The sequence below is a fragment of the Lagopus leucura genome, unplaced genomic scaffold (genome assembly GCF_019238085.1).
Source record: "Lagopus leucura isolate 7727_CA_CO unplaced genomic scaffold, USGS_WTPT01 Super-Scaffold_73, whole genome shotgun sequence".
Lineage (NCBI taxonomy): Eukaryota > Metazoa > Chordata > Aves > Galliformes > Phasianidae > Lagopus > Lagopus leucura.
The window spans coordinates 73213250-73336550 of NW_024962252.1; the positions used below are offsets into that span (position 1 = coordinate 73213250).

General features: G+C 51.7%; 3 protein-coding genes and 1 long non-coding RNA gene across 11 annotated transcripts in view; 2 read left to right on the forward strand and 2 right to left on the reverse strand.

The window, feature by feature from the left end:
• The window catches only part of LOC122187750, a 10476-nt gene extending 5114 nt beyond the window's left edge, over nt 1–5362 (reverse strand). Inside the window, exon 1 of one of the 2 annotated variants that reach the window (XR_006181414.1) lies at nt 5233–5362. This is a non-coding gene — a long non-coding RNA (uncharacterized LOC122187750). Of the gene's footprint in view, nt 1–502; nt 609–5232 lie in introns of those variants that run through there. The other variant, XR_006181411.1, reaches the window with a different exon arrangement.
• A 54156-nt stretch (nt 5363–59518) lies between these two features.
• MRPL14 (mitochondrial ribosomal protein L14) lies at nt 59519–67749 on the reverse strand. Its single transcript, XM_042894323.1, has 3 exons — nt 67602–67749; nt 62026–62119; nt 59519–60300 (listed from the first exon to the last, which is right to left on the reverse strand). The coding sequence occupies exons 1-3, from the start codon at nt 67732–67734 to the stop codon at nt 59934–59936; spliced, it is 594 nt and encodes a 197-aa protein (XP_042750257.1). The 5' UTR covers nt 67735–67749; the 3' UTR covers nt 59519–59933.
• A 368-nt stretch (nt 67750–68117) lies between these two features.
• Nucleotides 68118–106592, forward strand: TMEM63B (transmembrane protein 63B). 4 transcript variants are annotated; one of them, XM_042881824.1, is made up of 24 exons: nt 68118–68172; nt 88903–89101; nt 89680–89759; nt 91375–91413; nt 94959–95049; nt 95793–95830; nt 96549–96691; nt 96933–96984; nt 97283–97391; nt 97951–98021; nt 98544–98624; nt 98771–98894; nt 99171–99304; nt 99454–99591; nt 99837–99990; nt 100290–100396; nt 101205–101291; nt 102446–102511; nt 102638–102800; nt 102949–103054; nt 103152–103319; nt 103437–103552; nt 103847–103927; nt 104461–106592. In XM_042881824.1, the coding sequence occupies exons 2-24, from the start codon at nt 88925–88927 to the stop codon at nt 104623–104625; spliced, it is 2490 nt and encodes an 829-aa protein (XP_042737758.1). In that variant the 5' UTR covers nt 68118–68172; nt 88903–88924; the 3' UTR covers nt 104626–106592. The 4 variants fall into 4 exon arrangements, with proteins under 4 accessions (XP_042737758.1, XP_042737773.1, XP_042737781.1 ...); XM_042881839.1 differs by having other exon boundaries at nt 104464–106592; XM_042881830.1 differs by lacking the exon at nt 68118–68172 and adding an exon at nt 78171–78257.
• Nucleotides 106593–107016: 424 nt separating this feature from the next.
• On the forward strand, nt 107017–119982 carry CAPN11 (calpain 11). Of its 4 annotated transcripts, none has more exons than XM_042882848.1 (22): nt 107017–107100; nt 109717–109999; nt 110522–110591; nt 111791–111909; nt 112022–112155; nt 112262–112430; nt 113205–113288; nt 113369–113454; nt 113673–113747; nt 114727–114887; nt 114959–115128; nt 115329–115340; nt 115706–115917; nt 116068–116107; nt 116320–116385; nt 116655–116712; nt 116801–116865; nt 117603–117671; nt 117776–117854; nt 118294–118410; nt 118484–118542; nt 118747–119982. In XM_042882848.1, the coding sequence occupies exons 2-22, from the start codon at nt 109754–109756 to the stop codon at nt 118771–118773; spliced, it is 2118 nt and encodes a 705-aa protein (XP_042738782.1). In that variant the 5' UTR covers nt 107017–107100; nt 109717–109753; the 3' UTR covers nt 118774–119982. The 4 variants fall into 4 exon arrangements, with proteins under 4 accessions (XP_042738782.1, XP_042738799.1, XP_042738772.1 ...); XM_042882865.1 differs by lacking the exon at nt 107017–107100 and adding an exon at nt 107152–107215; XM_042882838.1 differs by lacking the exon at nt 107017–107100 and adding an exon at nt 107660–107765.
• The last annotated feature ends 3319 nt before the right edge of the window (nt 119983–123301 follow it).

A 123301-nucleotide genomic window follows, 5' to 3' on the forward strand; every position in this document is an offset into this window, starting at 1 on the left:
GAAAAGAAACTGCCCCAGGGTATTTATATTGAGGAAGGGAAAAGAAAAGGAAAAAAAAAAAAAAGAGTTGGCAAAGAAAGAGAAAAGGAGACTGAGAACCTGCAACTTTGTTAACTAACTCTGCAGTTGAATTCAAAAAGGCCAGGCCAGTTCCCTCTGCAAATCTCGTTTCCCCTTGAAACATCTCTGGAATCGATCTGTAAGCTGGAGTGAACAGTTCAGCTGCCTGAAGCAGTCCCACAGCCTGCGGGCTGCCCCATGAGTGGGCAGCGCTCCTCCATCACAGCTCTGGCACCCGTGGGCAGACAGGGCTCAGCTAGGAGCCCCACCAGGTTAATGATTGCCTCTGTGGGCCCAAGTGGGCTCCGAGCTCTCTGTATCTATGTCAAAGCGCTGGGGAAAGAGAAGGCAAGTTTAGCTTTAACCAAGAGGTAAACAGTCAGCATTTACAAATGCTGAACCACCAAAAAACAGGCAGTCACAGGTTATTTATTCCACTTACACAAGAGGACCGTGCGGTCCAAAGGATGAGGGGCCTGCATGGGTGCAGGAGGTCTGTTTTCTGCTGCACGAACCGGGGCAAAAGCGCTTCCTCTCCTCTGGCTCTGCTCGTTCCCTGCCCTTTCTGCTGCCGCTCCTGTTCGGACGGCGTGTTCCCCAGGGTACAGGCTGTCTCCGAGCCACTCACAATGGGGCTGTAATCTAACCTCAGTGCGAACAGGCTGACATTAATAATAATAAAAACGCCCATCACTTTTCCGAGCAGCCTTCCCTCACTGACTACCAGGGAATAACTCGCAGGGCAGGGCGCTCGCTGGGCTCCCCGCTGCCGCCACCGGGCCCAGCTTCACGCTGCGTGCCGCCACGCGTCGCACGGCTGACGACACAGGAAGACTGAACCGGCACACGCCCGCAGCTCCAGCTCCGAGCTCTCCGGGCCCCGCAGAGCGGCCGGGCGAGGCGAGGAGCACGCCGGGCTTCCTCGACCCCCGCACGGAGACACCGTGCCCGCAGCGCCGCCCGGGGCCGGGCCGAGGCGCGGGGCTGCCCTGCCACCTGCCGGCACCGCCTGGCCGCGCACCTTCTGCGGCACAGCCCGGCCGGGAGCCCGAGCGGAGGACTGCTGGGCCCCCGGGCACCTCCACGTTATCGCCGTGTTGGCCGTGACGCCGAGCGGCTTCAGTGCTGGCGCACGGAAAGGCCTGGAAGAGGCTGTGCCGCGCCGCGGAGCTCACGGGAAACTCTTGGGTTTGGGTTTTTCTCAGCGATTGTGGGTCACGCTCTGCTTTCAGCGCTGAGCTTTTGTTCCCGCTCCTCCCCACCTACCACACCATCATCCGACTGTGCGACGATCTGGCCACCCCGCCCCTCCCCTCGCAAAAAACACGAGACCGGAGGAACTCCCCTCCGTCCGCATCCGAGCGAGGTGGGGAGGAGACCTTTCCCATGCAGTGCCGGCTTTTCAGCGGCGTTTTGCTGCAGCGCTGGAGTATCTCTTTGGCTCCAACCCAGACAACTGGTTTCTGTTGCTAACCAACTGTTCTGTGGTGGCCATGGTGTGTGGTCGTCTTGGGATGGGCAATAGGCTTCCTCTAACATGCATTGGAACTTGGGGGTAGGATGGAGGCGAGCAGCCTGCTGACATCTAAGTGGTGGCTTTCAGGCCAGGCAGAAGCTTCAGGGGCTCAGCAAGGTGCCCCCTTTGCCAGAGGCAATGATCCCTCTGAAAGATGCAGATCCTTATAGAGGTGCCCATCTTGTAGCAGCTCGGAAGAGAGCTCGTGTTCAGGGATGCCATGCAAACCCCCAGATTTGCTGTCAGAGCTGCCTGCCCTTTGTTGAATGTACATCTCTGAATCTCCGACCATCACCCACTGATGACTGACTGCCTTGCTGTCCCTTCTCCCCTTTTCCCCCTCTACTTTCAAGCTGCCTCCCTTTAGCATGGCTCCCCCTTCTCCTCACCCTGACACTATAGCTCACTCCCCTTCTTGCTAAAGACCACCCATTGCCATGGTAACATTGCCTCTTACAAAGTTGTCAAGCAGACACAAAGATATGTTTCTCCCCTGCTTTGCACCCCCCTTCCAGCCATCCTGATTAATAGGGCAGGACTCTGCTTGTAAGAAGGAGGTGGAGGGCTCTTTCATTTCATTTTCATTGTGGAGGGAGAGGTTATTCCAACCTTGGCCCTGTGAGTGCTGAAGCCTAACACAGGGGAAAAGCTCTCATTCATGGACCACCTGGAAGCCCTTAGGGTGGCTGTACCACAGGCTCATACTGGTGATACACGTACTGGTGATACTGAGCCAGCATGGGGGATCAGTGTCTGCAGGTTAGAGGGGCCAGGACCATGGGAGAATGTAAATATGGGAATTAAGAAATGTATCTGATCCACTGTGAACAGAAAATAGCTCTGCTGTGATTCCTTTCTGCTGCTCCCTCCCTGAGTGGCTCTGGTTGTCTTCCTGAAAAGATTTCTTCAAGTCGTGGAGATGCAGCTCACTGGCCTACCTCCAGGACTGCCGGCAGCCCTTGCTAGCGCAGCTACACCACCAACACTGGTGTTACTACCTATGCAGCAGCACTGGCTCTAATTTAAATCTCCTGTGTGTACATCCATGGCTCACTGCAGTGTGGCCGTGACTGACTGCACTGGAGACCATCGCTTCTGCTCACTGATCTCACTGGCTTTTCTTTCTCTTCTATGTACATCTGCCTCTCCACTAATGATGGATTTGCCCCAGATCTTCGCAACCTTGAAATAAAACCTTTCCAGCTTACTCTTTTGCATGGCTTTTCCCCTCCTTCATTTTGGCACTTTTTCCACTTGAAATCAGTGAAGGCTCCCCATCTGTCTGATGCCTTTCAGTTTTTCATTCTTACTGCGTAGTCACCATCCCAGCCTGACACATTTTATCTTACCTTCTTTCAAATCCTCCACTAAGTCTTTGCCTTCTCCACGTGCTCCCCATCCCTGAGTTACCTCACTGCCATCATCACTGAACTTTCCGCCCCGACCAGTCTCTGCTTCAGCTCTCCATGATGTTTGTCTAGAGGTGGGTTTGTGGTCACAGTGCAAAGCCTTGGGCCACCGTGCTGCTGTCAAATACTGTGTCTTGCCACATGCTACTGTAGTGTGTCTGTGCCAGGTTTTTGCATCAGAGCTGTGCACAGCAGAGCTCTGTGTGAACTGTGTCAGGATCTGTTTATAAACATGATGCTGAAGCTGTTAACTGTCCCAAAGCATGTGTACATTGCAGCACCTGAGAACAGGCTTTGAGCATTTGTATTCAAAATAATGACGTTAAAATAAGAATAATAACAATAATATAGTAAAAAAAAAAAAAACAAAAAACAGATGGAGAGGGAGAAGATGCAATAGCAGCAACAATGTCTGCACTTCTGGCAATCCTAAGAGACAAAATGGCGTCGGAAGGAAAGGGATTTTCTCTCCTTTTGCAGTAGAAGGTAGAATCTGAGATAACACTAGAGTTGCTGCCACTAAAACAAAGAAAAGCAGTGAAAACTGCTTCTGATATATGCACCTGGGCATGTCCCAGGATAAGCAACATATTTCAACAAAATAAAAATAAGCATGCATGGGATTCCAAGTATGAATTATATTTAATGAACTCCAATATTGAAGTCCCTCTGATTTGCTGCAGACTTTCCATCCTCTGAACAAAGGTTAGAAGGAAAATGATAGTAAATGATTCTGTAGCAACAATGGACTTTCCCAGAGAAAAGTCCACAGAGAGGAAAACACCAAGCCTGAAGTAGTGAGCAGCCACACCTGACCCTGCTGCTCCTGTCCCTACGTGTTCCTTCCCCAGTGAGGAAAACTGTAAACTCAGCAACACCCATGACAATCAGCAGGGTCAAATCCAAACATGAATTTTGTTTGCAAGTCAGAGCTTGGCCTTAAATCCTTCTCTGGTCCACCCATCTTCCAACCATTGTTCTGGGCCAGCTGAGGAACCCAAATGTTTACCAGCACTCTGTCCTAGACTTCTGCTTACTCTCTTTTTTTCTCTACTACTTTTTTCCAGTCCATTTTTTTCCTGATTTCTCCCCATTACTCCACTCTAAGTGTCCATATGAAAGCAGCACCCACTCCACACTAATTTTACTGTCCCAATCCTCTCATTACTCTCTGATCTCCTTCACTCTGGAATGAAGGAAAAGATTGCCATGACAATCCACCTCTACCAAGGAGTGTTCATCCCATAGGATCTTACTTGAATGCCCTACCTTTGATGCAGGGTTCTGGTAAGCATTTTCTACCCCTTGTGTAGTCACAGGACACACAGACCTTAGCAAGACAGACCTTAGGTGGCCTGCATCATTCTCTGCACATTTGTCTTTCTCCACTGTGAAAGAGGGCCAAGACCTGATGGACCCCTCCTCTTGTTTTCAGAGGCATGAATTAAAGCTTAGCTGGACACCATGTTATTTTCCTACTTTCTTCTTCCTCCCTAAAAACAGACCACAATCCCACTAGAAAAGCCTCTCAAAAAATTGGATACATTTTCTTCCCATCCCCCTGTTATTGCTTGTCTGTCTACTCAAAGGCAAAGTCTGGGTAGTGGACATTCTCCCAGGGCAGTGAAGTTTGCTGCATTCAGCTGTAGCTACTCATTCTTAGGAAGGACATTCAGGATCTGTAACTGACCCAAACAAGTTCTGCTCTTTTGCTTACCAGCTCTAGCTTCTTTGGAGCAAACCATATTGCCTTAAACTTGTGGACTACCTTTGTGATGCACACTGGATAAACCTGAATCACACAATCTCAGACAAGATGTCATGGGGCTCGCACTGCAGAGGTAATGCAAGCCCTTAACTACATGATACAGAGCACCTGGGCTGCTTGGGAGGATCACAGTCCCTTTTCGGCTGCCTTTTTCTCCACTGATTCTTGTAGCACTGATATGACCGAAGGAAAGTCGCTATTACAGAAAGGCACATATCACAATGTTTTTTCCTTGACAAGCTTGCCCTATCCTATCTTGCTCCATCAAGCTGCCAGCCATGACAAGACGCTTTGTCCCCCCTTGTGATCCTTCTCCCTGTCTTTCCTTACAATTCCACACCGCTGACTTCCCCAGAGCTGCCTTCCTTCCCCTTCTATCTTTCCTTCTCCTCATTTGCACAATCCAGAGAAAGAAATTGGACTGTTTACCAGGAGTTTGCTCAGTACAAAGTAATTCTCCAAGCTAAGCCAGATCATACCTGTTTCCTGAGAACAATTTGTATTGGCTTATAAAATAATCATTTGGCTTGTTCTGATCCCAGTGGCAGGTGCATCTTTGACAGCATGAAGGAATTTCAAGGTCAAGATGTGCTTCTCCTCTTCGCACTGAAAGAAACCAAACAATTTTGTATATTCTCAGGTCTAATCTCCTCAAATACTTAATTAGAAATTATATAGAGATATTAGAAATTATATAGAAAATTGAAGATGCACCACAAAAGTGCAAGAAGCAACAGAACAAGCTGTAGCAGGAGAAAATACTCTTAGATATTGGGAAACATTTTTTCACAATTAGGGTGGTCAGACATGGAACACACTGTCCAGAGATTGTGTAACATCAGCCTTGGCGATCTTCACAGCTCGACAAATCAAAGCCCTGATCTGGCTCTGAAAGTGGATTTGGTAGAAAGATTGGCTACACTGTGCAAAGGGTTGGACCAACTGACCTTCAGAGGTCCCTCATAATGCAGAGGGTGTGATCAGATGACCTCTAGAAGTGCCTTGTAACCTGAATTATTACAGGAGTCATGAATGTGTAATTGCAGAAGCCAGTTGCATTTCCCTATGTTACAGTGCCCTGTGCAACACCCTGCAGCAACTTCGAAATCCTCTCCGCTAGTTCATGCTGTCTCAGCCATTGGTCACTTGTGGAGCCTCACTGGAGAAGCCCAGGAGACTCCCAGCAAAGTGAAGGCGTAAGGAACTGCTCTAACAGTCTCCATTATACACCTGGAGGCCACTTGGGAGCAGGGACTGGCAGAGCCTGGCTTCACAGTGCATCCTGCACAGGGAAGCACCAGGTGGTCGTGCTGCCCATGTTAGGATGTCTCTTCAAACGTGTCACAGCACTGTCCTGTCCTTCATTCCCCTGAACTGCTCCTGCAGCAATAGGAGGCCTGCTGGCAAGAAGAGTGTCAGCAACACAGCTGGAGCAAAGCAGGACCAGTTGTGATGTAGCAACATCCAAGGAGCTGACCAGCTGCACACCTGGGCTGTCGGGGCTTTGCTGTGCTTGCCAGTGGCCCCTCTGCACTCACACTGACCTGCTTTTGGACAAAAGCGACCCATAATCATCTGTTGATCATGTAGAAAATCCCTCTAGGGTAGCTCTTTGCAGCTGACTAAATCTGTTTCTGCTTGCCACTCCTCCAGTTCTTCAAAAAGGAGCTAGATCAGCCTCAAGAGGGATGATAGCCACCATTCCAACATGTTCAGATTTTGAAATACTTCAGGGTCACCTTTTCCTTTGTCTGCCATGCTACAGAAAGAAACTGCTACCTTCTCTTAAGTAACTGGTGTCCCCTAAGCACCTACTTTCAGCAATAATGGTGGAAGAACAGAGGTTTGAGAGGTGTCTTTAGAGTGGGAAGCAGCTACCTTTTGGGGTTTCATATAGAGCATTTCATGCAAATCGATATATCCCAGCCATGGCATAAAAGGCCACAAAAAAAAGAACACTCTCTTGGATCCTGTGAGGGTGGAGAATAAAAAAGATCAGCTGGAATTGGTGTTGCAAGAGATCTAAGTAACACTGCAGGGCCTGGGTGGGATAAATGACCCAGCTGGACTGTTGGTGCCGTTGGATGCAAACAGGAGCGACAGAGATGGGAGCAGGAATGATCCTTGTCATTCAAATCCTTTCTTCACAGCACGGAATACCAGCAGATACTAATGGAAAGCGTAATGGTGAGAGTACAAAGACATAATAAAGTAGCAGAAAAATCAGAGCTGACATCTGCTGCAAAGCATGCACAGCCCAAGAAAGAAATCAGTAAATTCCTGCCTAGTCACATAACACTAATGGCAAGGTCCCAGTGCTCAGTAGTCATGGAGGATTTTAATTACAGTTCCCACATATCTGCTGGGAAATGCACAATGCTAAACACCAGCCAGCAGGGACATTCTCAAAGGGTTTCAATACAGTTTTCTGATTCAAAGCACTGGGGAGATATGTTAGGCTGCTAGCTCAGTAAACCAGTAATGGGATATGGAGCCTTTCACCTCGAGGTCACCCTCTAGTGACCCATGGTTATTACCATCTGATTGCTGCAGCCTGTGTGAAACGAGGGAAGGAGCTTGGACCAGCTCCTCGTGGCCGAGCATCCCTATTGCACTACACTCAGTGCTGTAATTGTTGCTAATTGGCCTTTCTGTCAGAGAGCTTCTGCAGAAGGCTGGGGCTCCCCAGTCCCTGCAGCTGGAGGTCTTTGTCCCAATGCAGCTTTCTTGAGCGTTGCCTGTCCAGCATCCCCCGTCCAGCATCCCTGGGAGGCTCTGACCAGTGCCCTGGGGGCTGGAGCTGGGATGGCTGGGTGGGCTGGAGCTACCAAGGGGCCTTTCCTCTTGAGGCATGAAGTTTCTTGGGGAGGAGGGTGATTCCTCCAAGCAGGGAAGATTAGGAAGGGCCGTCTCCTTTAAGAAAGAGAGAAGCCCCCCTTTCAGCAGACTCTCCCAGCTGACGCACAATGGCATGCCACCTCCTTGCCGGCACAGAAATGATAATCAGAGGTTCAGCAAACAGGAGAGAAAGAGAGCTGCTCCCTGCCCTCCGCCCCCCCATCGCATGACTGGTGTCACACGAGATGAGGTGGCAGATGGGTCGTCCAGGCCCAAAGGCTTTTTTTAACCCCTTCCTCCCCCCACCAGTCTGCTCCCAGAGGGGTGTGGAAGGGGACAAGTAGAGGAGGGAGCTCTGGTGGGGGGGCTGGCTTTGCGGAGTCCAAGTGGTTTGTATGGAGGGCCATGCACCCCTGTGGCAGTTTTGCAGTGTTACACTGGTTCTTTGTTCAAAAGATCATATCTGCATCTACATAGAGGTATTTGGACTGTGTGCCAGGCTCCCACCCCAGGGGAGGGGTGCAAATGGGATGCAGGGAGTGGGCACATCACAGGGGAAAGGCAAAACCATCTTCCTACCCCACAGCTCGATCTGCTTCATTCTCTGGGTATTATTCACACAGTTTGATGGGGAAAAAGTTCCCCCTCTCCCCTCCACCTTGGCAAAAGTGTTGGCCACATAAACCTCAGTAGCACTGGCCCTTTGTGGTGGCCTTGGTGAAAGGCTTGCATGACTCCTCAGAATCTTTTGCTTCCTGATTTCTCCCAGCATGCTCAGGACCCCATCAGCTTAAGGAATGGCTGCAAGATGATGCATGCACCCAGTACCTGCCTGTCTTTTGTGGCATTTTCTCTACGGCTGTAATATGTTCTATCAAAAAAAAAAAAAAAAAAAAAAAAAAAAAGCATGGAAATCTGTGCTCTGTTACTGTTTGCATTTCTTCAGTCCCTGCTTGCCAGTATCATGACACTGTTTATGACCAGCCTTTACTAACATTAAAAATAATAGGTCCTGGCATGAAGGTTAAGGGGGACTGGGGACATTTTCAATAAATTCTGCAGCATTTCCAGCTTTCTTTGGGAGTGTTTTGTTGTTCTGTTGTGTCATGCTTCTGATGTGCGTGCTGCTTGTACTTGATCCCTCTGGCACATTTTAAAAGGCCATACCATGCAAGGGAACGTAGCTCAGAAGGAGGCCATGTGTGCTCTGTTACTGCAGCCGGTGCTTTGCTTTGGGAGACATGTTCAGTACATCACTGTTTCGCAATGTCAGCACTATCCAGAACCTCATCGCTTTGCTAGTGCCTTTACTCCTGCCTCACAGCCTCACCACCACCCTAGTTAGCAGTGAACAAGTAATACTCATGTCCAGTCTCTGCTCAGAAGCAGAACCTCAGTAGCATGGGCTAGGGGTCAACAATCTTTGAAGGACAGCACACCAGGCTGCAGTTCCCCCTCCCAAGATTGATCAGTGGTATCTTGCTCTCTGTGGGAAGCAGCAGGTGCCCAGCTCCAGTTCAGTGTCCCATGATCTGGGATCCTAGGTCTTATAAGGAAACGTGTTCAAAGTACACCCTTGCTGCCTTCCATTGGGGACAAACTGTCTTACACACTCTCACCTTTCCTTTCCACACGTGATTGTGCCATGAGATGCCGTAGGCTGTCAAGCAGTCTGGGCAGGAAGGACTGCCAAGCCTCTGGCATGGTTGGATGATTGGATGAGATGCTCTTAGTGGTCTTTTCCAATCTTAATGATTCTATGACCCAGGACTCGAAGGCAGTCTTTGTGTATGCAAGACATGCTCTTGCTTTTCTCTTCCATGTCCAGCCTCCCGGATGTGCCTGGAACCAGCACAGGAGCTGGGCTTGGCTGCTCCAGCCCCCAAAATGCTGCAAGCTGTGAGGCTGGGCTAGAGCTGCACAGGGCCAGGAGCTGACCCCAAGGAGCTGGGGAAACCCCACAGCACCGGGTGTGCAGGTTGTGTCTGTGCAATGCTGGAGCAGCCCATGCTGCACAAGAAAGCTCTTGCTATTTTTTTCTGGTGACAAAAAGAGCCCAGATGTGCAGAGAGCCGGGCTGTTGGAGATGCAGCTCTGCGCTTGAGCTGATGAGCTACGCTCGCTGTCTCCCACCCTCCTCCCCATCCTGCGTACATGTGTTCCAAAGGACAATTACATCTGTGTTTTACAGAGTGCACTGCTCATGAGAGGAGAGGAAGCCCCCGCGCTCCCTCCTCCCGCGCTCCCCCAGGCCCCCGTGAAGTCTGCTCGCCTCTGGTTTCTTCCCCCCGCCAGAGCCGGTCTGTTAGCAGTTAAGTTCCCCAGAGCTTGTCCTGTAATAACCCCAGCTCCAGCTGCTAATTAGTACCAGCACCCAGCGCTGGCGGGGCCGTCTGCGCGCTCCTGCGGCCCCTCTGGGTCGGGAAGGGAATGCTGCCCTCACCCGGGGGCAGGGGCTTTGCCCAGCAGCGAGGGCTGAAGAGGCTCGGCCAGGGAAAGCGGGGCTCTGGCTGCACCCCGCTGTTCTAATTGGAGACAGCAGTCCTTCTGCCTGGGCTGGCCGCAGAGTCATCCTAATCCTCTCCCTATGACATCACGGTGCGTTGCTGTGGATACAGAGATGACATCTCTGTATTGCCGCAGCAGCATATGGCTTCGCAGCGGGGAAGGCTGAGAAGGTGCCACAAAAGCTGGACGTCGATAGGGTGTGGACTGAACAGCACAGCTTCACAAGGTGCCCTCGGGATGCAGGCGCTGCTGCGACGTGCCAGGGCTTAACCAGTAACACACGCAGCTCCTTGCACAAGGGGTGATTAAAGCAGAAGGGAAAACTGCAGGTCCTGGGATGGCTGCGTTTGTGGCACTGCCTCGTTCCTCGGAGAACTGCAACCATTGCCACAGTGGGAAAAGGGTTGTTCACTGCTAACCGCTCCCGGCTTCAGATCCTTCAGATGATCTGTGAGAGTGTGATACTATTTCACTTTCATGACAAACTGCATTTTAGCACCAAAGGTCCTGGTAGGCATTGCGTTTGAGTCCCCTGCACAAAGCAGAAAGACTGTTGTGGCCATTTGCCACATGGGGATCACAACGCCCACTGTTTCTGAGGAGTCCCTCCCACTAACACGTACAGAATTTCAAATATTTGCTGCCAAGTCACAGGACACAGCAAAACACATGCACACAAGCACACACACACACACAAAAAGACATGTTGTCTATTAAACCAGCAAACCAACACAAGGAGAGTGCCACCTCTCAGCAAGTGCTGAGCAAGGAGAAGAAGAAGGCTGCATCTGACAGGCTGCTCGTTGTGAAATGTTTGTGCCACTCTTATTATTATTATTAGTCTCTTGTTGTACATTTCCGAAGCAATTAACTCCTTAATCCTCACAAGGCCCAGGGGAAGTAAGGCAGTCACCGCTCATTATGGGAAATGGTTGTCAGTGGGGCCAAATGTTGGACTGCAAGGAGGCTGACAGAGAGGAGGATGCTCCATCAGGAGACAGAAGTTCTTCCCTGCATCCAGGAGATCAAAGCAATCTGGCTTCTTAATGTGAGGAATTTCAGGCATCTCTGCACGGGGAAGGAGCTCAGAAATGTCAGATTGTATCTTGGTGCATCAGGGAGGGCAAAGAAAAACTGGTGAATGTAGGTGCTGGTGAAGCTCTGCTGGTGTGAGAAATGTTCAGGAGAGTCCCAGCCAGCAGCGCCAGTAGATAGAGAATGGGGGAAACAGCAGTCTGGGCTGGCTGTGAAGACCAAAGTTTTGAGTGCTGAAGAGCAGAAGCCATACAGCCAGCACTTGCCACATCTCTGGGCTAGTGGAGTGGTTGTAGGCAACCTTGATATGAAAGAGCAGCAAGAACTTGCAAGCCAAATGTTTTTCATTAGTGGTTAATTTTCTTGGTGCGAGGGATAAAAGCATAGAAAAAGCTCAAGCAGCTTCCAGCATTTTGAGGGGAAGGAGGGGAATGACTGCAGAGGATCACTCTCTCCCTAGGCAGTGACTGGAGCTTGGCACGACCTGGCAGCAAGGACAGAGGGAACTGCAGGGCCTGTGCTGAGCTTGGCACTAAGTCTGAGAGTCTGCTCCCAACCTCAAAAAAAGGAGCTTAGGGATAGAGCACAGATGGAACGCCAGCAACATGTAGACACAGCAGGGTGGGTGCAGAGCAGTTGTGAGAGCTTTAACAAGGGCTGGAGAGATGGGATTTGAAACTGAGGCAGATATGTCAGAGCATCTCTGGGGAGCAACCTGTGGAGAAGAGGTGATTCTGTGATTCTGTGAAAAGGTCAGCTCTACAGCTACAGTACTACCTACAGAAGGTAGTACTCTGGCGAGTGGTCCCAAGGCTGAGGAATGAACTGATAAAGCATGGCCTCCTCATGGCCAAAAGGTGATGAAGCAAATCTTTGTAGTGCTCCTTTTCCCATATGTTGGGAGCTGTGCTGACCTTCCAGCATCTCCCCTGGGCTACAGAGGTTAGTCCTCCAAAACAGCAAAGTAACTCTGTGTTTCATGGTACTCTGTGTTTCATGGTGCCCATGGCCCAGCTGTTGGCATGCTTGGGCAGATTCCCTACTTTGGGACCCATCCACTTGAAGGCTTCGCTGTGTGGTTTTATTCTCTCTTCTGAGCACTTGGATTTTTTGGAGGGCAAGGTGGCAGCCCCAGAAACAAGGGCCAGCCCTTCCAACCACAGCACACCAGCCTCGATCAAGCCCCGCTGGCAGCTGCGAGCTGTGACAGACTGTAAATCTGAGGGCTGGAGCAGGAGAACAGCTGGGTGGTCATCAGAGATGGCCAGGAGGGGAACAATGGTGGGGGGAGAAGCTGGGAGCCATCAGGGGCACTGCCTGGCGTTGGATCAGTCCCAGGAACTGGCAGTGTTCAGCAGATGCTTATCTGTTCTGCTGGCAGTCCCCAGTCACCAGCTTCCTTTGACAGCTGAAGTGGGAAAAAGGTTACTTGATCTGAAGGAGCTGTTGTGAAACACAACTTTAGAACTGAAATACAAAAGGGCAAAATAGGAGAGGAAAATGTAATTAAATACATGCCAAGTATTCACTCTACACGATGAACACTTCATTAACTCTTGTCCCCTTTACAAACAGATGATTTATCTTTTGATTTTCTGCTTTCCTAAGTTTGCCATTTCAAATGATTAGGAGAAGGGATTTTAGTCTCCCAGTATCACACCAAGATGGGTGTTATCATCACATACGTGTGGCTCCTTCTGCTGGAAGCTCCCCCAGCCTGCCAAGTAGCTGTGCATCCCTTTGTGCAGGTGAAACTGAGAGCCTCAGCTCTTGCTGCAGATCTGTGTCTGAGAACTGAATCCAGATCCAAAGACCCCAAATGCCTTAACTGTAAAAGTCTTGTGAAATCCTTTGTTTGAGCTGCCTCTTCAGTCGTGTGGTGCTGCTTCTGGATTCGATGGACCACCCTAGTGCACATTTCCTCCTCAAACCCAAAGTGAACGCATCATTTAATTACTGTCAGTGCACAAACCCTATTCACTTACTTGCCAGGGTCGCAAACCTTCCAACAGAAACGCTCATAATTTGCAGAGAACACGATGCCTGGTTAAAATTGAATTCACAGTTGGGAAAAAAAACAGTCCTCTGATGACTGACCGTTTGTATCACAGCTGTCTTAAGGGTGAGGGAGACAAGAGACTGGCCATGCTGCACACTTGGAATAGGAAACCGTCCCTGGCTCAAAGCTTTATTGTTTGGGCAGGGTCCCACCAGAGGAAGCCCTCTGCATGCCCTGCCTGTATGATGTGAATGGAGGCACAAAGAAAGTGACTTTTCCAGCACTGTGCTTCAAATCCAGATGATTCAAGTGCAAAACTCGTTTTCACCTTTGAGCCCCACCCCAGTGCCTGACCTGCAGAACATCCTGCCCCTCTGATTTTCCCAAACTTTTAAGCTGGATAAAGCATACAGTACAAGCCAAAAGTCCAGGGAAACCTCTCTTGCACAGGCAGCCACAGCCACGTTCTGTAGATTCAGACACCAGAGTAATGAGAACATGCAGAAATGTCTTCTGCCACCAGAGCATGCATCCTAGTCCTTGGTCCTAAATGCACAGACTGACTTTTAATTAGCAGTATGTGTCCCAGGAGACTGGCAAGATGTCTCTAAATTCACCTCTATCTTAATTGCATCAGGAAGCTGCCTTCTGGGGCTGATCAGCTCCCAGTTCCTGGCACATGTCATACTAACGGAGTGAGGCTGCAGCTGGCAGCCCTTCCTGGGTGCTCGCTGAGAATTTAGTCTCACCAGTCTCCATGCAGCAAGTGCTGCACATGGGAGTGCAGAACCATTCAGAAGTTGTGATGTCAGAAGATGAGCTGTCCCACTGAGCAAGATCAGAACTGGGGAGCCGAGGTAGTGAAAGGGGGATTCATCCACAGAGAGCAGTGGGAAAGAGTGGGGGACAGAATGGGAAGTTTGCGTAAGGAGCATCCACAGGGTGAAGCTCGGGTTGGATTTGCCATAGGAAAATCGCACTCTATGATTTCAAATTATTTTGATTCCAGTTCAGATTCTGTGTGGGTGGAGGTGTGTGTAAATAGGAATGTGAGCATGTGTACACACAGAGCAAAGCCAACCAGAAACCTCCACCACACGTGCTCCTGGCTCTGGAGGTAGACACAACCTTGGCAACGAGCAGCCGTGCCGTGCCAGTGCACCCCATTCTGCCATCCCTCACGCCAGCTGGGGATGCGAAACATGGAGCTGTGAGGCCAGAACACATCCCTTCCCCTCTCACCCATCTCTCCAGCTTGGAGAGCAGGTTCCCAGTGCGCACCTGCCCCTTCGCCATGCCATAGCCCTATCACTGTAGGGATCGTGCAGAGGGGCTGTGGTGCGAGAGGCTGAGCTAGAACCAGCAGTGGAGCTGAGCCACTAAACCCCTGGCTTTACCTTCCTGACGATTACTTATTTTATCTCCTCTGGGGGGGCAGGTTCCTCCCACAACTTGCCTTCCGTCTCACTACAGGTTTGATTCCCACCATAAAAGCGCAACCTCTCAGAGCAGGCTGCTTTCTTAAGCCAACTTTTTGTTTTGGTTTGTGTGGTTTTCAGGGTGGTGTAGGGTTCCCTCTTGAGATTCGGGAGCTGTCTGAGTGCTCTCCTAATGGCAAACCGTGTCTCCCAGGCCCCTTAGGCACACCTAAGTGTCTGCTGGTTCTGTTTTAGCCGCTCAGAGGTTGACAGAAAACGATGAAATAGGACAGAGCTTGATAGAGAAAAAATTTCTCCAGAGGAGAGAGGGAACCGCAGACGCCTACCCTTCTATTCCTGTTTACCTTTGCTTTCAGGAGGTCAATTGAATTGTGGGCATAAACTTACACTGCGGTTTGCAAACTGATACTCTCCAGAAGTGCATTCTGGCGTCACAGAACATTTTGTGTTTCAGTTTCTTCTTCCCTTGCTCTTTTATGGCCGCATGATAACTTGCAACATATGTATCTCAGAAGCAGTTGTTTACACAACATTTTCAAAGCATCACGATCAACATTACTTTGCAGAATTCCCATGAAGGCATCCCTCATGCAGTAATGACCGGCAGCTTGTGTCAAACTTGGACTTCTTTAGCTCCTGTGTGTTCCATCTGCAGGATTTCTCCAGAAGCACAGAACAGTTTTTAGTCTTCTGTTGCGTGTGAGCTGAGAAGCGTGAGTGGAAAGCAGGGGCTGGATTTTGTGCAGTGCACCTTTATGAGGCCCCTCTATCCATTCGGTAGCGCTACTCCTTTCATGTGGTGCATGGCCACCCCATGACCACCCCGTGGAACTCAGTGCTGTAGAACAGTGTGGGAAGAACGTGTCCACGTGGCTCCAACAAGGCTCTAGGCAGATTTCTGGAGAAGGCTCTCATTGCTAAACGCAGTGGTCCAGCCAAAACTCCATCTTTGGACATGTCTGAAGCTAGGGGCCCATAGTGGGGAAAAGATCATTCTGCAAAGGTCTGATTTTTATGCTGTACCCCTGAACTCACACTTGTAGTTGTTGTCAGGAGAATGAACAAGGTGGACTTTTGATCTGACCTAATGTGGCACTTGGTTTAAATTTACATTGGCTGAGCATCAAACCTAGTTTCTGACATAGCGTGTTATGCAATCCATGCGCTCATTCCACATGTTGTCCCCACCATCCCACAGAGGTTAGTGAGTTTGTATCCCAAGGAAAGAGAGAGTGCTTCTGCCTATGGTCTCGTTTGCCCTGCCAGGCCTTGCCCAAGTCTGCTCCAGTGCTCTTGCTCACAGAACCACTTACACACATTTCCAAGCAAGTGCTTAAATTCCACTGACCTTAACAGATATCCCAGAGCGAGGTTTTACCAGCTCTACCCAAGGAGTGTGATGGCTCTCCTCATTTTCTCATTTATCTCCTGGTTTGTTTGTTTGTTTTTCTTGTGTTATTTTCTTGTGGCTTTTTCTTAGCTGCTGTTACATCCTGTCTAGTCATTAGCAGCTCCAGACTGTCATAGAGGCTGAAGGGAAACTGCTCATCACTCATCAAATTCTAGGTTTATTTGCATGTTTTCAGTTTTTACGCAGTTTTTTCAAGTGCAAACAGATGTCGCAGGATTTTTATCTTCATTATCTTTGTATGGTTTTTATCCCCATTAAACTTACAACAAAAAATTGCAAACAACCAAGTTTTCCATCCAGCAACTACAAGGAGCTCCATGAGACAGAACAGCCCTAAGCTAGGTAGTTTAGATACACAAAAGGCTGAAATAGTCCAGAATGGAATTGTTGTGCAGCTGGGGGGTCTTTACAGCTCCAACTGACCCAACCTTCAGAAATCTGCCTTTCTTTATCATCTGCTCTTATTCTTCCCTTCACCACTCAGATCACATTAGTATGAATTCCCTCCTCTGTCTAGAGACCTACTGACCTCTGGGACATGTTGTGTCTGCCCAATGCATTGCTCTTCAGAGCAGCCCCATCACATGCAAAGTGCTCTTGTCCAAAAGCTCCAGACACATGGAGTAGGGCAGAAGGAGCCAATGGGCACCAAAGAGCACGTGGCTAAGCTGGTTACCTGGTGTAGGGAACCTGCTTTGGCAGGGGGGTTGGACTGGATGATCTCTGGAGGTCCCTTCCAACCCCTACAATTCTGTGATTCTGTGATTCTGTGATTCTGTGACCAGGCACTGTGTGCAGGCTCCGCTGCCTAGAAGACAGCCCTGAGAAAGGGAGAGGGTTTGAGGAGGACTGAGGGGATATCGTAGGGATTAAGCAGCAAGAGGACAAGAGTTGATGGCTTCAAGTTGCACCAGATGGATTCAGGTTGGATATTAAGAAGAATTTCTTCTCAGAAAGAGCAGTGAGGCAGTGGCACGGGCAGCTCAGGGAGGTGATGCAATCACTGTCCCTGGATGTGTTCAAGAAATGTGTGGATGTGGCACTCGGGGACATGGTCTAGAGCTGATAGTTGGACTAGATGAGCTTACTGGTTGCCCAGTTCTTTCCAGTCTTAATGATTCTATGATTCTGTGATTTCTAAGTATAGAGACATAGGAGGGGAGTTTCAGTATTACAACAATTTTACGTTTTGTCCAGCTTGGGCACCAGCAGGAAACCCATCTGTCCTGATGAGGTGCTGCTCCAGCGACCAGAACTGCAGCAGCATCCAAAGGTGCAGCCTTATCTCTGCCTCCTGCACAACACAGTAAAGCACACCGTGCTACCACACACCAGGGTCATCTGTGCAGGCGACAGGCACTATTCACACAGCACCGTTCTGCTCAGGCTTTGACCAAGATGTGCAAATGCTCCTGCAAACAAAGGAGATGGGGCTGAATCCGCTGTGTACGGAGACAAAAGGGTGATGGGATCAGAGAGGAAAGAAAGAGGTTTTTTTCAAGATCAGAGAACAGGTCAGCAGCATTAGGTAACATAATGCTGGACTGAATATCCAAGTCCTGTAGGACTCCTCCTGTCCATAAGCTAGTCCACTTCAGCAGGTTTTGTTAGGAAAATATCTCCTAATGTTAGGAGATGCTCACTGTTTTCGCTCAAGTTCACAGAGACATCAAACGTGCTGCAGCTGTGTATTACTGGAGGTGAAAAACAGCAACAGACAGTGTAGAATGAGGTGATCTGTTTAACTCAAAAAACTGTTTTTTTGAGTCCCAGTTCTAGGGAAAAAAAAGAAATATTTGTGTAATCATATAAACTATTAAACCTTCTAGCATCGTTACACTGCTCGCTCCCCTCTGTACCAGACGGGAAGGCCGTAAGACCATCCTCCAATCTGATTTTTGATAAGGCTCTTTAAGACCCTCTGTAAATCTTGTCAGAAAAGGTATTTGGCATTAAAAAATGCTTAGGTGAGAGTGCCTGGAATGCAGGGCAGTGCCTTATGGAAAGAGCTGCCTGCACTTCTTGCAGGGCTCAGGCCACGTTCTGCTGCCTCTGCCAGGGCGATGCCAGAAACTGAGGCACCCTGGAGCTCGAAGCAAACATCAATTTCCAAAAAACAAAAATGCTATATGTATACATCCCACTTTTCTTCCATTTTTCCTTCCACTAAACTAACAAGTTGAAATACTGCGAAAGGATGCATAGATTTTGCTTGGATTATTTGCACTGAGTGAACTCCCCAGCAGAACGCTGTTTCGCGTAAGAATCATTGTTTCATGGACAGATGTAAATCACAGCGTAGCTGGCAGGAGAAGTTCAGACAGCTAAGATGGCAGGAATCCATTGCTTTCAGCCATTCTCTCAGAAAGCTTTTCCTATATTTTTTTTTCTGACGGATTGTAAGTTGGTTTTTCTGTTGGTTTGTTGGGTTTTTTTTTGTTGTTTTTTTTTTTTTTTAATATATAATTAACTTAATCAAATCTCTTTTTTTTTTTTTTTTTTTAAAAGAAGGAGCCCAGATATACTGTGGACCCCCCCCCAAGCCCCTTTGTCTGGGGGGAGAACTTGAGCCCCAAATATTGAATGTTCCATTCTGGCACACTGAAACACACACAAATATCAGCTGTGGTACAAGTGAAATGCTTTGGTGAATCACCGGACGGTGCCTGAGGCTGCTAATATTCAGTCACATCCTATTGTTACATTAGCAGCCCTGGAAATGAAGCAGTCTGAAACCTTTCAAGTATAAAAAAAAATAGAATAAACTAATTCAGTGCAGATCTCCTAAAAGTTACAAAGCATACCCTAAGCTTCTCTTTCAGACCAGCTGCATTATTTTTATATGCAGGTAGTCATAACTGGACTTCTGAAGGACTCTGAGTGTGCTCTTCTTGGAAAAGCAGTGGCAGAGGGTGAAATGAACTTTTGGATTTTAAGGCTAAAGAGGGCTGTGTAGTTCAGAGCAGAAAGAAAATCACCTCTGTATAAAGCAGGGGCTCGGTTATCTCCCTTTGCTGCAGAACCCTGTGCTGCTTTGGCAAGGCAAATGAATTAACATAAGGGAGAGGCATGGCTGGTGCCTGCTTGGGGCTGTCATGTGATGCCTAAACTTGAACCTACGTAAGAAAACCTAAGCCTGATGAAGAAAATGCAGAGCTGGCACAGCAAGGTGGCTGCATGTTCAGCTCATGCAGCCGCTGGAAGGTGAGCCAGAAGGGCATCTTCAGAAGAGTAGGAATGAGGTGAGACCCTCTGGGACGTGGGTTGTCTCTTCATAATTTACTTGCAACACCCGTGTCCCAGCCTAGCTCCTGCAAAGCACTGCTGTCTTCCTCCTGAATACTTTCCACTTCAGCCTGGTGCAAGCCTAGTTCCCATTCTGCCTGTCACAGAATCATAGAATCATAGAATCATAGAATCATAGAAGGGCTTGGATTGTGTTAGGTTTGGTTGGGTTTGGTTGGATTGGGTTGGAAGGGACCTCAAAGCCACGGGCAGAGCTGCCACCCACCAGCTCAGCTGCCCAGGGCCCCATCCAATCTGACCTTGAGCACCTCCAGGGATGGAGAAGTCTCCATCAATCAAGGGACAAGGGGTGGCAATGTCTGCATTAAAGCCAGCTGGGGCTGAGGGCAGCCTCCATCACTGGTCTTGCAAAGAGCGCATCAGCAGCACCAAAACAGACAATGTCTTTTTCATTCCAATATTTGTTCTATTCTATTAAAGCACTGACAGTAAATACATCAATTAGGAAGATACGAGTGGGAAACACAAGCTGGGATGGAGAGGTTTAACCAGCTATAAATAGTGGTCGGATAAACAGACAGCTGTGACTTATGGGCTGCAGCACGGCGCTCAGCACCTGTTACTAGGAGACTTCTTACCAGTTTGTTTGTTTGCTTTTAAAAGAAAAACTTTGCAACGATAAACCCCAGGCTGACAGATTTTCCGCTTTCTGGGAAAACATTACTGCCTAACCATCACCTGCAGGTGTTTTTCCTGCCTGTTATGCAGTATTTACACTGCTGCTTACACCAGAGCTAGGCAGTACTTTGGGCAGCATTAAAGATCAGGAGCTTCCTCGTGCTTCAGCCCTGGATGAAGTGATGTGCTGGCAATGTCACCATTCTGAGCTCAGCACTTTGTGTCCATTTCCCAAAGAAGCAGCCAGCCTGGACACAAAGACATAAGGAGCCCCAGGCTCTCTTCAGTGTGTGCCAGCACTCCCCATGCAATGTGTCTCATTTCTTATTTACATTCACCTCGCTTTAAATTGCAGTCCCTGCTGCTTGTTACGCCTCTCTCCGCTAGATTAAAGAGCCCTAAAATGTTGCCCTGGCAGTGTTATCAACTGCCCTCTGCTATTATTGCCTCGCAGTAAATAAAAGGCACTTTCCAGTCATTATTTTATACCCCACAATCGCATTGCCTTTCCAGATAATTAGCTTTCACTCCTCTTATCTGTATTCAAGCCTCACCTCCCTTTCAGCGCTTCCATTGCCTGCGCAGGGACCTCTCCTATCTCTCCTGTGACCTCTGGGGGGCCTCCAGTATCCAGGGGGGCTCACGGAGAGGACATCTGATCTGTTTGTGGCCCTGGTGCTAAGCACGGCCACTGCCTCTGTGCACACCTGAGCATGCCACTGAGCACCTGGGAAGAGAAGGTGATGGCTAGCTGACCTGCAAAGCTGACCCCATTTTGCCACAATCAGCTTGCACGAGACCTGTCAGTCTGTATGACTTAGTGCCTATCTGCAGGAGCTTTCGTTTCCCAGTTTGCCCAGCTGCCTTTCAATAGGATACTGTATATGAAAATTATTTTATACTATGCACTGTTCCCTTCTGCCATGGAGTACATAAAAATATGATGGCAAAACACATTCTAATCAAGCTGTCTGGGGAAAAAAACAGTGCAACAGCTAACTCAAGTGAGGGTGCTTACTGGACTCTCCCTCTTTTTTCTAAATCACTGGGTTTTTTTCATTTTGGCAAGAACTTGTCTGAGTCCCCAGTTGCTGCTTGATAATACTTTGGAAGCAGGAATTTATCTTCAGGAGGTCAGCCCAACTTCCTATTCCAGTTTGAGAAAAATTTAAAATCTAAGCTATCAAGTGTACATAGTTAAAAGTACATCAGGAGCCACTGAAGGCCACTTTGGATGACATGCTGCCAAAATGCCCTTTAAGGGCTGCTAGGAAACTATGTTTAGCTTTCAGATGTAGAGTTTGAACCTGCTGGTATGCCTTTACAAAATAGAGGCAGCAGCACTCTTCCCAGAATATCCTCACCACACCATATTAGAAATTGAGATTTACTATTTCACTTTGTTTCCTAGCTACCAACATTTTTTTTTAGTTTAGTAGTAGAGATGAGCAGTGAAATCTGGCATTCAGACTGTGACTTCATCAAATCCTTTCACAAATCTCATACTACATCTGTATATATGTATGTGTATCTGTAACAACTGTAGATTTTCTCAGGCAACCTTTCCAGAAATGTTTCAGTTATTCACTTTTATCCTGGATGCTCATCCATTCCTGCCCCACACCCCTTCCCCAAAGCCCCATCTGCAGTGGGAGCACTCTCTCTCCTCTCCTCTCCCCCTTCCCAGCTCTACCAGTCCCTTTACATTCATCACATTAAAGAAAACATTTCATGGTCATCTCTTTTATCTCCTTCAGTGAGCAGTTAATCAGAAAAAATGCTTTCATGTTGCTAAATCAGGGCCAGTGGGCAAAGCCAGGCTGACAAGAGACATTTTCCTCTGCCACTAACCTGGGCTAAATAGTATTAATTACAAAGGCTGGGCTTTGATTGCTGGAGTGTGGTGGGGCTGGCAAGAACTCTCCGCTGCCTCTCCACCCAGGCCCTTGCTGCGTATCACCACTGACACTGGGAAGGAATCGATGGGAGCTGGAGGTGTCTGAAAAGCATCATTTGGGCCTGGAGCTGTGCCTCTCTCTGGGCTGGCAGCCGCATCCCTCAGGTGAGAGTCACCTCCCATCAGAACACCAGCAAGCAGCTGGTTGTGTATATCAAAGCGTAGTGGATGCCCTGTTCCTGGAGACACTCAAAGTCAGGCAGGATGGCGCTCTGAGAACCCTGATGTAGCTGTAGGTGTCTCTGTTAACTGCGAGGGAGTTGGACCAGCTGGCCTTTAGTGTCTTTTCCAACTCAAACGATTCCACGAGTCTGTGATTCAATCAAAACAGGCCAAAGATCCAGACGCATGAATCACCCTGAGCCCTGCATTGCACGGCCTCAACATGGCTGCTCTTTGGACTCTTACCACCACTGACTGCTTTCCCTGCCCTCCTCCCAGCTCAGCAGAGGTTTATGAAAGAGACCACAGGAGGAATGTGCATTGTGGTCAGAGATCTTCCTTTGGGAGAGGTAGCACAGAGCGGGAGTCCAGCTGTGGTTTAAGCCAGTTGAGGTGGCCATCCCTTGTGACTGCGGTGATGAGCTCTGCGGCCATGCAGCTGGTGGGCAGTATGGCAAGCACAGCGCTCTGTGCAGCTCCAGGCTCCTTACAAAATCTGGCCAGACCAACATTTTGAAATGCTTTTTTCTTTGTTTTGACTGCTTACTGCTGTGTATCAAGGCCTGTTGCTCCCAGCGTGAGTACAGCTACATTTCTACCACATAAATACTGTTGTATGAACTCAACTCTGTGCCCTCTGCAAGTCCAAGTCGTTTCTTCCCCACCCCATGGTACTGCAGATCCCAGGTCCTTCCTTCTCCTCCATGCTGCAGATTTCCATAGCTATCCTGCCCTCAAGGTGATAGTTTATTATACCCTGCACATGCACAGACTGAAACAGCAGGAGTAGTTCAGCTCTATTTTTTTCCAGCCTACTTCTCCTATGTGCTGTTTTCAAGGAGGCATGGACCTGCCCTTCCCAGCCAGATGCTGGGTCCTCTATTGGGCACAGCCTCAGAAGGCCACCTGCATGATCTGACAGTTTAGCTCTATTTGGAGAACCGGGAAACCACCTAGAGTGGTCATGGCCAAGCAACCAAAGACAGCAAAACTTCCCTATATCAGTAGTTTGCACAGACAAGATGCTTAAGGCAGGTCTAATTGCAGTTCCTTGGGAACAGAGCCCTTTGGACTATCTGGATCTCTAGAGTAGAAGTCTCAATTTGGGCTCAAGTCAAGACTTCTCCGTAGCTGCGTTTGTACCTTCAAATTAAAGTGCAGCACTTGTGGGAAAAAATAAGTAAGTAATACTACCAGTACCCATTCTGTTCTTTTTGATACTCAATTGTATTTCACACTGGCAGCAGTGTATTTACAGGTGGCTGCAATTGCATATGTTGTCCTGGAAGGGATGTTGGGGAGGCATAAACTGGCAGTCTGGTGGCTAGGAGACAGCAAGCGTCAAGCAGGGCAGTAAAGAGCCTAGGGGGTGAGCACATTCTCTGGCTGAAAGTTTCAGCCAATATCCAACAATGAAGAAAACTAAGGTTTGAGTTGCCACTGCTGTGTTTAGAGTTAATGGCCTATTGATAGGAATGACAGTTCAGAGCCCGTTGTTGCAGCATACTTCAGGCCACAAACAATGCAGTTGCATTTTTCTGTAGTAGCTTCAAATATTTAGGGCTCTCCTTATTGCCAGAGAGATGCATTTTTGTTTCTTTTTTTCTTTTTCTTTTTTATAGTGAAAATGTAGATGATAAGAGTGGCCAGCCTGGTTCAAATTAAGCTTCTATCTAGCCCAGCATTTTGTGGAGGCTGCTCTTAGTTGCTACTGTGAGAAAAGCAAGAAGCTCCTCAGCAGTGGGATAATGTGCTTGCCAAAAGAGTTCCTCCCTTAGAAGTTGACTCTCTTGCTTAGAAGTTGTCTTCTGCCTTGAGGCAGGATCGTTTATGTCCAAAGCTACTTGATTTGACTTTGTTCTTTCTTTGTTTTCAGTTCTTCGGGCTGTCAGTGTGAGTAATAGATCTTTGGTTCTGGAATACAATTCTCTAACAAATATTGGCTACTGTGGTAAATTCTGGGGCTGCTGAGTTGTGGAATAAATCTTACCTCCACTGAGTTTGAGGATGCTGCCTTTGGAGAAGGTAGAGTGTGCTGGCACAGCACGTCCCTGAGGGTTCTCAGGTTGTAATTTCTGCTTGAAATTCTGCATGTGCAGGACCAGACTATCCTTCAGCCTGAGCCTGAAGCTCTCATAAGCTCCACATTCGGGATTCTGCTGCCACTTGGTGGCATCCACTCTCTCTTCCTGGCCCCAGGAATCCCTCCTTGGATTCCAAGAGGTAGCATTTGTGAAAAGAGCACATCTGAGCTTTTCACTGTAACTGCCCTCCAAGTTCCCGGGACCCATTCTGGAACCATGAGGAGCTTTTCCAAGATCATCATTTCCTGTTTGGATCTACACAAAAGCATCACGGATGCTGGCAAGAATTCTGAGAGGATCTCAGGTGCTTTATGGGCAATTTGTAAATGAAAGACTTTTACCAAATCTGGCAACACTAGAAGTATTCTCACAAAGCAGACCAAGGTCTGTGTCTGTCTGCTTATGATTCTGTTCTTCAGCACTTGCAGTCTCAAGAGCAGGACCAGGTGGTAAAAGAAACTATCTAGATCATTCCTCTTCTTCACAGAGATGGAAAAGCACAGTTGTCATGAGAGCTGGAGGCAAGCTAGACCTGCTTTGGACATACTGTGATCTAGTGAGCTGCAACGTTTCCACACTGCATTTCACTTTCTGAGGCCATGGGTTGCTTTGTCCTGGGTCAGCAGCCATAAGCTGCTCAGACAGGATGGGAGGTGGCACTCTGTGTGGCAAACCCATGGGAAGTGCTCCAGGTCCATCTTTTCTTTGGAGGCCAGGAGGCACCATGTGCAAATGGCAGCAGCAGTGAGGAGGCTTGTGTGGCTGGGAAACAAGAGCCACTCAGCACAGGGCAAAGTAATGGGCCTGCCCAGCAGGTGACCTAAGTAGGGACACTTGCTTTGCAAAGGATTGCAGGGAACTTGGCCCAAGCCAACAGTGATCCTGCAGATGAAAGGACTGATGTCTAGAGTAGACAGCATTCCTACTCTCTTTCATGTAAAGATGAATTGAAATCCACCCAGCAAAGATGGTGAGTTCCAAGGACCTTCTGCCCATCCCATCCTGGTCCCCTGCCAGGTGGGAAGAGCTGTACCTCTTTCCTCTTTGAGCTTTACCCCGCTGCAGCCCTCCAGCAGCCATAGTAAAGCAGGGCAGCACGCTGCACCCTGCCTGGGAGAGCAACACAAGACAGGCACAGTGACATCAGGAGCAGCAAACAGTGAGAATAAGTACAACAAGGTGTGACCCTTGAGTAGGGAGAGGTTGTCCAAAAGCAGAACAGGGAGAGGAAAATGGGATAAGGGTGTTGTGGACAACATATACTAGAAAATTCTGTACCATGGTGCAATTCTATGTTGGCAGGACACTGCTGCCCAGAGGCACTTCATACTCAGGCTTGCAGAGCAGGGATTCAAGTCAGCATCACTGCAGCAGGCCAAGAGGACGTCTTCTTGACACACACCAGAGCTGTCCCTTTTGCTGTTCCTCAACTCCTGAGCTGCAGGGGTGGAAGGGATGGCCAAAGAGGGGGCGCAAGATGTTGTAAATGCTGGGACAAAATAAGCATCAAAGCCACTGCAAGCTCAGCAGCTGATATTCCACACTGCTTGGTCTACTGTCAGTACGTGCAGATAGGAGGGAAACTTTGAGGTCATCCATATTGAGTTGTTGAGCATGTGGGCCATTGGGAAGAGCCCTGGGTTTGTGCCATGGCCCATGTGGCTGTGAGCAAGCCCACTAGCCTGGCTGAGCACACTCGTCCTCCCCTAGATGGAGGCCAGCTAGCACTCCATCTTCCTGCTCTCTGTCCTTTCTTGCTGCATCTTGTTTCACGAAGGAGGAGGCACCGTGTGAGGCAAAGGCCATGTCTGTGCCACAGGGCTCTCTCTCCGCCTGGGAGACCTCAAGTTTTGGGGTAACTGACCGAGGCAATTAAGAATGGTGGAAGATGCTGCAGCAGTTCTGGGACTCGTTACGTGAACACATCAAAGAGGGTCCCTCCTTCATGTCGGCACTCCGTGCAGACAGCTCTGAAGAACCCCTTCCAAGGACAATATGAGGGAGAACTCCAGTAACCTTACAGTGTGGAGCCCTGCCAGTGCTTGGAGCAGCCGCTCTGGCGGCTGCTAAAGGGGCGCCTTCTCCGCTTCCACCCTAATTGCCCTTAATTGGCTCCTGCCTGTTGGCAGCAGAACAGCAAGGGCTCTCCAAGGCTTACTGCACTGCAATGACTACGCTTGGAGAAGGATGGCAGGCCCCTGCCTTGCCCCACCTCCCTCCTGCTATCCCCACCCACAAGAGCAATACAATAGCCTTCCAAAACACAGCTTTTTCTGTCTTTGTAGGACTCCTGTCTTCCCAGGCCCTGCTCCTGACTTCTCCAGAGGGAGCTTTGCTGGGCCAGCGAGGCAGAGAGCTGTGCAGGGCCTGTGTTCCCTTCCATGGGAGTGTGGACATGGTGGGATTGGGGTGAGGGGAATACAAGCATGGTGCCTTCATCTAGCAACGAATCCTGCTGCTTGCTGGGGCTGCAAATGAAACCATCAGAGCTTTCAGGCCCACCATGCAGAACTAGCATCCTGGGGCACTCATCCCACCTCACACAAGGTCCCACCTTCTCTAGAAGTGCTGTTGTCTCAGCGTAGCCAGGAGCTGCCCCTCAGGCTGATCCCCACTGCCACATTCCCTGGGGAGTAGAGAGGACCCCTCTCCTCTGCCCTTCTGTGTCCCGGTGCTGAGCGAAGGCACATGAAGCAGAGGTCCCTCACTGCCCCCATTTGTGGGAAGGGCTCTTCAGGACACTCGGGGCCACAGCAGCACTCCTGGCTCCAGTTTCCTGCAGCAGACCTCCCTGCCCTTTCTCCACTGCATGGTGACACCCACACAAGCCCTGCCCTTGTGTCTGCAGGCAGCTAGGAAGCCACAGCACGAGGAGCACTTTGTAGCCCCGTCCAGGCACATCCCTGCTGGCTGCCTCTCCGCTCCCAGGCAAGCCAAAGCCTTGCCACAGCAACAAAATATAGCATCTCACCGGTCCCTCGTGGTCACCTGCGTGCCAGCCAGGGCCAGCATGTGCCAGCAGCAGGCACCATGTGAGCTGGCAGGGGCTGGGAAAGGCAAACATGGGCTCCAACACAAACCAGACTCCGATGGAGGGAGCTGAGATGTCTTTCCCGCAGAGGTTATTTTTACTCTGTTTATCAAAGGCTTGCTGCTCTTGGCATCGGGGTGGCAAGCTATTTTTGGATGCCTGCTTCACCTCTATGCAGAGATGGGCTGGCATAGGCTTGTCTCCGCTTCTGCCTGGCACCCGCTGGCCTCCCTCAGTCCCTGAGGTTTGCCCCGCTAAGGTCATCGCTGCCTGCTTGCTCACACGCACAGCAACCTTTTAAGCAGGAGGTCTGAGCTCTGGCGCAGCTTTGTAATTAATGCTTATTAACAGAACTCCTCTCATCCATTCCTGCTATCAGCGGTGACGCAGCTGCTTGGGTGTGGGCAAATTACGCACTTTGTCCTGCTATTGTCCTTCAGGATGGTGACATTTGTCCTGACCTAAGCCTGGCTCTCTGTAGCTTTGCATTCAAATGATGCCTGTGCAGCTGGTGGTCCACGTGCTGCTGGCATGCTGCTTTGCTGCCACTGCCCTTTAAGAAGAGCAAGGCCATATTTCCATACCGGAAATATGGGACAAATAAGTAGAGCAGGCTGACTGAACTCAACACATGTCCTCTTCTCTGTGGATGGACAAAGGCTATGAGAGGTTTCCCAGAGATTCCAGGTCACGCAAGGTGCTCTGGTAAGGCGAGGGGGCTCAAAGTAACTTCAAGGAGATGGTAGGGGTGCAACAATTGTGCACCAGAGTCAGTGACAACACAGACTAAAATGGCAATGCAAAGCAAGCAACCATGACTTGAGGTTAATAATAGGCTGCTTGAGCCTTAACTGTGCAGAAGAAAGTCTGTCCTTAAAAGAAGCTCACTGGGACGGTGCTTGGCCCCAGTAAAACTATCCACAAGAGGCAGAATAAATTATTGGCCTCACTGACTGAGCATGGCCCACACAAAGCAATCGGCACTAGCTGTGCTGCCCTTGGGATACAAGGAGACAGGTCCTAGAGAAGTTGCCATCAGCAAATTCAGGGATTTCCTTTTGCTAACAAAGCACAAATCAGCTGAAGGAAGATTTGCTACACTCAAATATGACTTTGGAGAGTCAAAGATATGTAGAGGCCAGGAATGATGATAGATGAAAGACAGTGCTGGCCTGCCTGAGGTTTTGGACACAAAGAGGAAAGACGTGGCTCATCTTACAGGAAGAAATTGGATTAAAAGGTGAAAAACACCTTCAAATCTGGCAGGGCTGGCTGGATATCCTCCAAACTGGGAAAGCATGCATAACCATGTTCTTCAGTCCTACAGGGGGACAGATTTCTCTGTAATGAAAGAATGGTGAGGGTACCAAAGCCCCATTTGCTTATGCTCAGGAGAAAATTAGGGGAAACTCATTGCCATCTGTGACAGTAACGTTGCCTGTTCCCCGAGGAGGTCACAATCTGCATGGGCAAGGCAGGCAGAGGAGGGTAGGAACTTAGGGTAAGAACTTTAGGGGTAGCAGATCAGCAAGCAGATGAGCAAGGAGCTCAGTGGGGTAGCAAATTAAGGAGCAAAAATCAAAGGAGAAATAAGAGGCAGGAAAGGGAAATGCTATTCCACACTGAGGACACATCATGATATCCAACAGTACCCACAAGTGCCAGTGTGTGCGTGACTGCTGTGCCAGCTTGGGGCAATCTGTCAGGGCAAACACAGCCACTCCGACTTCTGAGTTAGCATGTGCTCATGGCAAGTTACTTTGTGTGCTGAGGCTGCTGGCATGTAGTGAGAGGATGAGGGGAAATGGTTGTAAAGTGGAAGAGGATAGATTTAGACTAGATATTAGGAAGATACTCTTTACTGTGAGGCTGATGAGACACTGGAACAGGTTGCCCAGAGAGGCTGTAGATGGCCCCTCACAGGAGATGCTCTCAAGGCCGGGCTGGATGGGGCTGTGAGCAGCCTGGTCTAGAGGGAGCTGTCCCTGCCTGCAGCAGGGGGTTGGAACTACATGATCTTAAAGGTCCCTTCCAACCTGTGGATTGGTGTGCCATTCTATGATTCTATGATATGATTCTGTGACATGGGACCACAATGCTGGTAGGGGATCAGATTGTGGGGATGGGGATGTGAGCAGATGTTGCTGTGGTGAATAAAGGTTGTGCCACATGGCACATTCATCAGAAAAGATCCAAAGGAGGAACGATGAACTGCATGATGAGCAGGAAACCTACAGCAGCAACCACGAGAACCTGGAGCCTCCCTGGATGAGGGATGAGCTCACAGTTCCCATCCAGTGACCTCAAGAAGACAGTTTTTTTTGGAGGGAAAGTAAGGGAAAGGAAAAAAGAAAGACACACACTACCAGCCAACACCAGGCTTTGCACAGTCTCCTGCTGAGCTTGCCACTTACCCCAATGCCTGAGCTGGGAAGACCAGTCCTGTGGGCCACCACCCAGCCCTGGGGGACCCAGGAGAGGAAGGGTGGGGATGGCTTAGCACTCAGCAGCACTCCTCTGCTCAGGGCAGCAGGACTGAGAAGCAATCTGAGGCACAGCAGCTGCTGTGGAGACTGTCCTCTCCTTTGTGGGGAGAAACAAAGAGCCCGGGGAGGGAAGGAAGTGACTTCTCTGGAAGCGGCTGTGGCAGTGGGGTGAGCACCCACTGCTTTTCAGGATGATGACGCCCCTTCTCCCGTCTCCTCTTGCTTCCCATTCGCTGCTCGCACCCCTTCTCCCTCCCTGCATAGTGACTGGGAGAGAGGAAAAAAGAAAAAGAAAAAAAAAAAAATACAGAAAAAGGAGAGCAGGAGGAAGCGCGTGGGGAACGTGGGCTGGCAGGCAGACAAGGAGGGCAGCCGGGAGCTGCTGCCAGGGCGCTGGGGGCTGCGGGCACCTACGTGCAGCCTGCGGCGTGCGAGGGCCGTGTGTGCTGGGCAACAGGCAGGCCTGCTCCTCCGCATGCCCCAGCCAGCAGCCCAGCAGCTGGCAGCAGCGCAGTGGTGGCAGGCTGCAGCTGGCCATGGGTGGCACGTGCCGCCCGGCACATCCCCAGGGCCGTGTGAGTTGATCGTGAGCTTCCCAGCATGCTGGAAGGCTTTTCTGGCACCCCAACCCGCCTGCTGGTTTCAGCTCAGGAGAGAGGAACTGACCGTCCCAAGGCCATGCACCTCCTCCTCTGATGCCATGCTCAGGAGCACGCTGCTTGCCGGCCGTGCCAGCAGCATGCAGGCTGTGCACAGTGTCTGTGCCCTTGAGCTGTCCACGGGGCAAAGAGAGGTCCTTACAGCCCTGCCCACAGGCACCTGCCCACATTCACCCCAAACGTACACTCCACACTCAGGCACACTTCCTTCTGCATTCACATCAAACCCAGAGAGAAGGCAAGGGAACGTGCAAAGACAATGGGAAGGAAAGGGAAGGCAAAGGGAAGGCAAGGAAAGGAAAGGAAAGGAAAAGAAGAAAGGAAAGAGCAGACACAGTGGAGCACTTTTTAAGATACGGCTTGTTGCCATGCACCTCTGTGCATTATGTCACGGGCCAGCTAGGAGTTAACTAAACTTTTGTCTCCTTCTCCTCATCTCCCAAAGACAAAACGAGGTTTCCAGCTGTTTCACAGCCGGAGGTGTGCTGAACCCATGAGTCAGCAGCTTCAGTAACGGTTACACACACGTCGGTGACACGGCTGGGGTTGGAAAGTCCCAGCAGTGTCAGACACTGGACAGCAGGCACGTAGCAGCTTGGCTGCTCCAAGCTGGCCCTGGCGTGACCACAGCAGGGTTTCTCCATGCGGTGGGAAGCACGCGCTTCTTTGAGGCAGTTCCCACTGCCACGGCCCTCATGCTGATGGCTGCCAGCCATGTGTCACTGCTACCAGCACCTGCATTCGCCATCTTTGGGCCCAGACAATGCCCCTGGGCAGCATCTAGCTGTCAGAGGACAAAAGCATTAAGGAGTGTTAAATATATAAGCAGGCCTGGCACACAATGACCACTGCATGAAAGCAGCTCCTGACATCTTCCTGTCCACACCGTGCCTTGCTGGCCTGGCCCTGGCCCAGACCTTGGCTCTGCCCCTGCCCCTCACCCCTGCAGCATAACAAACCACAGACATGTGGCACATTTGTAGTGTAAACATTCAGTGTAGCAAAATAATAATTTTCTTTGTAGAGGTGATAGAGGTTTCTTGAAGCAGATGTGTAGGTAAATACCTATAAAACATGACTAAGCTGCGTTGGAGATAGCTTGCACACTCTTCACTCACCCTGGCCTGCCTTCACCATGCTCAGTGAGGTAGGACAACCTGGGCAGCCTAACTCAAAAAGCTATCGTGAGTACATATGCAAAGTCCATGCCGCTGGGCGCAACCCAAGCCTAAAGAGCAAACCAGACATGGGGGCTCTTCAGTGCCATGCTTCTAATGGATGAATATACAAAGGTGTTTTTGTCTGGTAGTTTTCTGCTTACCGTCATTCATGGCAGAAATGTGGGGCTAATTGCAACGCTTGCACCAAGTGAAGGTCCCGGGAGGTTTGGTACTGCATTTCTGCCTCTGAAAATCACTCAGATTTAACTCCACTAGGAGCATTACACCTGAAGGTACATGAGAGAAGCCAGGTCTTGCTGACAACACAGAAAACGTGTTGAATGCCCTTTTACAGGCACAGACTTTTCAGGGCAAGGAACCCTTGCCTTCTTTCTGTCCTCAGCAGGAAGCAAGCAGGTCACAGGGGAGAGGAGGAAGGAGATCAAGAAGCAGAAAGTGTGGATTAAGAGCTGAACGAGTGACTGGGTCAGACAGGGAAAGGGCATGCGGAAGGAGCTGAGTTAAGGGATGAACTGGAAGGCCTGGAAAGGAAGATGCTGCTCAAAGGGAACTGCAGGATAGTTTAAGCAGAGAACTGCTTGGGAGAGGGACTGCCTCCATGGCTGCCCAGCCTCCAGGTGTGGATCCCAAGTGAGCAACAAATAAGAAGCCACATGAGTGTAGAGGGAGATGAATGGGTGGGAATTACCAGCATCTGGAAAGTAGAGGAGAAAGGCAAACATAGAAAGGAGCAGGAAATGCAGAAGCAGCCAGGTCTCTGCACTGACAGGAGGCAGGAGAATGAAGGAAATGATGAAGCAGAGCTGGCACACCAGGAAATAGCCCGGCCCTGCTATGCATTGCCAGCGCTGCTTTGGGAAGCTTAGCATCTGAGTGCTTCGTTAGGGAAACGCCGCTCTGGAATTAACCTGCTTGCTAGTGAGATCATTCTTTCTTCCCAGCTGGAAACCTGACCCTGTCTCCAAACTTATTTTCCAGACTAGAAGCTGACGTTCACGGAAAACTTCGGGCCCAGGTTCTAAATATTGAGACTTTGAGCTTGTCAGTGCTGAGATTCAGCACTACAGGCTGCATAGCTACCTCACATGTCCCCCTGCCTTGTTGCAGCTCTGCTGGTGGCTCAGCTGAGGAACAGGAGCACACCCATGGTGAAATGGTGGCTCATCATGCTCCACACTCAGTGGCCAGCTCCCAGGCAGTCCATGGGCTGGCTAGTCTGAGGTTTGCAAGAAAGGCAAACCACATGGTCTTCAGACAGAGGCCAAATCCTGGTTGCAAGAGCCCAGGGCACAAGAGGGCTCATATGGCACATATGATATTAGGTCTCCTTTCTGCTGCTAAAGGGAACCAATCCTATTTGCATGTCCAGCAGCAGCAGGAGGGGACATACTTTTCAAAGTATTTTCTGGCTTCAAGGTTCCCATGTATGAGTGTGGATGTGTCAAACACTCTCAGGTATGGCTTCTGTCGTGGAGTCATGCTGCTGTTTAACCATCATCTTGCTTCTGAGGCTTGGGGCAATTTCCACCTGGCCATACCTGAGATGTAAGCCATGGTGTCGGCAGGCACACTGCACCCGCTTGGCACCACCTGCCTTCCACACTGCTTTTCCAGAAGCATTCGGCCCATATCCAAGGCAAACAGTAGTAGTGATGCCATGTCACTGCAAGCATCTGCAGGAGAGCCAGCCGCAGGCAAGCAGAGCCTTTGTGGAGCTTGGGGGAGGCTGGGCCAGCTCTCGGCCCTCAGCCCAACATTTGCCATGACACCCAGATAATATTTGTATGTGGCTGGCAGGTGCTTTGGCTGAGGTGGTTTTTAAAGTGTGTGGTGAAGGTGTCAATTATACCTTGTTCCAGGCACTGTGGAGCACTTGAGGAGCAGCCAAGCTTGCAGGCATCTCCCCTGCTTCTGGCCTGGATTGCACACAGGCTCCTGCAAAGCTGCAAAAAGCAGCAGAGGGAAGCAGCAAGATATCTCCCCAGCAGGTATGTGTCCTCATGACAGGTTACATTACTGTGGGCAGCTGCCAGCCTTCCTCTGCCCCATTCCCATTTTGTTGGGAAGGGACGGGTGCCGTCCCACAAGAGGAAGGCAGACAGCAGCATGCTGCCAGCACCCCAGCCCTGCTCTGCCAGCTGTAGTCAGGTTCCCTGCTTGGTTTGGAGAGCTTGGAACATGCCAGTTAGGAAGCTGGAGAGAACCAACATGCCAGGTGTCCGGATGGATGGGTGGCCCCATGGAGGTGAGACTCCCCACTCCTGCTGCACTGAACAACCATTATCCAGGCTGCTCACAAAGGCAGTGGGCAGACGTGATGGCAGGCACAGCCACAGCTCAGCACTTGTGGGAACCTAGCGGAAACCCTCCCGCTTCCCCCTGGACTCAGCTCAGCTGTGCTGGCAGATTTGCATTGGCAGCCCGGCAGCGGGGAAGCTTGCCCATCTCTTGCCCGCACACTGCCAGCGTCCTGCCAGCACCCGGAGCCTTTCACCCGTGTGAACTTTTGTCTCTCATGTGAAAGGGGACCATTTTCAAAGGGATCGTTTAAACGTTGGCATCTTAATTAGAAGCGGACAAATGGCAAGGGAGCCGTACCTTTGGCTTGGAGCACACCTTTGCCAAAGCACTCCTCTCTCTGCTAGAGGCTCCCCTCTGCACCACCAGGTGCTTGGAGAACTCAGCTCACCCACTTCCTCCATCCTCTGCTGGCAGCCAACGCAGCACCCTGCAGCCCCCTGTTATTCCCACATTACACATGGCTCAATACATGCCCCCTTCATCCCCGCTCCCAGCCTCCTGCTGCTCTCCCAGCCCCAGCCCCCTCCTTGTCACCCCTCACTCCTGACCCTTTTGTCACCTACAGCCATTCAGTCCGTATCCATTACTAAATGAAGCATCCTCTGTGAAGAGGCAGAAAAGCACCGGCTGTACAATGTGCCCAGAATGAAAAGGGAAGGCTGTTAACACCGCTTGGAAAGAGGCCTGCATTTGACAACAAACACGGCCAAGTTTCTAGCTCCTTGCTAATTAGTCTATTAGCTACATGAGTATAGAAAGCCTCTCACCATCCCGTGCCGCTCCACTCTCGCGCTGCAGCCCCGTCACCTCAGGAATCCCCTGTCTCGTCTCCATGGCGCGGTGCTACGTAGGCATCACACCAGCGGCTGCCTGGCCACTCGCCTGCGCCTGGACGCCAGAGCCAGACGGGGATGGTTCCTCTCCATGGATTTTCTCTAACAGACAAAAGCTGCCTAAAAGAAAGAGTCAAATCCCAGGTGCTGACAGGATGCTCAGCCAGGAGACAAAGGTCATCCTGCAGCACTCCACACACCCACGTGCTCACAGCACGCATTTCATGCATTTCCCCAGGTTTCCCCAGAATGCCAGGAACACCCTGTGGAGAAGGTGCTGGGGACAATCCTGGGGATGGGGACAACTGCCTGGAGTGCCTTCAAATGGGAAATGAGCAGGACCATTTCCATTCCTCCCAACACCACCACCTTTTTGGCAGCTTTCTGGCAACCCAGTTGGTCAGCCTGGCAGAGTATCCATCCATCATCCATCATCCATCCATCTGTCCATCCACCATCCATCCATCCATCCGTCCGTCCGTCTGTCTGTCCGTCCGTCCATCCATCCATCCATCCAGAGAATGGGTTAAACAGCCTCTGCCCCACCCAGCAAGGCCAGTCTGGGCTTCCAGGCATGGAAGGGAGAGGCTTACAGCTGGGGCTCATTACAGGGCAGCTATAAAGAGGGTGGAGGCGCTTCCTCCCACACTGATCAGAGGAGCCTTGCAACTGTGTGCCCCAGAGCCAAGGGATGAGGTCCAGGGCTTGTTTACTACCTTCTGCGAGACCTGGGAGTGGTTCTCTTTGTGCCAAGGCGAAAGCCAGCTAACCATACAAGAAGGAGATATGCTTATGTGGTTCCCCAAAGAGAGGGACCACTTGGTGACAACCTGCACTGTTTTAGTTGACTTCTTCAGATCAAGAAGGCCTGATCTGACAGGCTTGCCTTGGCGTTTTTATTCATCGTATGTTTCCCCCACCAGGAAACAAGATGGAATATGGTTTCCTAACCCTTTCGTATGGATGCTCATAGTGCCAGCTGATGATCTGCTGGGACAGATGCACCTCTGCTGCCTGAAAATAGAGGGTTGCAGCAGCAAAGGGGCAAATCCACTCCTGCCACACACGTTGTTCACTTGCAGAAATCAAGAGAAAGGAAGAGACAGCCTCTCTGATGTGCCAGTGATGCACATGGATATAAATAAGCGGCCACAGTACACTGAGGGATTGCCGCAAAATCTTTAGGCGCTGAGCTCTCTTTGCACAGACAGGCGGTTCAGAAGTCTTGGAGGTCTTGGAGGAAATTCGTTAAATCCTAAGGGATAAACTAATGGCACAAGAAACGAAGGAGAAGCCATTTTGTTCTGAGGATGGCACGTTGCCCGGTCATCGACAGATGAGTGGAAACCCACACACCAAGGGATGCCGGAAGCATGGCTTTTTCCCTTGGAACGATGAGGAGCTCCAAATGCAAAATGTATGAGTCATTCTCTCAAACACCACGGTCAAGAATGGAGGAGTGGAGGTCATGGTACTCCTCCAAGCTCAGCCCCCAGAACAAGCTTGCCAGATACCAAAATGAGATGTTATGAGACATTTGGCTGGTGTAGCTGGTCTCCCCACTTCACACCCTCAAGCAGCAAAGCAGCGCTGGCTGGTAGAAATCAACAGTATAGACACAATCCCTTTTGGTTTCCAGTGAAAGCTGGGAATTTCTGGAGCTGTTTGTAGGTCCCGAGGACTTCTGCGTGAGCAGATGTATCTCTCCATCCCAGTAGGAATGAACTAGCTGCTGGGGCCAAGCTGGACAGCCAGAGAAGGTACTTTCCAAGGTCTGTGTTGCATTCTCCAACGTGACCCTTTTCTTCTCCCCTCAGAGCACAGGGGATTTTGTAGTCTCTTTGGGATGGCCTTGTCAAATACTCTTGACCTGCTACATGAAGCCCTGGAGGAAGGTATTCCCCTTGGTTTGGTCCCCCACCATTACGGTGAGATAACTGTGGAACAATCCTTTATTAAAGGATCATGAAATCCCTGAGGTCACTGGTCTGTAAAATCACTGAGGAGCAGAAAATGGATCACTGGCCTCTGAAAATCCTATAAAACTGTGGGGAATGTCTCCACTCCAGCCCTCCTCTGCTCTTGACAGTTTTTTACACCACAGAGACCTCTATTGCTTCGATGCTGTAATCCAGGCAACAGCCATCCCTTTCCTTGCCAATGCCTCCCTTGATGCGTACTGCGAGTTGGTTTGTCTGTGTCATCGAGGCTTAGGGCCTAGTTTTTCAATCCAGCCTCTGTGAACGTGCTTATCCTCCACACAGAGACAGGCGTTGGCCTGAGCCACTCTTTGAGATGCTTTTGGGTTTGAAGGGGGTGGTTTGTGTGCTTCGCACTGGGTTGAACCGCAAAGGCACGAGGAGATTTCTTCTGCAAGATGTGCAGCTGCAGGCTATGGCACCAGGTATGTGTGAAAAGGAAGATAACTGAGATCTACCTTTAGCAGAGTCCTTGCAAAGGCTGGCACAGCTCTGGAGGGCTGCTGTGGCTTAGCTTTCCTTGTCAGCTTTATTTTGTTCTCCTCCTAAAGGACTGCTGCAAGGCCTAATGAAGAATCTTCCGTCTCTTGCCTGCACAAAAGCTCATTCAAGGACTGACGTTTGCTACACACTTGCATTTTACCCTGATGTACTGGTTTAACTTCAGCCACAATAAAAGGTAGTCTTCACTTCCATCACTTCTCTAAATACTCCCTTGATATCCAGCCAGAAGAGGATGAGAAATCCATACAGGAAGGTTTCTCATCTGCTTATTGCAGACAAGAATGATGCAATGAGCCTTTCTGGTTGTCCCCATTTTTGCAGGGTTAGGAGCCTTTGACCACCTTGAGTTTGGAAATTTCTAGAGAAGGTACTTGGTATTAAGGTAATGGCAGCTCCTATGAGCTTAAAGAGGTGAAAGTCTGACTGCCTAACCTTATGTCTCCTGGAGATGGAGAACAACCAATCCTGTTCCATTTTTAGGCACATTACATATCTGAATGTTGTTACAATTTCCCTTTCCTTTTCTCCTTTGCAGACTAAACAAATATAGTTCTTTCAACCTTTACTCATAGGTCATGGTTTCTAGGCTGCTTACACAGACTCTAAGAAGTTTACACCTCTCTCAAACTGCATTGCCAAAAACTGGAGACAACTAGAAATCACGAGGCTTTCTTACTGCTGCATGAAATCAAATGGTTGCAGCATACGTTGGTATATGTGGCCCTTTTGTTTACATGCCCCAGGAGAGGCATTTGTTTTCACATCTGTGTGCTGCGAAATCAGTAACGACACCCACCACCGCAGTGACACCCATGTCCTTTTCTGAAGGCCTTGTTGCCCCCTGGATATGCACACAGTGGGTTATCCTTCTAAATGCTGGGGTTTGCATTTGATCTCACTGAATTGCATCCTGTTTATATCCATTCCATCAGCGTCACAATCTCCTTGAACTCCCATCCTGATCTCTAAAGGGCCTGCAGCTGCCACTTGGCCAATCATTGGCAACAAATGTAATGCACCTCTTCCAACTCAGCACCCAGGCAGGCCAGACAGGCAGCTCACCATATGAGTGCCAGGACATGACACCTCATCCCCTAAGCCCCAAAACCCTGTTGTTTGAGGCGGTTAGGCTGCTGACAATCTGCACTGGCTATTACTTCTCACCTTGCTGTCTTGGTCAGTCCTACAAAGAGCTTGCCTCCTCCAGAGACCAGCATGTCCACAGTCAACTAGCTGCATTTCCACTCATTTGAGGCCATGTACTATATATCTGTCTTTTCTTCCTAGGCATCTAGAACCTCATGCCTTCTTCCTTAGGTGATTACAATCGTGCTGGAGATGGTTTCAACCAGGATTTCGGCAGGGCCAGCTGACAGAGAAGCCTCACATGAGGTCAGCAGCGAGAGGATGAGGGGGGCCACGTTTCTGCACTGACTGGGGGACGCACAGCCTCTGCTCCCCTAAGGGAGCACACAGATGCCGATCCAGCATCTCCCACGACACACAGAGGGTACGTGAGCCTTCAGACAGCATCCCACAGCATCTGGCCTGTTTACATAGCAGGGAGTTTTTGTTAACATCAGGAGTTTGGCCAACGAGGGGAAATTTTACAATTGCTCCACTGAGCTCTGTTGATTCAAAAGGAAGAGTTAGCTTCAAAGCAGAGCAGCCTCCACGTAGCCAGGCTCACGTAGCCCAGCCATCTGCACAATGAAGCATTTGAGTGGAGGGTCTGCAGGCTGCTGGATGGATGCACAGCTTTCATACAGGGCATGGAGCACTCTCGCTAGGCAGCTGGCAGCCAGGAACTGGGGAGCACCCTGGGAACAGGGCAGGCAGTGGGGGAACAAAGGCTAGGGCATGAGGCAGGGCTGGGGTGCTCGGTGACACCCCCTCCACCAGGAAGGAGCTGGCAGCCACCCTGGGCACCCGGAAAGGGGCAGGGGACCAGCAGGCCACCGAGTTCCCAGGCCCCTGGGGGATGCACAAAGTGCAGTGCTGCGCATCAGTGAAGGGGGCTGCCTTGGTCTCCCCTCCCAGGGCTGTTTTCTATTTCTTTTCCCAGACAGGAGAGGCCCAACTCCTCAGTGAACCCTTTTGCCTTGTCCTTACCTCTAGCCATGAATGAATTTATTCTTTGCTCCGCTTTTTGGTCCAGCAGTTTTCCCAGCCGAGTGGTGAGAGGGGGAGGCGTGACGCCCTCCGCTCGCTTGCATCTCCCCTGCCTGCCACAGAGCCAGGCAGCCCTGCACACCATTAATTACAGGGGACGGAAATGCCCCGTGCCCGATATCCGGTGTGGCTGAGTGATGACAGCCCGCTAATCATTTCCAGGATTTGTGATTGGAGTTAAAGGGCTTGGTGCTCCCTCAGCAAGTGTGGGCAGACAGCTGGGGGAAGGGAGCAGCCCCTGCTTGGGAAGGGCAGCGATGAAGTTGCATTGAGTATCGCTGTGCCTCTGGGGTGATTCAAGCACCGGCCAGATGAGAGATGATTTATGAGCCTATGGGACCAGTACCCATGTCCAAAGGAGAAGTCCCAACAGCGAGCAGTTACAGCTTTGCCAGATGCAGACCTTCCTCCTCATGTTCCCAATCACCTCCATTACGACATGGTCCCTCACTGCCTCATAGTGCTCCTGTGGGTGCTCCTGTGTGATGGCAGGTCCTGCCAGGGAGAGACTTCGTATACAACTCCTCCTCACTGCACTACCCAAACCCAGGAGTTCTGCTTGCAGGAGCAGCACTTAGTTAGAAATGGCTCCACCAGGTTTGTCCAGAGGTGCAAGACACTGAAGGCAGCAAAGCTGTTCATTGTTTCTCTTGTCACTGAGAGACTGACAAGAGAAACAAGCCTGTGCTGGTTGATTTGTCTCATTAGTCTGGAGCCTCTTGGCTCTTCCTCTTAGGAGGGCCCCTGACCTGCTGCCATTTCTGTGTGCAGATCACAGCTGTTGGCTTCCATGGCCCCGTTGGAGCTTCTCAAGTCTTTGCCTGAATCAGTCATAGAATCACTGAAGTCTCACCATGCCCACTGACCATGTCTCTCAGTCCCACATCCACATGGTTCTTGAACACCTCGAGGAATGATGGCTCCACCATGGTGGAGCTACACATCCAGGCTATGAGACAGGAAAGGAGCCTATAATTGGCTGCCATGGTCTTCCCCTGCATCTCCACCCTGTTCCCAGCTAAGATCTTCTGAAGGGAGGCTTGGGGCAAAGTGCTGTGGAAATGGGCTGGAGAGTGTTGTGAAAAGGGGAGCCAGCAAGAGGGTGGGATGCCTGGAGGGCTGCAAAGAGGATTTTAAAGAGTTGCGTGAAAGAAAGAATAGATTGGGCCATTCATTGGAAGTTAATGAGCTGTCTGTGGGACATGAACAGGACAGACTGGGATCCTTGGGAGCCTCCTAGGGCTCAACAGCCAACTTCTGACAGAGGGTCATCATTGTAAGCAATCCCTTGTGTCAGTGCTACACAAGGAGCTTTGGTGCCAAATCCATATATTTTGGGATAATCCTCATTTCTTGATTTTCCAGATAAGATTTTTATGAAGATTATTTGTTGCCGATTTAAAACCATACCAAGACGTGACTTGTTTTCAACTCTCAGGTGGCTATATTTTTCTGACTGACATGAGCAGGGCCCGGACATGGGTAGATGTGGCAGCGTGGGACACAATTAGTGGGCATGGTAGTGATGGGTTGATGTTTGGACTATATGATCTTAGTGGTCTTTCCAAACTTAATTATTAACTTTATGATTCTTTGATATCCTTCAGAGGTCACCAGTGCAGGACAGTCTTTCCTTACTTAGCTGCCAGACGCAGAGTCTACAGTCTTTTTCAGCCCCCCAGCTGCCCCAGCAGGGTCAGGATGATGTTTGCAGAGAGCCTGGGATGAAATCCTCAACTCTGAGGTCTCCTCTCCCTCCTCTCAGCCTCAAAGAGGAGCCCAGTGCCCAGCTAGGAGCACTGCAAGCACATCACTATTTGATGTGAAATCTCCACCCTAAGCCCAGGGCTCGAGATAGATACAATTAACAGATTTGATGAAACAGCTCAGATAAAAGAAGGTGCCTGTTGAGTGCTGTACCAAGCCCTGCCCAAGGCTCTTCACATTTTGAAGAGCAAACATGCAATCGGGAGTGGGAATTAATTACCAGGGCCGGTTTATCACGGCCCTCCCTCCCTGCCTCTCACAGAGGCTCACACCCCATCTCAGTGCCAGGCTGCACGTACGGCAGCAGTGCTCTGACTAAGCCTCGCCCAGGGCTCACAGGCAGCACAGTCCCATCCCTATGGCCCAGCACCTCCTGCTTTCAGGCAGGAGGGTCCAGTCGCCACTCACGCATCTTCCTACAATGCTGGAACTGCTCCCAGATAGTGCCAGTTTCCTCCAGGTGACTCCTGCGGATGTAGCTTGCTGACTAACTGGGGAACGGCCAGGGAACTGAGAAGAGCTGGGGGATGCCCAGGTGCTGATTTGCTTCCAGGAACAGGACGGTAGCTACTGAGCATGCAGACAATGTGGGCAGCGTGCTGGAGGAGCCAGGCCCAAACTGACAGCAGAGCTGTGACACAGGTACCAAAATAGGACTGTGCACCTGCAGCTGTGGGTGGTGAGGGGTGAGGGACCCCAGGCCAGCCTTCCCAGCGTCCCTCCTGCATGGCGTGGGTGGGCAGCATATGGCCCTGTCTCCTGGGCCCTCCCCTGGCTCCTGATGGGCTGCATCTCCCATCACCCCACAGTGGCCTCTTCCGCCATTGGTCCCCAAGAGCTGAGTCCATCAATGGTGTTCAGATCAGCCCGTCCCAAGTTGTTGGAGCAGTTCTGCATCTGCATGTCTGAACCATTCAAGTCTCTGTGGCAGAGACACTGTGTATGACTGCTGCTTATGTCTTTCTTTTGTGCTGGATCCTGGTTCGAATACATGGCACCTCGACTCAGAAATGGCCATGCCAGGGCTGCAGCTTGCAGAAAATGGTTTGGGTCTTAAGGAGAACTTGGAGAGTATTTAGCTTTTGGGAGATAAGAGAGCAGACTTGAATGGAAAATATGCCAAGGAAGAAAGAAACCTTCTAATAAGCTCAGGGAGTGGGGTTTGTGGGAGGACACTGCTTTGCAGGGAGCGTACTGTGAGGGATGGCAAAGCACAAAGTCTGCGCACACACAGCGATCCCTGTGTGCAACGTGCTGTTGGAGCAGTGGCAGGGAAGAGATTCCAACATGACTCAGATGCACGCTTACTGAGAGGAAGGAAAAGGTCCAGAAGACAAACAGCAGGCAGTCAGGTGGAGAGCTTACTCCCCAAAGCACTGATCCAACCCTCACGTACTGAAGGCTCCTGAAAGCAGGACCGCTGCAGCAGGAGGAAGGCATCCACTTCACCTGTCCAGCTCACATCAGCAGGAACGAGGGAGTCCTCGGTATGCAGTCTCATACACTACAGCAACAGCCCAGCATGGAGGTGAGCTGGTGAGCTGCCAGCTGCAAAACTCACCCTTCTCCCCACACCATTTAAGATTCATGGTACATTACTTGACTCCTCAAGTGCACGGCAGAGTGCTGGTGAAGAGGATGGGCTCTCACAGGATGTTTGTTCTAGAGAGCATATGTGCTGTCCTGAAATGGCACAGCATGCAGTGAAGGGCTCTCTCTACCACTCCTGAAGGATGTACTCAACCTGGCACTAAATCTGGCTGGCCCCAATGCCAAGGGCAACTAAGTTCTGGTCCCACAGGCTTCCATATGAGTCGCTTACTCCCAGCATGGGGCATGGGCCATGTCCTTCTGGTGTCCTACTGTTGGCACCAGTAGCTCCTAGGTGCCTATATACTAGGTGTAGACACCCACCTAGCTGCCGTCCTCCCCCAGAGAAAAGTCTCACATACATACACAGCCTTTGGGCTCTGCCACTGGTGCCTTGCACAGCCCCTGGCCCCTCTATGCTGCTTTGCTGCCTTCCCTTGTCTTGGTTCAGAGGCAGCGCAGCTGTGCTGCAGGGGACCTCCCCTATGAAGACAGGCTGAGGGAGATGGGCTTGTTCAGCCTGGAGAAAAGAAGGCTGCGGGGTGACCTCATTGCAGTCTTTCAGTACCTAAAGGGAGCCTATAAAAAGGAGGGAAATCAACTCTTTGGAAGATAGATAACAGCAGGACAAGGAGAAATGGTTTTAAGTTGAGGGAGGGAAGATTTATGTTGGATGTCAGGGGAAGTTCTTTACTATGAGAGTGGTGAGGTGCTGGAACAGGCTGCACAGAGAGGTTGTGGACGCCCTATCCCTGGAGGTGTTCAAGGCCAGGTCGGATGGGGCCCTGGGCAGCCTGGTGTAGTATTAAATGGGGAGGTTGGTGGCCCTGCCTGTGGTGGGGGGCTGGAGATTCATGATCCTTGAGGTCTGTTCCAACCCGGGCCATTCTGTGATTCTGTGACCCAGTTCTCTCCCTGGGGACAAGGACTCTCAATGGCAGAAGTCCCCACAATCTAGCTCACAAGCCCTGGTGCCAACCTTGCTGCCAGCCTCTATTCATGATCCATGGCACTGTCCTTTCTGGATCCCTGGCATCTTCTTAGAATCATAGAAAAGTAGAATCATTACAGTTGTAAGAGATCTCTAAGCTCATTTACTGTAACCACCAATCCACCCCACCATGCCTACTGACCATGTCCCTCAGTGCTACATCCACACAGTTCTGAACATCTCCAGGGACGGTGACCCCACCACTTCCTTGGGTAACCTGTTCCAATACCTCACCACTCTTCCTGAGAAGAATTATATATTTCCTAACATTCAACCTGAACCTCCCCTGTCCATGTAAGAGCAGACAATGCCAAGTGCTGGGTATTCAGAGAGGTTCTCATCCCAGCCAAAAGAAGGTTCCCTTGGCCATCCCAGTCTCTCCAGCTGATAGGCATATCACATATCAATACATGCAGTGTAGCTGTGTTCTGGCCCCAAACCATTCACAGGATAAGCAAAGTATCTCCAGTATTTGCTGAATTATTTCACCTTCATTGCTTACTGTTAGAATTGTAGCACCATTGAGTGGCTTGGGGGACCTCCAAGATCATCCAGTTCCAACCCCCAAAAATGGGCAGGGTGGCCACCCACTAAATAGCAATGTTCCATTGGAAATGTGAAGAAAGAAGTATCCCTGTGCTTCCTCTCTGAGCAAACTAACCCTGGGGACACCAACCAGATGGGAAGGGAGAAACACTGGGGCCTCCCAGCTGTCATATTATCACCAGCCTCTCACTGCCATGGGTGCAGCTCCGCCTCCCCCAGCTCCATCCTTCTGCCATGCACTGCTCCCACTGGGAGAGAAGCAGCACAAGGGATCTCCAAAGGACCCATCCTTCCTCCTGCTCCCCCCTATCCCCTCCAGTTCTCCCTGCTCCCTCCCTTCCTGCCCCTGCTGTGTCAGCCCGGCCCTGCTCACTCCCTGATTAAGTCATTTCCTGACATTCAGCACCGTGCAGGATGACCAGGAGCAGATGTACACAAGCAGAGAAGAGTGGGAGCCCTAACGCTGTGTCCAATGGCATGCTGACAGCCCGTTGGGAGAGGGAAGGGGGAAAAAATACAGAAGGAGGAGGAAAAAAAAAAAACCCACAAACAGCTCAATACTTTCCATGTGCCACCACTAAGGAGGAAATCGCCTCCATTTGCTACGTGCAAAGTTTGGTGTCTGCACAGCGGGCCGGGAAGAGAAGGGAGCCTGTTTCCCAGGTGGGGGAGGAGGGGCTGCTGGCAGCGGCAGCGTGCGGAGGGAAGGCCCCCACACACCCACACGGGACAAGATGGGACAGGGCAGTGGGAGGGGGCCAGAGGGAGCTGCAGGTGGCAGGGGAAATAGCGACTGCGGGAGGCTGTCTTGGCACAGTGCCGGGCTGGATACTGCCTGGGCTTCCTGCTGCCAGGCTGCCAAGGAGAGAGGCATCTGTGCACCAGGGACTGGGCCTTGGGCTCCTCATCCACATTGCTTTTCCTTCCTGAGACTGAGAGCCAGCTCTGCCCCCTTGTTCTATAGGGGCACCACGGCTCTCCTGCCCCTCCAAACAGGGGCAGGAGCCTCTGGTAACATGCAGCACCCTTTTCCCCTTCCCAGCCCCATCATGCACATCAGCGTGGATGGTGGGGACAGCCTCGTGCCAGGAGGTGCCACCAAGTTGTCTCCTTTACCCAGGCGGGTCCCCAATTAGAGCAGCACTGCCAGAACCACCCCCGGCCTCTGCAGCACGGGGAAAGTCCATGGACTGTGCACCAGGTTGAGTTGGTGGCAAGAAGCACACCTGGGGACAAGGGGTCCTTCTTGCATGGGCACCTCTGAGCAATAAGGAAGTGGTGGAAAAATGCCTTTGCCTGCAGTGCACTCGTAGGTTGTAAGGTTATAAACATAAAGTCCTCCCGATCCTGCTCCAGGCTGGCTAAACATCAGCGCAGGCTCCTCCCAAGTGCTTTTCCCATCGTATCAGTGTGCTCCCACCTGCTCAGGAAGCTCCAGCCCATCCAGTCCCCCCTGGGAAATCACTGCTCTGTCCTGGCCTAATTGTGTCTCCAGGGCCCTGCCTGATCTTATATGAACAGATGTCCTGCAGGTGGGTGTCCTCAGAGCCCGCAGACACACACCCACACCAGATAGAGCAAAGCAGGGCTCTGGGCTGCTGCTGCTGCTGGGAAAAAGGCAGGATGAGTACGGCCAGGCAGCAGGAAATCATAGCAGCCCCTTGAAGAGAGACCACTTGGGAAAGCCTCAGTGGGGGACAACATTCTGAAGGCTGCGGGGCCTTGAACAAATCCATTGACCATAAGTTGCAGAGAAGCAAGGTGGTGTGCAGTACATCCCATACCGCTTGGGCTGGTCCAAAAGCCAGAACACCTAGTTCTACTCATTCCTGCAAAGTCCCATGCAGAGGATGTCACCCCATTGCAGATTTTTTGAGATGCGCTGGGATTGAAGCCATTTGACAAAGTTCTCTGTGATACAGAGAGGAAACCTGTGGACTGACAGTGCCACATCCCCAGAAACGCAGTGGAGAGAACGATGGGATTCAAGTTCATAAATGGCTCCTGATACGTCTCTTCTGGGGGCTCTGTAGTCTATGGGACACTTCAGGAACCAGGAACCTTGACAGGCCATTCCTAACCTTTTGCAAAGGGAGCAGATAGGGAGCAAAACTTACCTCCAAACACCTCCTGATGCTGGGATATCTCACTGTTCCCCTGCAAGGTGCCATGGTGTGAGCCTACTGAAGATGGTCCCATTCATCTGTGTGCAGGGAAGGTGTCTTCCCTCACCACATGGAGAGAGCAGAAGCAGCCCTAGAAGTGGCCAAATTGAGTGGGAATCACCCAGAGGAGCTAGCAGTCCTGTGCCAAGTAGAGGGGCTTCTAGCAGGGACCCCCATTCATCTTCGGGAAGGTGTGGGGAGGTGACATCTTCTGCTTGCTGTTAGTGGAGGTGTGGTGGGGACAACAGCACACCACATGCCTGGGGGATCAACGGCTTTGCAAGCAGACATCCTCTTCTATGGGACATCTCTCACTCTGCTGGTTTATTAATTTATTTTTCATTTTCCCTCCCTCCTCCTTGTCCTCCTCCTCCTCTCCCCTCATCCATGGACAAGGCTCTCAGAGCTCGAAGAGAGGCGAAAACCAGCACAGCTGCAAAGGCAATCAGCCGCGAGCTGGCAGGCAAGCACACACAGCTGGGAGAGAGAGCACGCTCTCACACACACAAAGCAGCACCAAATGGAGCACGTGGATGGCAGCCAGCAGAGCCTGGTGACTCACACACGCCGGTCTCCCTCAGCTTACGGCCGGGAAACATCAGCAGATGACTGAGGAGGCTCTGCATTGAGCACAGACTGGCCACCACAGCCAAGGATGGGCAATGGCTCCCATCTTCAGAGGCTGCTTGACACATCTTGGTGGCACCACGTTAATTTCTGTGAGTCTGCCCCTGCTCTTGGGGTGCCCTCTGCCCTCCCAAAAGCACCTCAAAGCCACAGCAGGTCATGCACTGTCTGCCTGACTCTCCTTGCCACTGAACTTGTAACATCCAGAGCATGATAATGCTGAAGAGAGAGGTGCAGGGGACTCTGTGCTGATGTCCATACTCATCTCTCATTGCACGGTGCTGCACCAGGGCAGCGTTCTAACCAGGGACTTGAGGTTCCTTCCATCCTCTTTAGCTTTAGCCTCCACCCCAGCAAAAAAGCCACCCACCATCTAGTCCTCCTCTTCTAGCACATCTGCATTTCCCAGTACATCACTCCGTGCCGCCTGGCTCCCTGCTCTCCTCCCTCCTCTCCCAACCATGAGGACCATGTATGCATCCCAAGGTCCATGTGATCCACTCAGTTTTTCTTCCCAGTCCAAGTGCTGGTTTTCAGCTGGTTTCCACTTGGCCATACTTTACTATCTTTAACAGAGCTTTGTCTCGTTTGTTGGCTGCCTAGCGCTAACTATCTACACAAATATAGATGTAAAATATATAATTTCAGCCAAAGTGATTCATCCGTTTCCAAGAACATTGTCAGAGAGAAATACTTTGGTTTCTCTTGCTTTTGTTACAGGGAAATCTGATGACCTTTCTTTTGAAGAGATCCCAACGTGGCATGTTTCTGGCATGCAGACCTGAAGTTTGGCAAAAGGAGGAGCAGGGAAGGCCTTTGGTTGAGTCCAGACTCACCCTTTGCTGTTGCTGAATCGGCCAAGCCTTTGAAATAATCCCTTTCACATGTACTGCCCTGAGAGCACTCCCCAGCTCAATGCCCTGACATTTCCCCACTCGGGTGCTAAGCAGCATTGCCAGGGCAGAGATGTGGATCTCTGTGCCCCAGTCCAGCCTTTCCTGGCATCCATGTGCTCCCTTGTGCCAGCCTGGGTAGCTGAACATCATCATCATGGAGTGAGGGCAAGACCAGGAGGTGCTGGGCAACATCACAGGCAGAGGTGACAGCCAAAAGGTGCACAGGAGCATCAGGGCTTACACCTGGGGGCATCAGGATAAGCTCACATCTGCAAATACAGATTTGCAGACCTGACATGAGGCACAGGAGGAAATCTGCATATCACAGATACATTACTAAGAGGGCTTTTCTTAGCAGGAGGTGAGTGAGTCCTGCATGGAGCAGACAGTGCCCTGCCCTGCCCCCAGACATGTGGAAGGGGAGACCTGCTGCTTTTCCCTGGGAAATGCATCTCCTCTTCCCCAACCCATGCAAATCCAAGAGTTAGCATCCAGGCTTTGTCAGTGCCACAGGGGGGCTTGCCCATCTTCCAGCCGGGTGCCAGCAGATGACTCATCTGCTGTGGGAACGAGGCAGCATGAAGCACAGAAGAATGGAGCTGCAGTGGTCCATTCTGCTCCCAAGCGTGCTGTTCTGCTGGGGGGTGTCTTGTAGCAGGGACATGGGGACAGCCCTGGCACACGCAGTTGGCAGGGCTGCCTGCAGAGGAGCACAGGTGTTCTGAGATTTTGAGAAGAAGCACAGCTCCCGTAGATTTGCAGCAGCTCATCATTGCACTCCGTTTGGCCAGGATGGATGGATAGGACACAGGTTCCCTGGGCAGCAGGGTTCCCACACAGCAGGCCAGCACTTGGTGCCAGGTATGTGCATGCAGAGCCAGACTGCCTGCTTGGGGACAGCAGGGCCAGGCCTAGGGGAAGAAATGAAGAAAACCTCTGCTGTCAGTTGCAGATTTTACAACCCTCTGTGAATGTCCCCAGTCCCCAAAGTTCCCATGGTGACCATCCCGACAGAAGCCCTGCTGGCTTCTTGCCATTTTGGATGAGCTGGGGTACAGGCGAGTATGTCCCATTCAACGTCCTATGGGACGTGAAACAGCTCAGCACCTGGGGACCAGCAGGGGCACCTCATGCAGCACGCTCTGGCTAGGCTGCAATGGATGAACCAAAGATGCCCATGCATAAAAACAGACATTGCTTTTGGTCTTGCTTGCTGCTTGCTGGTGTCATCATAGAATCATAGAATGTTTTGAGCTGGAAGGGACCCATCTGGTCCAACTCCCCTGCAGTGAACAGGCACCTACAGCTCCATCAGGTGCTCAGAGCCCCATCCAGCCTGACCTTGAGTGTCTCCAGGGATGGGGTATCCACCACCTCTCTGGGCAATCTGTGCCAGTGCCTCACCACCCTTATCATGAACAAGAATCGTTACAACAGAGGGAGGCCGCTGAAGCAAACGGAAGGGGCTAAGGATGTGAAAAATGTTCCCTTCTCAAACCTGCCATCAGCCAACTGAAAACCTTTTTATTTGCACTGGGAGCTGATGCCAAGTCTCTGTCTGAGACTGGGTTCAAACGCTCCAGCTATATAATCCTTCCAGTCTGGGCTCATAATGGAAACGCCAGCAGACCGTTAAGCACCACGGTGCTGCCAGGTTCTGCTATAATTAAACACACACAGGAAAGGTATAAATAACCAGGTTCAGTGGGGGGGCTGCGGCTGAACGATGCACAGGAGCCAATGCTACTCTGGGCCAGCTGTGCTCTGCAATGTGGTCAGATGGCCACAAGCGGCCTAAAGGCAGCCAATGCTCTGGGACCCCCATGTCCCGCAGTGCACACTGCAGGATGCTCCTTCTCTCTGCAAGACCAGCTACACGCACCTCTCCCTGCTGGCTCTCTTCCTAGGACTCCCGGCTCGGTTTCTCTGAGTCTTCTGGGCCAATTCTTCTACATGTGTAGGAGCATCCGGGGAGCTCTGGTAAATAGCACAATAAATATTTGTTTTCAATAGCCCCGCCGCAACAGACAATGAGGCGGCCGCCACAAGCAGACACGCAGGATGATAGGGCCACGCATGTGGCCCCAAACCACTGCAGCCTGCGTCTGAAACCCAAGCCTCGCCTTTCTATTTGAAGACATAAATCCAGCAGGATTAACATGAAAAAGACCCCCCTCAACTGCAACCAGGCGCACGCATGCTCCGGCACACACATACATTTGTGTATATTTCCCCAACCACAGTCACCAAGCATCAAATCTGGCACTTTCCAAAAAAAGACAAAGCTGCTCCCAGCCTGCACATGGGCTCTGACCTCAGCCTGCGCCTCCCAGCTGAACTAGCAGTGCTCCCAGCCCCCAGAACATGGAGGCAGCGCCGCATGGAAATGTGAGAGAGACGTAATTCCAGAGGATGTGAATGGCTAATTCTGTACATTCAAATGAAACAGAGGGGAAATATACTGAATGGAGCCCATGTATAAGATCATATGAAATGTAAAAAGCCTTGTTGTTCTGCGCACACACTGCCTCTTCAATCCAGTTCTGCTTAAATGCCCATTCTTTTCGTTTGGCATCTCCTTGTCCCTCTATGGCCGAATCAAAAGAGGAACGAAATAATGACACAAAGATTTTTAAAAACTCAGCTCCAGCTGCAGCAGGGAGAAGCCTGAAGCGAAACGTGAGAGCGTACGGCTCTTTGTTAGGGTTTCCTTGGCTATAGAATATGGTATATGAAATGCCTGGCGTATCCCGTTCAGTCCTATGGAGGGAGAGCTCTTAAGGTGGCTCCCTCGGGTTTGGGGCAGCTGTGGGGAGCCAGCCCTGCATTTGCAGGCAGAGAACGTCCCACCTGCAGGACCCCGCACCCCAGGACTGCTCTGCAGGCAGTGGGTGGTCCGGATGGGATTTTTCTTTCTTTATTGTAGCTGCCGCTTTGCATTGGGAAACCTAACTCAACTCTTCTCATCAGGAGATGGTTCCAATTTATATGGGCTTCTATGAAATAGATGCATTTTTTTTCCATGCACACACAGCTCAAGCACCACCTTCCCCAGCCATGGGCTGAACTCTGCATTTTGGAGCTGGTAGACAGTTAGTGCCCAGATGGCTGCAGTCCCCCAACGCCACCAACACATCCCTGGCACGTCCCCAGCACAGGTGGCAGTGCTGTGGGAGAAGTATCAGCCACCCAGCAGGACCAGCAGCACTGAACCACAGCCACTCAGTGCAGCAGGGAGCCGGTCTGAGCAGCTCTGAGCCATGTTGCTTAACCTAAACAAATGCTCTGTAAACATCAACACTAATTCCTTGTCCACAGACCACAGTGCTTTTTTCTCCAAGGCTCCTCCAGCAGCAATCTGCTGGTGCCCAGTGCATTTTCCACAGGACCCACCTCTGTCACAGCCACTAGTCTTTTCCCTGTAGGACAGGGTCCACTCACGGCCCTTGGGACACACTAGTAAATGGCTCTTCACATGGGTTTCCCCTGGGAAAAGCTAGTGATGCTGGGATACCCAAGAGCATCAAGGCATCATAGGCCCAGCAGCCAGCCCTGCCAACTCAACAGGTAACAAAACCACTGAGCAGTGCTGAGAGTCCTCTGCATTGTGCATTATCTTGGGCAGGCTCAGGCCAAGGGGTCCCTGCACATCATGTCTACTCCTGAAGAAGTCTGTCTGCTGGGCTCATGCAGGCACATCAGAAGATGTGTCACTTGCTTATCCCCAGGGCCGGTGAGGAGCAGCACATTCCTCTGCAGCTGCCGGAGCTGCCTCATGATGCTGGTGTGTGTGGCTGGCAGCACGCTCATGCAGAACAGCGGGGAGCAGCCAGGGCAGGCATGTGACACCCTGGCTGCTATTCCTGGTCCAAGGGACTGTCACACAGAACGAGAATCACCCAGCGACAGCACACAAGGCAGGTGAGTCCAGCTGCGGTGACGGCAAATTCCTAATTAGCTCGTTGCATCAGCCCTGTCAACCGTTCACCTTCATTACCCAATGACGTCCTACGTGCTGGGCAGTGCGTGCTCCCAGTTCCCGCTTCCCAAAACCCCTCCATCTCTTCCCCATGCAGGTGCATGACCCAAACGTTCCTGACTGCTTCCCAAGGATGGACTAAGGTCTGGAAGAAGCTGCTCGGTGCCACTGGAGCAAGGCAAGCTCCCTGTGTGCTGCCAGTGCTCTGTAGAGAGCTCTGAAGGGCAGTACCCCGCAGGCAGGCTTGGCAGGGAGCTCTGTACCTTGGAGCCGTCTTCCCACAGCGGTAGCTGGAGCTGGTTCTGAATACTTAGATGGTTTTAATGTGGAAACAAAAATCCACTAAATGTCAGCTCTCCCCAGCAAGGCACCATCCCAGAGCTCAGCAAACAGAGAGCATGGGAGACCTGCAGCTGCCAAATAGTGGCTCTCACTCGAGCCAGACATACAAGGGGTGCTTGCACCCACCTGCTGTTTGATAATACTCATGTTGCCCACACTGCTACCAGAGGATCCCGTAGGATTTAGGATGCTGAAGGAGTGTGGAATCCTTCATGGTGACACCTCACAAAGGCAGCAATGCTACACAACTGGTTTGGATAAGAGGCAATGAGAAACCCTGCACCCCACTGCAGAATGTAGGTCAGGCAGGTGGAAATGTGGGAACCCTGGGCAGGAACCAGTACCCAACTGGTGCGGGCAGTATCCCAGACCTACAGCCACCACAGACAGCCAAGGGCTTGGGCTGTGTTCTGTAGCTTTCCCCCAGCAGCTCTGCAGCAGTGGTGCCTGGAGGCAGACTAGCCCTGCGAGGGCAGGAGCCCAGGCCATCCCAAAGGCTCTCTGCAAGATCTTTCCTGTGTCATGGGCTCTGGTCACCTGCACTGCAGGGACACCAGGATGTGTCCCCTCCAAGGGCAGGAGCAAAGGGCTGATGCCGGAGTTTCCTGCCTGCTCTCTGGGCCTTCCCCACTGCTCCTGCCCGGTGTCTCTGCACCTCCCAAGCCCTCAGACAGAGCCAGGCAGTCAGGCCGCTCCCCACCGCCGTCCCACCGGGCTGTGCTGGGGCATGGGGCGGGAGGCAGCGGGTGCAGGGCTGCATCTCGGCGAGGACACCTTAACGTGGAGGCCTGCGGCCTGCGGCTGCCTCCTGCTCCTCGCACTCCTCGCTGGGAAGCAGCTGACTCGGGGCGGCTGCCAGCGCTGCTGGCTGCTGGATCCGGCCGCTGCAACGTGCAGTCTGACATGTAAACCCCGGGCAGGCCTATGCTAATGGCTGGGGGAGGGCGCCTGGCTCAGGGGCGAGGGGGAACGGAGGTGGAGGCCGGAGCCCAGCCAGCAAATTCCCCCCCCCCCTCCCCTCCGCTCCATCACCACCTCCCCGCATCCATCTGCCTCCCCTCCTCCTCCTCCATTCATAAATCCGGGCGGCACTGCCATCTACCGTAGCGTGCAAAGCCGCCCCACCACCTTGCTAGGCCTGCAGGCAGCCTGCAGCCCCTCTGCGCGCACAAACCTTCATCCCACCGGCACCCTGAGGCCCCCCAGGCCACTTCCTGCACCCTCCAGTGACACAAAGGGGATCCTCTCCCTTAATGCCGGCTTGGAACCTCCATTCAGCCCCGTGAACCCCAGCGACAAGCAGCCGGCAGCAGCCTCCCACCCCTGGGAAGCCCTCAGCTCTTGTTTCCAAACACCTCCGTACAACCACAGTCCTCAGTTGAGATGGGGAGATAGGGGAGATGAAAGCCCTATGCCTCATTAATTAGGGCCCGAGGCCTTCAGACCACATGGTGGCCAGGACAAGGGTGAGAGCCAGCCCTCAGCCATAGGCTCCACTCGGGAGAAACCCTCCTACAGCCAAGCTGCCCCTACAAGAGGTGACCATGGCAGCAGCTGCTTTCCCAGCACAGCAACCCCCTTCCAGCTCCCCACCTAGGGAACTGCTATCCCCAAACACCAAAGGGCAGTGACCCCACTGCCCAGAGGGAAGCCTGCAGGGCTGGGGCTCCCAAGCAGCCCCTACTCCCCAGCAGCCCCCAAGCCGATGGAGCTCTTTGTTCCCCAGCACCAGGCCTGAAGCCAGGGGAGAAGGGGCAGGGAGTGGGCATGGAGCAGCCCCACAGGACAGCCCACATGTGGGGCAGAGTGTGCAGCATGCGTGCAGGTGGGAGAGCACGCTGCTGGGGCTGAATGGGGAGCACTGTGTGAACATCTCTGCAGGGAAGGGAAAGAGAAGGAGAGAGGGAGGGAGAGAGGGGAAAAAAAATCCTGTGAGTGCAGCGTTTGCAAAATGAGCTGGCAGTAAATAGCTGGAGGACAGACAGCATCTTGGTACGTGAGGCACAGCACGGAGAGCTGCACCTGAGCAAGGCTGGGCCACAGCTCGCTCCACCATCACACGTCACCTCCTGATGCATCCTCCCAGCCTGCCTCCTTCCCACCACCCCCTCCTCCACCGCGAAAAGGCAGTGGGAAAATGGGTTCCCCTCTGCGCCTGGCACACAGCAGGGAGCAGGAGAGCCATGGCTGGGCTTCACTTGCTGCCTCTGCTTCAGGGCGCAAATGGTAGCACCCTTTTTCCTGCTGGGGACCCTTGTTCCCAGCCTCTCCCCACACCCCACCTCGAGAGCTTCCTCCCTGAGCAATGGCAGCCGTGCTGCCATGCTCCCTGCTTGCCGATGCCGCTTGCTCTTTGTCCCCCTCGCGGGGCAGCGCGCTGCCGAGATTTGCTGAGGACCGACACAACTCATCTCACCCCGTGACAAAACAAACGCCAAATCCACAGAGCACCTGCAAAGCGCAGTGCCCTTCCCTGCGTGCCACAGGGACGCTCCGAGTGCCACAGCCGCTCCGAGCTCACAGTGGTGATAACGGGTGTCCAACACCGGGTGGCGGCGGGTCCGCAAAGCCGGCCGTGCGGTGACACGGCCCCGCGCTGGGATCGGGGACACGCGGGACGGCGCCACGGGAGGAGCCACGGCCGCAGCAGCCGTCTCCCGGAGCGGAAAGGGCGGCGTGGGGTGACACCGTGTGGCCGCAACCCGCCTTGCAGGCTGGCGGTGAGCTCGGGGAGGGATGCGGAGGGATTGATGGCTGCCCATGGGTAGCTCTGAGCCCGACGGCTCTGCGAGAGAAGCAGCGGGACGAGGGGCTGCACCACGGGCACTCTGCTCCCTGGGAGCACCGACAGCGCCCTGGAAACCCAGCGGGAACTGGACTGTCTTATCGAGTGGCAGAGTTCGGCTGGGGATGGCACAGCTGGAGGCAGGGAGCTGCCCACCTGCCCTCAGGAGGCATGCCGAGATGCAGCACAGCAAAGAAAGGGTGGAGAGCAGCTACGTGATGCTGCGCAGGGAGAACTGATCTTATTAATAAAAGCTGCTTCTTCCCAGGGTCTTGATAATCTCTCCTGCTGCAGATTATTTACAGCTGTGGAATTTAATACTCCAATGAACAAAGCTCCCCGAAGCAGAGGGAGTGAGCTGTTAACCCTTCTGCACAGCTCTCGGCTGGGGTTTGGCATTTTGATGCCACAGCTACACTGAATCCCAGCACCCAGATCCAAGCCAGGCTGATGGCACAGAGCTGGCTTATCTAGGGGAGCAGAGCCTCAGATACCCAGATTTGCCAGCAGCACCCAGCCTTTGCACAGCATCAGAGTCACCTACACCTGCCCTAAAACCCCAGTGTGTGCCTCCCAGGTTACACAGTCCCTTTGCTCTTGACTTGCAAGATTCTCTTTCCCAGCTGGCAGAACAGGGATCTCACCCCACCCAGCTACCACCCAGCTACCCCAGGCAGCTAGAGATGGAGGTTGTGTTAGGCCCAACTTCCAGTGGCCCAAAATTTGCACAGCCCATTAACTCTGCGTGTCCCAGTTCTTACAAGCCGTTAAGATTCACTCTACGTTCCTCAGAAATGCAAGATACTACCTGCCGGCCACGAGCAGAACATTTCACCATTGAGTTTTCCAGCAAGCAATGTGAGATGCTGTAAGTGCACTGAGCAGACACCTGTATGCCCAGGAGCTGTGGTGGGTCTAGACTTGATACCCCAGGGCCCCTGTCCTCAGCTCACCTGGCTGCAGGTGAGGTCCCTTGTTCTGCAAGGCACATCAGGGGCAGAGTGGCAGGCCAGGGAAGCCAGTAAAACCAGCTGTTTGCTGCTTCCAGCATCAGGAATCACAGCTATAGGGTGCCTAGGGCTGCCAAGGGCCTCCTGGAAGAGGACCAAGAGCCAAGCAGAAACCTCAGGAAGCAAGGGGCGCGATAACATCTCCCATCCTACCACCTCCTCACTTCATCACCTGCTCACAACAGTGAATTCTCTGGTACCAGTGAAGACTAGCAAGCTAGAGCAATAAATTCTTTAAACCCGAGAGATGCAGATTACACAGAAAGAGAGGAGTGACATGGGATGACATGGCCCAGCAGGGAACATTTGGTCCAAAGCCTGCAGCTTGCTTTGGGAAGCATTCCAGTACCCGGCCCCAGGGCTCATGTTTGTTTTTAAAGAACAACATTACGGCACAGAGTTCTATAGCCTTGAGCCGCCTGCAGAAGAACCTCTTATTTCAGAAGCCCAGGTGACAGCCTGCTTGCAGCGACCACACCACAATGATCAGGTACATCACCTCCCTTTGGGGAAGGTGTGTTTGCTGTTACTGCTGAACACAGTCACCCTCGCTGCCACAGAGGAGAGTGCTCAGGCTCATTTTCAGCTCCGTTAAACCAGTTGTACTTACTGGTGTCCTGGAGCAATGAGTTCCATGGAGTAACTGATGCTATGGGGAAAAAAGAAAAGCTGGCAAATGAGGCCAGCAACTTGCTTTTGACATATGTTGTGATCCCCCTCCCAGCCCGCTATGTCCCCTGCTGCCTTCCTTGATCCCACAGTCCCTCTGCCGTGCTGGCATGGGGCCACAAGCCTATCTCCTAGCCTGTCTCGAGGCAGATGGAACCCATCAGCTCCCTGCAGCATCCCTGAGCGATAATCTGTCTTGCCCGTTTCCTTTTGAGACACCCCTTCTCACGGCCAGCTAATCCCCAGTTTGCCTTCCTCTGTCAAGCCCTGGGCCCCAGCAGCCAGCCCTACCCCATGTCTTTTCTTGGCACTGGTCATCTCTCCCTGCCCTCGCAGAACACCCTAAGAAGGGACCACTTTCCCTCAGGACCAACCAAAAAACATCTGGTCACATCACCAGGGGTACAGGCACCCCGTAGGAGCAGAATCTGACCTCAGTCCCACATCCAAACACAAGGAACAGCACTAACCCAGGGACACAGGCAGAGCTGTCCAAGAAGGCACATTTGTAAAGATCCGTGAGCAATTCCTTGGGGCAAAAATAGGGACTAAGGAAGGACTCTGAATTCCGGTTTCCAGCTTCCTTTACTCTCCACAGCAGCTCACAGCTCCTCCAGAGGCTGCACAGGAGATGAGAGGATTCCTCTTTGGCACCATCCCCTGCTGGGAAACTTTCCCATAGCAAAACCATTTTAATGGCAGAATAATAAACAGGGAGAGGGGAAGGGAAAGACAGCCAGCCTCCTTCAAGGAAAGTACCTGCAAGAATCACTACCCCCTGGAGAAACCAGGTTAATTCCATAAAATCAAAATACTTGGGTTGGAAGATCACCTGGTTCACTGCATCCCAAGCACAGCATGGGGCAGGCTCCAAGCCCATGCAGGCAGGTACCCCGCAGAACAAGGGTCTGCATGTGGGTCCTGCTTGAAGGAGAGACCCCAGTGAGAAGCTGCCCCTGGTGAGCGCCTGGGATTTGCCAAGCGCAGACGTAGTGTCCCAGAGCAGTGATTTCTGCTGAGGCCACGTTCCTTGTCAGGAAAAGACACTTACAGACTGCAGGAGCTGCTCGGTGGGATGTGCTGAGCTTAGCTGTCTGCATGTCTGCTTATTAAGCTCCGAGGTTAAGGATTTAGTTCCACATATCAGTTTACTTATAAATAAAGTGTCTCTCCATATTTTAATCTCAAGTCTGCTCCATTGTCTTGCCTGCTTCCTCTGGTGCCTTCTCCCCATGACCTCTATCCCTGCAAAATGCTGCAAAGTTATTAACAAATATTCTGTGAAATATTTAATATCCAAACAGCAGGGTCCACGCATCCCATGAGGAACTCGTAGCCCTTATGGTCAGGACAAGAAAAACAAAAATTGTTTGGAGGTCCTTGTATCCTACCAGGGAACTGCTTCAAGGCTGGAGTTGTTGCTAAGCAAGACCAAACAATCCACTTGAGTAGCTCTGCGAGTGAGTGACAGATTGGGTTAGGTGGAACCAACTGGACTTCTCTTCCACCACGCAGATGGCCTTGCACAGAAACCAAATGCAGCAGTGGAAAGCTATTTTTCAGTCTTAGGTTAGCAGAAGTAAATTTTTTTTTCTGTTCTCAAAAGGGTACACATTTTGAGGGAATTTACATTCTCCCATTTTCAGGAGACACACACTCTTTTCTACTTGAAATACTAAGTTTGCCTCTGCTACACTTCCCAGAACCCCAGTGATCGCTGCACTTGGGCAGGATCCCAACCTGAGCAGCCCCAGCAAGACCCACCTTTGCAGAAGTAAGTCTCCAATGCCTGAGGTCGCAGAACACCTCTCACAGCTCCACAAGCCGCTAGATGGCCAGCGTGCACACCCAGGGATGTTTGGCCAGCAACTGCAGCTCCTTCTAGGAAACAACAGGAGGGGACCCAGCCACGCTTCTTGCTGCAACCAGAATGAGCTGTTTGTTCACTAACCCGCCCAGCAAAGCGACATAAACGTCACCTTCCAGCAAAGAAATCTCTCCTTGAAAGCAACTGTATTCAGACAGCCTGGAAAGACTGACATCAGCTGGGCACCTGCTGTGCTGCTTCCTCCAGCAGGCAGGCTGAGGGCTTACTGGCAACAGCCTGGGGCCTGGGAAGGTCTAGAGCAGCAAATCCAGCTTTTTCTGGCTCATGGAAAGCAGCAAAAAAGTGCTGCAGGCAGAGGGAGGTTTTGCCTGTATTGAACTGGGAAGCTGATAGGCTTAGGCTCCTCTGGTTCACAGGGAAGTTTTACTAAGGAGAACAGTGCAGCTCCTTCAAGTTCAATTTAAACACAGATTGTTGTCCAATCCACGTTACTTAGAGTAACGGAGCAGGAGGGGATCCAGGGCTCTCCCACATCCTTTTACCCACTGCAAGCACCAAGTTTTTCTGCCTGGCTTCATGTGAACAAAGCAGTTTGGCTCCTGGACTACAGTTACCCCTGAACACAACAGCACAGCACCTACACACTGTTGTGCCTAAGTTTAGGAAGCACTTCTGGACAATAACTGGCCTTACCAATGAGTACATGCTGCCTATCAGCAACAGATAATGGACAAACCTAGGTTCTCTGATGCAGTCTCAAAAAGCTGCCTGGAACTGAAATGTTTCTTCCTGTCAAACTTTCAGTCTCAACCCAACCCTTGTACTGTCCAGAGAGAACAGAAGTTAATTTCCTGAGGTTGATCAGGTGGAAAGCATAGGCCATGTCCCAAACCTACCACATTCTCCCTCCCTTCCCAGCTCTGCTATGTCCTGTTCAACCGCACACCACCAAAGTTGCAGGTCATCAGGTTTTCCCTATCCCATTCACTCCTAAAATCTTCTTTCTGAGGCAAAGATGTGGAAACTAACACTTTTCTTGAAAGGACCAACAATTCATTACACTGCTCTCATCTCTCCTACTTTATTATAAGTGAATCCATTTTGTACATTCCAGAACCATCAGGCCAGGGACTGGGCTTTGTGTCTTGCTCCAGCAGAACTGTGAACAGTCGAAATAGGGAAAACAGAGCATAAGCAGTACAAAACAATGCAGATTTTCATCTTCTTACTTTAATAACTGGAGACCAAAGTAACACCAGCAGAGCAGTGTTAGTATAGGACCACTTCCCAAACATGCTGTTTTCTCTTCTGGAGAAAAACAAGGCATTTCAGAATTTAAATTAGCTGTTTGTATGTCATAAACAGGAAAAGAGATTCTTAATTGACCTCAACTTCTGCGTGTTTCACCTTTTTCTAGAAAAGGACCAAGGAACAGGTACTGTAGGAAAGGGTATGAACAGGATTGCCAGAAATCTTTAACTCTCACACAAAGTTGCGGGCAATGGCCAAAACTTTGGAGAACTCTCCTTCTCTCTGCCGCAGGATATAGGGTATGGGTGTTTTTATTCTAGTTCCTAACGGATTTCCGTTGTCTTCTATGAGCACCACATTGTTAGAATCAAACCTAGGCGTCATGTGAGGACCAGGCATCTTGTGTCCTACAATCAAAGCCTTCTTCTTTTCTCCTTTGATAGCCAGAAGGATCTTATCTCCTACTTTGCCAACTCCAGTCTTGTTATACACGTGGATACACTTTGGTGGCCGGTGGTAGGGCGCGTTTCCCAAGGCACTGTTGTCCACCACTCGCACGCGAGTGAGTTTCTGTATTGCTCGGCATGCTCCACTGACACTGGCAAAAGACAGGAAAGAATGAGAGACAGATCTCCCCAGTAATCCTTGGGGAGCAAGGGCAAAGCCAGCACGGGATCTTGTGCCTACAAAACCACTCAGAAGTCGCCAGCAACAAATACGTACCATATGGCTGACACATCCATTGCATTCAGTGCGTTCTCTGAAAGCCAGATGCTACTACGAGCTTTGCACACTCTTCAGTAAACATCAAACATAAGACAACGGTTCTACTCTGAAACATGACTAAAAGAAGAGTGGCTTGTATTTACTGCCTGTATTTTATTTTTTTTTTAAAGCAACTGTGGATGATTCAGTTCAACTTCAATTTACAACCAAAAAAAATGCACTTGCTTCTCCCACAAACAGGAAGCTAAGACTCAAGTCAGCCTCTTTCAGTCTTGTACACAGTACCCAGCAATTTTCTGACCAATCTCCTCCTCAGTGAAGTGCATGAGGTGCTCTCACCAACCTTATTCTGCTCTCAATGAGAACTCTGAGTCCCACTGTGGCTGTGCTAAGCTGCTGCCAATTAGAATCACCATCCCCATGTGGGAGGAGCCCAGAAAGAAGATTCCCTTCTGTGTCTGCTTGCACTGTGGGAATATCAGGAGTAGCAATAAATAACAGCAATACACTGCATGGTTCTAAATCAGTAGATTTGACTTTGAATACACTTGAGAGCAGCAGGGATAAGCTGAGAATTTAACTTCCCTTTCAGGAATTGTTCTTCTTTTATCACACTCCATTCCTCTGTCTGCCAGGTTATGGTTGCACAACACAGAAGGCAGAACAGCAGAAGTTTAAAGGAGGAGCATTGCCAGAGGGAGAAAGGGAAACCTAGGCTGCACAAAAAGAAAGCAGCAGTAGCAAACTGACAACTATGAATGTGTGACTGCCTGATTACTGTTAGACAAGATAACTGCACAAGGTGGACTCTTCTTCTCATTTTTGACACAGTCTTAGAGTGGAAGTCCCCACATCCAAAAGCAAGCTCACCACACAGGAATGATTTCTCAGTTCAGGTTGCTGACTTGCGTTCCAGCAGCAGCACTCCTTGTCTCAGGGTTTTCACTGTCAGTGCATATCCTTTAAATATGTGGTGGAAGAGCTGACAAGAAGACGTGTGCCACTGGATCTTATTCTTACAAACAAGGAAGATTTGGGATGTGAAGACTGAGGTCAGCCTTGGCTGCAGAGACCATGAGATAGTGCTCAGGGTCTTATATGGAAGAAACAGGGCAATTATCAGAACTCTGGTCTGAACGTCTAAAGTCCTGGACATCAGGAAAGCCAACTCTGATCTCTACAAAGACCTAGTTAGAGGTATCCTGTGGGTTAGAGCACTAAAAGGAGCCAAGAGAGTTGGTTCAAGCACCACTTCCTCCAAGCTCAAGATCAGCGCATCCCTAAGCATAAAAACCAGGAAAAAGTGGCAGGAGACTCGCATGGATGAGCAAGGAGCTCATGTTAAAACTTAAATGGAGAGTTTAGAGAACATGGAATGTCTGCAGAGTTTGAATCATGAGTTTGAATGGCAGTTCTGACTGCCAGGAACTTGCATTTACTTGGGTTCACTTCACAATCTGCAAAGAGACATCTATGATATTTTTCTTATATTACATTATTCTTTTTTAATTAGAAATACTATATCTTACGCTAGATATACTTAATAGCATCACTTCCAAGCAAGAAAATAAAACCAAAAGCAGGATTTGAAAATCACCTGAGGTGTCGCTGGATGACTGCGTTGCTCAGATGGCTTAAGGAAAATCCCAACTGCCTGTGCAAGAGAGCCATTTGGATTCTGGTAAGCTGCCCTGTTAAGAAATAAGAGAATTATGAACTCTGGGCATTGTACAGAATTTTTTTCAATCCCTTTTTCTTATGGCAATCACACACTAGGGTTTCAGCAACTTTTTGTACATTTGTAATCCTCAGCATACAGAGTTCTAACAGCATCACCAGTGTGCTACAAAGCACAGCAAGAGCCTCTGCCTGAATTCACTAGAGAATATAATTGAGATGCTTATACTATAAAGCTGAGTTCAGTACCCCTGAGCTGCAGTCTTCTCACAAGGTTAAAGGCTCTTCTGTGCACTGTGAACCATGTAACAACAAACAACTTTGAGAATTTTTGGATGTGAACAGCTTCTAATTTAGAAACTAGAGTGACCAGTAAAAGCTATCAGTGTTGCCTACAAGACCAGGCAAAAAGCCAGAGATGCTCTGCAGACTGGCATCAAAGCATCAAAACACAAGCTGCTAGACAAACACAGCTCAACCACCAATGAGGGATTCCCCTTGTACATATACAAGCTGTTGAGCATTGTTTGGAGCCCAACATCTCACTCCTACCAATCTTGCTTTGTTACAGCTGCCCAGAAGGAAAAGCTTCCCATGCCTTCACAGTGCTTGCTCAATCCCAACCAAAACACTACCCTGATCACAGCAGAACCAGGTTACAAGGCTAACCTCTGAGATGACTGTACCCTCTTCCCTAACTGCATCCCTAGTTGCTCCTTAGCCCCATTCTGTCAAATGGATCAGGACCAGCCTGCTGAGTCAGTCACAACAGCTTATCTGATCCCAGCTCACTTTGCCAGACATGGGTTAGGAACAATGACCCAGGCAGCTATGGCAGCACATCCAAGCAACAGCAAGAAGCAGCAAGGATGCCGATGCCATCCTGTTTCAGGCCAGCTCACACAGAGTGAGACTTCTCTCTGACTGCAGCTTGCTGTGTCACAATGCCCACCTAGACCTTGGCAGCATAACCAGCATCTGCCCTGCTTCTCTCCTCTCTAAACACTAAAATTATACGGACCACTTATCTCTCTTTGCTGGTATTGAGCATAAGGCCAAATTCTGGAGTCCTGTGTTGTAAAACTGTTTTTTTTAATAAAGATGACCTAACTTCTCCTTAGAGCACCCTGAGCGAAACATGCATTCTCCCATGTGTGACAAACCATCTCAGCTGTCACCCAGGCAGGTTTGGAATAGATAAAAGCTATAATCAGCACTTACATTTAGTCGATAACAAAGCCACATTTCTGTTGGGCAGAAGATGAAGTCTCCGGATGACTCAGGGTATCTGTTCTGAGCTCACCTCTACCACTCCTGCACTAAAACAAAGACCCCAGGGAGGCTGTATTTTTCAACAGTGCCTCACCTAAAAGTGCAAGCATAGCAAAAAACAAGGCCCTGCAGTATTTACAGTGTCGCTGGCTATCAAGGCCTGATTACCTGGCCTTGCTGTTAGGATTGCTACACAACCTCAGCTTAACTCCCTTGCTGTAATCCTACGCCCTGTGCCAGCAGGTAGAACAGCCCGTGTCCTGTTCTGCACATGGGTGTGCTGCTTCCCAGCACGAAACTCAAACCCAGGGTGCAAGAGTGCTCCTAATTCCTCCAGCAGCACAGCAAGGCCTCGGAGCTCACCAGAAGACCTAAACTAGCAGCACTGCTGAGTCAACCTCTCTATTGCCTCTGAGAGGTGTGTTCTGGGGAGGACACCATCGCCTTCACAGCTGCGTAGGGCTGACAGCCCTGGGCTGCAGGGCAGGGACAGGAACATGCTCTGCCCACTGTCAGAGGGACAGCAACACCACAACCAGCTCAGCGTGCTCAAGGCCATGTGTCAGAGCCCCAGAGTGCTGCCTAAACTGTGAACTCACTACCCAGTCTCAGGAGGAGTCACCGCTTGTTTCTACCCTGTGGCAGCAGTGAAGGTTTGAAGTTACAAAACTTCTGAGTGAAGCATCAACAGTTTAAAGTGTACAAGGACTGTTTATTTTTCCACATGACTCAGTATCCCTTCGCTGCTAGGAATTATTCCTCAGTATATTAAGATGTGTCATAAACTAAGAAACTCTGAGTGATTGATTACTTGGAATGCAGCATCCTGTTCGGAATTGAGTAAACAGAATATTTCCAGTGTGCAAGAAGGTTCAGGGCAGAAGGAAGAATGCTTCTGTGGCAAGGAGCCCAGCACGCAAGGAAGGGTGCAAGTGGGTTTCTGAACAATGAATCATACCCCTAACTGTAGGAACAAGCCAGCTTCCCTTCCAGACACAGCCTACCCTTTGGGTCTGGTTCCAGCACTCCTCAGTGTGGCCCAGTTCTACCTCATTCCCTCTGTGGCTGGAACAGACACCTGATCTCCTTTGCCCTTTGTTTTGCCCACTGTGGAGGAGCTAAGACCAAACTAAACTTGCAAGGGCAGAGAAGTCATTCACTGCAGCACAAGCACTCAGAGCCGGTGCCAAAGGCTGAATGCTACTAAGGAGATGAAAGTCCCCTCCTTTCCAGAGCTGATGTTGTCTCACACTTTCTGAAGAAGGCTGTGCTTAGCACATGCTTGGGGAATGCACATGACCTGGGATTGCTCCCAAAGGTGGATCTCCGATTGTGGCCCCTTATCCAACTTCACTGCTCAGAATCACATGGTAAGAGTATCCCTATAACCATTATAACCATAATCCAACCAGGAGCATGTGTGCACTAACTCCTAGGAAGTCTGCTGTTGGTATTGCCCAGCTGATGGAGGAGTGCACTCTGCCGTAGCCTGGACAGGAGAAATAGCACTGGTGCTTTGCATTTAGTCACTCATGTGCTCCTGATCAAGGAATTACCTTGGAGGAGACTTTTGGAGGTCAGCTAGTCCAACTTCCAGCTCAAGGAGGATTAACTTCAAAGTCGTTCATATGAGGCAAGAGTAGTATTAAAAAGCACCTCAGTTTTAGCAGTGGCTCTTTCTCATGGCTGGAGAGACTCAAGTTCTTGAAATCCAAATCTTAGAGGCACACAGCTTCTTCCTGCTCCACAAACCAGTTAAAAATTCACCCAGAATTCAGACTGAGTTCAGATTCTGAAAAGGGGGAGGAGTCTGCTAATCAGATACTCACTAGGGTGACCCAATTTCTACTTCACTGAGTCAGACTCAACACGCAATAACTCGCTATGGCAAACACTCCCTTCTCATCTCAAGGACCCTTCAGCATTACCACATCCAGTGCAACAGACTGACATCAAGTTCAAAAACCACACCACAAAGGGGCTCTTCATTAGTTTCACACTTCTGGGAGTTATTTACCCACCGCACCATTTTCAAGTACCATATTAAAGCCACTACCTTCACCACCTTCCCAGATGGTTAAAGAAGTGATTTATATTTACCACAGGCTAAAGCTCCAGCATACTTGTTAGAATACTGGCTCCAGCATTCTTGTTAGACAGTACTGTTTGTAGCCTGATTGCATGAATGCCAGAGCAAGAAGATGTGGCAGAACACTGGCAAATCTCCCTTCACTTACATTGGGAGAGCAGCTCGAGAGATTCTGATGAGAGAAGAATCTCTTCGATTTCAGCAAAAAATACAAATGCATCTCACAACACTCAGTATCAATCTGCTCTACTAATATAGTCATGGGAGCACTAAAAACATCTGTCTGAACACTCAATGGAACAGTGAAACAGCTCTGACCAAGCTTTTAATCAATGGTGCAAAGCCTAAAACCCAGTTAAGATGTCATTCTTATTTTGCCTGCATCCTAGAGTAGAAGTACTTTTAAATAATGCTATTAGCTAGCAATCCAGTATGGCTTTCCTTTTTAATGAGAAATCAGAAATGACATCTGCTCCCTGCTCCCCCTGAAGAGCTGTAGTTCCACAATCATTCAGTTATTTCTATTTCAGCTTGTAACTCACCCACACAAACAGGCCACAGGGAGAGTCAACGGATGTGCAAAGCAAGTCCTGAGGCCAAAAGCTGCTGTCAAAATACAAAGTGATCTGAACCGTCAAATAGTGGGGGCCAGCATTCTAAGAGATGAAAAAAGACACGCTCTGGGCACCACAAAGATTTGACCTGCATCTGCCATCTATTATTAAAATACAGGAAATAAATCCAAGACAATATGTGCAATGCAAATACCCAAACCCCTACTTGGGCACGATGGGTTTATTTATGGAATGCCTGTCAGGGTGTGCTGCAAGAGGCAGAAGAGAGTTGTGGGGTCGATCCATTCATGGCCATCCTCGTAAAGGAAGCGATGTGATTAAGGGCTTGGGTATGTTAAAAATACACAAGATACCCATTACCAAGACAACTGGTTTTGCACTAATGACAGGCAGAAAGGCCAAATTCACAAAGAGGAATTAAGTCTTCATGAATTCCATTTATGAGTAGTATTAGCTATTAAACAGGGTATTTATTGATCTGAGTTACCAACAGCAACTCATTGCAGGTACATCTGCTAAAAGCTCTCCAGTGAAACATGCTAACCTCATTTGCACAATCAGGAAAAGCAGATAAAAAGAGCTTTAATGGAAAACTTACTTTAGTTATTTTAAATACCCAGAAGTCCCAGCTCTAAGGTACTTATATCTGTTCCAGTATCCAAGCACATTAATACATTACATACGTTCATATCCACAGTGCTGTACTAAAATAGCAATGGACTGTTCCCAGTGTATCACAGAATCATAGAATGGCCTGGGTTGAAAAGGACCACAGTGATCATCCGGTTTCAACCCCCCTGCTACATGCAGGGTTGACAACAACCAGACCAGGCTGCCTAGAGCTACATCCAGCCTGGCCTTGAATGCCTCCAGGGATGTGACATCCACAGCCTCCTTGGGCAACCAGCAGGAAATTAAGCCAAAGAGAGAACTTCCTAAGGTCAAAGGAAAAGGGTGACAGAGTAGATTTCCAATCCCAGAAGCACTCATGTGGTCTGTGGGGATGGAGGCAAAACCTGTCCTCGCTAGTGTCTTTTGGAGTCACACATAAATTGAGAGAACAACTTGCAGACCACTATCTCACTGCTACTATCTCCTTTTGGTTGCATCTCCACTACATCTAAAAGCACTGAGGTCTCAGAACAGGACCACAGACAGCAAGCCACAAGCCCACATCCTGTTTGCAGCCGCAACCTGTGTGACCTAATCCTAACCAGCAAGGCGTGATCACCAACTCGCAAGCACTGAAGTGTGATGGCAGGGAAAAGGAGCCAAGCAAGAAGGAGAAGGTGGGGAGTGGCAGCTCCATCATTAAGAAAAAGAACACAACAGAAGTCAGGAACCACTGACCTAGGTCAGCTGTCCACAGAAAGGTGAATGCTAGTAGCTCTCTTCGAAAGGAACTGCTCCAAAGGAGGGTTTAGGGGGCTAAGCAGCAGGGCCCAGGCTGCACACACACTTCCCGAGTCCCCACAGCACGCAGCACCGCTTGGTCCACGCTGCACATCAGGGCACAGGAATCCCACTTCCATCCCGCCATGCAACCACTCATAGCCTAACCCTGGCAGCACGGTCCCCAAAGGATCCCGAAACGAAGAAAGCGTTCCGGAGGACACGGCGGCCGCGTGTAAGCGCCAGAGCAGCCTCCGCGTTTCCCTCCTCCCCGGCCCACGAGGATCGGCGCAGGCGGCATCTGCACAAGGCGCCATCTGCACAAGGCCGCAGCCAGGCCCGCCCGGAAGGCCTAAGGATCGGCGACCTCCAGCACCGGCGGCGACAGAGACGGCTGTTCCCACACAGCCACCGCCGGACGCCGGACGCCGGACGCCCGCGCCGCGCCGCGCCCCGCCTCGCCCCCAGCCCACCGACCGCCCCCACACCCGCCGCGCACCTCAGCGGCACCGCGGCCCTCCGCCCGCCGACAATGCGCACGCGCGCTCCGCCGCCCGCAGGCCCCGCCCATCGCTGTGCGGTGCCGAAGCCACGCCCGCTCGAGGCCGCGCCCCGCCCCGAGCCCAGCCGAGCCGAGCCGATCGTTCCCTGCCGTCGCGGCGTAGCGCAGCGCGGTACCGCAGCGCCCGGCGGGGCGGCGGCAGCAGCAGCCCGGGAGCCCGTCCGCGCCTGACGCAGGGTAAGCGGTGCGGCATCGCAGGGAGCGGCGAGGCCGGCGGGAAGGGCTCGGGGAAGGGGGGAGGAAAGGAGGGCGGCGAGGCCGGCTGGGGCGGGGGGCTGCCATCTTGGAGTGGGGAGAAGCCCGCGGCCGCGCCGGGCTGCGCTCGGGCGGCGAGCGGCGCGGCTACGGCCCGCCCGGGACGGGCCCCGTGCTGAGCGCGGCAGGACGAAGCTAGGACCGCGGGGCCGTTCGCTCCGTCCCCTCCCCGTGCGCTCGGCCCCGCGTCGGCCTCGCGGGGTGTTCGCTGCCCGCTGCTGCGGTGTCTTCTGGACGGCCCCGCGGGTGCCCCGCCCGTACGTGGGACGAAGCTCCGCGGGCCTCAGGCTGCGAGCGCACCCCCTTCCAGCCCCCCGCCTTAATGCTTCCAGAGCTCGCGGAGCTGAGCGCTGGCCTCGGAACCGGCTGCGGGAAGGCTCCGTGCCTATCGGAAATAATAGCAGTGCTTTAAAGACGTGGATCCTATTGACTGCATTTAGCTGGCGTCCGCCTGGGAGGGTCTTTCTCGTGCCGGGCTCTTTTACGGTCCTTAAGGGCTGGGGCCCACCTGCAGCCCTCACCTGGGTGTAGAAGCGTGATGGAGATGAGGCTGGGAGCAGGCTCTGCTTGGGCTCAGGGGTGTGCTTGGTTGCCCCAGGTTTGTTCTATTTCCAGCCGCTGGTAACCTTGGGAGGAACTGAGGCTACTCTGTGTTCTGAGGTGTCGATTTTCCTGTTGGGAGTATTGCTCTGAGCCTTGCGATGCTCCGGTTTCTTCCCCTTTGACCGGAGCGTGGTGTCACTGTCATGAAGCATCCCGGGGTCAGGAGTTGAAGCAGCAAAAGGAAGGTGTCGAGCTATGTGCTGCTGTTGTCTTCTCGCTCAGGCTTTCACAGTATCAAGAAAATGGCCTGGAAACGGGCTTTCTTCTGATAAATGTTTATACAATAAAGTAGGATATGCTTCTTTCTAAGAACAAGGATGCAAAGAACGTCTCTGTGAGTGTGAGACCTGCAGCAGAAACCTGTACACCAATGGCCTGTCTTTCCTGTCTTGTAGTCGTGCTTTCAGTGAGCGAATGGCACTGAGTGGGGCCCTGCCAGCTGCCCACATTGCCTCCTGCACCCTTGGCATGGTGGTTTTGATCTCAGTGTGCATTCCTTCCATCAGTGCCCATCCTTGCGATGGGGTCTACGAGGGGCTGCAGCTCCCAGGCAAAGGAGGCCCCTGTGTGTGGTGTTGTGCTGCCTGCAGGCAGCACGATTAGGGATCCGATGGCGGATTTGCATATCAAAGCATCAGCTTTGTTCTGATGACGGAGGCGAGGATGATGGTGGGGCTCACTGGAGAGCGGGCTGGAGCTTTCCCAGAGCTTTTTTGGTGCAGAGATGAAGTGAGAGTATGGGGATGTTTGGAGAACGTGTTTGTTTCCACGTCTGTTAAGACCTTCTTTAATTAACAGCTGTTTTCCGGGGGGTGGGAACAAAGGAGAGGGGCCACACCTCTCTCTCGGACCCGAAGCCCCTCTCCCCTCCCATAGGCACCTGCCCTCGGGTGAGTCTGCGTTTCCTGCCTGTGCTGGGCTGCATCTCCATCCCCATGGCAACTGAGCCGAAGTAGCCTTTCCCCGTGGCACCGGGTGTTGCACTGCCCTTCGACAGCCCAGCCCCGTGGAAGGGACATGGAGGTGCTGTGCCCCAAACTAGGCACGCAGTGCCGGGTCTGGCCCGATGGCGGAGGTGGCAGGGAAGGGAGCGGCTGGGCTGTGTCCGTGGGGATGCTGCGTGACTCAGAGGAAGGCCTTTGTCTGGTGTCAGATTGGTGCCTCCCGCTCCTCCCAGCTCCCCCGAGGCTCTGCTGGAGCTGAGAACACAGAAAGCAAGTGCCTGTGTGCAAGCATGGCTCTGCTTTCATCCCTGGTCAGTGTGATGGCTGCAGCCATTGCGAGCGGCAGTTTTTGCACTGACACATTGTGAGCTCCAGTAGGGACCCCTGGTGCTCTTGGTGCAGTCCAGCTTCTGGCCCCTGCAGCCCCAGGTCTGTGAGTATGCCTGCTGGCTTGGTTGCTTTGATTGTGCTCTGGCTATGATGGATGGATTCCTGATAAATATGAGTAAATAAAAAATCCAGGAATTATTTTTTGTGTGTGTGTGTGAGTACACACAGTGCAAGAGAGAGAGGGCAAGATTTGTGGTGCTGGTACCAGGCCTGTGAAGCAGAGGCTCACAGTGTGAAATAGCTTTTCTGTGAGGCTGCAGGCCTGTGGTTGGCACTGCTCTCTGCCCTCTGCTCCAGATCAGCTGCAGGAGGCGGAGGCTCCCTTGCAAAATGTGAGATGTGAATGCTTTTCTCCGTGTGTCTCTGCAGTGTTTGCTCCTTTTTGCTAGGTACTCTCTATGTGCATGTAATTGCTAAACAGTACTGCAAATGCTTCTGTTTTCCTCACTGCTCCTGCATGTCAAAGAGTCATAGAATGGCTTGGGTTGGAAGGAACCTCAAGGATCATCAAGCTTCACCCCCCCTGCATCGAATACTACATCAGACTGCCTGGGGCCCCATCCAACCTGGCTTTGAACACCTCCAGGGATGGGGCATCCCATGTCGATGCTGCCTGCCTATCTCCCAGCTCTGCCTCCACAAGTTTGTAGTTGCTTAGTGCTGGCAAGGTGGGGATCCTGCTTGCAGAACTTTCTGCATCTTCCAAGCTAGGTCTCCTGTCAGCACCTGGAGGCAGTGGCTGCAGGCAGGGCTCATGCCTGTCTCTGCTTGCTGTCTTCTGCAGACATTTCCTAAGCTTCCAAAACCCAGCAGCCACCAAAGAGCCCCTCATTTTCCCTGCCTGAAGAAGGTACTGTGAGCTTCCACTGCCTTGTTTTTCTTGTCCTGCTCTCACCTTTGCTTCTCCCCTTTTCCCTGAGGGTTCCTGCGCTAAATTCCTTGCAGACCTCAACTCTGAGTAGCAGCCAGTGGGGCTCTAGCTTGCACTTGGTGCTTTCACGAATTAAACAGTGGCTGTTGGTAGGCTCTATCTCTTGTTCCTTCAAAGCTGGGGAATGAGACAGTCTTGGTACTGTCTGTTACTTAGAGGAAACCCAGATGGCTGCAGGCCTCATCTCCTGCTTGAAGCAGTCATCATCAGCTGGTGTCTTCTGTTTGAAGGTCAGGCAGAGCCTTGTAGTACTGCAGGGCTGGGGAGGGTATCTGCTTCTGACTTGATAATAAACCTAGTGCCATGGGTCTAGGGAAGGTCTTAAAACAGATGCATCCCTCAGCTCTGTACTTGTTATCTAGCTTCCCATTGTATGAAACACTGGGCTCTGGTGTTGCTGGTGAGGCAGACATCTTCCCTGGGGTGACTGTGTTCAAGCTGGTGATTTGGTTTGGCTGGGCTTCTCTCTATACTTGAGGCATAGACCTGCTAACAAATTACCGTGTGCCTGTTACACCGCGGTAACTGCCCAAGGGTTTGTTGTTACTCACTGTAGAAAAGCAGTTCACTTGACATGAGTTGCAACATTATGAATCTGGAGGAAGGAACTGAATTTGTGCTGGACACAAAACCATGTGAAGACTGGCTGCAGCAGGAGGGTCATTGCTGTTGGACAAAGCAAAGAACTGGCTGAGTGGAGAAGAACAAATGCAAGGTGACAGTAAGTAGGAACTCTGTCTTCACCTGGAACAGAAGGTCAAGGGTGATGAGGGATTTAGAGGAATTAATTTTAAAAAGTGAATCCAAGCACAAGTGAAGTAAAAACAGGTGATGACCATTTAGGTCAATTAGATGTAATCAAGTGGACAAAGCTTTATGAAATTCACCTGAGTACTTAATAAGCTAGGGCAGTTTTTGTGTGGTGAGCAGCCATGCTGAAGAACACGTAGCAGAGGAAAATCTCAAGGTTTGATGTATAGGGGGAAAGAATAGGGCTACAACCAGGTAGTCTAAATAAACTGGAATAAATGGCTGAGCAGCAGTGTCTGTTGTGCTAAGAGAATATGCTGATTTTGAAAAGCCACCAATGTATTTTTGCCTGGACAATACTGCATCACATCAGTCAGTTCCCTTGCCCAGAAGGATGGCTCGCCTAGCAGCTGAGCGGGGGCGATGGATGTTATAGATCCTAACTTGAGTCAGCCTCTGTCACTGGCCCATGTGTCAGCCTCATAAACAAATGGGGAAAGGGTGGGAGACGGGAAGCATCCCTCAGCTGGATGTGCGACTGGTTGAAAGCTGCATTCAAAGTGCAGGTTGATAGCACTTCTCCCTGGCAGGACACCCTGCCTAGGGCAGAGGCAGGGCTGGGGGAAATGTTGGTGTAACCAGGATTTGGGAGTTGGATGAGTTAGCGCTTTGCTGGGGAGGGGCACACAGCACAAGCCTTGTGCCAGGCTGTGTTGGGAGTGTCACCTCTAAGGTGCAGGAAATAATTACTGCTATCCCTGACATAGATGGGGGATTACTGAGGCAATAGGCTCAGATCCTTGGAAGGATGTGCACAAACAAGAAAAGTGTCCAGCAGTGCAACAGAAACGATGAAGGTCTTTAGAAATACAGTGTGGGAGGGAGGATGTAAAGAGTTAGGACTGAGTTAGCCTGAGGAAAAAAGGTGGAAGAGGGAACTTTCTCAAGAATGTACAGCAGTGTGCTGCTCGAAGACTGTAGTTGATTGTCTTTGAAGATGGGGTGGGAAATCATTTCACCTGTAGTGGTGAATCAATTGAGATGGTGAAGCAGGAAAGGCTATCTTGAAGATTTTTGTCAGTTTTTGTATCTGTTTTGAGGTTTGTTTTAGGTTTTGTTTTTTTTTTTTAACAAACTGGCAAATAGTTCTTAAATATGGACATATTATAGCTGGCTGTGCCTTGAAATGAAGAATCTCACCTCTAACTGCCAGGGTGGAAGGGGTCATATTAGATTACATGAAATGTTTGGTACCTGCAGAGGAAGCAATGAGTAGCCATAGGAATATGAATACTACAGGAGAAGGTGCTCAGGAGACTGAGACTAAAATACTCTTATCTAAATCCAGTGTCTGTGCTCAGAAAAGGATGTTGAAAAATTGAAGAGCGCTACAAAATAATCTGAGGGCTGGAGATGAATCTTTATGGTGAGAAACATAAGGAGATCAATCTGTTTATCTAATCAAGGAAAAGATTAAGGTGGGACTTAGTTATCCTACATAAGCATAACACGTCTTATGACTGTGTGTCATTAGCTTGGAAGGGTAGGGATGCCAGGCTGTAAAGGATAGCATGAAAAATGCAGGGCTGTGATCACCTCCAGGGCCAAATAGGCAGCTGGAGGTCTCTGTCTTCACCCCTTCCCTGCAACCTGTTACCACTTTCTCAGCACATCCTGCCTTGCTGTTTGTGTTAGCCTTTTCCTTGGGACTCCTCTGCCTTGTGAGGAGACAGACACCTCTTAAACAGAAAGCAAGCACTAGCCTGAGCTCAGCTAATACGCAGTGATGCCCTTCATGCACTCTCTGTGCTTGTGCCCCTACGATTGTTCCCTGCTTTTCCTTGCCTCAGCCCATCTGTCTCTTTGAGTGATAGACTGCATCCCTCCCCTTGTGGCACTTGGCTTCCTTGCCAAACAAATACCTGGGAGCCTACCCACCAGCTTCTAAACTCGTCACTGGGGTCAAAGATGAATAAAACTAAACATCACCCTTGCCTCTAGTCCTGGCCAGCCTATGGGCCAGGGCATTATCACCTGTGGCTGCTGTTGTATTGAGGTTCACTAAGTCAGCTTCCAGTCTGAGAGGCAATGCTTCTGTCATAGCCCAATGAAGAAACCTTGAGAGGGAGATTGGGTGAGCTGCTGCAGCAGATGGCTTGCTAAAATCTCGCTACATCCACGGCTTCCCTTTCACCCACTAACGCTGTAATGCTGTTAAAAATAAAGATGATCCAGTTTGCCTGATGAGGATGAATCCTGTGTAAATCCCCACTGCCTAGAGCTCATGGCATCTTGCACTCTCACGTCTTCATCTTTTTTTCTTGTCTGTGGTAAGAGGAACTTCAAAGCTAATGAATAGATAGCTCTTGACTGTTGCTGCAAGTCAGGGGAAATAAATGCTTTGATGCACACTGGGGAGAATCCCCCCCTCCCGCAGTGTGTCACTGCTTTTTGTACTTTTTTTCTCAAGTATTATTCCATTTAGATGAGAGCAGAATTTGGGTGTGCAGGAAATAACCTCAGTAGGCGTTTGTGTTTGTTCTGGGGAGCATCTCCTACAGCCAGAGTTGCTCCAGGAGAGACATATGGAACAGCAGCTGTAGTTCTGTTCTGGTGGGCACAGGGTGCGCCTCTGCAATGGATGAAGGCATGGAAATATTTCTGGTGGTGGTGATTTTTCATCTGGGCCGTGCCTGTGGGTGCGTTGGGTGTCTCCTTCAAAACACCTACAGTCTTCTGGCTGGTTTGAGGTGTGGGACGGCCTCTTTTGGTTGCTCTACTGATCTGTTATTTTGGCAAAAATGCTCCAACTTCTCAGTCTGGTTTCTTCTACCACCTCAAAACACCTAGAAGCGGTTTTGCCAGTATAACTGCACCCCCATCAGCAGACTCTGCCTGTGCAGACATGTTGATCACTGGGGACTTTGCCTCTGTGTCTGAGACCATGCTGGAAGGTGTCTGGGATGGCCTTGTCCAAAAGCTCAGACTGGGAAGAGAAGGGAGCGGGCAGATGAAGCAGTGGAAGTGTCCAGTTCTAGTGAGCTTACAGAATGTGTGAGTGACCAATCTATTGGTATGCTGAAGGCAAGTGACTGGTAAATGGGGAGGGGGGGGAACACAGGTTTCAGGTAAGGGAGATTTGCTGTTTGGGTCATGGTAAGTACTGCAAACAATAGAGAAAAGGTATTTTTAGACCTCGTCAAGAAGGTAAACTAGCCCATCTGTGCAGTAGCGCAGGCTGGACTCATGCGTTGTGGCTGAGCGGGTACATGGATTGGGAACACCCAACCTAGTCCTGAAAAGTTATAGAGTACCATGAGCCTGTCTGGTCCACAGCAAGTGTGCCTGCCTGCTTTCCCTCTGACCCTGTCTTTCCCCCTCTGGCTGTTTTTGGTCCACTCAATCACCCTTATCAATCTGTTGTAGCCTCCCCTAGATGCCATCTTGCACTGCTGGTTGCACTACCTCTTTGCAGAGCTGGCTCTAGTAGCCTCAAGCAGAGTTTTGGAGTAACAGCAAAACAACTTCTACAACCCCCGTGCCAAGGCTGGCTTCGTTATTCCTGCTCGGTATCCCCACGTACAGGTTCATGAGTGTTCATGTCCCATTTTGCCTGCAGGAGCCTTGTGCAGGATAAGTTTCAGAGCACTTCAGGACAAACTTTCTTTCTCACTCTTTGAGGAAAAAAAAAAATATATATATATATATATATATATGTCATTTGGGGAAAAGAGATGCTTCTGGGGCTCTGCCTGGCAAACTCGCATGTGATAGAATCATGGAATGGCCTGGGTTGAAAAGGACCACGATGATCATCTAGTTTCAACCCCCCTGTTATGTGCAGGATGCCAACCACTAGACCAGGCTGCCATACCACAACCCCCCATCCCTTGAGAGCAGGGAGTGTATCCTGTCCTGACAAGCCTGACCATTGGATGGAAGACTGAACTAGCAATGGCAAAACTTGATAATGCATGATGCTGCTCTCCTGGATATGCAGACAGCAAGCTGCTCCAGTGAATTAATGATTTGGCCTTCCTGGGAGGGCTTCCATGGGAATTTTCCTCTCTGCCAGGCAGAAGAGGTGTGGGGTGTATCAGCAGCATGCCTGTGACTTGAGGCAGCAGGGATGGCTGTGGGTGGGAGGAGATGAGCTGGATGGTGATCATGGGGGTGAATCTGTGAATGCTGGTGGTGGGAGGAGTGGGTGGGTCACAGGCCTGCTTACCAACAGGTACCTAGGTATGTTTTCCCTGGCAAGCCCCTGCTGTGGTAGAGATCCAACACCCAAGTGATGCACTGGAGCACTCCTTCATCTCATGCTACATGTCAGGTCAAGCTGAAGGTTTATCAGCATTGAAGGCATGGATGTGAGAATGAGCAGAGCTTCTAGGAGGAACACACTTGTCCTGGAGATGATCAACAATCCCTAGGATCTACATCTGATGATGTCCTGTGGTTCTGTCACTAATTATGCGGTCCAGCCAGGCCTCTGGACTCCAAGCTGTGATTGGATATACGCTGAGGCTGTCTGGTGAGACCACTGAACAACCTTCCCTGTGCCTGCTAGGAGAAGTGGAAGCTCAGAAATCGATCCAAGATTCTTAATGTAAGTGCATGTCCTCTCCAAACTGTTTGAGGCTGATAAGTGCAATGGCTTAGAAGATGGATCCAGGAAATGGCAAAGGGGAATGGAGCCAGGAGGTCCATTATCAGTTTAGTGGTATGGAAGGTGTGCTGAGTGTCTGAAAACAGGAAAGTAATAACTTTCTCCAAGAAGGAGAGGAAAATATGAGGTTCTAAAAATGAGCTTGGCACAGAGAGACAGATGGGCTCAGCTCGAAGGAAGGAATGGAAAATGCGATGGTGGCTTTAGGAGGAGCCAGGAGTTGGCACTGATTGTTCTGCCTGGATGGGTTTCAAGACTCTGATCTGCAACCATATGGGTGTTCAGCTCAGTAACAACACTGCAGGGTCTGTTTCTCGCTGGGAAGGTTCATACCCTGGCAGGGTATGCCTTGGACACCACAGGAGGCCTGCATAATTTAAGGAACCCTGGGAGATACTCTTCCTTTTGTTGTTCAGGTGCCTTGTTTCAAACAGGAGTCCTGTGGACCTGGGCTCTTAATCGCTCTTTGAGCCCAAACTGTCTTGTGCTTGTCTCTTCCCACAGCTGAGGGCAGTCAGGTGTCCTTGCTTGATGCCCAAGAGCAATGAGTTGATGTGATGGGTGGCCTTGTTGGAGGCAGGCAGAGTGGCAGCTGGGGCCGGGTTCCCACGTGCTTGCCAGAGGCTCACCAACTGGCAGGGCTGCTGTTCCTCCACAGGAGTTGGGCAGTGCCTGAACTCCCTGTCACAGCGTTACATCAGCCACTGAGCTGCTGGAAGAACATCACACAAGCTGTTAGGAGGCTTTCAGGGGCCCTGTGTTAAATCTGTTCTTTGGCACTGTGCTTCCAGGGCTAAGGATGATGGCCCGTTCTTGTGTGGTGGATCTAATCAACAGCACTCTCTCCCTTTCACAGGAAGATTGCCCAGAGTTTAGGTGCCTGTTAATAAGAAGTGCTGAGTGTACCCTCAAGTCCAGTGGCCATGGAGGGAGCTGCACATGATCAGCCATCCTGCAGCACCCCACCCTAGGTCAGCTTCCCATGAACTCCTGATCTTCCTGTAACAGGAGGAAGGTTCATCTGATCCAGAGTGCTCATACTCTCTTGACTCATCAAGGTCCTCCGCTTCCACCGCTGGAGTGCTCAGTGTTGGTAAACAGCACGTTATAAATAGTCATCTGATGCTATCCTGGGAGGAGTTCTGCCCGCTGTCGAGCACAGGCTCTGTGGGACCTGGGCCTGGCTGCCATGAGCTTGGCTGGCTCTCGTAGAGCCTGGGGCACTGAATGAGCTCTGTCTTCTCTGCCCAGTCACACAGGTGCCACGTGTGTGCCATTCAGAGCAAACACTGAAGTCTGAACTGAAAAGGCTGTGGATTTCTGATGATCCACAGAAGGTGAGAGTCAATGTCGGGGTGTTTGCACAACGTGGAACCCCACAGTGTTATCTTGGTCCCTTTGTTGCCCCCTGTGGAAAAAAACAGTCACCCTGCTGGCAGTCCCCGTGCCGGGTGGATGGTGTGGCCCTGACTTCTGCACTCAGGATTCCTCAGAGGCTTTGATCAGGATGCCAGTCAGGTGGCATCAGAGGAGGGCAGGCTGCCAGGGGGGAAATTCCAGCCTCCCTGCTTGCTTTCAGGGCTGTGGCCAGATCACAGCGACAGGCCTCCAGCATAGATAGGCAGGCAGCGGGCGGGCGGCTGTGCAGGAAGGCTGGAGGAGGTGCTGTCCTCCTGTATCCTTGTACTTTTTTCCACCTCCAGGTGCTGGTTTCAAACAGGTAAGCACAGTGCTGGGCTTTCAGGGTGGCCTCTCTCAGCTGCTGGGCTGCACTGGAAGAGCCAGGCAAAAGACACTCTAGAAGCAAACTGACTAATATGTGAGCTGAGCTGGTGGTGCTGTGCTTTCCTTGCTGGTTTAAAAACAAAACAAAAAACAAGAATAACTCGATGTCCTTTAAAAAGTTTGTACCTTATTTCCAGCATGTTTTTGTACCATGTTCTGGAAATCAAGTGGTACGAAGCCTATCTTCTCTCGTGTGGTAAGGAAGTTCTCTGCGCTTCAAATCTGTAGATCATCTTCCACAGCATGAGGTTAGATGGATTTGTTTTATTGCTTTTTGTTGTTTATTTTTTCCAATTTTTTTTTTTTTTTCCAAAATACCCAACTATAAAGCAATGGAGACATGAAGGTCATGTTTGTGCATGTTTGCCAAGGGCCTGATAAGCCCTGACATTGGTGATGCGTAGCAAGTCTGGCAGACAGGTTCAGTTGTGTTCTGGTATTTGGAAGTGAAACAGCTAAAAGGTTTTGAATGTTCGTTGATTTTAAATGGTGAAAACTGAACTTCATCAAGTGAGAGTTGATGTTTGTCAAAGTACTGTATTTATTAAAAATAAATAAATAAATAAATACATTCGTCTTCCACTCTAGACAGTGTGGACGCTGCAGGAAGCAGCTGTGCTGAGGGCGAGTGGGAAATGAGAGGATATGCTAGGGAGACACGATGAGTTTGTTGGTGATTGGATGTGACCAAAGGAGAACTCTGACTTCTCAGGGTATGGATACAAAGGCAGTGTGTGACAGTTGTTGCTGCAAAGTATGCCACTGGACCTTATTTCTTGCCATCAAAGGTAAATTCTGGCTCAACTACTATACCCCAAGGTGCTCAATTGAGGCTGGGCTGACAACCAGTGCACATAGCCAAGGGTCAATGAGTGGTCCTGGAAAACATCAGGTGCTTGAACCAGAGCACACTGCTTGAGTCTGTCCCTCTTTAGGCAAACACTTAAGTTTACCCATGTGCTTAAGTTTCAAGCACTTCAGTGAGAGCATTTCAAGATAAGTATGTACTTGGGAGCTTTCCTTAGCAGGGGTGATTTCTTTTGCATGAAGATCCTTGGAGAAACATCTTAGGAAGCAATAAGCCCTTACAGCTGCCAAGGCTAGATTTGTGTTGGGAGAAGCTCATCTGAGTTATTAATTAGTAATCAATCTCTGAATGCTATATGCTATTAATCGCTTTTATACTCCTGTTTCTGTGATATGTTTGTGAAGGCCAAACTTTGCTCCTGTATGAAAAATTCTGGAGGAATTGTTTGCTGTTCTGTCATGTTGCATTGGAGGCATCAGCTGCAGCTCTATTGGTGATTTGTCATTTTGTGTAGTACATGTGGCATGTTGTCTGATCCAGAAACAAGATATGAACAGTGTGTTCACCATCTTCAGCACATGAGCCAGCAAAGAACAGTTTTGCTGACTGTGGAAATGCCCTACTGGTCTTTGGGGTCCACTAGCCCCTTTTGATTTGGGTGTACTGCCCATCCTGACTCAGAGCATATGGGTCCCAGCCGTCATTACAGGCACATTGTTTTCCCTTGGCACTTGAAGCAGTCAGTGGAAGCACAGAGCGTGAGACAGTGATCTGGGAGGGAAAGGTGGAATCGGAAAATATGCAGAACATGCAATGGGTTCATTGTGCCCCCTGACTCATAATGACCAAGATTCAAACTCTCGGCAGATGTTTGCTTCTGTAGCCTGTGCTAGGAATGATTTTGTAATGTAGAAGTCAGGGCAATTGCTTTGGGTTATGGTGTTGTTTTCTTCCAGGCCTGGCAGATGCCCAATGTTTGTTCTCCTGTGTGATGCTGACCCATCTAGGATGGAGAGCCCTTCCTAACATCACCTCTGGCAGCCTGCAGTGTGCAGTGTTGCTGCGGGTGTGACATTAGGGTCTAACTGGGATCTCAGTGCTCTTAGTAAGTGCAAGGAAGGGCTGTGGGCAAGAAGAACCCTTGTTACCAACTGCAAGTCCTTGGACTTCCATAGATTTGATACTTAATTTTGCGGAGCTGTGTTCCATGTAAACAATGATTCAGAGTGGCTTTGCCCAATTAAAGTACCGTTTCTTTGTTTATCCTACCATTGAGGTGGGGCTCTAGATTAAACAAGGCTTGTTCTCCTTCAAGTCTAAGCAGCTGTTTTATCTCACCTACCTTTATCTGTGGGCCTGGGAGCCGGGCTGCTTGCCTTGAAGTAGTACTTCTGTGATTTGGCTGGCCACCCTCATCTCTGTGCCCAGTCCCCAACCAGTGCTTTGTTCCTTGTGTTCCCAAGCATGGCTCAGCTCCTCTTGCCAACACCAGAGAGTAGAAAGAGACCACGGAAAAGAACAGCCCGCTTAACATCTCACAAAGACTGGTGGTTGTCCATGGGTCTTGCATCCCCTGCCTGGTCTGTGTGCATACTCCTGGCCACAGACCCCTGCCCAAGCAGCCCAAGAAGGTCACATCTACCTCAAGAACTCAAAAAGAGATGTTCTACTCTTGTTCTGCCTAGCAAGCACAAGTTATTCAGGAGCACTTCCCTGTCTGGAGCAGATTTCTTTGGCAGTGTCAGAACAAGCATCCTGTAGAAGACAGACTGCAGCATCTTCCAGCACTATAATACACCAAGTGGGGTCCAGCAGTCTTCTATTCAAAGCAGTGTGCAGAAGTGCTCTGAGACGGTGAGTCTCAAAGCTGTGTTTAGTCTCCATCTCATTCTATGATCTTCTCTATTCAACTCCCAGGAGCTCAAAATTGGTCTCTCACAGGCTGGGCAACTTACTTGTCTTCACTATTGGAAGAAATAGCTACTAGGACTGGTGCTTTGGGGGGGGTTGAATGACGTGCCTTAAAGCCTCTGTTTTTTCAGCATCACAGTTTTCTAAGTTGGGTGCTGTCATGGCCGAGGTCACCCTGCTGCTTGTGGTTCTACCGGATGCTGTGTCAGCTGTGTGTGCAGTCTCTCTGTACTGCTGTTGCTGAAGCTCTAGCTCCTGTCGTTCTTTCCCCAGTAGATGCAGGTTGCTGGTTCCTAGATGTTCTTCCCTAGCTGTCCTGGCTTGCTGGCTGCATCCAGTCTTCTTGCTGTGAAGGCCCTTCAGCCTTTGCTGATGTTGGCTGTTGTTGAGGAACTATTGACTTCTTTTGCTCTGGATACTGAATCCCTTCTCAGCCTGTGGTCAGAATGAGAGCTCAACTCTCCTTGCTATGGGGCTGTGATTGCCTTGGCCTCTGTGGCTTCCCTGTGCTGTGGATTCTTTGTAACCAACCCTGCTACACAAGCGCTACTCTAGCAGTGCAGTAAGGAAGGTGAGGGAAAGGTGAGACTGTCCCCAACCTGCCAGTGTTGGGAGCAGTGGTCTCTGTAAGGACCATACAAAAGGATCAGCCTTGCTTATTGTCAGAAGAGTGCAGGTGGCAGAACTTGGAGTAGATGTTTCTGCCAGCCTGGAGAATTTGCGCCTGCTGCAGCAGCTCATGTGGCATTCTGGCTTTTTGCCCTTACAGATGTTAGCCCTGCTGTGTTCACAAGGAAAGGGATTTCCCTCTAGGCTTCTTGGTTTCTCTTCCCGTGTGTTTCCTGCTGGTTGAGAGATGGCATGCTCCCATTAGTACCAAACAAAGAAGGGTTTTTGTCAGTGCTGCCAAGTGTTTCCAGGGATGTTGCTTTGAGCAGCCTACATGCACCCTCCTGCTATGGTTCCTGAATTGATGCAGAGTTTCAATTTTCTCGGATCTCTGTGGACCAGCTACTCAATGCACAAGGATGGGGCTTTTCTGCAGTACCATCCAAGAGAACTGCCTCAGTTCTGTGCCTGTCCAGTGTCATGTTGTCAAATGCTTGCAGTGGGAGGACTGAAAGGAACTTACCCCAATAACCTCCAAGCGAGCAACTTGCAGGTTAGGGAACAGGGATGCTCTCAGGGCTGATGCAGCAGGGTGTCATGCTGGTCCCTGGGGGAAGGCAGCTTTGACAACTGAGATGTTGCTTGCCATCTCTTGGTTATGTGCATCACTAAGGGTTTCCTTAGTGGGAAGTGCTAATCGTGCTTTGTAGGTAAGGGCTTGTAAATGTGCCCAGCTGATGAAATTCCTGTGTATTTTGAGCTCTGCTGCAAAAAAAAAAGTAAAGATTCCTGTCATGCAAAAGTGAGGAGGAGGAAACAGTCAATGTGACCTTGAGAAACTAGCTCGGAAACCTGGTTCTGTGACAGAGAGATTCTGCATTCAGGAAGAAAAGCTGGATGTGGATAAGAATGCCCAACCTGCAAAGCCTGATAAAGGACAGATATGGGATTTTAGGGAAGGCAAACGTGTTAATACTCCCCTATGCACGAGAGGATTAATGTTAGAGATAAAAAAAGAAGCTCCAAGGTGAGGAGAGTTTGTTGATAAACAAAGGGGATGAGAGCTGGAAGAGATGTAGGGCTTCTAAAAATGTGTACCTGTGCGAAACTGACAGGATAGCTTTTGGCCACTTAAATTGAGGGTAATGTGTTGAAATCCAGAGCATGTTAGGGACCAGTGGGGAGATTGGTCAGTGTTTGAGCCAAGCCAGATGTGATGTGCCTGAACAGTTCTGCTTAGCAGTGCTCAAAAGCCAAAGTGATACTTGTGCAGTGAAGATTCTTTGTAAGTAGTTGTTCTCACCTAAAGAATGTATTTTGGCACAGCCCACCTGGAGCAGGCCATTTGAACCTTTGCAGGCAGACCTTGAGCAGTAGTGTAAGTGCTGACAAGACATATTCAAGAGGTGACCCAGAAGGCAACCCCAGTGGAACTACCAATGTGCTGCTGAGATCCATACACCAGAAGCTGAAAACTGGTAGTATAAGGGGATGCTGGAGTCTCCACCCTTGGCTTTAGCAAACATCCATTGGGAATGGGTGGAGTTGCTGCTGTGGGGATGCTGGGTGGTAGGAGAGGAAGCCACCCAAAGCGCTGTTTTCTGGGTCTCGTGTATAATCACAGTGCCAGGAGTTTCCAGCCAGGGCTTTGTAACTATGTGGCCACAGCTCCACAAAACATACAGCGTGAAGTCCAGCACCACATCGGTCTTGCCACTAAATGTTTGTGTTGTGTTTGCTGTATCACCGTCAGCATGTGCTTGCAGGAAGCAAGGGAGGCCAAACAGTAAGCAGTATTTGTTTATAAAGTATGTGCTGGCAGGCAAACTTGGGTTCCTTCTGATAGATTTACAGCCTGGGAGCTTGAAGGGGAAATGACAGGTAGATATATTTGGAACTAAAGTGTTTGATTTGGTGACTCATTAAATCTAATGCTCAAAATGTAATACGAATCAGATTGGCCATGGCACTGTGCACAGGCTGAGAGCAATTGCTAGGTTGCGTGTGGAGGCATGGTGGCTGGTGTGGGCTCTGTCCCAATGGCAGAGGGAGAGATGGGCCCTTGGCATGGACTAGAATGGGACATGTGGGTGGCATCCTGCAAACGGAGACTTGTAATGTGTCAGGAGGCCAACTGCAGATTGCAATGACATCAGGAAGCAAATGGGATGAAGCTGGAGGCTTCTCATGAGTAGTCCAGAAGTGCCTGGTGCTCTGTCTGCATTGGTTGGTTCCTTGTTGGATGAAGACAGCTGTGCTGAGAGCACTCAGGGCACAGCCCAAAGGGGTGTGAAAACTCTGGTGGGAGGGCAGTGAGATATGGTGTGGGAGCAAAACACAGAGGCTAAGAGAACATCTTGAAAGGGCCAGAGTTGTGAGATGGATGGGTTCCTTGAACTTCATGGAAGTTGTACTCAGAGTCATGGGTGAGATAATAGCCTGCAGGAAAGGAGTTATGCAGCCTCCTAGTCAAGGGAGGGCTGTCCAGGTGAGGTTGTGGAAAGAGGGTGGTTTGGTTGAAGATAACTCTAATGCTGATGGCCTAGCCTATTGAATGGGTTTTTTTATACAAGGTCGCAGCACAGTACTGGGCCCCAGGAAAGAAGTAGGAACCTCTAAAGCATCTGTGTCCCTTCAGGATCACCCTCTAGCTGGTGCAGGAAGCTGCAGGGTCTCAGCCTCTAGGAGAACATTAGGCTCAGATTTCTCATGGATACAAAGCCTTCCTGCTGCCACAGTCTCTGTCCATCCCTGCCTAGCACCCTCCCAGTGCAGTAAGCCACTGGTGTGACCAGCAACGCTTACAACTGTTCTGGCTGCAGGACCAGGGCTTGCTGAGCAGCGGGACGTACACCACTGACGGCTTGCAGGCAGCTGCAGAGCAGCATGGAGCCAGGAGCTGGTCATGACTGTGACCTACTAGTTGGTGGTTGGTGCTGATACACAGAAGAAAGATATGATGCCCTTTGCTAGTAGATGTTTGAGGCCTGATGCAGAGCCAGCTAGAAGAACTTTGTACCCAGTGCTTTTGCATTGACCTGGATTTTCCTTTGAAAAAGCGGAGCCTGCCAGATGAAAGCTTTGGAGGCCCGGCAGCTGATGGGAGGCTGCTTGGCCAGCTTACACGGAAGGTGAAGTGTGCAGAGAGTTGTGTGTTGGCTGAGGAGGCAGAGCACTTCCATGCAGCCAAAAGCTATCTGCCCTTTCTCTCTGCTGCTCTGCCTTCCCTGCCCTTGTGAGGCCACTTGGTGTGTCCACCGGAAGCTGAACAGATCTCTGCCCTCATCTCTGTATATCTGAATCTGCAGTGCCCTGCCCTTGGAGCTGCAGGTACCCAGCTGCCTATCTCCATGCCCCAGCCTATTAGGAGGTTGTCTTGTCACCATAAACAGGTACAGCTCTGCCAGAACAGTCTCGCTCCTCTAATTACCAACGGGGTTATTAAAATTTACCGGTGAGGGAACAAACAGATGTCACTGGCGCTTACGTCTTTCTGGCTGCATGCGCGGGCATACGCTGTATTGATTTATATTTCCTTGCAAGCGTTTCTCAGGCCACCTCCTTGCGTCTGGCTGACATCAGTGGCACGGTTGGTAAAGCTCGCCCACATCCATGCCTCTGCCCTGCAGCTCTGTTCTTTTCTGTGGGGCAGCAGGTCCCCAGTGAGTGCCCTGCCTGGCTGCAGGCGGCTGCTCAGTGTGCTGACAAGTCCTTTCCTGCAGCTCTGCATGTAGCAGGGGATGAGGGAGGCAGGGGGACCTCTGTTCCTCCCCCTCTTTCCTGCTGCATGGAGGAAAGAGAATGGGTGTGCATATTGCTAAATACGAGGCAAAAATGCCTTTGGCAAGGCTTTCTATGCTAGCCTTGCAGATCTGGGGAAGTCAGCATTAAACATATCGGGCAGAAGGGGAAGGCTATAGGGTTGAATGGGGCCTCATCTGATGTCCTGCTGACTGTGCTGCAGAGGGCAGTGCTGCTTGTGCACAGGAGAAGGTCAGGCTCTGCAGCTGGCCTTCAGCACCCCAGCCCTCGCAGTACTTCCCTGCCTGAAGGTTGGGATGGAGCATTAAGGATGGGCACAAAGGGATGACCTCCGGAGAGGTCAGCATCATCAGGACCGTGCCAAGGTGGGCTTCAACTCACCTTTGCCTCTTTCAAGATTCAGCCTATTCATTTAACTATTAATGTCCTCTGCATCTAAGGGTAGCATCCACTGAAGAAGGGGAGACTAAGAAGCATTTATGATGGGGTGCTGTAATGTCACCCCAAAATGGCAGCAAGAAAGGTGCCAGTGGAAAGAGATGTTCCAGGCATCCCTTTAAGCTTAAAAGCAGTGTAAGTCTTGGGTGTATGCCTCAGCTTTTCTACCACAGGATGTTCTGGCCAAGGTACTGGACCAGTTTAGATTAGGAGGGTTCATTTCTGGTCTCTTCCAGTCCATTCTCTAGGACTTGGGGGGAAAAAAAAAGTGCATCTTTGCTACCTGTTTCTCTGAAATGTGGCTTACATTACCCACAGGATTAAGTTTGTCTTGAATGTGTAATGTCTTATATAAATAATGTTCGAGTCATGGACAGTGGGAGCAAATGAGCCTCATTTCTTTCAGAAGGGAGGAAATGAGGCTGTAAAATATTCAGGAATTAGGTGAATGGTTTGGTCTCTGCAGAAAATCATACTTTCCTAATCTGTGAGTCTTTCAGTATTTCACTGCAATAATAGTTGATAGGTAATTCTCAGCCAGGTTCTGTAATTTGCTTGGATGCTTAAAAAAAGCCTCCGAAATTACCCATGAAAGGCAGCAAACAGAGCCCTCCGTTGGAGGAGGTGTAACATTCTGAATCAAAAACTGGCCAAGGGTCCAGAAACCTAGGACAGAAGCAGATGAGCAGTTTGCAATGTGACAAAGCAGGAAGATGAGGTTAGTGTTGTTAGTGACCCCCAAAAAATGTGTAAACAGGGTATATGAAATCTGCAGGTATCCCACAGATGTTCAGCTTTATCAAGATGAAACAACTCCTGAGTGACAAGATGCAGAGTGGTGTGAAGGGAGGAGAAAACCACTACTGAGAAATGTGAAGCCCAGTGTATTGTAAGAAATGATTTGTCCTGGGACATCCAGAGACTGGTCTCTGAACTATTGCAGCTACTCAGGGCAGTGGTGTGTGCCGACCATTTATAGAGATGCTTTTCCTCAAGGTTTATGGATGCAGTTAGAGAAATAAATCACAGTTGGATGCATGAGGAATTTTGTAAAAGATGCTGAGAGCATCAGAATGCTGCTCTGGAAGTCAAGGTCATCTCCCACATCCAGAGTGTTTTATGAACTTTTATGAACTTATGTTTCCTTAGGGTGAGAAGAGAGTGGGCAGTGTTTAGGGGTGTATGGTGAGTGGGATTGGGGCTGGAGGAGGAACGTTGACCCATGGGAAGTGGGAGGGGAGGAGCTTTGTTGTGGGTATCATAGGAGGAGACCTAGAGACAGCAATGGCTTTTGTTCTGTGCCTTTGCGCTAACACGAGGAGGGGACTTGCAGTGGGATAGTACCGTCTTTCACTCAACAATGCTAATATCTGGAACTTGTTGCTGCACCCTTTAAGACCTAAAAGCTTTCAAGATTCTCCAAAAGAGGAATTAGCAGCATTTATTTTTGCAGTGATCCTCTAGACTGGTACTTCAGAGGGGCACAGCCTTTTCTGCTCACAAGCACGCGATTTCCCTGTGACAAGTCCTGGCCTGGTGATGATGCTGTCAAGAAGGCAGCTTGGTGGAGTTATTGGTGGCAGCTCCCTGTGTCCCTTGCTGTCCCTTCTCTTCCTGCCAGCTGCTGTCGCATGTTCCCCGCTCCCAAGTCCCTTCTGGTTCAGCTGGGGTGAATCCTGCTGGCCAGACCCCAGCTAGTTGCCAGCTGCGACCTCATGGCTTGGCTTCCTGCTGTTTTTCCGTTCCCTTTTGCAGTTCCTGGCAGCCTCACTCCAACTCTTTGCCTGTGAATCTCTTAAAGGACTGCTCAGTGGCTTTTCCCATGGGGTCGATGTCCTTCAGTGCCTATATGCAGGGGGGTTTTGTTTGTTGTGATATGTCCACCCAGCTGAGCTGATCTGGGCTCTCTGAGCACTGCAGTGAGCTGTGTGGCGGTCATTAACCAGCCAGTGCCGTGTTGTGACACTGATAAATCACTGCAGCGAGGCAGGAGATTGCCAGGATGCACCTTGTGGCCTCTCTCTGCAAATGTCACCATCTCCAGTGGCATTAGGAGGGCAGGGCAGATGATGTCGGCCATGCTGCAACAGCAGGCTAGCATAAGACAGCAGGATGGCTTGTTGGTGCTTGGGGCAAATAACCCTCTGGAACAGGTACAGTCTTTCCACAGCTGATGGGGTTTCATGGGGTTTCATCCCCACTGATCCATAGAGTGATCGTGTTTCTGCTGATCTCTCCCTTCCAGAGCATCCCGGTTGTGCTCGATTCACTCTTGATCATTGTAATGTGGTCCACTTTGCATTGCCCATTGAACTGCTCTGTGCAGGAGAAGAAAAATCTGTCCATCTCCAGTGATAGCACTGTGCTGGCTCTTGTACAATTCCAGCATTTTGGGGAGGGCACTGGGGGGGAGGGAGGGGGAAAATGTGGTCAGCTAAGCAGTAGATCCTGAGTTTCCTCTCTGCCCTCTGCATAATACTTCTGAGTCGGAGGAAAGAAAACAGGCAGGGTGGGAGCGTTTTTTGGTGGGGCCCTGGGAGCTGAGGCATGCAGTGAGCTGTGAGCGATGATTCAGCCTAATACAGCTAATGGCATGCAGCCAGACAGAGGAAATTGTGGATCGTGATGCAGCAACTGTCCCGTAGCAGTTTGTTTCCATCATCCAGACGTGACTTAATGCCACCTCACACGTTCGCTCTTTCCTGTAGCTAAATGCCTTCCCTGCCAAGGGGAAGGTGCTGAGACACTGCACCTTTGGGAAGAGGAGGGTAGTCTGTGAGTCCTAAATGATGTGATAGTCGGGAGCAGGTGGGGACACTATGGGGTTGTGCCTGGTGGGAGCAGCTCGCCAAAGACCCCATGAGCTCTTCTAGCATCCCTGAAAGCTTTCCAGGTTTCTTTTCATGACCCTGTTCTTGGGCACTGGTTCTCAGAGAGCACCTATGGCAACGGGAGAACCAAAGATAGTGGCTGAGAGTGGTCCCAACTCTCATGGGACGACACTGTTAACCAGCTGGTGTGTGCTAACCAGGCCTTTCTCTCTATTCCCCAGGGAAGACGATGAAGCTGTAGAGATGCTTCCCTACGTGATCGCCACCCTGGGCTCAGCAGGGGCCACCTGCAAAACCTCCACATGCAGCAACAGCACCAAGGACTACTGCTACAGTGCCCGCATCCGCAGCACAGTGCTGCAGGGGCTGCCTTTCGGCGGGGTGCCCACTGTCCTAGCCCTTGATTTCATGTGCTTTCTTGTAAGTTTGCCTATGACTGCTTTGGCACCTTCCTCACTAATTAGTCATGAAGGGATAACTATGATCTGGTCAGAACTGAGAATCCCAAATTCCATTCCTGACTTTATTGCTAGCAGATTTTGTGGCCTTGATTGTGTCCCTTAACCACTCTAGGCCTTAATTCTAGCACCACTGCATTGAGCCTGTGAAATGGTGTTGCCAATTTTCTGTAAGGACACAGGTCACGTTAGGTTAGTCCCATGTCCCAAAATTCCTCCTTGTGATGCTGAGTCCCCACAGACTTGCCTACCCAAAGGTTTTGCTTGGTCCTTGGCAACTGTGGGACCATGGATGTTGTAGTCATAACCTTATCTCCTTGGGTCACGAGGACTTTTTGATCCTATGACTAACTTGGCTGTTGTGTGTTGCATCCTGGACCTCAGTCTGCCTCTAACCACCTAGACAGACTGATTTTTCAGCTCTGAGGACTTTTGCTGTCCTGTGGCCTCAGTGTGCTGATAGCTGAGCAGTCCTCTCCCCTCCTGCCCCCAGTTCCTGTGGTTCTGCAAGCAGACAGCTGTTTCTCTGCTCTCTTTCAGGCATTGTTGTTTGTCTTCTCAATTTTGCGTAAAGTTGCTTGGGACTATGGACGCCTGGCCCTGGTGACTGACGCTGACAGGTAAGCGTGGCAGAGAGACGGGGGGGAAAAAAAAAAGCACAAGCAGTGCCTTTCCTTGCAGAAGGGATGAATCCCCTTGTGTGTGCCAGAGGCAGATGGAGAAGAGAGGAAGGCATGCCAGTTGTATCCCCCGAGCTCCACAAACAGGGAAAGTCTGTGCTTACCAGCTTTTTTTGTTACAGCATCCTCCTACCAGTGCAGGGAGCAGTCTCTGCTGGCTCCAGGAACTAAAGCTACAATGTCACCTTTGGTCCCTGTGCTGACAGAGCTGCACAGGGGCTGAAATGACCTGAGGAACAGCAGGCAGAGGTGAGGGAGGAGGGGGAAAAAAGGTCACAGAAGGGGCAGGGGCTGCCATGCTGAAGTCTTTTAAGCCTCTGAAGGTAGCTTTGCAGGATGTAGCTCTTGTGAAGGGCACTTAAAAATGCAGCCTGCTGCTTCTAGGTGCCAGACTTGCTCATAAAGCTGAAGCAGGATAGGCAGTAACAGGGATGGCTGGCATGCCTGGCTGGCAAGGTGAGCATATGACGTGAGGCTGGAGCAGGGATCTGCCCAGGCAGTAGCGGAGCTTGAATAGTGAGTGCAAATGCTGAGTTCATCCCATGCAGCTCATTTTCTCTCGTCTGATGAAAGTGTTGGGTCACCAGCTGTTCTTGGCTGAAGGAAGAGTGACAGAACTACCACTCACTGCTCCCCTGCTCTGCTTTACAAGACCTGTGATGAGCCTGAGAGCAGAGTGCAATAGGAGAAGGCTGCACAAACTGCTCTGGAGGGACAGAGCAAGGGTGGCCGAGGAGATATGCATCCAGTCATGTCTTCTAGCAAAAGTCAGGGCCCTTTGGTAATGGGGATCCTACGTTGAAGGCAGATGTCTGAGATTCCTTCCAGAAGCATGCCTTGTTGCTCCTGTTTTTGCTGTAAGCAGTGGGAAGGACAATTGGTTTCTTCCAGTGCTGAGCGAGTAACTCCCCTTGGTGGAGCTGGGGGGTTGTGTAGAGAGTCTTGCTCTGTGCTATGCAGTATCCAGAGGTGGTTTATTGTGTGTGTGTGTGTTGTACTTTGTCACATGCCGGAGGCAGTGTGCCTTAAAGCTGTTGGTGGTCGGTGTTGCTTCTGCTTGGTAAGTTCCAATAGCTCATGTCACCAAAAGGTTAGAATAGAGCTGAGCTCCAGCCTGTTTGGTCCCCTTGGTAATACCAGTTCAGATAAGTTTGGTACAAGTAATGCCAGCTAGTCTGGAATCTGCAGGAGGAGCTCCTGCTGCTGCAGCTGTCTGTCCTTGTGTGCTCCTACTGCTTGGCCCATCCATGGGGCAGGTTGAGCATTTTATGGGGCTGGAATTTTTGACCTGGGACAGATGCATGTAAGCTGCCTGGGATGGGGAGGAAAGGGACAGAAGCTGGTTAAAGGAAGCAGAGAGCAGGTGGGTGGTTCATGCAGTCTGCAGGTTGCAGTGGCTCAGGGCAGCACTGAGCTCTGTAGGGAAGGTCTCCTTCTCCAGCCTTACCACCAGCAGATTTCTATTCCTCAGGACCACATGGAGCCCTGTGATGGAGGGGACCTGGCGCCTGCTCCCCTGGTTGTAACCTCTCCCTTTCTGTTTCTGTGCCCCCAGGCGCCGACGATGGCAGACGGAGCGAGAGGAGCGGGAATAGTATGTTGTTTTTTCAGGGTCTTTTTTATTCTCTCTGTCTCTCTGTTTCTTTTTGCAGTTTTCTCTCTTGCTTGTGAACTAATCTAAGTGGCCGGGAGTTCAGGGCTTGGATTTGTGTCTCTTGATGGATTTGTGCTCTTTTCTCCCCTTCTCCCCCACCCCTTTGTGTCAGCCACCTACCACACCTGGGTGCACTGTAGTTCTCCACTCAGCCCTTAAACGCTCTCTGTGTGCAGCAGTGCCTAGGAGCTGCTAGTTGAGACAGATAGTGACATATCATGCATCCTGCTGTACCTGCCTGTGTCCTGCTATCCCACTGTGAGTACTGGGGAAGAAACATGAGCCTGCGGCATACTTGAGTCAGCCAAGAGGAGTGCAGCTGCCTTTTCCTTGTTCATCCTTCATGCTGGTGAGCTCCAAGGGCTGTTCTCGTGGCAGGTGCACAGAGGTCATTACTAGGCTTTTCTTTTGCCTTGATCCTCGTGAGGCTTCCAGAACAAGAGCAAGTATTGGCCCTTCTCCCTTACCGTCTACCCTAGGCTGGTACTGTGTTTAGCAAGGCAGCATCTTTGTCCCTTCTCTCTTCCCCATGTGGGAAGAGACTTTCCTGTCTCAGCATGGCTGAGAGCATCTTCTAACACCTTGACCTGGCTTTATCTGCAGGGTACTCATAGTGAGGACAGCTGAGCACTGTCACTGATCCTTCCTCTGTGTTCTTCTCTCTTTCTTGCTGCTTTTATACCCAAGTAAAAACCATTCCATTGCCTTGCCAATATGCTGAGTGACATGCTGCATAGTCAGCCAGGAGTGCCAGCAGAGCCTGCACTGAGCATTCCATCACTTGCAAAGCAGTGGCCTGCTACTGTCTCAAGAGGGCAGAGAAGTCCTCCTATTTTCCTATTCTGCTCCTTAGCTTCAAAGGGCAGAGCAGTCTTGGCTGTGAAAGCAAAACTGGTGGTAGCTGTGGTACATGGCACAAAGGGAATGCCTTGCTCACACTTAGTGCTCCACTAGTGGATGGCCCTGCTTTGTATGTCTGGCTGCTTTTGGATGCTAACGCACTGTAGCAGAGCTGTCATGCTCTGGGGCTCAGAAGCAGCTTTTTAGTGGAGGCCATCTGTTATCCTCATGAGTATTTATCTCTTTCCAGGGGTCTGCTTCTTCCTTTTCCCATTACTCATCTGGACTTGCTGAATCTCTCTGCTGCCCTCCAAGCGCAGTGCTTGAGCTGTGTTGGTTTTGGTAGACAGAAGTTTCTAAAAGCCTGTGGATCTCAGTGAGGAAAACCTCATCCTGGTCAGTGCTTTTCTAAATCTGGTAGCAGATTGCCATTGATCCTCCATGCAGAGTTGCAGTGGCGTGTAGTGGGTTAGGGACTCGTATGCAGACTGGCACTGCCAGTCACTGAACGTGCAGGAGCACAACCTCTTTAATGTGTCCCTTTGTCTGGAAGCCAGCAAGTACCCTTGTCCTGACATTTGCCAGAGCAAACAGATGTAGCCATCAGCTCTCTTAGTGACTCAGTCTGTGCCAAGAGGAGGTGGCAGCCCATTCCCACCTCCGTGTGTAAGGGTAGTGATGGAAAGTCCTGCAGGGCTTGCTATCCACACAGCGAGATCATGCATCACACCACAGCAAGCTGTCTGCACAGCTGCCTGGCAGCCTTCCCCTCCTCGAGCCTGGGGTTGGCAGTGCCTCAAACCTAGTCTCTTTTCTTCTCTAGCAGCAGGCATGGAGAAGGCTTCTTGGGTCCCACATTAATCTCCTCTCAGGAAAGAGGGCAGCATTACCTCTTTCCACTCGCTTTGTTAGTGCCTGGCTTTAGAGAGCCTCCAGCTAGATGCAGGTACTCCTCTGCAGCTCCCTCTCCATCCTCCCAGCCTTGGAAGGGCATGGCACCCTCTGTCTTCTCAGCACTGCTGATCATGTACATTCTCAGGTATGGTCCATCCTGCATGGAGCTGTTAGTCTGATCTAACAAATGGTACCCTTTGCAGTTATTCCCTCTAGTGCTTCCCCACTGTCTACTTTAACAGTACTGAGGAGCCAGAAGCACACGGTGTCATCATGCTGGGGTCTCCTCAGGGCTGCAGGCAGCGGAAATTCACCCTCTCCCTTCATCCAGTTGCAAAGACTCTGGGATTTCAGAAAGCTGAGGGTCCAGGGTGTAGGTGTGGGGCTGTGCAGTTGCAGGCCCTTGTTCCACTGTCTAATCTTCTGTCCTGTAGTTCTGTGACCTTCACTAATCTCCGTTCTCCTCTGGGTGTTGTTTCCAGCTAGAAAGTCAGCAGGTGCTGCCCTGCTCTGAGGGAAGCCATGTGTACCATCCTTTTCCCTTCAACAGGGTCACAAAGGTCTTAGCTTGTTTGCCATTCTGGGGTGTCATCACTTGTCTCTAGTCTGTTTCTCATCTGTTTCTTCTGTTGGTTCTTGTTCATCTGATCCTTCTTTCACCCATAGTGGTTACAGAGAGACTGTTTTTAGTGTTTGCTTTACTTCTAGCCAGATCTCGTACTTCCAAGGTCCCAGCCTGATGTCATCCTACAAGCGCTATTTAATTTAGATATCTGGACCATTCATTTTATCTTCTTTGCCAGCCTACTCATCACCTCCATTCATTTTGGGGGCTATTATCTGCCTTGGATGCTAGTGCTGCCAGTTCTTCATTGAGGTCCCTGCCTGTGTCTGGAGCGCAGCAGTTGGGGATATTTGCTTCTCACCTTCCAGCCTACAACTATTTGTTCCCATTTGCTTCCCTGCCCCTTTTCTAGGGACTCCCAGGCAGACAGGAGACCCAGCCATGAGCGAGCAGCTGGGCTCAGCCTGGCTTCAATCAGCACACACAGTGTGACCGTGCCAGTAGTGTTTTTCTTTCCTGGGGTCTCCTCTCACTGAGGCACTGGTATAATGGTGATATGGGTCCACCAGGCTTCTATCCTTCCTCTTCCCTGAGGCAGCTAAAGTCTGCAGAACTGTGTAGGTAGGGGTGCCCCAGGGTCAAGAAGATGCTGCCAGGGCCTCTCCAGAGCTCTCTCCCCGGTAGCCTGGGAGCTGCTTTATGCTTCTTGGTACCTTTGATGCTCACCTCTGCACTCATCTCTGTAGATGTGGTGCAAAAGGGAAAACAGGAGCCCTCAGGTGAGCACCCCACTTGTAGCACTGTCTCCTTCACACATCCTCTTTCTTCTTTAAGCTCTGCACTAAAGAGACTCGATCACTCCTCTGTGGCAGCTGCTGCCAGCTCTTCCTTGCAGGGCTTATGTGCCCTTCAGAGAAGGGGCACAGAGGGTGCAGCATCCATAAGCCCCTGGAAGCTGCCAGAGCCCAGCCCCATGCTTGGGAGCAGGCTCTGGGTGCTGTCTGTGCAGCGTTGCTCAAGGAGGGGTCTCTGCTTACTGCTGCCTTCTGCTCTTTGAGGCTGTCTTGTCTCCGTCTCACCTGGGGCAAACTGACCTGAATTAACTGCTGGCCTGGGTGCTCTTGGTTCCTGGCTGAGCTGCCTCCTCTCACCTTTTAACTTTCTCCCTCAACATTTGTCATTTTAGCGTAGCCTCCGCTCTGCACTCTGACAACCATGACCGCTACGAGCGCCTCACCTCCGTCTCCAGCTCTGTGGACTTTGACCAGAGGGACAATGTGAGTAGCTGCAAGAGGCAAACTCCTTGTCTGTGGGCAGCTGGGAGGCCACAGTTTGTGAGAACCAAGTGCTCTTCAGAAGTAGCTCTGCCTGCCCATTCTAGAGCCTTAAGTCCCACACTTTATAGTCTGACCGTATGGTACAGAGCCCAAGGCAGCATAGTACTTGCTTGGCTTCTGATCATGCTTTTAAACTGGTAGCTGTACATCTACTTGGTTTGATGAGTGTCCGTTCTGTAAGCAGTTTACTCCTGCAGTCCTCTCTAAAGAGTAAGTGCAGCTGAGTAGTGCGTGAAGTTTCCCAGGAGATATGCCTCCACTGGAAGTGCTTTGAGAAGCACTGGCTTGGCATGCTCTGTTCTTCAAGTCCCTACAGAGCTATTGTCCAGGATGGCAGTTGCAGTACCACTGTGTGATTAATTTTCTGGATGTCCCTTAGCTGTTGAGAGCTCTTAGGCTAACCAGGAGCCCAGTGCTTCCTGGAAAGGCCAAGCTACCTGCTGGTGGGGGACAGCCATGTGGCAGAGTTGTGCTCTATGTAGTAGCATTGTCACCTCCTCCACCTAGGCCTTTCTGCAGCTTTGCACGTTTTGGTAACTGCTTGTGATCTGGTCTCCTTGCCCTCAGTCATGTCTGTGTGGGTTCAGGGATGCCAGCCTGGTCGACCAAGCCTTTGGAGGATGGAGCAGGAATAGGGGAGCATACAGTTACGTAAGACCTTTCTGTCTTCTTTTTCCACACAGGGTTTCTGCTCCTGGTTAACAGCCATCTTCAGAATAAAGTAAGTGCCCCAGGATCTGCAGAGGGGGACTGTGTGAGGAAGAAGGGCAGTGTGGGGTACTGGGACAACAACCCAGTGTAGCAGTGTGAAGTCACTGTCCTTTTTTGCACTTCAGAGAAGGGGCTGCAGAAGGCTGTATGGAGGGGACAAGCAAAGGCAAGGATGATACAAATTGTGCCAGAGCCAAAACTAAGATCACACAGCCAGTTTGTGACAGAGATGGCTCAACGCACATCTACCCTATCCCCAGTTCTATTTCAGAAACACTGCAGAAGTGCTCCCTTCCCTATGGTTCCTGCTAGGGGCACTGTTGTGTAAAGAAGGTTTCTGGCATGAAGGATGGACTGCAGGAGGCAGGGAGATGCTGCCAGCTGGATGGCACTCGGGAGCAGTTTCTTAAGCATTTCTGGAATCAGTCCATGCAGGGATGATTGTTAGGTGTGGGCGTGTGTGGGCCCAGCTGCCCATTCCTAGTGGCAGAAGGCAGCGTGTGGGGAGCAGAGCTGCAGCAAGCTTTGCATAGATGGGCTTTTGCCTGAGCTGGTTCATGGCCAGATGCTGGAGTCAGTGTCCAGGACATGGCTGCAGTTCTGCAGGGTGTGTTCCAGGGGTGCTGTGTACATTCAAACCAACTGCACAGGCAGCCATCACCCAGTGCTTTTCTGCATTCCCTCCAGTGCAGGAAAAGATTGCCTGATTGCCTTTCTTTCCCTGGCAGGGATGATGAGATCCGGGACAAATGTGGAGGTGACGCAGTACACTACCTGTCCTTCCAGAGGCACATCATCGGGCTGCTGGTGGCTGTGGGTGTGCTCTCCGTGGGCATCGTGTTGCCTGTCAACTTCTCAGGGGATCTGCTAGGTGAGGGCAGGGAGCCAAGTGGAGAAGCTGCTTTCAGTGCCAGGGCCTCAGTCCTCCAGGGAGTAACACAGATAAACCTGACTCCTGTCCCACTTTGGGCATGGAGTATCCAGAAGATTGTCCTGGGGAGGTTAGGTTTTTGGGGTGCTTTGCAGGTGAGGTTCCTGCTATACCATGCCCCGCTGGAGCTCTGCCACAGCCCATCAATATAACTGAGTGTTATATGCTTCTTTCTCCCCAGAAAACAATGCATACAGCTTTGGGAGGACAACGATCGCTAACCTGAATTCTGGGTAGGTGTGGATGGGAATGGGATGGATAACTGTGGCACTCGAGATGTATCTTCTAGATGCTTACCTGTTGCAGAGCCTTTCCTCCTTGAAGGTTGTGTTTCTGCCCTCCTCAAAAAGGCTGCTAGCCCTGCTCCTATTGCCATGTTGAAGTCCTGGAGGTTGTTGGCAGGGCATGTGTATGCTGTGCCAATTACACCACTCAAGGCCCCAGAGCCTTTGGAGAAGGGGTCCCTGAGAGATCTCTTTGAGTTGTAGTGGCAACCTCGTGCTGGCTTTAAGCGCTCCTCTCTTGTGTCAGGAATAACCTGCTGTGGCTGCACACATCTTTTGCCTTCCTGTACCTGCTGCTGACAGTGTACAGCATGCGCCGGCACACCTCCAAGATGCGCTACAAAGAAGACGACTTGGTGAGTGGGGTCTGAGCACTGCCCCAGGCACAACTTTTCATGACTTCCTGTCAAGTTGGGTGGCCTGGGAGAGGGTGCCAAGCACTCCCCTTTCCATAGCAGTCTGGGGCTGTTGTGATTTGTCTCCTTTGTTCTGCCTGGCCAGAGGTAGATCTCTGGAGCAGCCAATCTTGATGCCACCTGGTGAAGTGAGAGAGGTCTGAGCTGGGTGAACACGTGTGGAGGGACCCATGTTTAAAGAGTTGCTCCAGCTGCTCTATGGATTTGGGGCTGTACCTTAGCTGCCTTTGCTTTGCTTACTTCTGAACACCATTGTTTCTGTTCAGGCAGTTGCAGTGTGAGCCCCTATCCTGTCAATCTGCAGCACATCACATGTGGAGTGCTAACAGCTAGTAGAAGCATAGGAGATAGGGAGCAAACCTCCCCAAAGTGTCTGGGATGCCCTCCTATTGCTAACTCAGGCCTTGAGTCTTATTGTTTTTTCAAATTTATTTTTTTTTTTTTACTTCAGTCTGATCTTTTACACCATCCACACCTATCTTCACCTTCTTCCTTTCAGGTGAAGCGAACTCTCTTCATCAATGGAATTTCAAAATATGCTGAGCCAGAAAAGATCAAGAAGCATTTTGAGTGAGTCTCATATTTTCCTAATTAAAGGCTGCTCTGTAACAGGAATGTTTTTAGTGGGGTGGTGCTGATGTTGCTTGGAACAGCAATAATACGTTGAAAATCCTGGGGCAGAAGCTGGTTAAAATTGGTGAACGCTCTTTTTTTGGGCACTTGGCTGCTGTTTTCCTGTGTGAATTTTTATCTCAATGTGCAATGTGTTGGGACACGCTGAGCTGTCTTTTGCAGAGCCATAGGGGGTCAGCATGGTACATGGTGGGATAGAGCACATCATGAGAAAGCTGTCAAGCTCATAGAAGTGAGATGCAGGCAGGAAGCACTCCAGCAGTGACAGCAGGATACTGTGCTGTTGCTTCTCTGTTGGTCATGCTCTTTGTAGAAGAGTATATTTTTCTTATTAACCAAAATCAAAACAAGAAGTCATCGTCTTCCATTGGAACCTGAGTAAAAACTGTAGTAGTTTAGAAACACTATAGAGAAGGGAGTTAACTGCTTGTCATACATGGCATCATTTTCCATCCACAGGGAGGCCTATGCCAACTGCACTGTGCTGGAAGCACGTCCCTGTTATGATGTGGCTCGGCTGATGTTTCTCGATGCTGAGAGGTAACCAGCCCATAGCTGGGGGTAGAAGGCTGGGGTGGGGAGTCACAGAAGTTGGAGTTGTGAGTTCTTCTCATCCGCTTCTTCAAGTCTGGTGCCATGGAGGTTTTCTGAGACAACTTTCTTTCTCTTCCCTTCTCCCACTTCAGGAAGAAAGCTGAGCGCGGACGAATCTACTTCACCAACCTGCAGAGCAAGGAGAACACCCCATCCATGATCAACCCCAAGCCTTGTGGTCACCTGTGCTGCTGTGTCATCAGGGGCTGTGAGGAGGTGTGAGGAGAGCTGGAGGCACTGGGTAGAGGGGTACTGTGGGCACTGGGCCCTTGTGCTGCCCACGCTGACTTGCAGCATGCTTAGCTCCTGCTGGCCACCCAGTCTGGGACCAGGAGCGTATCATAGCTCTCCTGGCACTCAGCCATGGAGCTGCTGCCCCACAGCTTAGCCTAGGTTGTCTTGACTGCCTGCTGTCTCCCCGCTGTGATGCTGTGACGGCACTAAGGGGTGAGGTCCCCTGGTCTCTGCTCTGATGCCTGTCCCTCTGCTCAGGTGGAAGCCATTGAGTACTACACTAAACTGGAGGAGAAACTCAAAGATGACTACAAGCGGGAGAAGGAGAAGGTGAATGAGAAGCCTCTGGGGATGGCCTTTGTCACGTTTCATAATGAGACTATCACAGCCATGTGAGTACTGCAAGAGATCCTGTCCTTCCCAGGATGGTGGCATCTCACAATTCTTTTAAATCAGAAATCCCAGCCCCAAGACATCCACATCAGCTTGTTCCTGCCCTGGCCCTCTGTGGCAGCATCTCCCTTGTTCTCTTCTTTTCCAGAATCCTCAAAGACTTCAATGCTTGCAAGTGCCAGGGCTGCGCATGTCGTGGGGAGCCCAGGGCCTCCTCCTGCAGTGAATCTCTGCACGTTTCCAACTGGACTGTCAGTTATGCCCCTGACCCACAAAACATTTACTGGTGAGCAGAAGTGGGGCTCAGCAGGTCTGTAGAGATAAAAAGAGAGAACGCACCCTCACAATCTGATAACGGAGGGTAGTGGTCTTGCTGATGGCTAGCTTGGCTGAGCTAGAGATTTGATCCAGCTTTGGAGGGGGAAAGCCTTAACTTCATTTCCAGAGCTCTGTTCACACAGGCTTGGCTGTATTGTGAATATGATGTTTAGTGTGGTTGTTTTTGATGCCCTTTTTCTTTCCTCATCCCAGGGAACATCTCTCCATCCGGGGCTTCATTTGGTGGATCCGCTGCCTGGTGATCAATGTGGTCCTCTTTATTCTCCTCTTTTTCCTCACCACCCCTGCAATCATCATCACTACTATGGACAAGTTCAATGTCACCAAGCCTGTGGAGTACCTCAATGTAAGGCCTTTGGGGAGGGTTGCACAATGGGTAGCACTGAAGCCACCCCAAGGCACAAAAGCCCCTGAAAGGGAGTGAGTAGCAAGAGAAACTGGCAGCATAACCCAGGTGCTATCAGCCTGAGAGCAAAGGAGAGGTGGTTCAGGAAGCCCTCCAGTATGGGGGTACTGAGAGTGGCTGGGCTGGGCTGCATTGTCATAGCAGCTGGCACTGGGAACTCTGCATCAGTAAGCGCAACACCTGTGATGAGAGCTGCTGCACTGTGTGTAACGCACAGTCTCTTCTCTGTCTTGTCACAGAACCCCATCATCACTCAGTTCTTTCCAACTCTGCTGCTGTGGTGCTTCTCAGCTCTGCTGCCCACCATTGTGTATTACTCTGCCTTTTTTGAAGCGCACTGGACCAGGTAGGGACAGCCAGTGCCTGTTCTTGGCTTGCTGCCTGGCATCTTGATACTTCTCACTAATGCAAAGCTGTGACCAGCTCATCTTGCTTAGATTGCTGTCTTCACTCCAGGCGTGGTGTCATGTGGCACCTTTTGGTCACCTTGGGGCCTGCTGTGGACAGCTCTGCCAGCCATTAGCTGGGTGGTGGGGTTCAGCATGGGCTTATACTGAGCAGAGAGTGATATACTTCTGCAGGAAAAGTGGGAGGAGCTGTGGCCAATGCCTTTGAGAAATGCTAGTAGCAAGGGAAGTCTTGGCTAAGGTGAGTGTGCAGGTGTGGTGTGCCTGTACTCATGTGGAAGTCATCACTTTCCCAAGGAAAAATTGTGTTGGCTGCCATGGCTTCTGGCAGTAGTGAATGGATTTGACTTGCAGAGCACTGGCAAATGCGCATATACCTCACAAATAGCACAAGACCACTCACCACTTGTGTGGTGGGATGCAGGGCTGCTAGGCAGCATTACCCTTCTCTGAGCTTCCAGGCCCCACCACGTGTTAAAACATGAACTCTTTCAGCTGGCATTTCTGGCAGCTGCAGATTACTGAAGGTAGCTTATTCTCTCTACTCCCCCTTCCCCCCCAAAAAAAAATTCTCCTGCCTTTTCACCTGCTTTCTGCTTTCTCTCGCTGTTGCCTCTGTCAGCCCCCTGTTATAGCCTCCTCCCTGTGGCCAGGCAAGGCACACACATGGAGCTCCCAGTCTCTGCTATGTGGGGGCACCCTGTGCTGGTGAGGTGACAATGTTAACAGCTTTCTCTCTGCCCCCAGATCTGGAGAGAACAGGACCACCATGCACAAGTGTTACACGTTCCTCATCTTCATGGTCTTGCTGCTGCCCTCACTGGGCCTGAGCAGGTAAGTGTGGATGGGAGGGCAAGAAAGTGCAGAGACCTGAAGTGTGGGGGTGGTTGAGTTGCACCTCCAGTGATTCTCCTGCAGTACTTCCTTGCTCTACTTATTTCTATATAAAGCTAGCAAATTCCCCCACTTCAGCCAGAAGCGAGTGGGCTGTACTGCTTGGCTGGGTGGTCTTCCTATTTGTAGGCTGCAGGAATGCTAATCCTGCTGGATGTGAGCCCCAAATCTTCCTGTAGAGGCTATTGAAATGCCCTGTGGGACATCAGCTGCCAGACATCAGCATAGCCTCAGCACTGAACAAGGACAAAACAGAGAGAGAGAAAGAGAGAGAGGGAGAGAAAATCTGGGAGGTAGAAGCAGGGGTGATGGGAGGGTTTACTCTGATAGGAGCTTCTTTATGTATTGTAGGATGGGAAATCTACAGCCCATAAATTCAGGATCCAACTCCTCAGTGGCTAAATCGACCAGTTCCGATAGGGGATAGACAGGTCTTTTAACAGAGGCAGAATAATGACCCTCCATCCTAAGGGTGACTACAGTAAGGTTTCCCAGTCAGATTTAAAATGTCTTGTTGCTTATAACGTTGTGACTTAAGCAGGTGAATGCTCTCAGAAGGTTGCATTTCAGGTGTACACCAACAAGCATGTTACACTTCTCTCTGAGGACAGAATCCATCCCACTGCTATGTGTAGAGCTCTGTAGTCCACCAGAATCATGATGCTGGAGATGCCAGAAGATTGCATAATTTTATGTCGAAATAGTGTAGAACTGGAGAGAAATGAGATTTTTTTTTTCTCTTATCTCTTATCTCTCTTCTTGAGGTTATGATGTACCTGAGTAGTTTCTCCTATAGTCAGTCACCAGTTTCTTGCAGGGTTGTTTCACCCAAGCAAAGGAAAGGAAAATAGTTATAGGATCAGGGCAAAAGGAGAAGAACATGCATGAGAATGGAAAGCATTAGATCCCTTTAAGGGTACTGTTTTTCCCAGTGTCTGATTTACATAATTGCCAATGACATATCCCAAGAAGGAACAATAAGGTCTATGATCAGAGCTTGGGGTCTTTTTAGAGCAGTTTCCATATATTTGCATGTCTATGTCTGTGTAAGCTGCTTCTGACTGTTCTTTTCTTCTCACCCCCCTTCCCTGCAGCTTGGATGTGTTTTTCCGCTGGCTATTTGACAAAAAATTCCTTGCTGAAGCTGCAGTGCGATTTGAGTAAGTGGAGCAGGGAAGAAAGCCCTTGTTAATGGTGGGGGAGCACCCAAAGGTGGTACCCAGGTCTCGGTCCCTTCCGTGCTGCGGGAGAATCTCCTGCAATCTGCTCTCATTGCCACTTCCCAGGTGCGTGTTCCTGCCAGACAACGGGGCCTTCTTTGTCAACTACGTCATCGCCTCTGCTTTCATTGGGAATGCCATGGACCTGCTGCGCATCCCTGGCTTGCTCATGTACATGATTCGCCTTTGCCTGGCCCGCTCAGCCGCTGAACGGAGAAACGTCAAGAGAGTAAGTGGTGGTGCTGGGGAGGGTAATGGCCTGCAGCCAGGGCTGAGGGTGCTGCGGTGGAAGCTGTGTATTCTGGGGCTTGCCAAGTGCTGGGTATCTCATACCCTGCTCAGGGTAAAAACATGCAGGTCTCTGCTCTCCCCTGCAGCACCAGGCCTACGAGTTCCAGTTTGGGGCCGCTTACGCGTGGATGATGTGTGTATTCACTGTGGTCATGACCTACAGCATCACCTGCCCCATCATTGTCCCCTTTGGTGAGTGACAGCCCTTTGCCTTTGCACGGAAGTATTTCCTCTTGTCTGGAGGCACTGGGAAAAAGGTCAATGCCCTTTTCTGACACCTCTCCCTCAGGGCTCATGTATATGCTGCTCAAGCACCTGGTGGACCGCTACAATCTGTACTACGCCTACCTGCCTGCCAAACTGGACAAGAAGATCCATTCCGGTGCTGTGAACCAAGTAGTGGCAGCCCCCATCTTATGCCTCTTCTGGCTTCTCTTCTTCTCCACTATGCGTACAGGTAAGTACTAGGCTGGGAAGTGTCTAGCTGAGCATTTCCCCTGGCTGCTGCCTCTTAGCAGCACCACACCATCTCTTTAGGCTTTGGCACCCTAACACTGATTTCTCTTCATCTCAGGGTTCTTGGCCCCAACTTCTATGTTCACTTTTGTGGTTCTTGTGATCACCATTGTGATCTGCCTATGTCACGTCTGCTTTGGGCACTTCAAATACCTCAGTGCTCACAACTACAAGGTGAGGTGGGATGGTGGGCAGGGGCTCAAGGGTATGGGAGCACCTTCCCTTGGGAGCACAGCTAATCAGTGACATAGGGGGATTTAGGGCAGTGGGGGGGATGTCTCTGGCTGTTCCTTGGCAGAGTGTTAGCTCCATGGGGAAGGTTCCCAAAGCAGTCTGGAGCTGTATGCCATCATTGCCATGTGTATGCTGCTCCCATACCCACTGAGAATTTGGGGACAGTCTCACTGGAATGCAGCTCCTGCAGCTGTATCATCCTGGCATTCTCTGCATTTCTGCTTTCCTCTCCAGATTGAGCACACAGAGGTGGATGCCACAGAAAGCAGGCAGAACGGGAGACCTGCCACCAACCTACCAGCTCCCAAATCCGCTGTGAGTCCCCACCTCCATGTCCATGCCCTGGTATGCTCCTTACCTGGGTTTAAGAAAGAGGAGATAATACCTGCAAGTCTTTCCTGCTTGCTCAAATACCTTGCTCCTTACCTTTTTGAGGCAGTACCCAAAGTCTCTCAAAGAGGGTAGGAAGCAAGTGTTGGGCTCTGTGTTCCTCACCTACATTGGGTGATGAATTGCATTATATATGAATTGTAACTCCCCACATGCACTCATTTCCTTCTCCTTGAATGCTATACATGTACTTTCTGCCTCTCTCTTGGCTAGGGCAATGAATCCGTCTGGGCCGGTCTCCCTTCTTACTCAGAATCTTTAGGTTTTGTGATGCTGTTCTCCTTCTCCCCATGTAATCTGGGGTGAAACCCATCCATAACCTCCCAGCATGTCTGACACCTGACCTTTTCCCCGAACAGTGCTTCATTCCTTGAGCTCTGCTTAATCCCCTGGGCTGCAGGAAGCACTGCAGACTTATGAGTGTTTCTTCTTTCCCCTCCTCACCCCTGCTCTTTCAGAAGTATATCGCCCAAGTGCTGCAGGACTCCTCCCCAGAGGGCGAAGCAACTGAGTCGGAGGAGCAGGGATCACAGGATGAGGAGCTCATCACTACTGATGGCATGAATGACACGGATTTCCAGTCGTGTGAGGACAGCCTGATAGAGAATGAGATCCGCCAGTAGGGACTGCAGAGGGAGGGCAGGAGGGAGGGAAGGGATGGAGTCCCAGGAGCAGGGCAGGCTGCGCCCACTGCAACCGGGAGAGAGAAAGCGAAGGGAGCGCAGAGCTGAGGGGGCCAGCCGCTACTCTCGCCCACCCCCAGGGCCACTACCTTCAGCGAGGGCAGGGGCCCTGCTGCCAGCTTTCCACTTCCCTGCCCCTACTGCTGTGCTGCCTGGCCCCTCTGTGGGCTTGCTCCTCACTCACTACCTTCGTTAATGTGTACCCAGACTGTAAACCCCTAGAGGCTGAGGAGGAGGGAGACCGTGACCCTGCCAGCACCTCAGGAGTGGAGGGAGGCTGGGTGCTTTATGAAGGGGTCTCAGGTCAAGGGGCTCCTCTAGTGTTTCCTCAACTGCTCCCTCTGTCCCCTGTCCTCCTGGCAAGGAATGCAAACACTAATTTATTAGATTTACAGGAAGATGATGAACAAAAAGCTTTAATCAGTGTATTGGAAAATGGGGTGGCTTTGTGCCACGTGCCCAAGTAGTGCTGCCTTCCCTTCTCCCGTGTTTTCACTCAGCCTCTTGTGGCATCCCCTGGGTGTGATGTCCTGGGCACTAGGGGGTGAGGATGGTGTCCCTCTTCTTCCCCTTTGTGTGCTGGGCTGTGGAGACTGGTTGAACCCAGGAGAGCAGCACAAAGCAGCCCCTCACTGGGTGGGGGGGTGCTGAAGGTGCTCTCACAGGCAGGAGGCGCAGGCAGCCTCTCCCCTATAAGTGCATCCCCCTCCTTTCCCACATGCACAGGTGGGGGATTGCATCATCATTTTAAGTGGCATTTTTTGCACATTTTCCTTCTCTTTCAAACACAAATCAACCTGACCTCTGTGTGGTACTGCAGTCCTCTCTGCTGCCCGGTGTCTACGGAGCAAGGCTAGGCACGGGGGCACTGTACTGGGGAGCTGCTGGGTGCTATGGAGAGGGGAGAAAGGGGTCTGGACCATAGCGTCCTCAGCAACATGCAGCGTTGGGCTGCTTCACCTGCCCAGGGCTCTTATTTCCTTGCCTCTGACTTTGTCCCCTCTCTAGTGATGGCTGTGTCCTGGGCAGGGAGGGGTCAGGAAGGACTGGGAGAGGGGCCTGGACTGTCTGAAGTTGAGCGCAGGCAGGAGAGGCAGATGAGCCCCTGGCACTCCTGCTTGGAGGTTCTTGTGAGGAGGTTTCTGGTTAGCATCAGTGGCTCTTAATTGCTTTCTCCCTCCCCTTGTGTAAAATGTAAAGGAAAAATAATCTCCCTGCTACTGAGCTATATTTATTTCCCTCAACCCCCTGCCACCATCCTCTTTGGTGCTCATTGCTGATACTGCTCCCTTCACTCTGCCCCTTGTGGGTGTGCTCTGGTCTCTGGAGCTGGACGCAGCCACCCTCTGGGCTCCCTCAGACCAGGAGGAAGGGACAGTCATTTACTTTCCAATCACCAACACAGGCCCTGGAGCTCAAAGCACTTTATGGACCTGAACAACTGAAGCATTCTGCTGTGGAGAAAGGTGATCAGGGGCACTGGCTTTTCTCCCTCTTGCTCTCCTTTAGAGGAGTGGATTCTGCTCTTCAGGGCTGCTGTGTGAAGGATGGAGCTGCCTTTCCTCTACATCTCTCTGTAGGACCCCAAGCCCAGAGGAAAGTGGGGCAGAGGTGAAGAATTGTGGGTCCTGGAGTGGTGGAGATAGAGCACACAGAAATGGGGAGAGGCACAATACTTGTAACACAAGTCTCCTGCAGGAAAAGGCTCAACGGTATTGGTTGGTGGTCTGTGTCCATGCCCCTACCCTGGGATGCAGGCTGGAGGCTGGCTGGGTGCTCCAGCCCTGCTGCTGGGATGCTGCAAGCAGGGGGCTGGGTTGGGTTTGGCACTGTCTGTGTAGAGATGTGTATAATACCCTGTATATATTTGTGTACAAAAGGAGGAAAAAGAAAAAAAGGAAGAGAAAAAAAAAAAGGAGCTATTGTTCTTTCTGTCTGTCTGTGTGTGGCAGTGGAGGGGAGGCTGCAATGGGGTGTGGGAGCATGTGTGCTACTACCACGGTGGAGGGGGCTGCATGCCCCCCTATGTGTCCTGCTTTCTGACATGCTGCCAACAGCACAGGGGTGGGGAGCAGGCCTCATACTCTGAGCTGCCCCTGTTAAAACAGGGGAAGGATGGTTTGGGAACAGAGCAGGAGGGGGAACGTGGTGGGGAGGGGGAAATCCCATCTTAGAGCTCTGAGCAGCTGCCTTTGCTGGCTTTGCTGCTTGCAGCAGGTCTGCTGTCTGTAAAGCATGCAGCAGCAGCAGGGCTGTTCCCAGGCAGCCAGGGCCCTGGCCTGGCCTCTGGCCAAACCCACTGGTTGAGTTGTGTAAGCGGCTGCTGCCTGTCCCAGCAAGGTGTGGGCTAGCCCGGCTCTGACCTCAGCATCTCACTCCGTTTCACCCGGGCACTAACAGCCCTCGTTCCTGCGGGTAGGAATTCTGGGGCAGCTCGCATCCGGTGGACAGGGAAGGGGCAGCACGGGAACACACAAAGGGGTACTGGGAGACAAGAGCGAGTGCAGCACCTGCTACCACGTTCCTGTGGGTATGGCGGGGAGGGAAAGCTCGGGGAGGTGGCAAGGGCTTGAAAGGAAGCTGCTCACAAGCGCGGGGCGCGACACGGGGCGGCCTCCGCGGAAGGATTACAGCGGAGCTCTGAAAGCAGCTTAAAAGGCCGTGGAGAGGCGATGGAGCGGGGATAGGATGAGAGAGGGGGCACGGCCGGAGCTGAGAGGGTCGGGACGAAGGCTAGCTCAGCGATCCGGGCACGGACAGAGGCCTCGGGGCACAAATCCGCCGGTCCGAGCGCATCCCGCCGCCCCGCTCGGAGGGTGGGCAGGGCAGCAGGTAGCGGCCGAGCCCGGAGCTGCGGGCGGCGCCGCCCCGCATAGCGGCACGCTGAGTCACGGCGGGGCGGCTCCGCGCGGCAGGGCGCTGCGGGGCGAGCGGGGAGCAGCGGGCTGAGCGGCCTCTGCGCCTTTAACAGCCCGGAGCTCCCCCTGCCCGCGGGCCGCCCGCACATCCTGCCCGCACTAACCCCTCCTCCGCTGCGCCGAGCCGGGCAGGGCGGCGGCGGCTTCCGCGCCGGGCGAACGGTAAGTGTCCAGCCCTCCTCTCCCTCCCTCCTCTGCGCCGTGGGCCCGCTGCGGGAGGCCCCGGGGGCTGATCCGTCCCGTCCCGTTCCGTTGCGGGGCTCCGGGGCTCGTTGCCCCGCCCGGCCGCGTGGGAGCCGCCCTGCCCTCGGGCGCGGAGCTGAGGCCTGGGGCCGGGCCTGCTTGTGGACCCGACCCCTCGAGCTGCGGGGTCCGAGGTTCGGGGCGCGGGTATTGCTGCCGATACGTCCCCGCCGAGAGCGGCTAGAAGCCTGCAGAGATTGCGGGCGATGTTGTCCGAGGCTCTGCGTGGACCGGCGTGTCGCAGTGCCCCAAACGTGGGGGGTCGGGTGCCTCCGGCGCCGCGTCGTGTTGCGGCTGGATGTCGCTCCGCACGGAAAGCCGTCCTGCAGCTCGGCTCTCCCCTGCTTGGCTGTGCACCTCCTCCTGCCTGCTGTGTGCCCTCGGCATCCATCAGCGTCTCCGTGGGGAAGCCCCCTCCCATCGTCCGTCCTCACTCTGCTGCCTGATGTCCCGCACAACTCCAGTCCCTCCCTGTGGTCTGCGCCCTGCACTCGTGTGACACCCTGCACTCCGCCTGCCACCCAAGTGCTGCCCAGGCGCTCTGAGTAACAGGGCTAAGAATAACCAGCCTGGTGCCACAGCCCGGCTGTGCACGGCTCTCTGCTGTGGCCCTGCCTGGGGCTGCACCATGAGGGGAGGTTGCAGGGACGGGGATTCCCCTCACCACCAGGCTGGGCGCTGTGCTTGGGTTCCTTGTTCTGCGGCCCTGCTGGGCAGCAGTCAGGAGGAGTCGCCCCACCGGTCTTGAGGAAACATGCACCTTGCTGGTAGCGTCCTGGTTGCCAAGCAGGAGTCAAGTGAGAGGCACAGAGTTGGCAGTTCCATAGGTTTGGGACTGTTGTGGAGGAAAGACGAGGGACTGAGACCGCCTTTGGGATAGGAGTGGTGGAGTGGAGCAGATGTTCCTTCTGGAAAGCTGATGAGGACAGGCGTTGAGATTAGCAGCCATGTCTGTGGTCCACGAGCAGCACAGCACAGCAGCACAAGAGCTTGCACCCTGTTCTGTGCTACCTGCCTTCCCATGGCTACTGCACCATTTTGGGACAGGCAAAGGCCTCTCCAGAGCCAGGGTGCTGGGCAGGCAGCAGGCCAGTGCTACCATCCCCACCACTGCTCTTGGGTGTTGCTGGCTGTAGCAGAGTGAGAGCAGATGGGTCATTCACCCAAGGGTCACTCTGCTGTCTTGTGCTACCAAACCTCTGGGGCATGTGGCTTTACGAGCAGGAGCTGGGACAGGCAGGCTGCATAGTCCTGCTCCTGGGCTTGAGTCAAGTCACCCTGTGCTCTGGGGAAGGGCTGTCACGCCTCTTCCTTCCCAGCGCCCCACAGATAGAGCTGCCTCTGCTCCCCGGAGGGCTCCTCCCTTCCCGTCTTGTTGACTCAGTGCTTGGGCAGCCGTGGGCGGCTGTCTAGGAGAGAAGCAGCCCTGCAGCTGCTTGTGCTCATCAGGCCAGTAGGATAGGGAAGGTGCCGGTGACCAGAAAGCTGTCCCTGTAAAGAGGCTTAGCGGCAAGGCATACAGCTGGAAGAACTGATCTTCAGAGGCAGAAAGGGCTTGGAATTCCTCTTCACTCAATGCTCATGTGCAGAGGGAATGGGGAGGCTCTGCACAGCAGCTGGCAAACTCTTTCCAGCCCGCTGTCAAAGCGGCTCCACTCATTCAGCCTCTCTGAAGGCACTGGGAGCGTGACGGCTGGGCTGGAGGCCATGGCCTGCTTCTGATCAGAAAGGCACCACTGTCTGCACCGGGCATGGGGGCTGGGGAGGCCTTCCCAGCCCTAGATCCTCACAGTGCGTCTTCCCATCCCAGGGATGCTTTTAAGGGCAGGCCGTGCCCAGCCCCAGCCTCACAGTGCCTGTTTCATTGCAGGACACAGAGGTGGAGGTAGCGGTGCCAGTACCCAGCTATGATGCCCTTTGGGGGGATCGCTGCCCGGCTGCAGAGGGACCGCCTGAGAGCCGAGGGGGTCGGTGATCACAACAATGCAATCAAGTACCTCAACCAGGACTATGAAGCCCTCAAGCAAGAGTGCATCGAGAGTGGTGTCCTCTTCAGGGACCCCCAGTTCCCAGCTGGCCCCACTGCCCTCGGCTTCAAGGAGCTGGGGCCACACTCCAGCAAGACGCGGGGCGTGGAGTGGAAGCGTCCATCGGTAAGTGCTGGGCTCATGTCCCTCGCCTGCAGTGTCTGCGTTAATGTGGTGTGCCAAGCTGCAGCTTGGCTTCTGTTTGCTTCTTGCTGTGCTTAAAGTTCCTCTCATGCTTCGTTGCCCAGAGGAATACTCACTGAGTACTTAAAGAGCATTGTGTATAGCACACCCTTCTCCCTCCAGGCAGTACATGTTGGGCTTTACAATGGGAGAGTTGTGCCATTGCTTCTGGATGTCCCAGCATAGGTGTGTCACCCTCGGTGACTGGGGCTATTGGCTCAGGACATGGGAGTTTTGCATCCTTTGGTGCCATGAGTGCAGAGGCAATGTCCATCTAGCCATTTCATGCTGAAGAAGATCTTGCCTTGCCTTCCTGTGATGGCCTTGATGTTGCAGTCAAGCAATTTTCCCTGATAGAGGATAGGATGGGTGCATCTCAGGGATGATACTTCCATTTCCTTGAATCGGAGCTACAATGAGTACAGGTGCTGCTGAAATCCAATGCTTGATTCTGTCCTTATGCAGGAGTTAGTGGATGATCCTCAGTTCATCGTTGGTGGTGCAACCCGGACAGATATCTGCCAGGGAGCTCTGGGTGAGTGCTGGAGTTCTGTCCCCAAACCTTGATCTAGAGATCAACATACGCAGCAACAGCGTGCTTGGAGAAGAGACATTTGTGTAGGGAAGGTGCTGAGTGGACAGGGTTCACAGCATCTTTCTGCAGATCCTCATGGTGTGTTTTCTTGCCAGCCTGTGCGCAACCACCTCTGTACTCAAACTCCCTCCTCATGTAGTGTGGTGGAAGCTGTAAGGCAGCAGGAGGTGTTTTGACTGGTGGCTCTACGCTAAGGGCCTCACAGAAATGGAGTAGCATAGGTACTGAGACAAGGAGAGCAGTGTTAGTGGGTCGGGTAGTCTGGCAAGGCTGGGCACTGCAAGTCAGTGATCACCAAAACCAGATCTGGCTGCCATCAGCAGTGTTTCCTGACCTGTATCAAGGTGAGAATGTTGTGCACCTTAGCAGAGCAGACTGGTTTCAGGACTGTGGTGGTAACTGGAGCATGTTAACAGCCTGGGGCACTGTGGTGTTTCTCAATTGGTCATTAGGAGGGCAAGATTTGAAATGCCATTTTGTCAACAACAGCCCAGCACAGGTTATCCAGGCTCAAGGCTAATGTATGACAGGATTTAAAAGAGGAGAAAGGAGAACCAAGGCAAAGAATGGAAAAAACAGTGCTGGCATAGACCAGCACTTGTGGTTAATAGCACTTGGAAGGAAAATTGCAGTGTTATCTCTTGGAACTTGAAGCCAAGGCACCAGCATTAAGCCTCTTGCTTGGTGACCGAAAACAAAGGGAAACTTTTATTACAATGCAAAGTGTAATTGCATTACAAAAGTCACTGTCCTGAGATACCAGGAGCATTCAGGAGGCTCTGGGTAAATGACTGCAGGAGTGGCTGTTGATGCTGTCACAGTGGCCTGGATGCAGACAGCAGGTCACAGAAGGTTGTTCCTTCTCTGCCCTGAGCTAATGCTTCTGTCCAGGCACCTGCCATTATACTATGTGGGCTAGGAGCAAGGGGCATTGACTCCTCCCCAGGTTCTCCACTTGTTTTTTGAGCCCAGTGCAGGGCACCATGCAGAGGAGAAATCCACCTCCCTGCTGGCTGCCCTTCTGACCCAGCACCTTGTTCAGAGGGAGAGCATACCATGGTATACCCATGCATACCCATCATACCCATGCATACCCAGCATACCCATCACCACTGCTGGCTAAGCTTTTCCTTCACCAGGTGATTGCTGGCTGCTGGCTGCCATTGGCTCCCTCACTCTCAACGAGGAGCTCCTGCACCGTGTGGTGCCTCATGGGCAGAGCTTCCAAGAGGACTACGCTGGCATCTTCCACTTCCAGGTAGGCTGGGAGCTTCTGGCTCTGCACAGCTGGTGGGTTGGGGGCAGGATGAGCTGCCTGGGGGCATCCCTTAGGGCGATGCCCTGTCCCACTCACCCCTTCTTCCCCCTAGATCTGGCAGTTCGGTGAGTGGGTGGACGTGGTGGTGGACGACCTGCTGCCCACCAAGGATGGGGAGCTCCTGTTTGTGCATTCAGCGGAGTGCACAGAGTTCTGGAGCGCTCTGCTGGAGAAGGCCTATGCCAAGTGAGTCCCACCACTGGGGGGCACAAAATTGCTGGGGGGTGGGGCGGAGCAGCAGCACGGTGTGCCCTCTTCACCTCACGTTCCACTCTCGCTGCCCGGTGCTCAGGCTGAACGGCTGCTACGAGTCGCTCTCGGGGGGCAGCACCACTGAGGGCTTTGAGGATTTCACTGGCGGCGTAGCAGAGATGTATGACCTCAAGCGGGCACCGCGCAACATGGGCCACATCATCCGCAAGGCACTGGAGAGGGGCTCCCTGCTGGGCTGCTCCATCGACGTAAGTGTTGTGCTGCTCTTCACAGTGAACTGTGAATGTCTTCTCCTCCAGTGATGGCCAAAGTGAGGCCTCACAGCCCTCCTCCCAACCCAAGGTGGTCATTTTGCTGAGACGCTGGATGGGAGGGGACTTCTTCCACCTCTTGGCAGAGCACCTTTCCCGGAACCAATGAAGGGCATGGGGCTGTATCTTAGTGACTTGGAATGGTCTTGTTTTGATGGAATGGGAAACATCCATGTGAAGCCAGGCTGCTGAACAAGGCTCTGCATAGAGCTCTGGCTGCATCCTGCGTCAGCATCTGCATGTTAGCTAGGCAGGGCACTTCCGTCCTCTCCCTCTTAGCCACAAACAACAGAGTGCACCCTCTCTGTCACCACTGACAGCAGTACCTGTTGGATTGGCAAATCAGAGTAGTAACAAACAAAATGTTGCTGCCTGCATTGAGTGTGTGGCTGGGGTATACTTGTGCTAAAGAGACCGTTGCTCCCAACACTGTCTGTGTATCCGCACGATTGATGTGTAAGCTGTTTTTTGCTACTGATGAGGATCTGTGCTCCTAGTGAAAATACTGTTTTGGGAAGCACAAAATAACATTTTCTTATGCTTTTTGAAGTTTGAGTGGTTTCACAATGAATCTTCAGTGCTCCTGACTGGAACATGGCAAAAAAAAAAAAGAGTAATTGCCCTTGCAATGTCTCAGCCTCCTCTGAGAAGGGTAAGGGAACAGAACTACACATGAATCGTATTCACCTGAGGTTTGCACATTCTTTTCAGATCACAAGTGCCTTTGATATGGAAGCAGTGACCTTCAAGAAGCTGGTGAAGGGCCATGCCTATTCTGTCACAGCTTTCAAAGATGTGAGTTGGGTACATAAGACTGTAATAGAGGTAAAATGCTGTGGCCTATGGTTTGACTTCCTGCATTTGATGGCTGGCAGGTGAACTACCGGGGTCAGCAGGAACAGCTCATCCGTATCAGAAACCCCTGGGGTCAGGTGGAGTGGACTGGAGCCTGGAGTGATGGGTGAGTTCAGGTGGGATTTCAGTGAGCCATGGGCACTGCCATTGAAACAGTTGGGACACCTCTTGCACAGCGCTGCTGATTGGGAGTTTACAGCATTCTGTTCCCTTCACAGTGTGGAATGGGTCTTTTGAGGGCCAACTGCAAACTGGGTAGCACTGGAAATGTCTCAGCTCACCTTGAGTACTTCTCATCTAATTGTTTTCCTCTGGCTATTCCAGCTCTTCCGAGTGGGACAACATTGACCCCAGCGACAGAGAAGAGCTGCAACTGAAGATGGAGGATGGTGAGTTCTGGTGAGTGCCAGAGCAAAGTGCTGCTCTTCTTCAGCATCCAGTTTGGGAATGAGCAGGGGAGCCTGAAAAAGAACCTGCAGTTGCCCCAGAACACATGACCTGCCTTTATTAGCTATTCCATTGCTAGAAAGCCCGGTAACATTTTCTTATCTGATCTAGTTAATAGGTTGAATATTAGTAAAAAGTTCTTCACCGAAGGCTGGTTGGGCCCTGGCTTTGTGTAGTTGTCAGGTAGTTGAAAGGGGAACCTGAGTACTTTAGAAGGAACTGGAAATGCAGAGTGAGCAGAAAGAAGCTTTTTCTTTTCTTCTGAAACCACCAGAGCAAAAGGGTCACGAGCAAGCAGCAGCTTAGGTAAATGTTGGAAGCCCGGTGTGGGAGTCTGCACTGCAAGGTTGTTTTGCAAGTTCAAAGTGTGACTGCTCAGATGATCCAGATCCTGGGTGGCTATAAAACTGATGGTCTGAGCTAGCCTCAAGTGCAGGTCTTGTGTTGCTGGATGTTGAGGTGATGCTGGGTCTGATTTGCTTCCTCTGCCACTGCTGGCCACCACTGGAGATGGGAGATTGAACAGGAGGCCTTTGCTCTGATCCCTGTCACCCACTGTGGTAGGTAGGTGTGCCACCTAGACAAGCTGCCTGCCAGTAGTCCTGGCTTTTGTGCCCCCTGGCACCCCATCCCAAGGCCACCTATAACTGCGATGGTGCCTTTCTGCTTTTCTTCCACCTGAATATCATTGCTTCGGTTCCTCAAGACTTAGGGTGAAAGAGTTGGTGGGTTCCAACTGCACCAGAGGCAGCCTGGCCCATATAAGTCCTGTTCCACAACAGGGCATCCAGCAGTCAGTTTGATTCCATGAGAAGGGGCTTTGGGATGATTTCCATCTCTCTCCACCTAGCAAAGGCACTTGTGGCTGAATCCAGAGCTGCTTGAACTCCTCAGCCATGTCTTGACCTCAGCCCCTGCCTGCTTCCCACAGGATGTCTTTCCGGGACTTCATGAGGGAGTTCTCCAGGCTGGAGATCTGCAACCTAACCCCCGATGCCCTCACCAAAGATGAGCTCAGCAGGTGGCACACACAGGTGTTCGAGGGCACGTGGCGCCGAGGGAGCACTGCTGGGGGCTGCAGGAACAACCCAGGTATCTCCCGCATCTCCACTCTCGCTGATGTGATTCAGCCAGGTGTATCATCCACGTCTTCCTCCTTCCAGCCACGTTCTGGATCAATCCCCAGTTTAAGATCAAGCTGCTGGAAGAGGATGACGACCCTGGGGATGACGAGGTGGCCTGCAGCTTCTTGGTGGCCCTGATGCAGAAGCATCGTAGGAGGGAGCGGCGAGTAGGGGGCGACATGCATACCATCGGCTTTGCCGTCTACGAGGTAACCCCAATCCCAATGCTACTTCTTTGAGACTGGCTCAGCCCTGCTGATCCCATGTGGACTTGGCACCGTAGTCCACAGGGAATCCTTTCCCACCTGATTTGGCAAATCTGTGGGTCAGTGTCACCCCTTCCATCTGCCATTGGAGATAGAACCCCAGCACTGGCACTCTGATTTTCTTTCTTCTCTCCTCCCTGCAGGTTCCTGAGGAGGTACGTCCTGAGCCACCAGACCCATCCGCCTCTTTGAGGGGAGCACAGGAGTGGGCAGGAATGGGTTGATGCCAACCCACAGGCATGTTTGCATGCATGTGCCCCGTGGCACGGAATTTCCACCAGACTGGCAATGGTTGGGGTGCTAAAGGGTGCTGAGTACCTCTGTGTGGAAGGGATGGTCCGTGCTAGGCAGGACAACACGGGCTCTTCCACAGGTAGCCACTGGGCAGGGATGCAATGGGACCATGAAGCTGTTCCAGCAGAGATGCTTGGGCTGTGGGCTGATTACACTTGCTTGGTCCCACTGCTCCTTGTGGGTTCTCTTCTTGCTGGGCTGTTCCCTACAACAGTGTGTTCTCCAGGCCCAGGGCAGCCAGAATGTGCACTTGAAGAAGGACTTCTTCCTGCGAAACCAGTCGCGGGCACGCTCTGAGACCTTCATCAACTTGAGGGAAGTGAGCAACCAGATCCGGCTGCCCCCTGGCGAGTACATCGTTGTGCCCTCCACCTTTGAGCCACATAAGGAGGCTGACTTCATCCTGCGGGTCTTCACCGAGAAGCAGTCAGACACAGCGTGAGTCTCCACCACAAAGCCTTCTGCCACATCCCAGCCCTTTGCATAGTTAGGGAATGTGTTGGCTCAGGCCATCACATGTGTTGGTGAGTGCTAGAGCAGATTCCACTGCTCTCTCATCACTGTGTGCCCCCGCCTTTCTGTTCCCAGGGAGCTGGACGAGGAGATCTCTGCAGACCTGGCAGATGAGGTAGGGGCTACCAGTCTCCTTTAGCTGGGTCTGGGGCTGAGGAGGGGGAGCTGTGGGCAGGAGGTGGCTGCATGGGCTTGGATTACTGTGATAGGGATGTGAGAAAGAGTAAAAGTGAGAGGAGCTTCACTCTGAGAGGTTCAAATATTTGTTGAGCCTCTGAGGCAGGGCAATGCCTGGCTTTGATTACTAATCTCTCTTTCTGGCCTCAGGAGGAAATTACCGAGGATGACATTGAGGATGGCTTCAAGAACATGTTCCAGCAGCTGGCAGGGGAGGTGGGTACAGTTGTGCCAAGCCCTGGAAAGCTCATGGCAGGTCCGGGGTGCAGGGGGGGGATCAAACCACTCGTCATCAGAGCTGCACAGAGCAGGGGCTCTGTGGGGGCTCTCAAAATTTCCCAGGGCTCTGTCTCTCCCATCAGCAAGCTCCAGCCCATAGTGTGCCTCATCCCTGCCCTGCACAGCAGTAAATGCTGAAATTCAGCTCAGCTACCCCCGGGGGTGGGGGGAGGCAAGAGGTTCTACTAATTCTGCTCCAACTGCAGGACATGGAAATCAGCGTCTTTGAGCTCAAGACGATTCTGAACAGAGTGATCGCTAGACGTGAGTGCTGCCCTTTTCCCCTGTAGCTCAGGCCGGTTCTGCAGGTTGTGCTTTGATGCACATGATCCCCCTCCTCCTTCCTCCTCAGACAAAGATCTGAAGACGGATGGATTCAGTCTGGACTCCTGCCGCAACATGGTCAACCTGATGGATGTATCCTCTTGGCACTGTGGGCAGGGGCTGTCATTCCTGGCGCTCAGCCTGGCAGCCAGGACACTCCTCCGTGGGAACTAGGGCTCTGCTCTCTAGTTGTGCCAAGGCTGTGCAACTGAGAAAAGGGCAGAAAGGGTCCTTGTGGCTGCACTGAGGGTGCTTTAGGATGGCAGCTGGCAGCAGGTGCCCAGTGTTTCACTTCCCCGTGGGTTCACACACAGCAGCCAGCACCCACACTTCACCCTAGCGTGGCATGCTGTGAGACCATCCAGGCTAAAAGCATTCTTGGTGGAGGAAGAAGGGTGCTGGGGTTCTTTCCCCCAAAATCATCCTATGATTGAGGATGAGGTGTAAAGTAACAGGAGCAATGGGTTGTGTTCCAGCTTGCACAAGGATGTGCAGTTGGAAGGGTCAGGCAAGCGAAGAGAAATTGCTCTGAGCTCTTTTCCAGATATGTTCTAGCATCCTGTTTGCTGCATGGCAGCATTGTGACAAAGTTTGGTGTTACTTGGGAGCTGCACAGCTGCTGCTTTAAGCACTGAATTTTCCCTTTTGGCCTGCAGGCTCTGATGTAGCCTATGCTGCAGGATGGGGAGGGAATTTGAAAAAGAGCTGGCCTGGCTGAAGTGCCTCTTCTCCTTGAAAGTACCCAGGATCTGATTGCTTTGCCACTCTCTGCCTGCTCAGCTACTCCACCCTTTTGCTGGCTGCTTTCTCCTTAACCCTCTGCTGTCCAGAAAGATGGCAGTGCCCGCCTGGGGCTGGTGGAGTTCCAGATCCTATGGAACAAGATCCGCAGCTGGCTGGTGAGGAGGAGAGGGATGCAAGGGGTAGCACCTCTCTTGGGCAGGGGGATGACCAAGCTGCAAGGAGGGCCTGTCATTCACATCCTCGGTGATGTTTTTTGCAGACAATCTTTCGCCAGTATGACCTGGATAAGTCAGGCACCATGAGCTCATACGAGATGCGCATGGCTCTAGAGTCAGCTGGTAAGTCTAGAATGGATGGGGCTGGGCTGAGGGTGGAGGAAAGTTGTAGGAACCGTCCCAAGTAGCAAGAGAACTGTGGAACTAGCCTACATGGAGAGCTTTGAGCCAATCTGTCATGAGATGAGGCCCATATGTAAGCTGGGTTCTCTCCAACTGATCCTTGTTTGTTGCTGGCATCCTCCGAGCTGGGATAAATACAAGGTTGTCCCAGCCATCCTCATCTGACCTGTGAAGTCCATCCTGGCTAAGTCAGGTCAGTGAGCTAACATTCATTTGGCAATGGGCTATAGCTCCAGGGAGAGCATCCTTTACTCCTACCAAGGCTGGATTCAGTGGCCTTCCTTGGGTGGGGTGTTGGCCCCTTCTGGTGAGAACATGAACTTTGGTAGTTGCATCTTCTCCCACCTCTTGCAGGTGCTAGGTACTCTCTGCCTTTCAGGTTTCAAGCTGAATAACAAGCTGCATCAGGTGGTGGTTGCCCGTTATGCAGATGCTGAGACGGGTGTGGACTTCGACAACTTTGTCTGCTGCTTGGTGAAGTTGGAGACAATGTTCAGTGAGTGTTGCTCCAGGCTGGGGAGGGCAGGGACAGAAGGACATGTTGCTCACCTTGCCCTTGTGCCCTTCAGGATTCTTCCGTAGCATGGATCCTGATGGCACTGGCACTGCCGTCATGAACCTCGCTGAGGTGAGAGCTCGGTGCCTTGAGGTAGGATGGAGATGAGGGGGGAAGATGTTAAGGTGGATGGGACATGTGGGGTGGGTGTTAGAGTGCCCTCCAGCCCTGTGGGTGTAAAAGATTGCGAGATGAGAAAGGGAAATCTTGTTCTCAGATGGCCTTTGGGTTTGTGTATACTAGCCCCTGCTCATCCTCACTCTTCCTTCTCTGCAGTGGCTGCTGCTGACAATGTGCGGCTAGGAGCCAGGACAGATGTGCTGTGACTAGGACACTCCGGCAGGCCAGGCCACCTCCAAGTGCCTCCCTTCAGGTCCATGGACACAGGATAATCTCCCTCTCTTGCTCCATCCTATGCTGAGCCACCAGCCCTGCCTCTCAGCACGCCTTGCTCCACCCTCACCCATGGAGCATTTCACAGAGGTCAAGGCGGGCAGGGGCTGCCCTTCTCCTTTTCTGGGCTGGGCTTGCTTTCCACCCTTCTCCTCCTCTTGTCCCACCCCAGAAGAGAAGGAGGGCAAGCAGTCTGTAGGTCACTGCACGTAGCTTTGGGGCAGCTGCATAGAAGCAAGCACAGGAGCAGGCTGGGGCTATCCACCCGATAGGGAGAGCTGGGAGCTGCAGAGGGGAAGAGGAGGAGGACTTGTTTTGCTTGCTCCGGTGCTGTCTCATCCCCTGTGGCATGTGCTACCTGTCCCAGGGAGCATCAGCAGATGCTGCCTTGCTTAGGCAGGGCAGCTGGTTCATGGAGAGCCAGGGTGAGAAGGTGCACACTTAATGCCATTGCCTTGCACTCATCAGCACTAAACATGACCAAAGCATGGAGCTGCAGCTGCTCAGAACGCTGGTGTTCATTACATCCTGCTGCAACCTCTTTCTGCGTGGCCTTGGAACTCTCCCCTCACTCTCTGCCCTGCTTTGTCCCACCATAAGGCCAAAGCCTATCATTTAAGCACTCTCCTGCCACATGCCACTATTTAGCACATCCCATCATGCTCCTCTTATCCTGTGCACGCACAGCCATACCACTACAGCCTTTCCCCAGGGCTGTCGTGGCCTCACCTCCTGCTGCCACAGTGGAGTTGGGCCAAGGATTGGTGTTGATGGGTGGGAGGCATTTCTCCAGTACACGGTCATCTGTTTTCCTCTCTTCCCCCTCCTTTCACCCTGTTATGATCCCTAAAGCCCTCAGGCTCCTTCACTCAGCACAGATGTGCTCCTGTGCCAATATATTTGCACTTCTCCACACTCCTCACCCCCAATCTGTTCCTGTGGATGAGAGGGTAGCTCCAGCATGGCAGTGGGTGCAGACCCAGCCAAGGCAGGCAGGCCCTTAGCCGCTCCCAGGCCTACGTCTCTGGAGGCCATGCTTGCAGCAATAACCACTCCTGCCCACTTGGCAGGCCCGCTTCCTCTCTTTGTGCTCGGGGCAATAAACCTAGCTCTGTTGGACAGGGGCTCAGCTGGTAATGATTTATACAACGGGGTGTCCCAGTCTTAGCTGGTGGAAGTCCCCAGCGCGGGGTGGAGGGTGACTGGGGCCTGACACAGCCAGTGTACAGGGGCAGGAAGGCCCTTGGTGTGTGGGGGCTTGGGGCCCATGGAAACTGGGTAGTTCTGCCCCACCAGCATGGCTCGGCCCAGCCTGGGTGTGGCTGGGCCCAACCTTCCTTCTGGGTAGTATGGGAGCTGTCAGCACTGTCCCAGCTGCAAGCCCCATGGTGCACACAGGCCCCATTGTAGGGCACACCCCTGCCTGGCTCTGGGGTGACAGGTGCCCTCTCCAGGCAGCAGCTGGTGGGTCCTTTCCCCGCTGGCCCCAGCAGCTGGCAGCCCAGCATTTGCAGGGGGTCAGCAGGTGGGTTTCTCAGCTGCTAGCGAATGCCACAGGGAGCAGCCTAGCTTGTCCCCCTCCTGCAGCCATGGCATCCCATCCCCTGCCTTCTTGGAGTGTCTGCCTGCCTGGGGGTTTCCTATGTCTCTCCAGCTGCTAGTGTCTGTCCTCCCCAGCCTGGCTGTGTGCGGGCTGTGGCTGTCCTTGGCAGCTGCCCCAGCAGCTGTACTCAGGCTCCATCTCCCCCTTGGATGCCCCGTCCCTCAGCAGCAGGAATATTAGTCCTGTGGGCAAAAGCTACCTTTGTGTGAGCAGAGGCCTGGGGGGGCTGTCCCTTTCCTGCTCCCCTACACCAGCAGCTGGGTACCAGCAGCATCCTGCAGCCAGCGCTGGGTGAGGAGAGACACCCCAGAAAGCCAGTATGTCCTCGGAGAGCCCGAGGGACAATGTGGGTCTGACCCCAAGCAAGAGGATTTGGCCTTTTTCAACAGTGCAAAGAAAAGGGGAATGCATGCGGGCTGGAGCCTTTCAGGGCCTGGATGCAGTGAGTTAAACAAACTATTTATAGCGCTCGCCTTCCACCCCAGCAGAAATGGCCAGCATTCCTCTTGCGCCGAGCCGTGCTCTGCTGTCATGGGTGCTCCCCAGGGCCCTCCTGGCCAGCACAGCTGGCAGCCATGCTGGGCTTTCTAGATCCTGGGGCTTTGTCCCCAAAGCTGGCAGCAGAGCACTCTGCCTTGCTGCCAGCCCGCAAGGACAGGGGACATGGGATGTGTCACTCATCCCAGGATCAGGGTTAACTCCCTCCACCGTTCTGGGCTGTGCTTTTGCCCAAAGGCTGAAGGCCCTGAACTTGCAGCTGGGGAAAGGGGCTCAGCACTTCTCTGCGTTATTGGCACAACACAGCAGCCTAGCAAACAGGTACTGCCCCATGTGAGCTGGAGGCAATGATGGTGCAAGTCATTGGCTTTGGCAGCGCAGCCACTGCTTCTTCTGCTCTCCGCTTGTGCCTCGGGATACAGCAGGCTCTGCAGCAAGTGCACACTGCAGTCCCATTGTTCCCGAGGGATTTTCCATTTCCCACCTGAGGCCCACGGAGTGCCAACAGACAGGCAGTGCATCACCTCTGTGAATGGCTGGTGCCTTCCTTTCTCCTGGGATTACAGGCACTGAATCTTGGCCCCTTCTGCTCAGTACTTTTTCATAGCAATAGGTAAAGCTCCATGGGGAGTAAGATCTCCATTCTCATCCATCACAATTGGTGCCTGCTGGGGAAATCGACGCAGAGAGAGAGGAAATGACCTACCCAGGGTTAGAGCAGCAAAACCCAAAGCCTCACTCCAGACTGCTGCTGTTTCCCCAATAAAAGGGGATCCACTCACTGCTAAGGAAGCACAAAGCCTCTCCTTTACTTAAGGGATGGAGGCAGCACAGGATGAGAGCCCTCCAGCCCAGGCAGAAGCAAGGGTTGTGGGAGGCTGGTCCTAGGGCTGATATGAGGCTGGTATTAAGGCTGACAACACCGATGTCCCTCAGCTCCCAGATTTGCTTCTGACCAAGGCATGTGGCAGCTCCACACTGAGGCTGGCTCTTTCCCTCATCCATCCCTGGCTCCCCAGAAGGGATTTGCAGGGCTGGGAAAGGTCACCTCGGCTGGGCCACCCGAATGGGCTCTTTGGATGAAGGGCAGCTTGTGCCAAGTGAGCTAAGATGGGGAAAGAGAGCGAGCGCTTGTTTCAGGCCCTTGTTTATTTTCGTAAGTTCTGCTCAGGCCAAGAGCAACCTCCTGGCAGGGCTTTAGAGGGGAACAAGGGGAGGAAACATGGCCAAACAGCCACCGGGAGCACAACAAAGGTTGGATGCAGGGGGAAGTGGAGGGGCACGGAGGTGTACCACGGGACTTCCTGCCCACGCTCCCCCAGCCCACAGTAGCCCCACGCTACTGCCCTTGGCCAGCTGAACCCAATAGAAAGCCCCTTCCCCACTGGCATCCCCATCCCTCGGTGTTTCCCTGCCCCGTGTGTGTACACTCCCGTCCCTTGGGTGGCAGTCGGCTGCACGAAGTGACACAGAGGAGTATTTTGGGCTCGCCTGCTTAGGAGCCTCAGAGCACGAGCCAGGCGCCGTCCCGCAGCCCGCACCGTGCCCAGGGCAGGTGTCGGTCCTCCCTTGCCCCCTCCTTCCCAGCACCGCCGCCAACAGATGGGTCGGGACCGTATCGCTTACAGAAGGCGTGTGGGAGGAGGGGGGCATTTAAACTGGCAGCTGCTTTTCGGTTTTTATTTGGCGTTCCTCTCCGCCCGGACGCCCGTGCCATTTGGAAGCCCCTGCTATTCGGGGTGGCCGCGGCGCACGTGGGGCTGAACGGGACGGGCTCCTCGCGAGCTTCGTCCGAGGGAGGAGGGACCCCCAGGGCGGTGAGAGCGGCCGGAAGGAAACGGCCCCGGCGGACGGTCCCAGCGCTGCGCTCCGGCTCCCACCTGCTCCCGTCCCGGCGCCGCTGCGCCCGGGGTCGCCGCCGCCGCCGGAGCTCCGCGGGGGCCGCGATGCCCGTCGTGCCGCTGGCCGCCCCGCTGCTGCGCGCCCTGCTCGCCCGCCTGCTGCAGCTGGCCCGCAAGCGCCTCCTGCCGCCGCTCCGCCGCCTGGGGCGCCGGCTGCGCTCCCGGGAGAGCCGCCAGGCACTGCTCACCTGCCTGCTCTGCATCCTCAACCTTCACAAGAAGGCGGACGCCTGAAGCCGCCCGGACCGAGGGCTCCCGACCGCCTCACCGCGCCTCGCCTCGCCTCGCCCTGCCCTGCCCGCCGCGGGAGGAGGGCCCGGCCCGGAGGAGGGGACGCGCCCCGGCGGGGGCGGAGGGGCCGGCGGAGCGGCCGGCGGCAGAGGCCGCCCCGGCCATGGCCGCCGCGCCACCGCCCCCCGCGCCGCCGCCCCCCTTG

Excerpts from the sequence above, each read along its gene's own strand:
- MRPL14 (XM_042894323.1), bottom strand. The coding sequence starts at position 67,734 with ATGCCGCCTGCGCCGATCCTCGTGGGCCGGGGAGGAGGGAAACGCGGA. Across the intron at positions 62,120-67,601 it reads TTGGGGACCGTGCTGCCAGG|GGCAGCTTACCAGAATCCAA; the intron begins GTTAGGCTATGA and ends ATTTCTTAACAG. Across the intron at positions 60,301-62,025 it reads GTCATCCAGCGACACCTCAG|TGTCAGTGGAGCATGCCGAG; the intron begins GTGATTTTCAAA and ends GTCTTTTGCCAG.
- TMEM63B (XM_042881824.1), top strand. The coding sequence starts at position 88,925 with ATGCTTCCCTACGTGATCGCCACCCTGGGCTCAGCAGGGGCCACCTGC. Across the intron at positions 89,102-89,679 it reads TTGATTTCATGTGCTTTCTT|GCATTGTTGTTTGTCTTCTC; the intron begins GTAAGTTTGCCT and ends GCTCTCTTTCAG. Across the intron at positions 103,055-103,151 it reads CCCCATCATTGTCCCCTTTG|GGCTCATGTATATGCTGCTC; the intron begins GTGAGTGACAGC and ends CCTCTCCCTCAG.
- CAPN11 (XM_042882848.1), top strand. The coding sequence starts at position 109,754 with ATGATGCCCTTTGGGGGGATCGCTGCCCGGCTGCAGAGGGACCGCCTG. Across the intron at positions 115,918-116,067 it reads GAGAAGCAGTCAGACACAGC|GGAGCTGGACGAGGAGATCT; the intron begins GTGAGTCTCCAC and ends TTCTGTTCCCAG. Across the intron at positions 116,108-116,319 it reads CTGCAGACCTGGCAGATGAG|GAGGAAATTACCGAGGATGA; the intron begins GTAGGGGCTACC and ends TTCTGGCCTCAG.